Raw genomic sequence first — 123,635 nt, forward strand, 5'->3', positions numbered from 1 at the left:
TATATGAATTTACATAGGTGCAGAGAGCGCTACACAATTTCTATAATTAATAATTTAACACTATTCCAATCCTAATCGACCCCAATTTCTGCTTCATTCATCTTAGCTCACATACACGGAAAAAACGCAAAACTTAGGAGGCCACTAAGCTTGCCTTGAAATCCCACAACAAACACATACAGCACAACCACATTTAGACACAGCACAAGTGTCTTGTTATATAAAATCTTGATATGCTCTGCTTTATCTTTCAAACGTGAGACTTAAGAGACCAACTTCGAATAAACAATTTATGTCTCACCATACTTAATCATTCTGAGTAAAAAAATGTGCTTCAAAAAGCTCATTCGTCACGCGCACACAACAAGCACCTGCTCAAAATGGCTAGACAATATAGCGCTAAAACCCACATTTCTTCTAACATATCTATCATTACAAATCAAGAGGCCAACCATCATAGGCTCGCATATTAAATCTACCATAAAAAGATGAGATCATCTTCCACAAAAATTGACATATAAAACACCCATGTTCACCTAAGCAAATTAGGCAAAAACACATGACTTATTTTTAGCAACCAAGGATATTTTCAGACAGCTTATGAGCCCGACCAAACAGCATGTTTGGCCGGCTCATAAGCTACTTATTTTTGGTTTATAAACTAGTAATAAGAGCTAAGCCAAGCATCCCAGGCCTCCTAACACCCCAATTCTCCCCTTTTCAACCTCTTAATCCAGCCTAATTTTCGAGAAAAAATCGCAAATTTTGTCCGCAACATGGGTTTAAATAGATCAACTAAATTACCGAAGCAAGAGGAAAGCACAATCTCTTAAGATCGCCGGAGATCACCGGAGCATTGCCGGAAAATATGACGAAAACTAATAAAAGCTTCGGAAACATACCTCAGAAGAGACGTTCTTAATGAAGCTTCGAATCATGGAAAACAAGGCAGTGATTCTGTCAGTGACGATGATGACGTGGCGGAGGTAGCTGCCTTGTTCCCTGCATACATAGTAAATATAACAAGACGACAACATTAATAACATAAAAACAGCTAGTACAATCCAGCTTAGTTTCTTCACGTTCATCATTTTGTTTTTGTTTCCTACAAAAGCTCGGAGCAGAGAGTAGAGAGTTATGTACTTATGTTGAGAGGAAGAGTTTTATTTGCCTTATATATATTGAGTGGGAGAGCATCTAGAAGCCAACTTCTGCTTCTACGTTATTTTTTGGAAAAAAAGTTAGGGCGGTTTGTATGGGAATTTTTTAGCTTTTTTCACCACAGACATCACTAAGTCTCATTTAACCGCGTCACAGTAATCACAGTGTGAACAAAGCACACACGCTAGTGCCGAGCGTGTAAAACACGATCGGTGATGTGGGTCGTTGTTTATACTTGATTTCATCGAATTTTAACAATCGTCGGCAAAAGGTACCACATTTAAATAAGTGGACGTGTAGTCGGCACTTGTACAGTTCAGCAGTTGTGCCCTTGTGCCGAGCGTGTAAAACACGCTAGTGCCGAGCGTGTAAAACTCGTACGGTGATGTGGGTCGTTGTTTATACTTGACTAGTTGAGAAGCCGCGCGTTGCAGCGGCCTATAAAAATTATATTAATGATTTAATATTAATATTTATAAAAAATAATTATGAGGCTATCTATAAAAAGTATATTAATGTTTCAAATTTAATATTTGTAGGATAAAATAAATTTTATATTATAAAAATCTTGATGTAATACCAATACTAATATATAAAATTACAAAGTTGGACTATAATTCATGGTCTAAAAATGAAAATAAATTTATACACGTGATTAACAATTTAAAGCACGATGAATCTTAATTTTATTTGTGTTTTTTTTGAAAAAGTAATCATGTTCTTACATTGTCACATTCCTCCAATTTTTTTGGATTGATTGTGCACAAAAACATGTAACGTGAGGTTGTAGTATTGAGAGAGAGGAGGTTGTATTTAGATAATGCTCCAAAACCCTACAATTTATAGGAGTATTTATAGGTGAGAGACTTGTGTGCTACTCTTTCCCATAATCAAATAATCTGAAACAAAATCGATTAAAACTTTCAATCTACTATATTTCATAAATAATCTGAAACAAATTCAGATTTTGAAACTTGCTTCTAGTGTACCCGAAACTAAAAAAGGTAGTTCTAATTTTTGATATTTTTCATCCAAAAATTCCAGAAAATTAGAAAAATAGAACGGAGCGATGTGAGAGGGGCCACCTACACGCCCTTCGCTTCTTCACCATATTTTCCTATATACAAAGTAAATCATATAAAAATTAACAACAACAAACATGTCCGATGAACAAAATAAATATTATAAAAGAATAACCAACAAACATACATCACTAATAGTTAATTTATTGATATTATCCATCAATATCATGTCAAGACTCCCGTGTTTGAATTTGTCGACTCCCACCTAGCGGTCTATAACTACATTTGCTTGTAACAACCTTTATTTTTTTACTACTATATAAACAGCCTTCACTTATCGTTGCAGAAAAACAGCACCACCGAGTTAGAAATCAAACAAAAAAACTATCATCAGAGAGAGGTAGAGTTGTGGTATTGAGAGCGAGGAGGTTGTGTTTATATTATCCAAAACCATAAAATCTATTGGGGTATTTATAGGTGCAGAGAGACTTGTGTGCTACTCTTTCCCATAATTAAATAATCTGAAACAAAATCAGATTAAAACTTTCAAGCCACTATATTCCATAAATAATTTGAAATAAAATCAGATTCTGAAATTTGCTTCCAATATACCCGAAACTAAAAAAAGTAGTTCTAATATTTGATAATTTTCATCCAAAAATTTCAGAAAATTAGAAAAATAAAACGGAGCGATGTGAGAGGTGCCACCTACACGCCCCATGCTTCTCCTTTATATAAGTATATTGATGATTGGAAATAGTTTGGACTTGCAAGATTGGATGACAAGATTTTCTCCATAGCTCATTAATCACAATTAATCACCGATAATCAAAATAACTCGTCGAATTGATTAAAAATCTGATTATTCATTTAATTATTAGAATAATTTCTTGATTAATCAAATTAATTTTTGATTAAATTTTATTTTGTGACTTCATCGATTTAGTCTGATTCTTACTTTTAACACTGCATCTCTTTATCGTCGGTTTTATGCTTTTAACACCGCGACTCTTTGTCGTCGGTTTTAGTTGAATTAGGTAAGAGCATCTCTAACCATGAAGAGTCATTAGCTAAAAATTTTATTAGCATACCATAAATAAAAATTGTAGCCGATGTCTTCAAATATTGACACTCCAACCACACTCATCCATTGTTTATAGTTATAGCCAACGTCTTATAGATAACTAAATTTGTCGAACATCTACAAGTCTGTAAGAAATTTGTAGAAAAATTACACATCATTTATTAACATATTAAACTGATATATTACATTTGTAACAATATAAATATTAATAATATACTATTTTTAATTATAACCAGCCAATATAGCACATACCATCGAAGCAAAATGTCTTACAGGTTCAGTAAATTTTACACGTTCGGATCAGCAAAGTCTGAGGTTTTTGACTCAACAGCGCGAGGTGAACTCCGAATACCAGAAGTGGATGACGAAGTTATTGGGTTATGACTTTGAAATTCAGTTTAAGCCCGGGGCTGCTAATCGAGTGGCTGACGCCTTGTCACGCAAATCAGTTGGGGAGGTGATACTTAACTCCTTAGTCACTAGTCATGGCGTCATTTGGGGCCAACTGGAACAAGAAATAGCAAATGACAAGGACCTCCAAACAATTGTAAATGATATACAAACAGGGCAGCGGGAGCATCGTAATTTCAGTGTGGTGGACAAGAGACTCCTCTTCAAAGGTAGATATGTCATTCCTATATCATCATCTTTCATTCCGCTCTTGTTAAAGGAGTATCATGACTCAGCGGTAGGTGGTCATATGGGGGAGGTTAAAACATATATGATGATGGCTCGTGAATGGTATTGGAAGGGAATGCGTACAACTGTATCTGAGTATGTGCAGCGTTGTTTGGTATGTCAACAGCAGAAATTGTCGCAGCAGTGCCCTGCAGGCCTATTACAACCATTGAACATTCCAGCTAAGTTGTGGGAAGACATATCGATGGATTTCATCGAAGGCCTACCATTGTCGAAAGGGGTGAATGCTATATTGGTGGTGGTGGATAGATTGACCAAATACGCGCATTTTTTGGCGTTGAAACACCCATTTGATGCTTGTTCAGTGGCCAGATTGTTCATACAAGAGATTGTGCGATTACACGGGTTTCCCGCGTCGATCATATCTGACGGAGACAAAAATTTTTTAAGCACATTCTGGAAGGAGTTGTTTCGTCTCCACGGGACAGATCTCAAGCGTAGCACGGCTTACCATCCACAAACGGATGGCCAGACTGAAATAGTCAACAAAAGGCTTGAGACTTATCTTCGTTGTTTTATAGGGGGAAGGCCAAAATTGTGGGCGCAATGGTTGCCATGGGCTGAATTTTCGTACAATGTCACCCCTCATTCGTCAACAAAGATCAGTCCGTTTAAGGCCTTGTATGGCCGAGACCCACCAACTATTCTGAAATTAGAACAGGGTTCTACAGTAGTGGGTAGCTTGGAGGAAATGCTTAGTGAGAGGGATGCCATTTTGGACGACCTGCATTTTCAGTTGGTGCAAGCCCAGAATCGAATGAAACAGGCAGCAGACCTGCATCGAAGAGAGGAGTCTTTCCTGGTGGGGGATTTAGTTTACTTGAAATTACAGCCATATCGCCAACAGTCTTTGGCTCGGCGACCCAATGATAAGTTAGCTGCAAGGTTCTATGGTCCTTTTCGAGTGCTGCAGAAGATAGGATTGTTGGCATACAAGTTGGAGCTTCCGGATGCCTGCAAGATTCACCCGGTCTTCCATGTGTCACAGTTAAAACGTTCAGTTGGGCAGTCCCCAGTGTCTCCGACCATCCCTGCTCAACTTACTGCTGCAATGGAGCTAAAGGTGGAACCAGAGTTCCTACTGGAGGTTAGACAGAGACAGGAAGGTGGTTCGACTCGTTTGGAAGCATACATTAAGTGGAAGGATTTACCCCTGTTTGAAGCTACGTGGGAGGATGTGAGTGTTGTAGCTCACCAGTTTCCTTCCTTCCACCTTGAGGACAAGGTGCGTCTTTGGGGGGAAGGTAATGTGATACACGAAGTCAAAGAGAAGGGTACGCTAATGTATTCCAGAAAGAACAAACAGAAGTAAGGGCAAAGTGGTCTATTAACGAAGTAAGTCAACAAGTGGCAGTCAAAGGGCAGTTTGGGGAAAGAAGCTGGAGAAGGGAGATAAGTGTGAGGAGGATTAGCAATTAGGGTATCGATTGAGTAATCTCTATTGTAGTAACCAACAGGAGCGTCTGGCTGCTCGAAAGTCCAGTTTATCATTTCCAGTACTGTTTATTGCATTCATATTAAGTAAGGGTTTTATATCAAATAGGCCACTCATCTCGTTAAAAACTCTCAAGTGGCACATAGGTCTCAACGGGGACTCTATTAAAACACTAATCCACTGTTAAATATCCCACCGTTAACTTGTTAATTTAAATTTGACGGAGGTGGTGACCTGGCAGCAGTGCATAGGGCAATAGATGTGACCTGGCAGTTTGTCTCCAACGGCTAGCTTGACCACGTCTTCAGTATATATACACAGACATATAGCAGCAGCTTGGGTTAGGGTTCTTCACCATCTCTTTAATAAATCTCTTTCGATATAACATAACTATCTAATTCCTTTTAGACCTAACATCAGCATCATTCAAAAGCTTAAACCCCCATATCAACCATGTCGAACTCGTCATCTGCTATGCCAATCACGTCGAACCCTAACAAAGTTTGGGTCGTTTGTGATTGTGGCTTGAATGCTCGAGTTCGAACCTCGTGGACTACTAACAACCCAGGAAGACGTTTTTGGGGCTGTCAGAAAAACAAGGTTAAATCCTATTTATTTAATCTTATTTTGTTGTAAAACTTTATAATTATTGTAATTTTAATCTTTTAGGATGAAGGAAGTTGTAATTTTTTCATGTGGATGGATGAAGAAGTGTGTGAAAGAGCAAGAAGTGTGATACGCGAGCTGAACCACAAGACTACCATGCTTGAAGAGAAGATTTCAAAATTAGAGAGAAAGTTGTGTAAACAAAAGAGGAAGACACAGATGCTAAAAAAACAAAAGCAAGCTCAATATTTTGTATTCTGTAGTGTACTAATATGTATGCTGGCAGTTTTTGTGATGTTAGTTGTTAAGAAAGAAATAAGCAGTGGTAGGATGGAGTATCTTGCTTGAACTGTTGCATGTAAACAATTAAATTTAATAGCAATTGATTTGATCCCATAATTATCATCCAAAATACCCAAAGGAGATTACATTGTCTGAGCAAAAGCAACATTAACCAACATTGTCTCAAGTACATAAACCAAAAGACACCACACATATAAATAGTCTAATAGTCTAATGACTTAGCAAAATAAGTGCCAGAGGCAAGCAGTCTATTCAAAATAATTAGATAGCTATGGATCCAAAATGAATGGATCATCAGGGGTCGTGTTCTTCTTGTTAGACTTGTTCTTTTTGAATAAAACCTTCTTCAACCTTGCGCTTCTCCTAGGAGGTGCTTCATCTTCACTCTCACTCTCACTATAGACTTCACTCTCACTATCACTTGTAGCCTTGTTAAGAGGAGTGTCACCTGATTCTGCAGGGGGGGGTGGAGTTGGATTAACAACCTCATTTGCTTCTGAAGCTTGCTTAAGGGTGACATATTGACTTGTCTGTGATGCCTGAGTTGGAATGACTTCTGGATTCATGTTGTTGACAGTTGCTTGTGGCCTTCTAATAGGCAGTTTTTGCCTGAGTTCTAATAGGCAGTTTTTGCCTTCTTTTGAAATATTCAGAGACAAAATCAGATGGCTGCATCCTTCTATCATGTATGGCAGCTACTGCATGTGGACATGGTATCCCTTTGAGGTCGAACACCCTACAATCACAACTTCTCTTGTCCAAATCCACAGTGACAGCTCTAGAGCCACTCTTGACCAAGTACCTACTTGCTCCATCCCAGGATGCTCTCCACTCCCTTGACTGTTTGACATATTGGTCAAGCTGCTTTTTTATTCTAGGACAAATTTGCATATCAGATGCCAGCATCTCCTCCCTCTTTTCCCTAACCCTTGTCATCAACTTAAAATGTATTTCCTGCATCATAGTCAGTAGAGGCAAGTACCTAGCAATATACAAGTAGAACAATGTTTCAATGTACAACTCACTTAGTTTTATGTAAAACAGTTTATAAGTTTATAAATTCATGTACCTTTCATTAATAATCCATGAGTTGAAACATTCAGACATGTTGTTCTCAATGTTGTCAGCCTTAGGAATTGTTGAAATGTGAGCTTTTGTCCAAACTGCAGGATCCAATTTCAAAAGTTGCTCATACGCAGGTTTGCATGAATCTGTGCTTTCTACTTCAACAACTGCATGACAAATGGGGTACATCTGGTTGTTCCCATCTCTACCAACAGCACTCAACAGTTGACCACCACAAACAGTCTTCAAGAAGCATCCATCAAGTCCTATCACAGGTCTACAGCCTGCTTTCCAACCTTTCTTCAGTGCAGAGTAGCATACATACATCCTTTGAAACCTATTCTCATCAGTTTCATTGACTCTTGTGCCACTAATCTTCACAGTGTTGTGTGGATTTATCTTGAGCAATTCCTGTCCAAAGTCCCAAACTCTAGAATAGTGCTGTTTGAGTGAATCATGTACACCTTCTAAGGCTGCCTTCCTCAGTCTCATAGCCTTTATCCATGGAATATCAATTTCCATTTCTTGCCTTATGGTTTCAATCATCTCTTTAACTTTCCAAGTTGGATTCTTTCTTATTCTCTCACCATACTGCTCAGTTAGGAACTTCACACTAGCAAGTCTATTCTTGTATGGCTTGGTGCATAAATGATCATTCAACAATGTTCTAATTTCAACCAGTTCACTGTCTCTCTTCTTTCTAACCCAAATGTAAAAAGGACACCCAGGTTCACATTTCACTTGGCACCTAGTAGGATCATTAGCACAGACTCTCACAGCTCTTCTTTCCTTGATCCCATACTCCCTAACCTGTTCTCTGAATTCAATCATATTAACAAATGTCATCCCCACTTCCCATTTGATTCTCCCCCTTCTGTTCTGAGAGGAAGCACCTATCACAGTTCTTCTTCTTTTTTTTCTTATCACAGGTGGACCAACATAACCTATCTTCCTATTCTCATCTTCACTTGAACTACCAATTGACCTTAACTCATCACTATCAAAGTCATCTTCACTGTAGTTGCACTCTTTCATCCCCTCCTTAACAGATTTGTAATTCTCCTTGTTCACTGCAAACTCTTCGTCACTAGCATCATCAACATCTGACCCTCCACTGTAAAGCTCATCAGTTTCTTCTTCACTTTCATACTTGTATGCAGGGTCATCAGGATCACTGTCTTCACCACTCCCAAACTCTTCCTCATATTGCCTTAAAATTTCTGCAAGGTCTTCATCCCCTGCACTTCCCTCATCACCCCCCTCAGCACCTCCCTCACCATCCCCCTCAGCACCACCCTCACCAGCAAGTTCCTCATCAGTCAATGAACTGTCCACATACACTTCAATCTTACCATATTGACTACATACACCCACCATGTCCCTAATAGAGCCATCATCATACAAGACCCTAACCCCATTACTGAAATCATGCCCATTTGTTTTAAAATACACTAAACTCTCAGAATTGTACCCAAACTGGATAGCCCAATCATCCAGGTCTCTAAAGCTCAGCAAGTCAGTGTCTACATTTGGTATGAGATCACATTTCCCCCCAATATAGTAACATAGTGGTTGGGGGGGAAATTTACCATGGTGATTAACTTCAATATTCATCAAGCTTGACATCCTGTGAATATACAAAATCAACACTGTCTAGTTCAATATTTTAAAAACCCTAACAAAAACATAACAAAACCCCAACAAAACCCTTACACATACACACAATATATATACAAAAAACACAATCGAGCTAACTACATCCTAACCCATCAATCAACATACACTACATAACTCATCCCAATGCATAATAAGCAAAACCCATTCAAATATGAGGGAAAAAATGCAAAAAAGATAGTTCACTGTTCATAAAACCCTACTAACCTTTTTTGATCGGAGTGGAGAAACGAAATAAGCTTCGTTTCTGGTGCTTAAATCTTCAGTCGAACCCCCTTAAGCTTCGTTTCCGGTGCTTAAGCCTCAATCGCAGCAGCACAGAGACCTTCCCCAAATCGCATGAACCCCTTAAGCTTTTGTTTGCATGTGTTTGTAACTTGAACAGTCACGACTGATATATATGGATACGCCTTTCTTTTTTCTTTTTTTACTTAATGTTTTATTTTTTATTATTGCATACAGGTCACTGCCACACCGCTTATGAGTCATCGCCACGTGTAGTGCCATCTGTGTAAATAGAGCCGTTGTTAACGGAGTAGCTTTGAATTAAACAGTTTCCGTTAAATTTAAATTAACAAGTTAACGGTGGGATATTTAACAGTGGATTAGTGTTTTAATAGAGTCCCCGTTGAGACCTATGTGCCACTTGAGAGTTTTTAACGAGATGAGTGGCCTATTTGATATAAAACCCTATTAAGTAATTGCTGCTATCTCTATTGTTTGGTGTGGATTATCGTAGTGAATTCATTACAGTTTATCACTCGGCGATCTTTTTTTTGAATGCACAAAATAAGATATACTTAAAAATATGATTATGCATGATATGGGGTTCGAATGAGGAATCGGGTTAAGCTGGTATGGGTTTGAGATATCATTTCTGATATCAGGTGTTTGGTTAAGTAGTGGAATGAATATGGTTGAATTATAATATTTATGAGTTATTAATTGTAATTAATTTAAAATATCATGAAATTAATATTCATATACATTTTTAAGTCATTAATTTCATTTTGTGTTAAAAATTTACAAGAAATAAGATAAATAATACTGAAAATAAAAGAAAATAATTTTGATTCCTGAAACCCACATTTCATACCCACCTCCCCCTTTGGGTATGAAATTCTCATACCTTGTGGGTTTGAGGAATGGGTTTGATGAAATAAAATTCTCAACCAAACACCAGGTATGGGTTTGGAATGAACAAAACCCATACCTGATACCAGGGAAGCCTGAACCAAACGACCCCTCAGAAGGATCAGAAAAGTTACAGTTCAAAGACTACGCGCACACAAAACATATCATATAAAGTGCATTCCTGATTTCTACTCCCGTTTAAGTATTTTTTTTAATTAATTATCATGTTGGAGGCGTTACATACTTGCATGGAATATATCCTGTACAACGTTGTTTTGCAAGATCCAGGCCTGCTAAAAACCGCACTGAACAGTATGGAAGAGTTATCATTATTTAATACTTCCTCCATTCTCTCTAGTCTTTTTTACATGTCCATTTTCAAAATAAATTTTGTTTTTATTTACATGTCCATTTTCAAAATAAATTTTATATCTATTTATATGTTCATTTACACTTTCAATATATATAAAAATATATTTCAAATTAATAAGTTTATACTAAAAAAGTACTCCATCATATTTTGCTCATGAGCCAGCTTGCTACAAATCATCAAACAAATGTATTTAACTAGCACCGCAACCAATTAACCTCCATCACATGATATAAGAAACGCGTAATCATAACAATTGGAATGTACTTAATCACCAAGGAGTTAGAGTATCAAAAGTTTCATATCAAAACTATCTATTCTAAAGTTTCTATTACAGCCATCGTAGAACAACCACAAACAACCACACTCAGGCGGTAGATCCTTGACTTTTAATCTAACATCGTAGAAAATGCATATATTTAGAAAATTTCAAAGCAAAATGAATCACACACCCTTTGCATTGTTCCGGTGATAAGAATATCAAATATATATTACAGATAAATTAACTTTTGATTGCTATCCCTCTCAGGTCATTCATTCTTACCATCAATTTGTAGTGACGCTTTCTGTCGGTTTGCATCAGATACTTGACTCTCCACATCATCAATATATATTGGCACCTTAAGTGGATCAGCATATGATTTATTTCACATCCTTCATTGCTACTTCTTCTGATTGATTCTCCACATCCCACTGCACTGCTTTGGGTTGATCTGCAACAGATTGGTCCTCCACCTGTTGCTCCGTATTAGCTATTTCAATTATAATCATGAATATTATCACGACACCCGCTACGTCAATACATACTTTTGTAGCATATGAAAAGTTTTTCCAGAAAACTTCCCAAGGGTGATTTTTCAGGTTAAGCTCCATGAAATAGGCGAAAGCTAGTTGAAGATATGATACGAGAACTATAAAATCTAAAGCATTTGTTGTGGTGAGAAGTTTTTCACTTTTGGGTGGAGTGACGGATTGGGATGGTGGAGTAAGTTGAGCTCTCTTTCTTTCGACAATGAGCATTTGACAGTAACTGCCAATGGCCACTATCCCAAAGCCTGTCATCCAGTAAACTTTCCAAATATTTGCATCCCCTGTTGCAGACTTGGATAAAGCAAGGAGTGCTAGCTTATATAGAAATTTCAGATATTCAGCTCTATTTCTGTTCAACTGAAAAAAGTAGATTGAACAATAAAATTAGAACACCTATGTAGAACCAATCTAAAGCAATACTAGTAGAACACATATGTCGAACAATTTCAAAAATATCACAAAGTTTCTACATGATTTATAAAGAAAGAAGGGGCTTCAAATATCATATCTTGTTAGACAATCTGTAAGAAAAAGGAGATCGAACAAGTTGTGTTCGTGTGTGTATAATGTAATAAGAGATACAATCGAAAGAGACATGAAAGAAAGGATATGAATGAATCCGATCCAATGCAAACTACCTCCTAACGTTACAGAAGAACGACACCACTATCGAGCTAGAATCGAGCACGATAATTATTACTAAGAGACAGGACTGTGATGCATTTAGAATACTACTCTGATTTAACAACACTACTATGATTTTCATTCATCTCAGGTCGCACACGCGGAAAATACCAAGGCTTGCGAGGCCACTAACCTTGCCTTGAAATCCCACAACAAACACATTTAGACACAGCACAAGTGTCTTGTTATATAAAATCTTGATATGCTCTGCTTTATCTTTTAAATGTGAAACTTAAGATTCTATTCAAGATTCACCTACTGAAAACACAATAATTCTCAAAATGGCTAGACAATATAGGGCTAAAACCCACATTTCTTCTTACATATCTATCACCATAAATCAAGCATCATAGATTCGCATACTAAATCTACCTATATATGAGATTATCTTCCACAAAAATACATGAAACAAAACATAACCTGATGATAACACATGACTTAATATACAAAACACACCTAAGCAAATCAGGGGAAAACACATGACTTATTTTTTAGATTTTTTTTCAATAAAAATTTAACATCCAAACTTTAATTCAAAAAAAAATATTTAAAAATAAATTGCACAACTACACTTTGTAGGAGCATTAAAGTCGTGTCGCGTCCCCATCCAGGATGTAAGTATACAGGGAGACGGATGGAGTAGCAACCAAGCATCATAGGTTTGTGATTTTCATATTTTTCGTTTGTAAACTACTATTAACCTCAACCAAGCACCCCAGGCCTCAGTAACACCCCTAATTCTCCCCTTTTCAACCTCCTTAATCCACCCTAGTTTCCGGAAAAAAATCCCAAATATTGTTTGAAATTTTGTTCACAACATTGGTTTAAATAATAGATCTAACTAAATTACAGGAAAGCACAATCTCTGCAGATCATCGGAGAATCGCCGGAGATCACCGGACCACTGCCGGAGATCGCCGGAAAATATGATGAAAACTCATAAAAGTTTCGGAAATGTACCTCAGAAGGGAGGTTCTTGATGAAGCTTCGAATCATGGAAAACAAGGCAGTGATTTTGTCCGTGACGACGATGACGTGGCGGAGGTAGCTGCCTTGCTCCCTGCATACATGGTAAATATAACCAGAAAACAAGATTAAGAACATAAAAAGAGGCAGCACAATCCAGCATAATTCCTTAACGTTAACCATTTTGTTTGAAGCTAATAAAAGTATTAGTTTCAGAGACTAGACAGCTTTGTAAGAAGAATAAGAGCGGAAAGTAGTGAGTCTAGATACTGGATAGTTTGTCTTTTATACTACCCTTGTTTTATGGAAAAGGGTACACGTGAGTCGTGACACCTGGCTGCTTCTGGTCAAGGCTTCATATTGAGGCAAGTAGCCAAGTTAGGGTTAAAAATGGGGTGGGGAAAATGGGGAACCCGCCCCAACCCGTTTCGAATGGGGCAGATCCGCCCCGCTAATATGGGGAATGGGATAGTGACGGGGAATGATTTTCCGCCCCGCCAAAATATGGGGCAAGTATGGTATTTGTTGAATCCCCGCGGGGATTCCCCGCCCCGCCCCGCATATATTTAATATAAATAAATAATTATATTTAATATAATATATTTAATATATATAATATAACATATTTATTATATTTAATATTATTATTTTATAATACGCAAAACTATAATTTTACAATGTATAACATGTCTCTTTGATTTCTATTATATTTAATTTTTTGCTTTTAATATACATGTCTCGTATATTTTTATTAAATTCTGAAGAAAAAATTACTAAATTTTAAAGTAATTATTTAAAGTGTAATATTATAGCAGCAGGGCGGGGCGGAGCGAAATTATATTAAATCCTCGATGGGGGGAATGGGGCGGGGACGGGGCAGGAAAAATATATATGGGGCGGGGCTGGGAAATGAAGTACCCGCCCCATTTTTAACCCTAAGCCAAGTACCGCCTCTTCTTGCAAGTTACAACTGTCAATGCTGAGCTGGCTGCCACGACAGAACGCACTTGATGTGAAATGTGAATGTCATCGGATCTGGCCCCACCTCAAATTCCTCATCCAAGATTTTTGTTATTTGACTCATGCATGAAAGTTACTCTCTGTGTCCTTTTCATAAAGAATGAGCTTATGTTTTTTTATCTGCTCAAATGTATATCTAAAAAACTGCAGAATATAATTTTTAAAAAAAAAACTGTAGAAGATAAACTGTAGAAGATAATTTTTAAAAAAAAAACTGTAAAAAAAGCTGAGAGCAGCGAGTAGAGAGAGTTAGGTTGAGAGAAAGAGTCTATTTGTTTTTATATATGATCGTCAGTGGGTGTTTGGGGAGAGCACCAACTTCTGCTTTTAAGTTATTGTTTGGAAAAAAGGGTTAGGTCGGTTTATATGGGAATTTTTGAGCTGAAATCAGAAGTTGAGTTTCTTAGCGTTTTTCCCCCCATACACCACTTTTTTTTTTAAATTATTATTACAAATATGACTTATAGCAGTATAATTTAGTATCAGCGTAGACAATCTCGAGACGAGGCAGAATCGAATTCAGAACCTCGCCACATACACTCATTCTTATTGATCTGACCCGATTTATATAAGAAATTGAGAATACTGATTTTCGTTATTCATTTTTCAAATAATTTAATCTCTTATAAGTTTAAATTTGTTTTAAACTCAACCAAACGACCCCTTAACCACGTGAACAAAGCACGCACAAGTGAGAAACAAAGGACAAAAAATTAATAGTAATTATTTAATATTAAGATATAATATTATATTAACTTGTTTCTTATATTATTTAATAATATACTTTTTTCAATAATATATATATTTAAATTATTAAACTTTTGATGAATTAATAAATATAATTATCCAAAGACTTCTATAATTTATAAGTCACATCATTTCTTAATCTATTTATCATTTATAATACAGTTCTATATTTTAAATAACAAATAATTTTTCTTAATATTAGCCGAGCGGTCCCTCAACGTGTTCCATGAAGCTTTCTGTTTTCATATTTTGGCTAACTATTCGATGAAGCTTTTGATTTAAAAGTTTTGAACCCTTGTAAGCGAAAAAAGATAATGATGTAGACACTTGTATTGATCTGTAATCTCAGCCGTTACTTTCGATCTCTAACCATGCATTTGCATGGAAGAATGACCTACCCAGAAATGAGTCCAGTAGAAAATTTGTAATGCGGCTGTGTGAATGGAGAATGGTCGTAGCGGGGAGTCGAGAGCAGAGTGTCTGTACTACTAGAAAATCAGCATCAGACATCGCACATTATACATCAGTCAAAAAAGTCACCAATGTTAAAGGCCTTTCTTGCATCACCAGAAAAATAAGTGATGTCTTTTTAATATCTTTACATTTGTCTCTAAGTAATGTGATGTCTAAACTTTCTTTTTGAAATTTCGTTACATCAATCTATATGTAAATCGATGTCTAAGTTCAATTTTAAAAATTCACAACCCCTATACTTCTCCCTTTTCCTCAGGCGCTTAGCCAATTTTTTTAGTTTCCCCCTTTTGTATAGTTTGCCTCCATTTAAACATAAATACCGTCCCGCCTAATCAATCATGGAGTATAATAAAATAATAAAAAACTTTAAAAAATATATCAAAATCAGAATCAAAACATACAAAACTAGTAAACAAACATATCGGGGTTTTATTTTCAGACTAAAGAGTTTGCCATTCCCCCTTTCTCTCGACTGCTAGCTTAGCTTAAACCTAAACGCGTGATTAAATCTTCAATCTCCGATTAAACCACTCAACTTCTTCTTTTCATCCTTTAATTCCTTTCTCTCTTTCAAATGTTCTAATTTCTGATTTGTTTCAATTAATTGAAAAGATTCGAAGATTAAAGTGAAGCTATTGTGTTCGCCTTTGAAGTGTAAGGTTCGATCTTGAGGAGTGGGGGTGGTTGGAGCTTAAATCTTGAAGCTTGGTGTTTTTTAAAGCTTAAAGTTTGGAGCTTGCAGTTTAGTTGGATTTTAGGGTTTGGAGTTGGATTATATTTTGGAGCTTGGGTTTTTAGGTATATTCTTCTTTATATTTGTATATATATTTGTTTGGGCTGTATGTATAAATTTGTGTGGTTGTGTGAAACTGAAATGTGTAGTTGTTGTATGTGTAGTTATATGTCTAAAACTGTTTGTATATTGTCCTCTTAGAAATTTTTGTATGTTTTTATGTTTTATAGGCCCCCTGTAAAAATATAATGTGGCTAATTATATTTAAAAGTGTTTATGGTTTAGCTCCATTGACATTTATGTAGGGGGCATTTACTATATATTCGGATGAAGTATGGCATCCTACAATATGTTAAGTTGATCGATAAGTCCCAATCACAAATTTCCCCTGAACTCATGATGTTGTGCTTTATGACATTGTTCCCCACTTCATAACTCTCAATTATTCTATGAAAATATAAGTGAACAGTATGCATTTGTGTGCTTTAATTGCCTTTCTGTTGCTGCTTTATTGATAACAAAATTCTCCGTATGCATGGTGTATTCTCTGTCTGGCTTGTTGATCGATTGTATGCAAACTCAGCTTGAACTAATTAGATCCTATTGGCGAGGATTTTTGCCAACTAAACTTTGCAATAGAAAGGCATATTGGTCGACATGAAGGAGGACTTGCTTGTTCTTTGAGGGAAGCTGTAATCTTTGAAGCTCATGAAGGACGACTTGTAGACACATTGGTAGAGATAAAACTCTTGCCCTGCTATTCTTTTGACATTTTAGACTTGGGAAACTAAAAGATATAATCGATATCAATTTTAGGGACTTGCTAGTACATGAACTAGACTAGGCAATGATAAGAACACAAGAAACTAACCTTAATGCAAATACTTTAACTTAGAATGTACCATTCTGGACAGCCTGACCACCTCTGACTAAAAATGGGATAACTTCTTGTAGGAAACGTATTTTTTAGATCCGTAAAATTTGCTGAAAACTAGACTCCTCTACCTTTCCAAGGGTATATCACACTGCACCCGTAAATTCGTAGATTAAATCAGTTTATTCATCAAAGTGGACTCAAATTATTCTCAGAATTCTCATTTTTCTGTGTCACCAAATAACACTGAGTTCAAGAACACTGGACTTAGAGATAAGAGCTGCAAAGAACTTATGTATACTTCTGGTACTTTTTAATATACTCCTTTTATTATAATATAACCTGATGGATTTTTTTTGGATCCTCTTAGAAACAACTTTGAACCTGTGAAACTGCAATCTTAGCTTATAAATGGTTCTTCATAGGATTTTTACACAAGTTCTGGAAAGAGAAAACCTGATCAGATAACTACTACGTTTCCCTGTCTTAATATATAGCACTAACTAGTATCATGTCCAAAACTTGTTCATTTGTTTATTGTTTAAACAATGATTTAAATAATGGATCATTTCTGCTCATGCTCATGGGCATAACTACCATCAAATTGTAGCTTGGAGCTGTGCTTTCCTTGCATGGATGTTACAAATCATCACAACAAGGTGGGGGTGATGGTATGTGTAACATATTTATCAACTTGGTAAGGTGCTCAAAATATATATCATCGTGTTTTCGTTCAATTAACTAACTATTAACATTTCCTCATCTTCTTTCCGCTCAACACAGGTGGCCTTATCCATTCCTTGACCTGTCACATTCGTTTTCTCCACTGTGGTATGCAGTATTTTAGTATCAGAACTTGCAACGTACTAAAACAAGCAGAATTTCTAAGCTCGCGTTTTTACAGTATTAGACAAGAAAATGTAAATCAGTTCTGATTAAAGTTTTGTCGGTGTTCTTAGATATAAAAAAATTCATTCTGTATTAAGTTTTATTGTGATATGAAAATGACAATGAATAGTTTGGTAGACAATGAATAGTTCAGGGAGTAATTTAATTAAAATAGCAATATACATTGCAGGTTCAGTTATAACCGTGGTTTCACAGATAATAGCAAAATTCTCGCTTGAATAATAAATGCAATAAACATAGATTTTGATGGGAGATCCTTAATAAATTTACCCTTTCAAATATCACTTTCAGGTTTGATTACCTTGGATGGTCATGATATGAAGACATTGCAGGTCCATTAGCTAAGAAGTCAGATTGGGATGGTGGGTTAGAAACCAGTTCTATTTGCTACAATTATACTAGAAAATGTGATGATGAGAAGAGAAAATGCCACTAAAAAAGAGGCTATTAAAGCTTGATACTACAAGTCGTAATCTTTTGTGGGAGGTTGGAGATCGCGGAACTCAAATGTCTGGAGGACAAAAAAGAGGATTGCATTGGCTAGAGCAATGATTAAAGATCCCGCAGAGATATGGAGCCTGCAGAGACCAAAGTTTAGCATGTTGATGGTGGGACTTAAATTTGGTATGTTTGTTGGTGCAAACACACTTTCTGTAATTTATGACATTAGAAATTGTTTAGCCACGGTTACAGGATATGGGAGAAATTTAGCTGATAAATTATGTCTGGGATGAACTATAGTGTAAATTATGGTTTGTAAATGTCTAGTACTAGATTTCGAGTTATGTAGTTTGCTTGTATTCATGAAATTATTTGGGCATTGATTGCATGGACTGATGTCATAAGCAGGCATACATATCAGCTAATAAGAAAAAAACCGATGTAAACTTATATTAAAGATATCACAAAATAAAGAAAATGATGTAAAAAAAAAACAAAGACATCGGTTTCATAAAAAAAAAAAGATACCACATCGCTTCTGATAAAAGATTGATGTAAAACGTGAAGCTACACATCAGTTCCACAAGTTTTTCGATGTTAATGTATCAATTTATTGTATATGTGATAAGTTTAAAATGATATAAATGGCATGCAATTGAAGAATTGAAATCATAGTGAAGGTATACTTTGAAGAAAAATACATCAGATCTTTAAAGAAAATGATGTCTAAAGAGTTTATACACATCGGCTAAAAAGCGATGTGTAATGCACCTACTTTTCTCATCGCACGCGAAGACATCGCTCGGATTTTCAATAGACATCGCTTATTAGCCGATGTCTATTAACTCAAAATGTGATGATGTTATCGTCAAAGGAAACATGCACGAAATTTCTTCGGTGCCCTGTAAGAGCATCTCCAAGGGAACAAAACCCTTAGCTAAATTGTCTACATGGCGCTTAGGTGACATCTAGGTGTCAACTTTTAGAAAATATGTAAAAGTTTTGGACTCCAACCATATTCCCCTTGGCAAAAATTATAGATAACCATATTTTGATTGGCTATATTTGCTGAACCAACAAACCTTTTAGGTATAATTTTAGCTATCATATTATACATAATACCATTGAAGTGTCCACCCTTCCCCTTAGGTAAAAATTTACTTAATCATTATTTTATTATATTTTAGCTAACAGTTTTTATTATCACCTTTGGTGATGCTCTAACAAACTTGTGTATGGTATTTTGATATCGGCCTATTGTATCAAACTTTATCTGACTTGTCTCGCTTTCTCAAATTTGCGTGGATTATAAAAAAATTTGAAGGAAAACTTGCTAGAGCATCTCCGATCATGAAACCCTTAACTAAAATATAACTTGGCAATACCAAAAATAATAAATATAGGGGGTGTTTGTTTCCGGCTTAAAAGCCGGGCTTCTAGTTTATAAGTTGGAAGCACTTATTTGTATCGTTTGTGTAAAAAGTCAAGAAGCACTTATAAAAAGCTAGGAATGCTAACTTTTGTTTCGGGGCTTCTGCTTATTTTCCAAACACTTTAATCACTTATCTTAACTTGCTTCTAACTTCTACTCCACTTTTTTGTTTTAAGTAAGAAGCACTTATTTTAAACTCACCCAAACGGCCCCATAGTCAGTCTTTCGAAAAACTCACACTTCAACTATAGTTATCTGTTTTCTATAATTTTAGTTTTAAAAAACATCTTATAATGATTATATTTATCGAACCTCTACAGGTGTGTAAGAAATCTGTCGGAAGATTACACATCATTTATTACCATATTGAACTGAACTGATATGATCTATTTTAACAATATAAAATATTAATAACATACTCTTTATAAATTATAGACGACCAATATAGCCAATATCATTAAAGCACAATGTCTTACAGGTTCAGCATAATGTCTTGCAGATTCAGTTTAGCCAACGATTATAGCCAACCTCATTGAACATGCTCTTAGAGCATCTCCAACGGTGTTGGCTATAATCATTGGCTAAATTAGACCTGTAAGACGTTTTGTAAAATTTGCTGAACCTGTAAGACATTTCGTTTCAATGGTATTGGCTATATTGGTTGGCTATAATTTAAAGATAGCATGTTATTAATATTTTAGATTATTAAAATAGAATATATCAGTTCAAGATGGTAATAAATGATGTGCAATCTTCCTACAGATTTCTTACAGACCTGTAGAGGTTCGACAAATTTAGCCATCCATAAGAGGTTGGCTAAATTTAGAGACAATAGGTCACTATGGTTGGAGTGTGAACTTTTGAAGTGATTGGCTAAATTTTTTATTTTTGGCACGACAACTCACTTTTTAGCTAAGGGGTCTTCATGGTTGGAGATGCTCTTAGCCTACATATGAAATCATTATTCAACCACCTAAGAGCATCTCCAACGGTGTTGACTAAATTGGACTTATAAGACCTTATGTAAAATTTGTCGAAGCAGTAAGCTATTTTGTTTCGATGATACTGGCCATATTGGTTGGCTATATTTCAGAATTAGTAATTTATTATTCTTTCAAATTGTTATTATAAAAGAATGTATATTATCATATGGTAATAAATGATACGAAATCTTAGTACATGCCTGTAGGCTGTAATGGTTGGCCAAATATAGCCAACATCAATTGGTTGGCTATATTTTTAGATAAAGGTTATGTGTGGTTGGAGTGGAGCTAATTTCACACATTATCTACAAATTTTATTTATGGTATGATTTAATGAATTTTAGCTAAGGGTTTTGATGGGTTGGAGATGCTCTAAATAAGTAATGTATTCTAAGTTTAAGTTTATCCGATGGTCCAATTAAATCTCTATACCGATTTATTTTAATTTTGAAATTTAATTTTAAAAGATGATATTTTGATATTTCAAAATTATATTACGTTTACAAATTACATAATATGTTATAAATTACTAACAAATTATCTAAAAATTAGACTCAAACGAGAACAAGTCCCTCGACAACTAGTGTATTGCGTAAACAGACGATATTTTGTTATAATATAAAAATGATAATTTTTATGGTGAAGTTTGATAGTGAAATTTATAACAACTTACTGTAAAAACCGAAAACAATTTTTTCCAAAAGAATGGAAGGATCTACTTTTTCTAAAATCAGCTTTTCAGCTAAAACGTGCGGTTTAGAATAACTGCTTTTAGATTTATCAAACGGTTGTTAGGTGCATGCAAGAGCAATCCAAACATTACCTTAATCATGTCCAACTTTTTTGGAATCCCACATTAAGGCTGCTTCTTGTCAAGGCTTTACAATCAATCAAGTACCAACTTTTCTTACAACTGTCAATATGCTTAGCTGAGCTGCCACAACAGGCGCACTTAATGTGGAGTCCATTCCCAAACTAACCTAGTTTGGAGTTGGTTTTCCCAATCTAACCTACTTTGTTCGATTCTTCCCAAACTAACCTACTTTACTATTCAAACTCAGTCTTTTCATTTTTCAGATTTTATTTCATTTATAAAAATCCTTTTATATTATATATATATATATATATAGTAATACCAAACGGGTTATATAAAATTCATAATTTATATTATTATTATATTAAAATTTATATTTTACGTAGATAATTATTATTGATTAATAAATAAATATTAAGTTAAGTATATTTATATTAAAATTTGTAATTAATTATTGACTTATATAAATAAATGAAATTTATATTTTTAAAATTATTTATTTTGTAATTTTTTTATGAATTGTCAAATCTACTGTAAAGTTGTCTGCTTGTAAGAAAATAATGTATCTGTGGAAACGAATTGTCACCTCAATGTAAGCTTTTTCTAGCTGCTATTCAAAATTTAAAACAGAGCAGTCTAGTCTAGTCAAACAGTAAGATTTTCAAAATAATTTTACTTTTTCAGCTGCATGTTATTCAAACTTTTCAGTGTATAGTCACTTCAACTGTTTTTAAAAATAATAATTCAACACCTCTAACATTATTATACCACTTGAAATGGCTATATATACATGCACTTAGACTCCTGCATTGAAACACAACATAGCAAACAAAGGTACTTTTATTTAAATTTCTCTCAATTCTAGGTATTCTTATTATAAGCTTGTACACATTATACTAAATTTTGTCATTTGTATATTTTCATTTCAGATGGAAAATTCAAATTCAAACAATTATCCAGATTTTGGAGATCACTATGGAGATCATTTCATGAGTCAAAATAATAATTATTATGATAATTATAATCCTTTTCAGGCTCAAGATACAAATGTTGGTACTAGCCAAAATAACACAAATTTTTATCACTCTCAGGAAATTCAAATGGAAGAAATTATCAACGAGGGAGTAAGAAGATCAACTGCAGTCTATAATCTAAGCGAAACTGACAATTTTAACTCATATCAGGAAGTGGATAGTGAGGACTTGGATAGTGAAGAATTAGACGGTAGTGACGATGCGAATGATTCAGATTCATCAAGCGATGCAGGTGCTGATGGTCAAAATAATGAGGCAAATTATACGGAGGAACATACTCCTAGTGCGCCATGGTTTGCAACTGAAGATGTCACCAACAATGATAATCCAGGTTTTATTCCGAACTTTAATCCACTTACAGATGATCTGTTTGAAGGTCAGTGTTTTGCAGATAAGCAAACTGCTATTAGTGCAATAAAAGAGATCCATATCAAAAAATCCAGAAACTATCATGTTGTGAAGAGTACTACAACATTGTATGAGGCAAAATGTGTTGTGTCTGGATGTCCATGGCGAATTAGAGCTATAAAAAGAAAGAGATATGGTCACTTCGAAATCACCAAACTCCCTGTTGAACACAATTGTCTTTTGAGAACAATCCAACGAGATCACAAGCAACTTAGCTCAAAGTTAATTGCAGATGTTATCAAAAATCAAGTACTATATACATTCAAGTATTCAACAAAACACTCACACGCACACGCACACACACATATATAAGATTTCTTATTTCATGTTTATTCGTCTAGGTAAAGGAGAGCCTGTACTTAAAAGTAAGAAATATCCAGAGCCAAATTACGGAGATGTATAAATATCATGTTAGCTACAAGAAGGCATGGATCGGAAAGCAAAAGGCCATATCAGATGTGTATGGTGATTGGGCTACTTCGTACTCCAAGCTTCCACAATTTTTAACTGCTTTGATGCATTTTAATCCAGGTACAAGAGCTATTATTGAAGCTGAAAATATAACTGGAGATGAAATTACATCAGTGTGCAAACGTGTATGGTGGGCATTCAAGCCGATGGTTGATGGATGGCGACATGCTAGACCTGTTATTAGCATTGATGGTACATTTCTAAAAGGAAGGTACAATGGAAAATTGTTGATCGCAATGGGGTTCGATTCAAATAACCATCAATATCCACTTGCTTATGGCCTTGTTGATGAAGAAACAACAATCAATTGGTCATGGTTCTTACGTTTACTCCGAAGATATATATGCCAGGATAGGAGATGAGTATGTATAATTTCAGATCGTCACGCTGGAATTATTGAAGCAATGAAAAAAGATCAAAATGGTTTCACCGGTGACATGGGTATACACCGTTTTTGTCTTCTACACATTCGTAGTAATTTCAGTTCAGCATATCCTGGAACACATTTGAAGATGTTATGTTGGCTAGCTGGAAATACATCTCAAGTGAGAAAGTTCGATGCAGCAATGAAGCAAATTAAAGAGCTCAATCCTGATGCAGAAAATGGCTTCGTAATATCCCGCTTGAGATGTGGACAATGTCTTTTGATGGAGGACATCGTTATGGGCAAGCAACGACAAATATGATCGAAAGTTTCAACGGATGTATAAGATCTGCTCGTTTTCTGCCGGTCACATCAATGGTGGAGTATTTATATTATCGCTCCGTAAAACTTGTTGCAGAAAGACGTACACAGACCTTAAATGATCTCCAAAATGGTCATATTTATTGCCAGAAATCAAGAGAGCTATTCGAAAATATTGAAAAGAAGGCATCAGCACACAAAATCATCCCGTATAATGAACAAAGAGGAATTTTCGAAGTGACTACTGCTCGTTACAAGACTCAGAAGGGGTATTGAAAAGGTGGCAACAAGCATACAATTGACCTTGGTAAAGGCTTTTGCTCTTGTGGAAAATGGAGTCGATATCATTCCCCATGTTCGCACATAGTTGCGGGTTGTTTGATGTGCAGTCTTGATTGGAAACAATATATTGAACCATCTCATAGTTTGACAACATTATATGAGATGTGGAAATATGAATTTTTTCCACTCGCTAATCAAGCTTATTGGACATTTCCACTGGCAAATAATTGGGAAAGATATGGCACGCTCTTTCCAGATGAGAATTTGAAGAAGAAGAAAAATAAACGAGGACAGAGAGGTCAAAGTCAGCGTATTCGGACAGAGATGGACAATTCAAGAAAAGCTATAAGTTGTGGGAGATGTGGACAAGAAGGCCATACAAGACGTAGCTCACGATGTCCTCAAAATAAGCATTAGTAACGCATAAATGCATGTGTAATTGTCTTTTATTAATTATGAAGTCTTTTAATTTTAGTTGTAGTATTATTTTATATTATTTGTATTGTTTAATATATGTTTTGTATTTGAAAATTATGAAATTTGTGATATATTTATATATTTATAATTTATTATTATAAATGAAAGAATTCTAGTAAATTAAATAAAAATTTAAAAAATAAAAAGAAAATACAAAAACTGAGTTTGAACAGTAAAGTAGGTTAGTCTGGGAATGATTGAACAAAGTAGGTTAGTTTGGGAAAACCAACTCCAAACTAGGTTAGTTTGGGAATATGCTTAGCTGAGCTGCCACAACAGGCGCACTTAATGTGAATATCATTGGATCTGCCCCCACCTCAAATTCCTCGTCAAAGATTTGATTGTTATTTGCGGCTTTTCTTTGTCATGGATAAAAGTTGATTAGTTTATGTGTGCCTTTCGCAAGCAAGTCGGGCCTCTTTCTAATAAAAACTAGCTTACGTTTTTCTATCTGCTCAAAAGTCTTTCTAAGAAACTGCCCAGAGAAGTTAAAACGTTAGAAAGCTAATTTTTTAGAAATTTATTATAAATATTATTCCCTCGGTTTTGTCCATTTTATACAGTTTGCTTTTTAACATCTCACTTAATTGTATATATTATAAAAATAAAATAAAATTTAATAATATAAAAATTTAACTACATCCATTAGTTTCTCTCCCTACATCCACCTTGTACGTTAAATATTGATGGTTCTCACCACTATACCCATTTTATACATAAATATTAGTTAGTCTCACTTCTTCACCCACTATTCTTACTTTTCTTCATTAAATTACACTTTTTCTTAATCTGCGTATCATTCTTCATGTATACACTTCTTATTGGAACGGAGAGAGTATGTGTTTGAAATTTTTTATAATTTTACTACTTCTGAAAGTATGTGTAAAAATATTATCTCCAACTAAAAGCAGTTACGAGTTGACATATTTTGGAAGCGATGTAATATGCCATCATTGTCGATTTTTGTAAATATTTCCTTCTCGATATACACCACGAAACTATTATTCATCCATTCATCCATTCATCTCCCATCTTGTTTCTCATTATGTCTTGACTCCCATCTTGTTTCTCATTCTGTCTTGACTATATTCATTGCAAAAAATACTCTTTTAACAGAAGCTATTGCAACACAGATAAAAATAATGCCAATTTTATCAAACGATATACTAATGGACAAGTTTGAGCTTTCCTAGTTGCTACCTAACATATTGCATGTGTTATTTTTGTTGAATGAAGTAGTCCGCCTGAGCCAATTTTAATGGACTAATAACCAATGAGTTTGGCAAAGTATATGTGTATTAATGTATATATCTTTTGTTTTACTCCCTCTTTGTTTCAAAATACATGTTTATTTTAATAAAATAAAAATTGTTTCAAAATACTCGTTCACTTCAACTTTTAATATAAATTTATATTTCCAAAAACAACTCTCCTTCACATATTTCAAATTTATATTTTCAAGATCAACCATATACCACATACTCCCTCCGTCTCATAATAAGAGCTGTTTTGACTTTTTACACGTAACTTGAGGTGTATAAAAAACATACTTTCACATATTATTTTTTTTTCAAATAAAAATTTAGCGTCTATATTTTTGTTAAAAAAAGAAAATTTAAGAAATAATACATAGAAGTATAGTTTTTCTACATCTCAAATTACGTGTCAAAAGTCAAAGCGACTCTTATTATGGGACAGAGGGAGTATTAGATTCAATTAATGATTTGATACACCTTTTTTTCTCAAAATCTACTTTTCTTAAATTATGTGATTTTTTGAAAGTGGACGTGTAATTTGAAACGGAGGGAGTAATTTTTTTTTAATGGGGTAGCAAACAATAATTTATAAAATCAAATTTATATAAAAAAAAAATATATTAGTGAAGCAGGTCGGTGGACTCCAAGCACATGGTTCCTTCCGCCACTGACAACAATTAGGTTTAACAAGAAAAATATGTCATGTCCAGCTCTTTAGATAATTAAGTATTAAACAAATTAATCCTTACTTTCTTTACCAAACTGTGACAACTCAATAGTTCCAGCTTTATTATTTCGAAGACCTATTTCAAGTGTTTTTCTAAACAATTTAAGTATTTGGTTTATATCAAAATTCAAGATAATCTAATATGTTTTTTTGAGGCACGCAAATAATAAGTGGCCTTCCGTTTTCTCGACTCTTATTATATAAAAAAAGAATTATTGGAAAGAAATTTTGGGAGAGAAGTGCTAAGTTGTATCTTATAACTTCTATTTCCCTTTGACCTTTTTTCCTAGTAAATATCTATTTTTCTAAATTAAAAAACATTAAATTTAACTTAATACTTTAATCACTTATTTTCATTCAAAATTTTTAATAATTTCTAAGTCACAACTTATTTATAATAAACAAATTTCTAATATCTCATACACCGGTTTTCTAGAAAAAATGTATGAATATTTGAACTATAAAGAGGGAGATATTTAGACTACAATACAAATCATTGGACTTAAGGAAATCATTAGCACTTGGGCTTGCTGCATGACCGAAAATGACAAATGAGTAGAAAATTGACTTGACATCCTCTTTTGCCATTATTTTTCTCCATGTTGCTTTCTTTAATGGGTCCTGTTCCTTGACAACCCCGTGTTAGATAAGAGTTATCTATATTTCAAAGGCCCAGATCCAATCTGAGATTTTAATGTATCCGCTATAAAAAACCGCGGATAGGGAAAACTCCCATCCGCGGTAAATAACCGCGGATAGAGAGTTTTCCCTTCCGCGGAAAATAACCACGGATACATTAAAAACCCAAAATTGAATCTGAGCCCTTGAAATATAAATCTAACGGCCCCCGTACAGTGTGTTAGATAACCCTTATCTAACACGCGGTTGCTGTGGAACAGGATCCTTCTTTAATAAGTAAGATTTTCTTTCTTTTTCTTATCTTTAAGGTTCCCCTCACTGTTCATCAATAACCACCAATAACCGAAAGAGTCTAGTCAATCATTATTTTTTATACCCCGATAATACAACATTATACAATAAAATCTCATTATTTAATACTCCGTATGAGAAACGTGTATTCATATACAAACTATCTATTCTAAAGTTTCTATTACAGTCATCACAGAAGATGCATTACATTAAGAGAACCAAAAACAAGCACATTCAGGCGTTAGATCCTTGACTTTAATCAAACATCGTAGAAAATGCATATATTTAGACAATTTCACAGCAATATGAATCACACACCCTTTGCATTGTTCCGGTGATAAGAATATCAATTATATTACAAATAAATCAACTTTCGATTGCTATCCCTCTCAGGCCATTCATTCTTACCATCAATTTGTAGTGCCGCTTCCTTTCGGTTCCCATCTGCAGATGACTGACTCTCCACATCATCGATATATATTGGCACCTTAAGTGGATCAGCATATGATTTATTCCACATCCTTCATTGCTACTTCTTCTGATTGATTCTCCACATCCCACTGTACTGCTTTGGGTTGATCTGCAACAGATCGGTCCTCCACCTGTTGCTCCGTATTAGCTATTTCAATTATAATCATGAGTATTATCACGACACCCGCTACGTCAATACATACTTTTGTAGCATATGAAAAGTTTTTCCAGAAAACTTCCCAAGGATGATTTTTCAGATTAAGCTCCATGAAATAGGCGAAAGCTAGTTGAAGATATGATAAAAGAACTATAAAATCTAAAGCATTTGTTGTGGTGAGAACTTTTTCACTTTTGGGTGGAGTGGCGGATTGTGATGGAGTAAGTTGAGCTCTCTTTCTTTCGACAAAGAGCCTTAGACAGTAACAGCCAATGGCAAATGTCGCAAAGCTTGTCATCCAGTAAACTTTCCATAAATCTGCATCTCCTGTTGCAGACTTGGATAAAGCAAGAAGTGCGAGCTTATATAGAAAATTCAGATATTCAGCTTTATTCCTGTTCAACTGAAAAAAGTAGATTGAACAATAAAATTAGAACACCTATGTCGAACAATTTCAAAAATATCACGAAGCTTCTACATGATTTATAAAGAAATAAGGAGCTTCAAATAACATATCTTGTTGGATAGTCTGTAAGAACAAGGAGATCGAACAAGTTGTATTCGTGTGTGCGTATAATGTAATAACAGATACAATCGAAGGAGACATCAAAGAAAGGATATGAATGAATCTGAGTCCAATGCGAAACCACCTCCTAACAACACATAAGAATGACACCACCATCGAGCTAGAATCGAGCAAGATAATTATCACTAAAAGAGAGGACTGAGATGTATTTAGAATACTCTGTTTTTTTTATCATAAAACCCTTACGACGTAAATAAATATATATAGGTGCAGACAGCGGCGGATCCAGGGTCCGAGCCAAGTGGGGTCCAATTTTTTTTAAACATGATAGGTAGCAAAATTAATATCTTCAGTCTTGTCTTCATCACTCTGCACCTGTGAGCACAAATGACTTGCTATTATTTTGTGTTTACTTTTCTTGACCCGGGCTTGAATTTTTTGGCCCCATAACATTTTTATTGGCCCCATTTTATATTACAGTTCTGATTTTTTATACATAAAAAAGTAGGTATTTTTTATATAAAAATTCAAGTGGGGTCAGGGGCCCCCACCTGACCCCTGTGTATCCGCCACTGGGTGCAGAGAGCACTACACAATTTCAATAATTAATTAAACAAATAATTTAACAACACCACTCCAATTTTAATCGACCCCGATTTTTGCTTTATTCATCTTAGTTCGCATACACGAAAAAACCCAAAACTTGGGACTTGGGAGGCCACTAACCTTGCCTTGAAATCCTACAACAAACACATACATTACAAACACGTTTAGCCACAGCACAAGTGTCTTGTTATGTAAAATCTTGATTTGCTCTGCTTTAGCTTCTAAATGTGAAACTTAAGGACCAGCTTTGAATAATCAATTCATGTCTCACCATCCTTAATCATTTTGAGTAAATAAATGTGCTTCAAAAACTCACACGAAGGACACCACTTGTCACGCGCACACAACAATCACCTACTCAAAATACAATAATTCTCAAAATGGCTAGACAATATAGCGCTAAAACCCACATTTCTTCTTACATATCTATCATTACAAATCAAGAAGCCAAGCATCATAGGTTCACATATTAAATCTACTAGGGGTGAGCAAAAAACCGAAATGAAACCGAAACCGATCCGAAACCGGGGAAAACCGGATAAAACCGATCCGAAACCGAAACCGAAAAATGAAAAACCGACCCGCTTGTTCGGTTTCGGTTTCGGTTTTATGTTCAAACCGATCCGAGAAAAACCGAACCGAACCGATAATTAAAATAAATAAATAAGATTTATAATATATATAATTTATATCAACTTTTAAATTAATATAGTATATTATATTTTTTAAGATAGTAAGTTATAGAGAGAGTTAGATTATATGTTTGTTATTTTCTACTACATTTGTTATTTTCTGTTATTTTTGTTTAGAATGAATATTGTTTTAGTATCCTGTTTAGAGTGATTCTTCTTCTTTAATTTTTTTTGGTTTTGGCTTCTCAACTGCACTTTGCTCTGCCTTAGCACAGTCTGTCTGTTTTAGTGGCTTATGTTTTTTTTCCCCTCGATTTTGAAAAGGCTGGATCTTTCTTTTATCTAATGCAATGCATTGCTTATTAAAAAAAAACCAACAAGAAGTCTGTAGATTCAGTTTTTGCCCCAGATGTTAAGAACTGAATATCAAGTGAAATAAACTAAGCAAACGCAAACAAGTAGTTTTCTGCCATGCATTGGTCTGCTATTTTCTAATGTCACTGCCTGATGCCATTTTCAATTTTCATGTTTATTAAACTTTAGTAATTTATCTTTCAATCTGTCCAAAAAAAAATAAATTAATTTATCATTCAAGTATACTAATCATAGTCGTCTTGTATATTTGTAAATGCGGTTTTAAAACCGAAACCGATCCGATTATAACCGAACCGGAGTTTTCTAAACCGAAACCGAACCGATGGTATCGGTTGCAGTTTCGGTTTTAAATTTTAAAAACCGAGGACATGCGGTTTCGGTTGCGGTTTTATCCAAAAACCGCCCCGAACCGAACCACGCTCACCCCTAAAATCTACCATAAAAAGATGAGATCATCTTCCACAAAAATTGACATATGAAACATAACTTGATTAAAACACATGACTTGACATATAAAACACATCTATTCACCTAAGCAAATTATGAAAAAACACATGACTTATTTTTTAGCAACCAAGCATTTTTTCGACAGCTTATGAGCCCGACCAAACAGCATGTTTGGCCGGCTCATAAGCTACTTATTTTTGGTTTATAAACTACTAATAAGAGCTAAGCCAAACATCCCAGGCCACAGTAAAACCCCAATTCTCCCCTTTTCAACCTCCTTAATCAAGCCCAGTCTTCGAAAAAAAATCCCAAATTTTGTTCGCAACATGGGTTTAAATAGATCAACTAAATTACCGAAGCAAGAGGAAAGCACAATCTCTTAAGATCACCGGAGTATGGCCGGAGATCACCGGAGCATTGCCGGAAAATATGATGAAAACTGATAAAAGTTTCGGAAACATACCTCAGAAGAGACGTTCTTGATGAAGCTTCGAATCATCGAAAACAAGGCAGTGATTCTGTCAGCGACGACGATGACATGGCGGTGGTAGCTGCCTTGCTCCATGCATACATAGTAAATATAACAAGACAAAGAAATTAATAACATAAAAACAGCAAGTACAATCCAGCTTAGTTCCTTCACGTTAACCATTTTGTTTTTGTTTCCTACAAAAGCTAAGAATAGAAAGCAAAGAGTTATGTTGAGAGGAAGAGTTTAGTATTTGTTTTATATATGATTATTGATGTAGACACATGTATTGATCTGTAATCTCAGCCGTTGCATTTGCACGGTAGAATTAATGACGGTGAAAGTTTGTAATGTGGAAGTGTGAATGGTCGGCAGAGAGTAGCGAGCAGAGTGTATGAACTCAAAATCTGATGCCCTTATCATGCAAGGAAACTGCCGGGAAATTGCTTCCGCGCTGTGTAAGCAACTTGTTTATACCAAGCTATTTCATATCGTCCTATTTTGTGTAAAACTTTGGGGCCGTTTGGGTTAGCTTAAAATAAGTGACTTCTTAGTTAAATTAAAGAAGTGGAGTAGAAGTGAGAAGTAAATAAGTGAATAAAGTGTTTGGAAAAGAAGCCGAAGCACTGAGAGAGAAGGTAGCATTCTCAGATTCTTAAAAATGCTTCTACTTCTTTACACAAACGGGTCAAGAAAAGCAGAAGCTGGAAGCAGCTTCTGCTTCCACCATCAGAAGCTTCCAGCCTTCCACCATCCAAACAGCCAACAGGCCCTTTATCTGGCTTGTCTCACTTGGTCAAATCCTCAAATTTGTCTGGAAAACCTTCCAGCCTACATGTAATATCATCATGATTGAACCACCTAAACGACTATTCCGTAATCCCTATATCCCAAAGTGACCCACTTCTTTTTGCACGCATCTTCGTAGGAATACCTTTTTTTTTCTTGTCACAATCTTCTGTATGGATACTTATAAATGATATCTTTTTTGTTTTTTTTTTCTATACAAAAACATAAGATTCATATTTTTTGAAAAAACAAAACAAATTGAAAAATAATATTTATAAATATCTCTTCCGAACGTATTGAAATATATGAAAAAGTCAAATGATCACTTTTTTCGGACGAAGGGAGTAACGTATTCTAAGTTTATCCGATAGGAAGTTAAACCTCTGTACTAACTTATTTTAACTTTTCAAGTTTAATTAAATATATATAATTATTATAAAAGATGAGTTTTAATATTTCATTAGATTGCTATTATTAACAATATGAGACCAAGTTTTCCGCACAACTAGCGTGTTCTGTATATGATATTATGTATTTTGTAATATTCCGTACAATTCGTTTTCTTTAAATGTATCATCATATTTTTCGCTTACATTCGTGAGAACCCTTATATTTGATTTATCACATATAATATCTTTAATTTAAGTGACATGTAATATATTTGATTTCAGATTAAAATACAAATTTATATTTGTTTTTGTAGAAAAAATTATATGAAAATGAGTTTTAAATCATATAAATCAAAGTCAAAATGAGTGACATATATATTTAGTTATTAAATTTGAATATATTTCACTCGTTTTAACTCTGTTTATATGATCCAAAGTTCTATTTTATTTTATTTTTACAAAATGTCAAATATACAATTTGTTTATAATGTTAAATCCATTATATTACGTTTATATATTATGATATTATACATGAAAAATCAAACACACAATATATCATAAATTTTACAAAACACTTCAAATATTTTATACATGACCCATGAGTTATGTAAACCTTTTTCTTACTGCGTTTTTTCTCAAAATGCAAAACTCTTTTCTGAATTATACTTTTATTTACAAAACACAAGCATTTCAAACGAAAGTTATAGTAATTTTTCTAAAATAATGAGTATTCTCCAATAAGGTATTTTTCATAAAACCAACCCTTTATCTAAATGGGTAAACTAATTATTTTACTATTTCTTAAATTATGCCTGACATCTTAAATAATGACGAAATCAAATTTGGAACACCACACACAAGTTAGAAAACCAAGTCTCTCAATTTCTCACACACAGCAACGCAGAACTCATTGCCATACATATATGCCTGGTGGAAATTAATATGTGAAAATCTAGTATTGCAGAAGAGAAAACAGAACAACTAAATTCCGAAGACACGAGTAATTCCCATTCTTCCTACCTTGAGCTCATGACTTCAAATCATCTCATTACTCGTAAATGTATTTAACTAGCACCGCAACGAATTAACCTACATCACATAATATAAGAAACACGTAATTGGAATGTAGTTCATCGTGAAGGAATAGAAATAGAAGAAATGAAGATTCACGACTTCATTCCGGAGGAAGAAATAGAAGAGGTTGAGGATGACGCCGTGGTGATCAGGGCCAACCCTCGGGTAAAGCGACTAATACGAACTCCTAGGGCATTCCGTCCCTTTGATATGTATACGTTTGGATTGGTCCCTTTGATATGTATATGTTTGGATTGGACACGAAGACTAAGAAAAGTGTATAAAGTAATACTCCCTCCATTTTGGAATAAACACGCATATTAAGAAAAAAGTTAGTTAGATGAAATCTTATCTCATATATCATTAATTAGTGACTTGATAAGTGAGAATATAGTTGAGTTTCAAAAAAATCACAATAAATATAGGGATTTAGTGCATTGAGAAATGAGAATAATGTTGAGTTTCAAAAAAGTCACAATTAATATATAGATAAATTTGTATTGAAAGAAGAGAGGGACAAGTATTTTGGGACAATTTTTTTTTCTAAAAGGGACCTATAAATTGAGACGGAGGGAGTATAAAGTGAGAGGAAAGAGAAGGAAGAGTGAGTAAAGTAGTGGGACCCATCAATATATAATTAATAGATTTGTAAAAGTGGATGAAAGTAGTGGGTGGTTGGGATTTTTATATTATAAAAAGTTACCCCTTTGGAAAGGTTTTGAAATGTATAGAATTGAATGAGACATCCAAAAAAGGAAAGTGTATAAAAATCAAAGGGATGGAGGGAGTAGTATATAACGATAAATTCATGCATTTATATATTTACATGCATCTGAATTGATTGTGTTATTAATCTTAAAACAATGTTTTTGATCATGTCAATATATAATTTGAATGTATGTAAATTTTTCCTTTACGATATGAAAGGCACCCAAATCTATAGGGCCGGCCCTGGTGGTGATTCTTGGCTAAATCGAGCTTGGTGGTTGATCTTATGGTTTTACTCCATCTGTTCCGTTTAATTCTATACGTTTCTTTTAACTGCTCGACACGCATTTTAATTCTCTTATAAAATATAGTTCTGTAACTTATTTTTGAGATTTTATCCGAACTTTAATTCAAAAAAGAAAATTCTCAAAAATATATTGCATAACTACATTTTGCAGGAGTATTAAAGTCTCTGCCGCGTCTCCGTCCCCAATGTATACTACTCAGGGGGACAGAGGGAGTAAGTTTCTAGGCTGTTCCAAATTATGTTCTAGGGTTTAGGCTCCCGTAGTTGTCTGTCTGTTTTAGGTGCTGGTCTCGTTTTCTTTAGGTTGTCCTTGCTGCTGTGTACTTTGTGTCTCCTAGTTATCTACTACTCCCTCTGGTCCTTTATATAAGGTACCTTGACTTTTTGCACATTGTTTTAGGAGTTTTGACCATATATTTAAATTTAATATTTTTAAATTTTTTTTTCTGAATAAAAATATAACATAAATATTATTATGTTATAATAATTCAAAACAGAATAATTTTTATCTATGTTGTTGTTTTCTTTATAAAGATTCTTTTTCTTTATCTTATCTTTAAGGTTCCCGGTCACCAGTCATCAATAACCACCAATAAGTCAATAACCAGAAAGAGTCTAATCTCAATTATTTAATAATTGTTAAATTATTTTATTACATTATACTTTTTATCCCGACATAATGATAACACATATTTAATCCCTCCGTCTTTTAATATTTTTTCTGTTTCTTTTTGTCACGGTTGACGACACACATTTTTTATCATTATAATCTTTAATTTTGTCTTAGGGGTCATTTGATAACACCTTAATGAAAGGAATCATTGGAGTCGTCCAGAATTTATTTGATCAAGAGTGTTTGATAAACTTCGTGATAGGCTGGACGACAAAGAAAAAGTTCTGAACCACAGCACCTAGTTTCTCTCCCTCAACCATCTAGCGGAGTGTTTAGTAAAACAAAAAATCCACTTCAGCATGACTCTCGCTCAATTAATAATATATTTGTCTAGTTCCTAATAAAATTTATATATGTCATATTGCATACTCTCTTTGATTTATTATATAAGTTGTTTGACTATTAAAAAGAATTTTTAGAAGATTTGACAATATGCTTAAAATTATTTTTTTTTAATTTTTTTAATAAAAATATTTATATTTTAAAAAAATTACAAATATATTAATTTTTACTATATGATCAAAGCACCCAAAATTACGTTTATATTAAACAACCTATAAATTGCATTAGAGAGAGTATCATTTAGCAGAATTTTTTAATAAATTATTCATCATTCAGCTAAATTATAAAAAATGTTAACAAACGACCTTTCTCATCCAGTAATTAAGATTGACCGATCATCCAGGAATCTCAGTGATCCAGAAATGACGTTAAGATTTAACAAATGACCCCTTAGTAACAAATATAAAAGCTTCACCGTATTAAAGTACTTACAAATACGAATCCAACAAGATCACTCATGATTATATTTAGTCTTATAGATAAGTTTTAAATTAGTAACTTGTCTCACGTGATGAACAGTCCCGATATTTTAAATAGAAAAAGTTTGATAAATGATGATTAAAAAAATCTTGATTTGGAATGATGATAGGTTAATCTCTCCCTGTCAAGATCAGGGTCGGCCCCCCCTTGCTCTTCCCGAAAATAGTGAAAGGAAAAGAGTAGACGATAAAGGAATAGGATGACTAGTACTTTATTTATTTTAAACCGATCCATTTTCTTCTACTTGTATTTTTTCCTTCCCATATTCAAAAAATGTATTAAATAAAAGAAAAGAGTAAAATGTTTACTTTCAAAAAAAAAAGAGTAAAAAGTTAAATACATATCAATATTTAATTAGTATTTTTAGAGAGAACAATAATAAATTTGAGGATTTTTCCTCATAGAAAATAAATTTAGAAAGTTGGTACGGTTAATTTTATGTTAACAAATATTTGTCTTTAAAAAGAACTTAATTATTACCTTCACAGTAGAAAACAATTTTGCGGGTGTTACTTCTGCTTTTATCTTATGATGATTTGGAAAAAAAGTTAGGCTAATTTATGATTTTATATGGGAATTTTTGAGTTGAACTCAGAACTTGAGTTTCTTATACATAATTACATATGCCTGCTGGAAATTAACATGTGAAGATCTAGTATTGCAGAAGAGAAAACAGAGCAATCAAGTTCCGATGACACGAGTAACTCTCATTCTTCCTACCTTGAGCTTATGACTTCAAATCATCTCACAAATTTATTTAACTAGCACCGCAATGAATTAACCTACATCACATAATATAACAAACACGTAATCATAACAATTGGAATGTACTTCATCACGAAGGAGTCAAGAATCAAAGGTTTCGTGTAAAAACTATCAGAGTTTCTATTACAGTCATCAAAGAAGATGCATCACATTAAGAGAACAACAACAAACAACCATATCCAGGCGTTGAATTTCAAAACAATATGAATTACACACCCTTTGCATTGTTCCGGTGATAAGAATATCAAATATATATTACAAATAAATCAACTTTCGATTGCTATCCGTCTCAGGTCATTCAGTCTTACCATCAACTTGTAGTGCCGCTTTCTGTCGGTTTGCATCTGCAGATAACTGACTCTCCGCATCATCGATATATATTGGCACCTTAAGTGGATCAGCATATATATGATTAGTTTTTCACATCCTTCATTCCTACTTCTGCTGATTGATTCTCCACATCCCACTGTACTGCTTTATGTTCATCTGCAACAGATTGGTCCTCCACCTGTTGCTCCATATTAGCTATTTCAATAATAATCATGAGTATTATCACGACACCCGCTACGTCAATACATACTTTTGTAGCATATGAAAAGTTTTTCCAGAAAACTTCCCAAGGATGATTTTTCAGATTAAGCTCCATGAAATAGGCGAAAGCTAGTTGAAGATATGATACGAGAACTATAAAATCTAGAGCATTTGTTGTGGTGAGAAGTTTTTCACTTTTGGGTGGAGTGACAGATTGTGACGGTGGAGTAAGTTGAGCTCTCTTTCTTTCGACAATGAGCATTTGACAGTAACTGCCAATGGCCACTATCCCAAAGCCTGTCATCCAGTAAGCTTTCCAAATATTTGCATCCCCTGTTGCAGACTTGGATAAAGCAAGGAGTGCTAGCTTATATAGAAATTTCAGATATTCAGCTCTATTTTTGTTCAGCTGAAAAAAGTAGATTGAACAATAAAATTAAAACACCTATGTAGAACCAATCTAAAGCAATACTAGTAGAACACACATGCGAAAGGATATAATGTAATAACAGATAAAATTCGCAATCAAACAAGTTACAAGTTGTGTAAGAACAAGGAGATCAAACAAGTTGTGTTTGTGTGTGTATAAATTGAAAGAGACATAAAAGAAAGGATATGAATGAATCCGATCCAATGCAAAACTACCTCCTAACGTTACAGAAGAACGACACCACTATCGAGCTAGAATCGAGCACGATAATTATTACTAAGAGAGAGGACTGATATGTATTTAGAATATTACTCTGATACTCTGATATTCATTTATCTCAGGTCGCACACGCAGAAAATACCAAGGCTTGCGAGGCCACTAACCTTGCCTTGGAATCCCACAACAAACACATACATTATAACACAGCACAAGAGTCTTGTTATATAAAATCTTGATATGCTCTGCTTTATCTTTTAAATGTGAAACTTAAGATTCCATTCAAGATACAGTCACCTACTCAAAATACAATAATAATTCTCAAAATGGCTAGACAAAACAGGGCTAAAACCCACATTTCTTCTTACATATCTATCACTATAAATCAAGAAGCCAAGCATCATAGATTCGCATACTAAATCTACCTATATATGAGATTATCTTCCACAAAAATGCATGAAACAAAACATAAACCGATGAAAACACATGACTTAATATACAAAACACACCTAAGCAAATCAGAAAAAAAACACATGACTAATCTTTTACTTCCTTCGTCCCTTTGTTTTTTATACACTTTCTTTTTCAGGATGTGCCATTCAATTATGTACATTTCAAAACTTTCCCATATTAGTAAACCTTTATAATATGGAAAATACCAAGGCTTGTGAGGCCACTAACCTTGCCTTGGAATCCCACAACAAACACATACTGACATACATTACAACACAACACAAGTGTCTTGTTATATAAAATCTTGATGTGCTCTGCTTAATCTTTTAAATGTGAAACTTAAGATTCCATTCAAGATACAATCACCTACTCAAAATACAATAATAATTCTCAAAATGGCTAGACAATATAGGGCTAAAACCCACATTACTATAAATCAAGAAGCCAAGCATCATAGGTTCGCATACAAATCTACCTATATATGAGATTATCTTCCACAAAAACACATGAAACAAAACATAACCTGATGAAAACACATGACTTAATATACAAAACACACCTAAGCAAATCAGGAAAAAACACATGACTGATCTTTTACTTCCTTCGTCCCTTTGTTTTTTATATACTTTCCTTTTTGGAATGTGCCATTCAATTCTATACATTTCAAAACTTTCTCATATTAGTAAACCTTTATAATATGGAAATCTCACCCGCCGACTACCTTCATCTACTTTTTCAAATCTATCACTAATAATATTAATGGGTCCCACCACTTTATCGACTTTTATTTCTTTTTCTCGTTATTTTACATTATTTTACTATATAGTTTTCTTAGTCTCCGTGTCCAATACAAACATGTATATTCGAGAGGGACGGAAGGAGCATCAACCAAGCATCACAGGTTTGTGTTTTTCTGCAGCTTAGCCCCACCAAACAGTTTCGTTTATAAACTACTATTAACCTCAACCAAACACCCCAGGCCTCAGTAACACCTCTCCCCTTTTCAACCTCCTTAATCCACCCTAGTTTTCGGGAAAAAAATCCCAAATATTGTTTGAAATTTTGTTCACAACATGGGTTTAAATAATAGATCTAACTAAATTAGAGGAAAGCACAATCTCTGCAGATCATCGGAGAATCGCCGGAGATCACCGGACCACTGCCGGAGATCGCCGGAAAATAAGATGAAAACTCATAAAAGTTTCGAAAATGTACCTCAGAAGGGAGGTTCTTGATGAAGCTTCGAATCATCGAAAACAAGACGGTGATTTTGGCAGCGACGACGATGACGTGGCGGTGGTAGCTGCCTTGCTCCCTGCATACATAGTAAATATAACAACACAACAACATTAAGAACATAAAAAGAGGCAGCACAATCCAGCATAATTCCTTCACGTTAACCATTTTGTTTGAAGCTAATAAAAGTAGAATTTCAGAGACTAGACAGCTTTGTAAGAAGAATAAGAGCGGAAAGTAGTGAGTCTAGATACTGGATAGTTTGTCTTTTATACTACCCTTGTTTTATGGAAAAGGGTACACGTGAGTCGTGACACCTGGCTGCTTCTGGTCAAGGCTTCATATTGAGGCAAGCGCAAGTAGCCAAGTACCGCCTCTTCTTACAAATTACTCCCTCCGTCCCCCTCAATTGTTTACATTGGAGGGGGACACGGAGACCAGGACAATGTATGGAAAATGAGGACACGGAGAGCAAGACAATGTATGGAAAATGAGTAAAGTTAGATGAAAAGTGGGTAAAGTGGTAGGACCTATCAATATTTAATAATAGATTTGAGATAGTAGAGGAAAGTAGTGGGTGTAATAGTTATTTTTATTGTTAAATATGAGATAGTGGGGGAAGATAGTGGATGTAATGATGAGAAAAACTTAGTATTATAATAACGTAAAGAAATGAGAGGGACATCTCAAAATAGTACTCTCTCCGTCTCTTATTACTTTTCCTGTTTCTCTTCAGCACGTTTGCCAATACACACTTTTGATCTTTAATATCATTAATTTAGTATTGGTATTAAATATAAAAACTTCATTGTATTAAAGTACTCATGAATACGAATCCAACAAGATCACTCACGGCTATATTTAGTCTTATAGATTAGACGTAAATTAGTAATTTGTCTCATGTTATGAACAGTCCCGACATATGAAACGAGAAAAGAATAAAGAAACGGAGGGAGTAACTGTAAAGAAATGAGAGGGACAGAGAGAGTACAAACAACTGTCAATGCTGAGCTGAGCTGGCTGCCACGACAGAACGCACTTAATGTGAATATCATTCGATCTGGCCCAACCTCAAATTCCTTTTCATATGTGTTTGACTCGCGCATGAAAGTTTGTTTATATGTGTCCTTTTCATGAAGAATGAGCTTATGTTTTTTTATCTGCTCAAATGTATATCTAAAGAATTGCAGAAGATAATTATTAAAAAAAAAACTGTAGATGATAAAAATTAGAAAGCTAGATCCTTTAGAACATCTATATTTTTTTATATGGCACTCTTTGTTTAAATTATCAAATGTAAATCAAATTATCTAGACACTTCATCAATTTATAACTCAGATCATCAAAATATTTGAATAACTTATAAATGATCACCAATGTTCATATATTCAAATATTCTACCAAAAATGAATTTTATAAATAAGCACCAATATTATCAACTATTTTAATTCACCTTTTTCAATTTATTAATTAAATATTGGGTTAATTATCTAATTGGTCACTGAAATGGGTATAATGTATCAAGTTGGTCACTGAACTCAAAACGGTATCAAGATGGTCAAGTGATCATAAATATCAAACAAGCACCTTAAAATATGAATTCAAACAATAAAAATATTATTTATAAAGTTTTACACATTATTTTTTAATGTTACCAAAACCAAATAAGAGGTTATGACTTCTAATATTTATGATAATATATTTAGATTTTATCAAGTTTATTTATTATTTATTTCTAAATAAAACAAAGAAAATAACTATATAATAAAATATAAATAATAAATAAACTTGATAAAATATAAATATATTATTTTAAATACTAGAAGTCATAACCTTATAGTTGGTTGTGGTAACATTTAAAAATAATGTGTAAAACTTTATAAATAATATTTTTATTACTTGAACTCATATTTCAAGGTACTTGTTTGATATTTATGGCCAATTCAGTGACCATCTTGATACCGTTTTGAGTTCAGTGACCAACTTGATATATTAAGCCCACTTCAATGACCAACTTGATAATTAACCCATTAAATATTCATAAATTTTATTCTTTTACACACTTTTCATATTGTTAGCAGTTCTTTCAAATATTTTTCTTAACTTATGTACTCGATCTAGTGTAATGATTACGACAGAAGACTAAGTATATTTCTACTTACATGTATAAAATAAAAAAAACTTTGAATATTTGAAATATGTATTTGGATATATAAAACAATGAATTTAGAGTCGATGTAATTTCAATTCTTGCTAATACTCATAATATATCAAAATCATCTTTTTAATTTTCTCTTCCTACTCTTCTTACTATGTTATACAGTATAATTTTCTCAAAATTTAGGTCTCCGTACATAATTTTCACAAAGTAAACCTCTTTTTAACTTTTTTATATACATGTAAACATAAATGTTTGACGACTCCAAATTGATATGTGATGCACCGTGAAAGTCAGAAAACTAATAAAAAGTTTCACCCCAATTCTTATCGACTAAAATATAATGAATATAAGGACAACTTAATAGTGTAGTGATTAAAAATTTATTATTTGTTATCTCTCCGCACCACACTTTTTTTTTTTTTTTTGACAAAATGTCCGCACCACACTTAATTGTAATGTAACTATGTAAGTCATATTTAGTAAAAGGGTTAATAATCAAGTGAGTCACCAAAGTGGGCTTGATATATCAAGTTGGTCACCGAACTCAAAACGGTCTCAAATTGGTCACTTAAGTCAGTTATATGTATCTGTAAATATGAATTCAAGGAGTAAAGATATTATTTATAGAGGTTTAAATATTATTTTTGAATGTTACCACAACTAAATACAAGATTATGACTTCTCGTATTTATGAAAATATATTTAGATTTTATCAAGTTTATTTACTATTTATTTTTTATTATATAGTTATTTTCTTTATTTTAATTATAAATATATAGTAAATAAACTTGATAAATCTGAATATAATACCATAAATACCAGAAGTCATGATCTTATACTTAGTTTTGGTAACATTCAAAAATAATATGTAAACCTCTATAAATAATATATTTACCCCTCCAACTTATATTTACAGATACATATAACTGACTTGAGTGATCAATTTGACACCGTTTTGAGTTCAGTGACCAACTTGATATTTTGAGCCCACTTTAGTGACTCACTTGATTATTAACCCTTTAGTAAAAAAAAGAAAAAATGAGTATTGTTTAATCTACCACTGCCCTGTCAGCAACTTACCTTCTTTTTTATTTTTACCAAACTTTAACTAACTCAATATTTCCTTCTTTATTAATTAAAAACCTATTTCAAGTGTTTTTTCGCAAACAATTTAAGTATGTGGTTTATTTCAAAATTCAAGATAATCTAATGTGTCTTTTGTGCCCCGAACAATTCTGTTTTAAGGAGTGAGTTTGGGGTTTTCTTAACCCGTATTAAAAAGCTAATCATATTCAAGAAATTTTGGGAGAGAAGTATTAAATTAAAAGTGCTATTTTCTTCTTATAACTTTTGCTACTTTTCAATCTTTTCTTCTGATAATCATTTGTTTTTCTTAAATTAATAAACATTATGATTAAAATTATCCCAACATTTAATAATTTATGAATCCGAATATTTTAATAACTTATATATCATACTCCCTCCGTCCCACAATACATGTCCTTTTGACTTTTTTCACGTAATTTGAGGTGCAAATAAAACATATGTCTATATATTATTTTTCAAATTTTCTTTTTCTGAATAAAAATATGGATGTTATACTTTTATTCAGAAAAAAAAAATTGAAAAATAATGTATAGAAGTATGTTTTATTTGCACATCAAATTACGTGCAAAAAGTCAAAGGGACATGTATTGTGGGACGGAGGGAGTAACATATATATTATTATAATAAAAAAATAAATAACTACTATTAAAATAGTCAAACTTCCCTAATATCTCATACACCGGTTTTCTAGAAAAACGTATAAATATTTGGACTACAGAGACAGGAGATATTTAGATTAAAATACACATCACTAGTGATGATTAAAAGTGACGTGTCGTTGTATGCGACAGCCTAAAACTAGAAACAAGTCAAGCACTTCGGCTTGTCAAGAGAGGCAGCCACAGATAAAACCCAAAGCATGCAGGAAAATGACAAATAAAAAATTGACTTGAGCTCCTTTTTTGCCATTATTTTTCTCTGTGTCGTTGCTTTCTTTATAGAGAAGTTCTCTTTCTTTATCTTATCTTTAAGGTTGCCCGGTCTCTCGACAGCAATAACTAATAATCAGACAGAGTCTAATCAACCTGTCCTAAAATCTCATTTAATTACTCCCTGTCCCTCTCATTTGTTTACTGTTACTATTTTGGGATGTCCCTCTCATTTCTTTACGTTATCATAAATAGTAAGTTTTTTCATCATTACACCCACTATCTTCCCCTACTATCTCATATTTAACAATAAAAACTACTATTACACCCACTACTTTCCTCCACTATCTCAAATCTATTACTCCCTCCGTCCCATTTTATGTGACCTCATTTCCTTTTTGGGACGTCCCAAAAAGAATGAACCTAGAATACTTACTATTTTTGAACACTACTTTTCACTATTACACCCACTAACTCTATATTTTATACTCTCTTACTATTAAATAAACACTATTACATCCACTACTTTTCTCCACTATCTCAAATCTATTATTAAATATTGATAGGTCCCACCACTTTACTCACTTTTCAACTACATTTACTATCTTTTTCTTAATCTCCGTGAAAGTCAAACCCGCTCACATAAAATTAGGGGTGAACAAAAAACCGTTTAACCCGCAAAACCGACCCAACCCGCACTTTATTTCGGCCGACCAAACCAAACCATTCCAAACCGAGAAGTAATTGGGTTCGTTTTTTATTAACCCGAATAAATTGGGTTGGGTCAGGGTTTTTAATTTTTTAACCCCCACCCAACCCAACCCAACCCGTTTAAAATAACATAGTCCAGTAGTCCACTATTAAAATCATAACAGTTCATCAAAGTATTGCAGCCTAGCCCATTAGCATCTGACCTAAATCATTTCTCCATGCTTCTAGTTCATAGCTTGTTATTATGTTAATTTCTCTGTAAATATTCATAAATTTATTAATAATAGTTCGTAACCATCCTTAGATTATTATGCAAATGCAAGGTGTTTATCTATTTAACCACAATCTATATGTAGCTTAGTAGTTTAAATCTGTTTGTCTATTTTGTACTTGTTAATCACCATAGCAGAGAGTGATGGAGTTGAAAAACAAATACTGCAATTTATTACTAGTGCATCTATGTCTCTGGGACTGGGATTGAGTCCAGAATTTTGAAATGCTGCAATGTGTTTCTGCAATGTGTAGTCTATTTAAACTACTAAGCTACATACAAATTGTGTTTGTTAGTTTTTAATTTTGACAGGATAAAACCCGATAAACCCGACCCTACCCAACCCAACCCGACGTATGAATAATAGGGTTGGGTTGGAAATATTTTTGAGGGTTAACGGGTTCGAATTTTTATAACCCGATTAAATTGGGTTGGGTTGAATTTTTGCCTCCAACCCGGCCAACCCAACCCGTGTTCACCCCTACATAAAATGGGACGGAGGTAGTATTAAATATTGATGGGTCCCACCACTTTACCTACTTTTCATCTAACTTTACTCATTTTTCATATATTGTCTTGGTCTCCTTGTCCCCCTCCAATGTAAACAACTGAGGGGGACGGAGGGAGTAATAATTAATGATAACTTATTATTTTGAATATAAATATTTGATAACAGCGGAATAATGATAGTGTAGTATTTGATACTCCCTCCGTCCCACCCATTTCTTTACACTTTCCTTTTTGGGGTGTCCCACCCAATTCTTTACATTTCAAAACCTACCAAAAATAGTTAATGGGTCCCACCACTTCTCCACTTTTCTTTCCTTTTCACACTACTTTTACTCCACTATCTACTTTTTATACATTAAAAACCAATGGGTCCCACCACTTTACCCATTTTTCTTCCTCTTTTCCACTATTTTATACATATTTCTTAACCTCCGTGCCCAACCCATTCGATAAGAAATGGGTGGGACGGAGGGAGTACTTGATAGTAATAAATAGATGAAAAACTCGCAATTCAGGTGTCGCTGTAAAATGAAGAGGCGAAAAGAGCGCTCAAAATGCTTTTGTTTCCACTTGTTTTCCAAACACTTTATACATATACAAGGGCCGTTTCAAGAAATAAATTACACCTGAACTAACTCTTAAAAAAAATTTAAAGCTAGAAACACTATACTAATAATAAATATCTATCTCACAATTATGGCACTAAAACGAAAAACAATAAAACATGGTAATTTGAGATTATACATGCATAATAGCATCTCCAACCATGAAGACCCCTTAGCTAAAATCATAATTGTCATATCAAAAATAAAAATTATAGCTAATGGTTTGGAAAATTTACGCTCCAACCATCCCCACATGTTATCTATAATTATAGCCAACCTCCTATGACTATATTTGTCGATCCGCTACAAGTCTATAAGAAAATCTGTAGGAAGATTACACATCACTTATTACCATATTAAAATGATATATTCTATTTATAACAATTCAAAATATTAATAACATACTATTTTTAAATTATAGCCAACCAATATAGTCAATACCATCAAAACAAAATGTTTTACAGGTTCGGCAAATTTTACATAATGTCTTACACGTCCAATTTGACCGACCATTATAATCAACGTCGTTGGAGATGCTCTAATTGGAGTTCTATGTTAAGCTTTTTGTTTTATTTTATTCCTTCCTGATTGAATGTTTGTATAAAAAAAATGGGTTGGACCACATTTTATCCTGGGCTTAATTCCAAAATTTTGGGATAGTTGAAGTTTTGAACTTCTTTTCTTTTACGAGAGTTACGGCTCACCACAGTTTTTGCTGTGTTTGTCTTTCCCGTTCCAGTATCAAGACATCACCATGTCGAGATATCTTATCCGTCTCTCTAGAAACTGCACTCTCTAGAAACCGCACATATAAATTTTAATTTGTTTCTAACTTTTATTTTTTATTTTAAATAAGAATCACTTATTTTAATCTCATCCGAACAGCTTCAAAAAAGCGTAACCCGGATTAATTTTACTCACAAACACGTCTAGACAGGACTTTTCACCGTAGCTACAGTACGAGCATGACTACCACATCCGAACACATTCAGAAGGATCAGAAAAGTTACAGTTCAAAGACTACGCGCACACAAAACATATCATATAAAGTGCATTCCTGATTTCTACTCCCGTTTAAGTATTTTTTTTAATTAATTATCATGTTGGAGGCGTTACATACTTGCATGGAATATATCCTGTACAACGTTGTTTTGCAAGATCCAGGCCTGCTAAAAACCGCACTGAACAGTATGGAAGAGTTATCATTATTTAATACTTCCTCCATTCTCTCTAGTCTTTTTTACATGTCCATTTTCAAAATAAATTTTGTTTTTATTTACATGTCCATTTTCAAAATAAATTTTATATCTATTTATATGTTCATTTACACTTTCAATATATATAAAAATATATTTCAAATTAATAAGTTTATACTAAAAAAGTACTCCATCATATTTTGCTCATGAGCCAGCTTGCTACAAATCATCAAACAAATGTATTTAACTAGCACCGCAACCAATTAACCTCCATCACATGATATAAGAAACGCGTAATCATAACAATTGGAATGTACTTAATCACCAAGGAGTTAGAGTATCAAAAGTTTCATATCAAAACTATCTATTCTAAAGTTTCTATTACAGCCATCGTAGAACAACCACAAACAACCACACTCAGGCGGTAGATCCTTGACTTTTAATCTAACATCGTAGAAAATGCATATATTTAGAAAATTTCAAAGCAAAATGAATCACACACCCTTTGCATTGTTCCGGTGATAAGAATATCAAATATATATTACAGATAAATTAACTTTTGATTGCTATCCCTCTCAGGTCATTCATTCTTACCATCAATTTGTAGTGACGCTTTCTGTCGGTTTGCATCAGATACTTGACTCTCCACATCATCAATATATATTGGCACCTTAAGTGGATCAGCATATGATTTATTTCACATCCTTCATTGCTACTTCTTCTGATTGATTCTCCACATCCCACTGCACTGCTTTGGGTTGATCTGCAACAGATTGGTCCTCCACCTGTTGCTCCGTATTAGCTATTTCAATTATAATCATGAATATTATCACGACACCCGCTACGTCAATACATACTTTTGTAGCATATGAAAAGTTTTTCCAGAAAACTTCCCAAGGATGATTTTTCAGATTAAGCTCCATGAAATAGGCGAAAGCTAGCTGAAGATATGATACAAGAACTATAAAATCTAAAGCATTTGTTGTGGTGAGAAGTTTTTCACTTTTGGGTGGAGTGACAGATTGTGATGGTGGAGTAAGTTGAGCTCTCTTTCTTTCGACAATGAGCATTTGACAGTAACTGCCAATGGCCACTATCCCAAAGCCTGTCATCCAGTAAACTTTCCAAATATCTGCATCCCCTGTTGCAGACTTGGATAAAGCAAGGAGTGCTAGCTTATATAGAAATTTCAGATATTCAGCTCTATTTTTGTTCAACTGAAAAAAGAAGATTGAACAATAAAATTAGAACACCTATGTCGAACCAATCTAAAGCAATACTAGTAGAACACATATGCGAACAATTTCAAAAATATCACGAAGTTTCTACCTGATTTATAAAGAAAGAAGGAGCTTCAAATAACATGTCTTATTAGACAATCGATAAGAACGAGGAGATCAAACAAGTTGTGTTCGTGTGTGTATAATGTAATAACAAATACAATCCAAGTAGACATAAAAGAAAGGACATGAATGAATCTAATTCTAATGCGAAACTACCTGCTTACGTCACAAAAGAACGACACAACGATCGAGCTAGAATCGAGCAAGATAATTATTACGAAGAGAGAGAGGAATGAGAAGTATTTAGAATACTCTGTTTTTTTCATCATAAAACCCTTATGATCTATATGAATTAAATAAGTGCAGCGCTACACAATTTCTATAATTAATTAAACAAATAATTTAACAACACTACTCCAATTCTAATCGACCCCAATTGCTGCTTCATTCATCTTAGCTCGCATACATGAAGAAAACGCAAAACTTGGAAGGCCACTAACCTTGCCTTGAAATCCCACAACAAACACATTTAGACACAGCACAAGTGTCTTGTTATATAAAATCTTGATATGCTCTGCTTTATCTTTTAAACGTGAGACTTAAGAGACCAACTTCGAATAAACAATTTATGTCTCACCATACTTAATCATTCTGAGTAAAAAAATGTGCTTCAAAAAGCTCATTCGTCACGCGCACACAACAAGCACCTGCTCAAAATGGCTAGACAATATAGCGATAAAACCCACATTTCTTCTAACATATCTATCATTACAAATCAAGAAGCCAAGCATCATAGGCTCGCATATTAAATCTACCATAAAAAGATGAGATTATCTTCCACAAAAATTGACATATGTAACGTATAACTTGATGAAAACACATGACTTGACATATAAAACACACCTATTCACCTAAGCAAATTAGGGAAAAACACATGACTTATTTTTAGCAACCAAGCAATTTTTCCACAGCTTATGAGCCCCACCAAACAGCATGTTTGGCCGGCTCATAAGCTACTTATTTTTGGTTTATAAACTACTAATAAGAGCTAAGCCAAACATCCCATGCCTCACCAAAACCCCAATTCTCCCCATTTCAACCTCCTTAATCCAACCGAATTTTCGAGAAAAATTCCCAAATTTTGTCCGCAACATGGGTTCAAATAGATCAACTAAATTACCGAAGCAAGAGGAAAGCACAATCTCTTAAGATCACCGGAGTATCGCCGGAGATCACCGGAGCATTGCCGGAAAAGATGACGAAAACTAATAAAAGCTTCGGAAACATACCTCAGAAGAGACGTTCTTGATGAAGCTTCGAATTATCGAAAACAAGGCAGTGATTTTGTCAGTGACGATGATGACATGGCGGAGGTAGCTGCCTTGCTCCCTGCATACATAGTAAATATAACAAGACAACGAAATTAATAACATAAACACAGCAAGTACAATCCAGCTTAGTTCCTTGACGTTAACCATTTTGTTTTTGGTTTCTTTAGAGTAGAGAGTTGAGAGCAGAGAGTTAGGTTGAGACTTGAGTTGAGAGGAAGGGCTTGTGTTTTTATATAATAATGCACTGTCACGTATATGTAAATCGAATTTTCTATGATGTGCCGATACGCACACAATAGTCACTACTCTTATGAAAATACTAGTTTTGATTTGTGGATAAGTAATAAATGTTAATGGTCCCTGCATTCACACCAATTCCATCAATCAAAACAAGCCTTTTTCATGAAAGTACGTGCTTATTGTGTGCCTTTGAGCACACATTAGAAAGACAGCATGTAAATATATGTAAAGTGAATTCAATGAAAAAGTATAGTGAATGTATTTCAATTTTTACATTATAAAATTTTATTATCTTTAAAACAGATTAAGATATTTTAAAAAGAAATTATATAGAAATGGAACGTAAGAACATCTACAATGATAATATGTATAATGGTCGGCTATTATTAATTATCATGCGTAAAATTATATGTAAAATATTTCTTAGATTGACAAATATAATCAAACCAAACATTATTGATTATATTTTTTGCTAAAAAGAATGAGAGTTGGAATTCTAAATTTTTTACATAATCGTTAAATGTGACATATAGATGTTAAATAATCGTTGAATGTGACATATAGATGGTGGTGCGGTCACATGTATAAATATGTAATCTCAGTCGTCGGATTGATTGAAATCTAATGGCTTACATGCTAAATAATGATTATGTGTAACATATAGATGCTGATACAGACACATGTATAAATATGTAATCTCAGCCGTCGGATTGATTTAAATCTAATGGCTTACATTGAGTATCTCAAAACTTAGAAGGGTTCGAAAATTCGAGGCAAGTGGGTAGAATGATATTAGGTGGTCAAGGAGAAAAAGCAGCAGATCAGGTATGAAAGGGAATAAAGATTTCAGTAAAGGTTCAACTATTTTGTTTCTCTTTTCTTAATTCATTTGTTCTTTGAGTGTTTCATCTGTTTGTGTCCCTGTTACTTGATTTCAGCTTCTTCTATGTTTTCATTCGAGGATCTATGATCTATTTTATGTATAATTTCAGATATTTCATTTCCAGACTACTAAAAAATTCTCATATCTGATCAGTATATTTGTATATTTGTCGCGCATATTTAGCATAACATCATATTTGATATACTTTTAAATTCTGAATCTTTTAGAACAATTTCGACAGCTTCGTTATTTAATCTTTTAAATTAAAATATAAGGATTTTCAAAAAAATCTGAAAAGAAGTTTTACGTTTAAATTTTTATTCATAAAAAAATTAAAATTATTTTATAAAACATAATTTATGAGAATCTCAAAATACATACAAACAGTATACGTAAACAATCTGATGGACGGACGGCGGAATAGCAATCAGCCAATCATGATTATAATCAAGACCTTGAGTCGCCTTGAACCTTTTGAAACCTTTAGTTGCTTTGGAACCCTTTGTCAGCGAACTCTTCAACTCGCAAACATGGAAAGGAAAAAGACAGGTGATAAAGATTCTCATCTGGCTTGGATTTGGTTTCATAATATCTCGGTGTTTATTCGATTGACATTTTAATATAGATTTTTAAAAATTTAAATAAAATACTTCAAAATTTTATTAATTATGATGAGATTTCAAAAAACATAAAATATATCAGATTAAATTCTTGAACTAATTACTTTATTATTTCATAAATTACATTCGAAATTATAACAAAATTTTTTACAACACCAAGACAGAACCTGAGTCTCCCAAATTCTCACACACCAACACAGAGCCAAGTTTTACCAAATTATGAAAGGAAATAATTCCGAAAACACACGAAGGCAGAAGTGCCGCAGAACCAGTCTTGCGCTTCGGCTTTTTAACAGGCCAACAGCTGCTAGCTGCCAAGGACCAACATTTATTGGTTGTTTATCTTGTTCTAAAATAATAATCATTTGATTTTGTGTGTGTAATTTGATGGGTAAAAAATATATATTTTCATATATTAGTTTTTAACTTTTATTTTAAAATAAAAATTTAACATTTATATTTGTATCCAGAAATTTTTTGTGGAAATATAGTACATTAAGATACAGGCTTTTTATATCTCAAAATATGTAAAAAGTTCAAACGATTATTATTTTAAAATGAAAGAATATTCGATGGTACGTAGTTTGCGAAATATTACCGTAAATCTATGGGGGTGTATTCGATTGAGATTTTAATGGATTGTTTTTAGTTTATGAATTTTAATGGATTGTACTTGATTTTGATTTTGTGTGATTCTTGATAAAATGTCGCAGAGTTGATAGGATTTAAGCACAATGTTTCAAAATCTCGTGGATTTTGGTGGGATTTCAAAAAACTTAAAATACACCGAAGAATGCCACAAAATCCATCATTTTATGAAAACCTTAAAAAAATCCATCAGCATTTGAATACCATCAAATTTTAATAGATTTTAAACAATCCCAATTGAATACCAGCGGATTTTAAAATCCTAATTGAATATCACCAGATTTTGTAGCATATTTTAAAATCCCAATTGAATACCTTGAGATTTTAATGTATTTGAAACAATCTCAATCGAACACCCTCGAATTTCATGAATGAAAAAATTGTTTTAAAATTTCAATCCAATATACCCATGTGACATTCGGCTAATCAATAAAATTGTGGCTCGTGACTAATATATTCGTGCGTTAACAAACCGTGTGTTTCATGAACCGCATCTAAATCATAAAATTTATTTTTTAACTGAAAAGTCTTCCCTCACTTGGATAAGCTGGATTTGACATTTTATGTTTATTCTTCCGCTCAATTTTATATAGGGCCCTTTGGGCAAGATTAAAATAAGTGATTTCTTACTTAAAATAAAGAAGTGGAGCAGAAGTGAGAAGTAAATAAGTTAATAAAGTGTTTGGAAAAGAAACTGTGAGAGAAGTTAAGATTCTCAGCTTTTTAAAAGTAGAAACCAGAAGCAGAAGCTGCTTTTGACATATATTTTAAAATTTTATAAAATAAAATATTATTATTATTATTTTTATTAATAAATATTTAGATGATATATTTTGTTTGGAAGGATTTTTTTTTTAATAATTTATGAAAGTATACTATGAGGCCGTTTGGGCAAATTTAAAAAAACTGAATTTTTTGCTTAAACTAAAAATAGGGATTAAAAATGAAAACTAAATAAGTTAATAAAGTGTTTTTAAATAAAAGAATAGCGATTTTCAAAAAAAGAAAAAAGTATAACGAAGCTAGCATTATCAATTTTTTAAAAGTGATTCAACTTATTTACACGAAAACAGCAGAGGTGAGGATTTAAAATGTCTGTTAATTCTCAATCTCAGTCTCAGATGTATACAACTCGCATGAACCGAGAGAGTGTAGTATTAAAATGGAAAGAAGCTTCACTTTGGCATGATATTTTTTATAAACATAGTCTAAACATCTATACATATTTTAAAAGAATAAATAAAAAACAATTCATAAAATCAACTTCTTCGTATATTAAATTCGTGTAAAAATTTAACGATAGTTGACACACTAGCAAATAATTTTTTGAATTGGAAATAGTTACGAGTCTTCTTTATACATCAACCAGCCCATTAGCATCGAAATTTGATAGTAATAATCAAAATACATGCAAGTGCTTTTGAAGTTAACTAATCCCTCTCACCCTCAGATGTTTACGTTATTTTTTAATACATTTTTTTAAAACTCATTTAAATTATAATTTTATAATATATTTTTAATTATTTTTACGAATAAAAGTTTATTGTATAAACTTTTATAAAAAATTAAGATGTTATAGAATTATATTTATAAAAATCTCAAAAAAGGTGCAAGTAGTGAACGTAGAAGATCTTGAGGGACAGTGAGAGCACTAAAACATTTCTTTGCAGTGAAATATTAGGAATAACGTCGAAATAATTAATTACCATTCCTAGTATTTCATCGAATTTTAACAATCGTCGGCAAAAGGTACCACATTTAAATAAGTGGACGTGTAGTCGGCACTTGTGCAGTTCAGCAGTTGCAGTTGTGCTAGTGCCGAGCGTGTAAAACACGTGCGGTGATGTGGGTCGTTGTTTACACTTAGATTGGAAATACAGTTTGGACTTGCAAGATTGGATGACAAGATTTTGCCCATCGCTGATTCATCACGATTAATCACAATCAATCACCGATAATCAAAATAGCTCGTCAAATTGATTAAACATCTGATTATTCAATTAATTATTTGAATAATTTCTTAATCAATCAAATTAATTTTTGATTAAATTTAATTTTGTGACTTCATCGATTTAGTCTTATTCTCGCTTTTAACACCATGACCTTCTATCACCAGTCCAGTTTTAGTTATATTATGTAAGAGCATCTTTAACCATGAAGAGTCATTAGCTAAAAGCTTTATTGGCATACCATAAATAAAAATTATAGCCAAACTCTCTTCAAATATTGACACTCCAACCACTCTCTATAGTTATAGCCAATCTTTTATGGATGATTAAATTTGTCCAACCTTTCAGGTTTGTAAGAAATTTGTAGAAAAATTTACACATCATTTATTAACATATTAAACTGATATATTTCATTTGTAACAATCTAAATATTAATAATATACTAATTTTAATTATAGCCGGCCAATATAGCACATAGCATCGAAGTACAATGTCTTACAGGTTCCGTAAATTTTATATGATGCCTTACATGCAGTGTTGTGAAAAGCGCAAATCGGTTCCAAGCGGTAGGAGGACCTTCTAGCGCTTAAGCGGTAAAGCGGACGCTTAAGCGGAATTTTAAGCGGGTCAATAAGCGGATTAATTAAATATAATTAAATATTTAGTTATAATATTAATATATTTAAAAATAATATTATGTTGTGTTAAGAATATGCATTTTTAACATTTTTGATAAAATATATATTTTTTAATTTTAAAATATAATTATAGTTATATTATTAAAAAAATTATTATTTCAAAATTATTATTTTTTTAAAATTAGCAAGTCAACATCATTTTGACCGCTTAATTACCGCTTAATCCGCTTAACGACCGCTTAATCTGCTTAATTGTCGGCTTAATTTTCAAAAACGCTTAATCTCCTGTTTAGTATAAAATCGAAGCGCTTTAAGGCTGATTCCGCTTAGGTGGCCGCTTAATCCACTTTTTACAACACTGCTTACATGTCCAATTTAGCCGACGATTGCAGGAAACACCATCAGAGATGCTCTCCGAATCTTTTCGTCGATAAATTTTGAAGGCGTGCAAGAATTTTCTCCCTCTATCCTTTTTGTTTCCTCTAAACTTAATTCCTTCAATTATAAGTCACAAAGTTCAGCCATACTTCGGCGGAACGTCAGCTCTGACATCACAATTTATAATGTCGTTTGATGAATGTGTGGAGTATTTGCTAGTTATTCACAATTTCATATGATGAATAATAATAAATCAGTTGCATAAAATTTTCAAATGTAATTAGGAAAAAAAAAGTTTATTCAGATACTCCTTGTTTTTTACTACAACACGATTTTTTTCCTTTTATATGGATTGACTGTATGATGAGAATTATCAAGAGAGGGAGACTACATAAAATCTGTAACATATATTAATTCGGAGTGATTGAGTGAATAATAATAATAATAATTCCATCCATTTAATCCATATATTGACGAATAGGGGTGTAAACAAATCAAATTGTTCGTGAGCTACTCGAGTTCGGCTCGTAAAATATTCGAATTTGATTCGGTAAAAATCGAGCCGAGCTCGAGCTATTTGGATATTTTACCGAGCCGAGCTCGAGTTTCAAATTCCTCGGCTCGTAAGGTTCGCGGGCCTTATCGAGCCTCTACTTTATTTAAATTTTATGATAAATATATTTTTATAAATATTTTTAATATTTTATTTATAATTTATATATTTAATCGAACTCGAGCCAAACCGATCATATTTCGATTTTTGATCAATATTTGGTGACTCGATTCGAGTTTTCGAACCGAACTCGAGCCTATCGAACTGTTTGCGAACTGAGTTTGGAGCTTGAAATTAAAGGCTCGATCGAACTCGAACTCGAGCTCGAGTTCGATCCCCAAACTTTCAATCAAGCTCGAGCCGAACCTGGTAGTGTTCGGTTCGACTAGACTCGATTACACCCCTACTGAGTATTGACGAACATAAGCATACCCACGATGTTGTATATGCTCTTCTTGCCTTGCGGTGAAAATGCAATGGGAGTATCTTCTTCCCTAACCAAGTGTAACCTTGGGCCCGGCTGTATATACTGGGTCAACCTTAACCCAACACTGAGCTTTGTTAGCCCAAACTGTGAGGGATAGATCTGTAGCCTGTTTAGCGGGATTGATGCTTGCTCGTTTTAACCCATTTTCTTTGCTGTTTGTGTAGACCGTGGAGGTCATGCATAGCCTGACCTAAAACCAGTGTTATTAAAACCGCGTATGCATAACCTGACTTAAAACCAATGTTATTAAAACCGCGCATATGTGCCACTTATGCGATGCGAATCTGAAGCGCATCGTTTCAGGGATGTGTTGCACCTTGAATGATGCGCTCACTTTTCTCCGCATCGAGCACTTATGTGTTGTTTAAAAGCGCAAAATAAACGTGCTTCTGATAAAATGAGTCATTTTTAAAAGAAATGGGTTCAGAATAAATCTTGTGGACCTATTAATAACTAACATGAATACATACAAACCAGATTTACATGCAAGAACGAGAGATATCGAACCGGAGACAAAATTTAAACTTATCTTCTTTTATGATTATTTTATATAGATACCCACATATATAAGATACACATATGTTATATACACTAATATATTTGTACATACAAGTGTTGTATATACACATATGACTCGAGTATGATGAAAAAGACTTTGTTAAGGATCCAAATTATATCAGTAAATTTGATGATTTCCTAAATATTGATGACGAAGAAGTGGAAGAATGGACTAAGTTTAGAATTCTTTGCTGCTTTGACTTTAGAAGAATTTGGTTGCTTTTATCAATTAAACGTCATCTTATCTATAAATTAACAATTTTTTGCTTATATATCATTTATATACATATCTTTATTTGTCTTTCATGAATCCGTGCATTTTGCATTGCGTGTTACGCTTATGCTCTAGGGGCCTTTGCGCTTCGGTGCGCCTATCACATTTAGTAAAACTGCTTAAAATTAAAATAAAGTTAGAAATTAAATTGAATAATTTATTTTCTTCACTATTCTAAAAACCAGTGATTAATCACGATTAATCATCGATTTATCCATCTTCCGTCAAGCACCAAATTGATCAAATCTCCGATTAATCCCCGATAAATCCGATTAATACTCGATCAATCCGATTAATCTCCGATTAATCATTGTTGTGTGACTTCACCGATTAAGTCTGATTCACGCTTTTTACAACACCGAATTTCTGTAATAAATTTAATTTTCTCAATTAAATAACTAATAAATCAAATTTATTTTTGTTATTATATTTTTATTCAATCATAAATTATAAATAATATAAAATTATTCAAACACATAAAATTACAAACTTATTACTATAAATCATTATATTCATTAATTATTTTAAACTTACCTAACGGGTTTTTAATCTATTACTGTAATTAAATTATGGAAGATAGTTGAGTTTAGTGAAAGAGCTGTAACTTAAGTTGTTTATTAAAGATAAGAATTTATTTTCAAAAAGAGATATTAGAAAGTTAATTTTTAAAAGATAAATATTTATTTAATGGAAAAAGTGTCACGTATATCATAAGTTATGCTCTCGATATAAACTTTATGAGTTATATATTATAAAATATCTTTTATATTATTAGAAAACTGTAACGGTGTAGTTATATTTGACGATTTTTTTTTTTTGAAGAAAAGGAGATAATTCAATAAATAATGGCCATACGGCATCTACAAAAATGATCGAGTCGAACAAACATAGAAAAAATTAACATGCCTGTCTTCATACCTAAGATGAGACAAATAAACGATGTTGAAATTGACGATGGTACATGTATAGATCCTTGCTCTGTGTTCACCATCTTTTCCAAAAACTCCGTATCGACCACAAATGCAATTCCCGAAAAGCTTTATCGATGAATCAAAACCACTCTCACAAAAGGAGAGAAAAATCACACACTCTCACATGGAGAGAAATCAAACTATAATCAAAACAAACTAAAACAATTAGATCTGCACCACGACACTTAGGAGATAATCAATCGATCCACTCACAAATCCAAAAAGGCTTCTGGAAGCGAATAAGAACGAAAATCGAAAGTTTCGGTGATATAAATCTAAGAAAACTTTCTCCGAAGATGGAGATTTATTAATAAACTCAATGAAAAAGCAAGAACAAACAAAAACTAGCAATCAAACGAAAAGATTTGGGGCTTTCCATCGGAAACCGATGAAGGCCCCGTAGGAGATGAAAAGAGGAGGCGGCTAGAGAGAAGAGAGAAAAAGAAAACTAGGTCGTTTCTAGACTTTTATCTTTTATATTTGACGAAATTTTAAATATAACATATGAAAATTCTCAATGTACACTTGTCGTTTTGGCTTTTCTAGATCGTACGTAAAATAGTTTTAACTTACAGTTGGTACACTTATATCATTATACCATTCTCTATCATACCTCTTTCGTCAGGTTCTGTTAAACAAACGTTAGCTAATCTTAGATTAACTCTAAAATAAAATCTAACAAAAATCCAAACACAAAAGAAATTACAACCGGGGAGTCAATTTGAGGGATAAGCACTAAGCAAAATTAAGGTTTACTGAGTTTTGAGAAAATCAACATCAATTTACAGGTGAGAGTTATGTATTCACATGTATATGTATATGGATGGCTGGGCAGTGATTTTAAAGAGGTGGCGCCTGATGGAGGTGGACGGCTGCTATTCGAGTTAATAGTTGAAGAGAGAATTTAGAAGAACAGGAGATCGTAGATGGATTTCGGGTATTGGGCAACGGGTTGGGTTATAGTAGGATGTCAATCACTGTGAGACCTTTCATGTTGTTGAGTTGCACATTTAAGACTGAATATTTTAAATTCTATTAAAAGGAATTGCAGAGCATCTCTGTAGTATAGGATATGGCAGCAAGATGAAAATGAAATATTAAAAATTGATATCCGTGATGTATTGATATGAAAATTGATATTAATTGAATATGTTGGCAAATTAGCTCTACTAGAGCTAATTAGGATAACTAAATCATCAGATATGACAAATTATCTCATCCAATATTAATATTTAATGCAAGAAGATATTAAATTTTGTATCCCAAAAGCAAGAGTATATTTTCAAAAGTCTTGAATCATCAAACGAACTCTTACTTATAGTAAGGATGAGCAAAAATCGAAATGAATCCGAAACTGAAACTAACACTAAAAATCATTAAAATTGAATCGAATATATGAACCAAAATCAAAACTTAAAATCGAACCCGAAATCGAATATGTTTGGAATCTAGATTAGTTTAAATTGAGGGGAGCTTCGTGCTGATTTTTAACTCCTTCAGCTTTTTGGTTTCATTTTACCTAGTCTCATGCTTTTGAATGAATTAGCAAGTTTTGGAAACTATCTTTAGTCATGTAGTCCTAAATTTTGATGCATACATGTTGAAATATTGCATGTTGCAATGTTCTCTTGCACTGTAGTTTTTTGCTCTTTCGGACTGACCAATAAAATCATATTTTTGTTGCTTGTCAAAAGATGTATTGCTTACGCAGTTACTCTACAAATATTATCACGTTTAGAGCAACTCCGACCATCAATTTTTTTTTTTATGTAAAATGTGAGTTAGGCATTAAAAAAAATAGAAAATATAAATAATCTCTTAAAGATATCACACTCCAACCATGCTCTCATGTTGTGTATAATTATCACCAACCTCCTATGAATGACTCATATAATCGAACCGAACTATTATAGGCCTGTAATCAATATGTAGAATTGAAGTGATACATTCTATCTATAACAATCTAAAATTTTAATAACATACTATTCAAATTATAATCAACCTATATAGCCAATATAGCCGAAGCACAATTTGAAGTGATATATTCAATTTATAACAAATTAAAATTTCAATGACATATTATATTCAAATTAAAGTCAACCTATATAACCAATATCATCGAATCAAAATGTCTTATAGATTACACAAATTTTACATAATGTTATACAAGTCCAATTTAACCAACTATTATAGTCAACTAATTAGAAATGCTCCTGTGAATTCACAGTGCACACCTACCGACGTATGTTTACTTTAGGTTGATTTTCACACCTTAAAAAAAATAATCTAATTTCAAATAACGACCATTTTTAATTAAATTGATTTTTTATGCATAATAGTTATTTTTTTCAATTTTTTCATCGAAACCAAGTTAGTAGATTCCGAATTGAGATTTTGGAACCGAAATTGAAAAAACGATGAGGTTGTAGTTTAGATTTTTGATTTTTAAAATCGAGGATATGCAATTCTGATTACGTTTTTTTTATCCAAAATCCCGCCGAACCCGCTGCTGGCTGCCGTCCCACCCTACTTTATATTTTATTTTCGAGTATACATTTATATATTTTTATATAAATAAACAATTAACATTATTTTTCCTAAAATATAAAAATAGTTATTATATATTATATACATGTATATAGCAATAAATAATTTTATCATTCATAATGTCATATTTATTTCACTTTCTGCACGCATTAGCTTTGTAAAATATTTTTTAAATAATAATTTAGTGTTTATATTATTATTCAACAAATTAAAAATAAATAACGAAATCATTTTTTAATAGTATTGTTACTATTAGTTTCAAATGTTGTGTTTGCTTGGTGTGAATAAATATGAAAGGAAAGAAACGAAATTTGCACTTTATTTTAGAAAAAGTTTATTAACTTCATTCTTTATACCCGCCAGAGATGACACCCCAGTTTGAAAAGAAATATTTCATTCCTTTCTGTACTCATTTGTTCCTCCGATCTCATCATAATAGTTTTACATCCATTTAATATATTTTTCTGAAACTTTCTTTCTATTTTTACTATATATTTATTTTTAATTATTTAATTATTTTTAATTCCATTCTCTACGACCAACCACAACATAATAGTTTGATATTTATAATTCAAAATTAAGTACCTATTTTTGAAGAAAAATATACGCAATATATTTGAAAAAAGATAAGATGGTATATCAAAAAAATATAAAATAATCTATCTTATTAAACTATTTTACTGATTTTAGATCATATCCATCACTTGCTTTCCAAAAAAAAAAATCATATCCATCACTGATTTATCAAAATATCAGATATATTTTATAAATTAATTCCGATTTGCGAAATTTTTTAAAAATATGCTTGTTTGGAAAAATAGGGATTGCAGACGGACTGATTGCGACTTGCCAGTGCTATGATAATTGATAACGTCATTCTCACAAGGATTAGGTGAAGTCAACGAAGTTTGCAAAACAGCAACGCCCAGGGCTCCCAAGAAGAACTACGCAGTCCGCAATGAAAGCATATAAATCTTCGGGTCGATCTGCCTCAAGCCAGCCTCTCAAATTCGCCGAAACATCCAGTCACCAGAGGTCCACTTTATTTCATCTTCTCCTTGCTTCTCAATTCTTTTTTCTCTTTATACTTTGACTAGAATGTTCAATAAAAGTAGTTCTAGATCTGTTTTTATGTTTATTTACTTTGTTTTGGATCCATAACAGTATTTTCATAGATCTGATTATGATTGTGTGTTTTATGAATTCTAATTCAAGTCTTGTAAGAGTTTTGTGAAGTTTTTTAATGCTGTGAAACCTAATTAGAGCTATTAGTCTTAATTGTTTTGTGTAGGCCTGTTGCGGTATGGAGTAAGAACTGGATAGTTGGCAGGTGGATTGTGTTGGTGTTTCTGGCATTTTTTCTGGTGGTAGTGGATATACAATGCTTTCGGCTGCTCCGTAAATACAACCCGGAAGACACGGTTTATGGTTTGTTTATGATGGGGCTTGGAAGCGTGGTTGGGTTTGGTTTTCTCGGTACACAAGCTCAAGAACTAGTTGAAGATGCGAAGACTGTGAATGATGTGCCTTTCTGGTGTTATGGGTTGGTGAGCGGGAGGTCTAATTGAAGATTCAAGGGCGGTGTGGACTAAGATAAAATGTCGGATGTAAGAAATTTATTAAAAAAGTTTAATCCAAGTAAGTGTTTTGGTTTGGATAGGCGTTGTGTTTACAAGTGTTTGAATGTAATATCCTTCGGAGTTTGTATTACCCCTGCTTTTGTTCTATATATTATGTGTGTATGTGTAATTTTTCTGTTTTATATGAAAGAGCAAATTGTTCTAATGTATCCATTCAACTAATGGGCGAAGCCAATCGATGTTCACCAATGACTCATAAGCCCTGGGCGTGCCTATGGGCTGAGTTGTACTACCTGGTTATCTGATTTGACTCGAGTCGAGTTATTTTGTTGATTTATATCCTTTAGGTGTCCCGATAGATTATGAACACATTACTACTAAACTCATGAGGCTTGGCCTATCCTTGGCAAGATAAAGTGCTGTTTCTCGAATGCAAATTGTCCAGGTTATTTGGGGGAATCACTTTCTGTGAGTTGCTTTAACATCCATTCAACTTGCTCAATTATCGTGCATCTTTGGTCAGGAACTATGAATGGTGGCTTACTATCAAGAACATTTCTAGGCGGCTTTCCAGTTAACAGATTAATTAGGCTTATTGTTCTGTGAACTATGTTATTATTCTAAAATTCCTACAGGGTTAAAACGTTATGATGTTCAAAGAGCATGAGCATGTCCTGGAACACTGAGATCTATCGCCATACCTCTTCTTTAAGTTTCTTGCTGGTCACTATCCCTCTACTATCTGCTAAAAACTTTCTTGGTGCTTCTTGCGAGAGTCTTGGTATCTTAATTCAACTACTTGGGGGACCGGACTCTCTGACTTGAACCTGTGAATCTCTTGTCCTATAAAGAAAACTGAAGAAAGGTTGTTGATTGTGCAATTTTACCTTTGAGGACTTACTAATCTTATCTTAGTAAGCTGAGATAGGTTTACTAAAGCAGAAATTGTGCTTAGCCAACCTGTTTCAGCTCATTGTTGCCAATATGGTAACCTAATTCCGCCTTCCCTTCACTCCCATAGCGAATTTGTTTAGCCGCTCTGTCATTATAAACTGCTTCTGCTGAAATTCACAACTTGGAGTCATTTAGGCAATCAAAGATTGACTTTGCAGGATTAATTGTGTTAACAAACTTCACTATAAAGATTAGCAGTAGATTCCTTGTCAGAATTTGAACCGTGTTTCTTGATCCTGACATATACTTGTTATATATTCGAGATTTAGGATTACCAGATTCAGGGGTGGCGCAACGGCAGTTGAATCAGAGAAAAGCTCCGGTTATGGTGGCATGAAAACTTTGTGAAACAGCAAATGGGTCTCTTGATACAGAGCACCGAGTCGAAAGAGGCTGAGTTTTGGCGAGTCGGTGAGTTGACTTGGGACAGATGATTAAAAATACGTGAGATGTGGCTTTTACCACCGGAATGTTACCGGATTTATGCCGGTTTATCGGAGATGTGCTTAAGGTTGTAATGAACGGATGAAGGCAGGACAGGGTAAAAGAAGAGGAAATAAGGTCTTGTATAGTTAAGATGTTGCTTGATTGTTTACATAAGAGATTGGCCGAATATATAAGCATACACTAACCAAACTTGGGGACCAAGCTTGTTACTGTAGAATGTATTATTCAAAGTTTCTAACAACGTTTATTAATAGACCCGGGGACCAATTTTGATCAACTTTGCAGCAAATTGATCTGGTCTTTGTTGATGGACAATGGCAACATTTTTCTTGAGTCCTTCGGGTGAATTTGAAATAATAATATTTTATGTATATAATAATTTAGTATGATAAGTAAGCAATGAGGTCGTTTGAGCAATTTTAAAAAAAGTGACTTCTGACATAAAGTAAAGAAATCGATTTGAAGTGAGAAATAAATAAATTAATAAGATGTTTTACAAAAGAAGTAGAAGTTCTGAGTGAATAGATAACATTTTCAATTTCTTAAAAATATTTTCACTTATTAATATAAACGGGTAAAAAAACAGAAGATAGAAGCAACTTCTCGTAAAAAAACAAAAGACAGAAATAACTTCTCCTTCTGGGTTTTTATGAGAAAGAGCAGGGAGCAGTCATTTCCAAACAACCGATGTTTTCGTTGTTTTACATTTTCGATGCTTCTTTTGTATGACTTATTTTTTTTTTTTAAAATAAATAACTTATTTCTGAAAATCAATAAATCATATGTAAATATATATATAATTTTTTCTGAAACTAAATCACTTATTTATTTTTCACAAGTCTATTCTCTGAAAGGAGCTTATAAGGTACTCACTCCGTCCCTTTTACATGTCTATTTTCAAAATAAATTTTGTCCCTATTTACATGTCCATTTACACTTTTAAAATAAAGTTAATGATAGTTTTCAAATCCCCCTAATTTCGACTTCCAAGGCTTGACTTATTTAAAACTCGGATGAATTCACGTTTCCAGGACACTAATTCGGGGTATTCCATTATCTTTAAAATATTAATTTGAGGTATTTAAGAAAAAGGTTTATGGAATCAATTATTACTTGGCATGTGCGGTTTTTTCAAAATGGACCTGTAAAAGGGGATGGAGGGAGTAAGTCGTTTGATTTTTTACACATAATTTTAGATACTTTGATCATATAGCAAACATTAGTAATATAATATAAATATTTTTATTCAGAAAAGAAAATTTTAAAAATATCAATTTTTAATATATGGTCAAACCTTCTAAAAATATCAGACATTTCACGAATCATTATTTCCTGAAAAAGAAAATGCTATGTATCTCAAATTTTGTTCTCAATTTTTTTTTGCGAAATCTATGTGGCAATGTGTGATTGATTACACTCGTACTAATAAATAATAAGACCTCCTACATGCACATAAAATCACCCAACTAAAATCTGTCATATGTATGCCATGTCATTTGAGAAAATTATTTGAGAACAAATTTTAGTATCCCTATTACTACCCAACTGAAAAAACACGTATACTAATTTGTCGACCTCTTTAATTCATTTGTAAAACGAGTTTAAGTTGGTTAATCATGGTTAACTAACTATAGTTCTGTTATAATGTGAAAGTAATGATTCTAAATTCATATCTCCCTGGGTCTTTGCTTTCCATCCTCACATCACAACCCTGAGGAGTGAGACCCACTAATCTTTTTATTTGCTACTCTATCTTGTTTGACGGTGGAGTAAAAAGACTAGCATAGTCACAAAAAAATCTCTGCATAGCTGAACAAAAAAATTTAGGAACTCTAGTTGTAACTGATTTTTGTCTTGCAATGAGCATGAATCATAGCCGCAACTTCCATAATTTCATCGAGCTCGTTGAAAGAGGTAAATATATTTCTAAATTTCCTCGTATTTTTTGAGTCTGCTGTGTGTATAGAGCTCATTTCTTGAAAGCTTTTGTTGATCAGGCTCAGGACGGATTAGAGAGACGCTTGATTACTTTGTTGGTTGTTTAGGACCTTGGTTTTACAGGAATTATGAGGAGATCCGTATCTGGGTATGATTCTTTTAGTTCTGTACAAAACATACCCACTAATCTTTGTTGAAGTTTGTTTTTAAGATCGGTTTTTCTAATTTGTGTCCACGGGCACACAATAACGATCATTATTTTTTGGCTCCAATTTCATTAATAAAGATGACCTCTTTGCATGCAAAATATCCGCCAACAAAAATTTGTTACAATAAAAAAATAATTGTTGCTATGTGCCGGTGAACACACGCAAGAAAGACCCTTAAATACTTTCTGGTCAAATAGTCGATGTAAATAGTCGATGTATAGAATGCAGTGATGAACATTGAATTGCTGAACTAATTTATAATCTGTCTTGTATAATCAAAATGGATTTGCTTACATTTCACAATGATTCATCCTTTGGGATATACTCTGAGCGACAATTTCAAATTTTATGTCAAATTGCTTCTTTATTCTTCGAAAATATAGTAGAATTTGGGTTTTTTGAAGTCAGAATTATGTAGGAACTTTTGTTTTTAAATTTGTTATATGTCTGTGTTTTGATAAGGTTGTTTATATATATGTCTACTTTGCAGTGTGAGAAAAACGCGGCTGTATGTCTGGCATTTATATTTCAGCTAGCAATCGTAGTTATAAATAGCTTTCTTTTAGGGGATGAAGTGGTTGTTCCGAGATGGAAAGCTAGCTGGGTAGCAGGGATGTCAATATTTGCCATTATCTTTCTTATTTTAAAGATTTTTGTGGAGATAAAAAGATTCAAGTTAACTCGGTGGAACAATAAAGAGATATGGGTTTTCATTACAACACATGTTTTACAGTTTTTAATTCCGCTGTTATATTTATTACTAGCGTATGCTTATTTGACGGGGCTTGATACAAGTAGTCATCACATGGAAAGTAACTGGAAAGTGATTGCATCTGGTATAAAAGCTTGCATCAATGTAATAGGAAGCCTGCTATCCTTAATTGGTGCAATATATTATTGGACACCAGATGACCACCAAAGTATTGCGTTTCCAGCAAATGTTGGTAATTCTACCGTTGTCGATGAAGATGTATTACAAGCAGTTGTACCTGTAGATGCGGACAATCAACTTATTTCATATGCAAAGGTAGAAGTGTTGGTACAAAGGGATGAGGAGAATAAACCGGTTCGAGTGGAGAGTCCACATGTTGCATATACGGATTCGGAAGTGGTAAAGATGCCTATGGATCGACCTTTTGAGGCTGCAAATTCGGAAGTGCTGGTACAGAGGAATGTTAATCGAGTTGTTGCACATGTATCGCAAGCTGCGGTCCAAAGCAATGTGAAGAATCAACCTACTGCAGATGCAAATTTGGATATGGTGATACAAGGGAGTGTGGAGAATCGGCCTGGTGCAGATGTTTTGGAAAATCAACCTTGTACAGTGCGGGATGTGGAGAATCAACCCAGTACAGTGGGGAGTGTGGAGAATCAACCCTGTACAGTGGGGAGTGTGGAGAATCAACCCTCTAGAATTGTGAATCTGGAAGTGGCGGTAAAGAGAGATAGGGCGGACCGACATTTTGAAAATGCATCGGAGGTGGTGGAACAGAGGAATGTGGACAATGAAGCTGTTGCATATGCAAATTTACTAGCGGTGGTTCATATACATGTGGAAAATCCACCTGTTGCGTATGCAAATTCGGAAGTGGTGATGAAGGATAAACCTGGTGGGAGTGTATGAGAAGCAGGGGCACAAAGGGATTCAGAATTAGAGGAAGAGAGGGGTGTGGAGACTGGAGAATCAACCTGTTGCAAATGTACCCGAAGTGGTGTAGAGAATAAAACCATTGTTGATGCAAATTGGTTCCTACTTCAGAGGAGGTTTAGTACATTTATACACTATATCCACAGGTAACCCACTAATTCTTGAGTTTCTTTACATTCTTTTTCCCAATTGTAATATAGGATGTGTTCAATGTAATGAAATTTTTACTCATTAGAGAAAATGTCGTTCGTTACAACAAATCTAGCCCACATGTTTTGTTTCGGAAGAATGCTCGTTCCAATACTTCATCGCTTAGTTAGACTTACTTTATTCTTTTTTCATGAAACTTACTATATTTCGTAATTATTATTTCATACTCTATTCTTTTCTATGAAACTTATTTTATATTTTTTTACATTTCTACATATAAATGTTAGCTTTACACATCAACAAAATTATTCTCGATTATTATTCTGGAGCCGGTGCAACCATAGCACCACCAAGGCACATCATTTGCAGTCTCTGAATCCTCAATAAGTTCTCGGGCTTGTGCAGCCAAAAAAGCAAAACCAATAAAATTTCCAATTGCCATGAGAAATAAACCATAAGATATGTTTTCTGGGTTGTAGAGGAAGAGGAGGCGACAGCAATGAATGTCGGTGATTAATAGAAAAGAAGCTAGAGCTAACAACGCAGCATATCTGAAAGCGGCTCCTTCAAATTTCTAACCACCCTAAACAACTTCATTACAAAACTAACCACCCTTTTTTTCACTTCACAAAACTGACCACCCTAATTCATTCACTCCTCGGGCGAACATAAAATTAAAGGGCTTTATATGTTCGCCCCTTCCTCGGGCGAACATCACAAAAAAATATATATATGTTCGCCCTTCCCTCGGGCGAACATACAAGGACTCTAAACTCCTCATACAAGGACCTGCACCACCTGCAGCTGTGTCGGAGTTTGAGTCTCCAAAGTTGTATATATGGCTGGTATTTTACAGTCTTGAGAATCTGTAGCCGCACCCTTCACTTGCAAAATTAATATAAATGCATACAAAATTCTGAGGAACAACATTTTGTTGAGGGAGCACACATGCTTTTGCCATTTATATATTGTATCCCAGTCGGGCGAACATACAAGGGCTTGCCTCGTATCACTTGCGTTTACACTCCTCGCTTTTTTAATTACCACAAACTCAATTATCATACTACTTGACTTGCCCATTTGGATCTTGTGACTCACCGTTTTGGATGTTTAACACGCAACTACCTGTTCTATACGCTCGATTATCTGTTTTTTCTATCGTGATTATTTTGCTAGTATTTTAAAAAAAATTGAATTTTTTTTTCAAATTTTATTTAATTGAAAATTTTAATTTATTATTTATAAATTAAATTTTTCCACACCATTTAAAATATATTTAAAAAATTTCTAAATAATTAAAAAGCTCTCGTGCCTTGCACGGGCTATAAGCTAGTATTTTAAAAAAAATTGAAATTTTTTTTCAAATTTTATTTAATTGAAAATTTTAATTTATTATTTATAAATTAAATTTTCCCACACCATTTAAAATATATTTAAAAAATTTCTAAATAATTAAAAAGCTCTCGTGCCTTGCACGGGCTATAAGCTAGTATTTTAAAAAAAATTGAATTTTTTTTCAAATTTTATTTAATTGAAAATTTTAATTTATTATTTATAAATTAAATTTTTCCACACCGATTAATCCCCTGCAAGGTTGGCCACCGATCCGATTTTTGAAATCCGATTAATCCTTATATATATTTCTTAATCGAAATATATGTGATAAATTATTAGAATTAAAATACCATATTACTTTAAATATGAGTAATTATAAAGTTTATGAATATAGCAAATATATTAGTTACTAAATAGCTAATATAATAATAACTAAATATTAAATAATATTTTATATTAAAATAAATCCGATTTTCACACCGATTAATCCTTTCGATTAATCCCCGATTTCCGATTAATCCCTGAATCGGTAGCTCAACCGATTTGGTCCGATTCCCCATTTTTGTAACACCGGTTAAACAAGGTTTTGATAGATGTGGATACAATATATAAATGGCAAAAGCATGTGTGCTCCCTCAACAAAATGTTGTTCCTCAGAATTTTGTATGCATTTATATTAATTTTGCAAGTGAAGGGTGCGGCTACAGATTCTCAAGACTGTAAAATACCAGCCATATATACAACTTTGGAGACTCAAACTCCGACACAGCTGCAGGTGGTGCAGGTCCTTGTATGAGGAGTTTAGAGTCCTTGTATGTTCGCCCGAGGGAAGGGCGAACATATATATATTTTTTTGTGATGTTCGCCCGAGGAAGGGGCGAACATATAAAGCCCTTTAATTTTATGTTCGCCCGAGGAGTGAATGAATTAGGGTGGTCAGTTTTGTGAAGTGAAAAAAAGGGTGGTTAGTTTTGTAAAGAAGTTGTTTAGGGTGGTTAGAAATTTGAAGGAGCCTCTGAAAGCTATCCAGTTTCTACTCCACATTGCAACATGCCTTCAAAAAAGATAGAGGAAAACCAGGCAGGTTAGATGAGATAAATTACAATCACTTAACCGATACTTAATGGATTTGTACCGTGTGTGCGTATGCTAAGTACTAAATTCTACTCCCTCTGTCTCAGCGGAAAATTTACGCTCATTATTTGCACGCATTTTAGGGCTCTTATAAAATATAATTTAGTAATGTTTTTTTAATTTATTTTTTTTCAGGATATTTTTCAAAAAAAAAAGACATTATGGAATAGTCTCAAAATGCGTGTCAAAAACTTGCGTAAAGAACCTGGTGGGACGGAGGAGTATATGTTTTGCTGATTTTGATTGATGTGATTTTTGTATATATAGAGGTCCATCATTATTCAAAAATATGAGTCAATCAAAATCAACATCAAACTTATAAATTTTAGTGTTAGCATGTGCTGGACACATAAATATTACCGTAAAACATTCCTCAATAACAAGTGTCGTGTTCTGATTAACGACTAAAAATTTGAAGTACCTAACATTGATGTTAATAATATTAACATGTTTACTAACAACGCAAGACAAGATTTACAAGGACATGACCAAAAAAAGAAAAAACTTTTTCAAGGACGTACGCTAAAGAAAATAATATGCATGAAATCATATTTACCTGTGATAATGAAATCCTTTCATAGCTTATTTTTGCCGCCTCCTTGTCTTTCTAGCGAATACTATTCTTTTGGCTATTTGATTGTACATTGGCAGACCGTGTTTATTCGGCTTTATATATACAGCTGCTTTAGAAAGCACAGTCAAGCATATGAAAATCTCTCGTCATTTCTATTGATATACTACTCGTGGGTGTTTGACAAGAACATATGAAAAACGAAATATCATCGGTTATTACCAGCGTATTTCAGCACATCTCCGTGGCTTTGATAATTTCCATATTGAGATTCTCACTCCAACAAAACTGGCCAAAAGTCGCGATTAAAAGCCACCAAATATTATCTTTCACCAATTTTGATAGTATTTATTGAGTTTTGAGGCGAGATTCAAAATTTCAGCAAAATGATGAAGTGAATTGGAGTAATCAGAAATTACATAAAAGCGATCAACAACACGGTGACTTTTACCTAAAAGCCATCGAAAATAAGAAAAGCTACCTTTTCATAAGTCACCAACTTTCTTCCGTCGCTTTTAATCAAAAGCAACTAGTTCACGTCGTTTTTAGCTAAAAGCCAACAAAATTTTACAATGACTTTTAATCATTTTTCTTGTAGTGCTCTAGATAAAAGGATTCCGTATTTTATTATCTCTTGTCACATTGACGAGAATATAATCTTAAAAAAAATAATACACTAAACATAATGAATTATTATAGATAATTTAACTGGATCATAACAATTTACAGGTTCAACAAAATCACTTAACTCGTACTTCTTCGGTCTCTTTTTACATGTTCATTTTGATTTTCAAATAGTTAAATTGACCAATTTTTGACTAAACATTACAAATTATATATTCTTTATTATAAAATTTTAAAATTGCATATTAAAATAGACTAAATATACTTTCTCATAATATAATTTTTATTATTAGAATTGAGATTCTTGTACATAATTTTCATAATTTTGTATGTATCCTATTGTTTAACTAATTTTACCTAAGAGGCTAAGAGTGCAATGTTGCCTGATTAAAGATATTTAAAAAATGTCTTCATAGAGTTACTCTTTATAATTGCTACTATAACTTTTAGTTAATTATAAAATACTTTGTGGCTGTTTGGCGTGGCTTTTAAGCTCCGCTTCTGGACTTTTAAGTTAGAAACACTTATTTCGTATCGTTTGTGTAAAAAGTCGAGAAGCACTTATAAAAAGCTAAGATTCCTAACTTTTGTTTCATGACTTCTGTTTTTTTCCCAAACACTTTAATCACTTATCCCAAACACTTTAATCATTTATAAGTCTTAACTAACTTCTAACTTCTACTTTACTTTTTTATTTTAAGCAAGAAACACTTATTTTAAGCTCACCCAAACGGCCCCTTTATCTACTTCTAGTTAAGAGAGTTTTGCATGACGAGAGAAGCTGAGGAACTCCGACATCCAAAATAATATAGAATAGCATTACAACTAATATGTTATAATTTTATTTGAAATTATTATTATCAGAATATATTATTTTAATAGAAAACATTATATATATACACACACACACACTCATATATTCGAGAAATATAATTAATATCACTATGTTTGCTAAAGTAGGATGTTCTGTTTAAATGGAGAAAATTTGACATGTCTTATAATTTTTGTTTATAATATTTCTTTCAATTATACTCCCTCCATTCCAAAATAATAGTCGCTTTGACTTTTTGCACGTATTTTGAGGTGCATAAAAAACATATTTCTAAATATTATTTTTCAAATTTTCTTTTTTTGAATAAAAATAGGGATGTTAAACTTTTATTCAGAAAAAGAAAAATTCAAAAATAATGTATAAAAATATGTTTTTTTTACACCTTAAACTACGTGCACAAAGTCAAATCGACTATTATTTTGGAATGGAGGGAGTATTTAACTAACAAAAATTCAGCGAAGTTTAATAGCAAATGCATAAAATGAATAAACTTTAAAGTTGTGGCCAAAGTTTACACCGATTTTCAAAAAGTTGGTTAGAGTGACTAAATTTTGACTCTACTTTTTAGAAATGTGGCTCCCGTTAAATGTCACTAACGGAAGCCACATTTTTAAAAAACGGGCCAAAGTTTGACCACTTTTCTGAGAATTTGGAACGGACAAAAGGGTAAAAATTAGTTCCAAATTCTCAGAAAAGTGGCCAAACTTTGGCCCGCTTTTCAAAAATGTGGCTCTCGATAGGCTTCCGTTAGTGACATTTAACGAGAGCCACACTTTTAAAAAACAGAATCAAAGTTTGGCCATTATTTTGAGAATTTGGAACTTTAGCTAATTTTTTGAAAAACAGTGCAAATTTTGGGCATAAATCTGAAGTTTACTTTGCATAAAACAGATATTCCACAAGCAACGAATGTTTTACAAAAAGAGCCTGGCATATTATATTAAATCGCATCTCCGAACACTGATTAATTACATCATACTAAATCTTTATAAGCAGACGTATGACGTGACGTAGTTGCTGGTAATAAACTCCTTCGTACACCAAACAAATTACAAAATGTCCTGGGTTCTCCTGCGAGCACATACGCACAAGGCACAATATTTAACGCAGGTATTCAATACTGATTGTTAAGCATAACACGAGACCAAACTCGCAGCTACGGGAGCAATATCCACTTCAATTGCATCTGGAGTTTGTGCAACCATAACACCACCAAGGTACACCGTCTGCGGTCTTCGAATCATCGACGAGTTCTCGAGCTTGTGCAGCCAAGGCAGCAAAGGCGATAAAGTTTCCGATTCCCATAACAGCCAAACCATAAACTATGTTATCAGAATCATACATGAAGAGTAGCGCAGAGCAATAAATATCGGTGATCAACAGAAAAGAAGCTAGAGCTAATAAAGCGGCATATCTGAAAGCTATCCAATTCTTACTCCATATCGCAACATGCCTACTAAAAACACGATCAGAATTCTGCATCTGTGAATCTTTTAGAATTGGAGTAAACTTTCGACAAAATAAGACGAAGTGAGGTATTTATTCACCTGTAAATACTAGATTCTTGCCTTGGACACGTTTACGTTTCACTGCAGCCACGCAAGCGAACTTGTAGGTCACGTCAAATGGTTTGCTTCTCCTGTTTTGTAACAAGTGTTTCATAAATAGGTTCCTTTTACGCGTATAGTATGATATGAACAAGCCTCATCACACTTTGCAATAAAAGAAGGTTTTATTCAAATTGACAACGTTATGTTATATTTAATTAGGAAAATGCTAGGTGTACATTATTGTGTACAAAAACATGTACACAATGGCATGTGGTGAATTTTAATCGGAATGACCCCCTCCATTTACACCGACAACCAGGGGCGGATCTAGGAAGAGGCGGGGGGGGGGGCACGTGCCCCCCCTAAAATTGTTTTTTGCATTTTTTCACCATTCTAAATTTTACAAAATTATAGAAGTGCCCCCCCCCCCAAATTTGAAAATATATAGATTTTTTCTAGAAAATTTGCTTGGTGCCCCCTAAGATTTTGGGTCTAGATCTGCCCCTGCCGACAACCCCGATTAAAATCCACCACATCACTTGCCACATCATTATATACAAATTTTATGTACACAATTATGTGCACCTAGCACTACTCATTTAATTAATGAAATATGTCTCTGCATAGATCCTGTCCACTCACGGATGAATGATAATAGAGCTCCGTCTGGTTAATTGTATACGTTCATTGTTTGCGCGCATTCTGAGGCTCTTATAAAATATAGTTTCATAATATTTTTTGAGATTTTTTATCATGGATAAAAATTTTAATATCAAACTTTGTTGAAAAAAAAAATAATTTAAATATATATTATGGAGCTATACATTATGAGAATCTTAAAAAACGTATCAAAAAATAACGGATATAATTGAATCGACGGCGGACCAATAGTCAAGTCGGCAATTCTAGGAAGCTTTGATTACTATACCAGCTACGTTATCTATTTAAATTATAAAGCCTGAAGGCCTTTTGCCCGTCTTTTTACTCTTTTGTCCTCCTAACAAGAACCGTATCTACACAAATTGCCACTGCTTTTATTTGTACACATACGTTGTCATCATATTGGTTGAACACCTGTCCCGGTTATTACATGAATAGGGATGACTGTATTGTCCAACACTCATTCCAAGAAACCACTCCAATACTTCAATAAGCTAATTGTTAATTGTAAATCTGTACCATCATCATCTACTAACAATTCAAATTCAGCCGGTTTTCTTTTGACGTGTCGATTTTAGATGGTGTTGATACAAAACATTTCTACCGCTTCTCCCGGTTTAAGCTTTCAGTGACCTACCAAACAGAGTATTACAGCAATCAAAGCTCCTCACTCTAATTGCAACATGATTATAGGTAATTTCTGAAAACCCTCTTACACTTCAATTGCTCCCCCTCTTTCCCTCTCAATCTGTGTTCTTGGTTGATTTCTTTATCCCTGGGTGTTTTTATATTTACTGATTACATGGTTTTTATTATCCTTGAGTTTTTATGTTTACTGTTTACATGGTTTTCTGTTTGTTACTATATGTGATGTTCGTTTATATATTTTTAATGTTGTCCCTCATAAATCCCTCATAAATCGGAGTATAAATCGGAGTAGTTGCGTTTTGGCTTTTCCCTGGTGCGGTTAACAAATGAAAACATGTTGCTGTTAGAGTTGTTGATTGTATTTAATACCAGATTCTCTCATAAATTCCTACAGGTGCTGCAGCTGATACCTGAGTTCTGTTTCTGCCTTCACTGTTCACGAATGGAACAAGCTAGGAAATATATGTCTAAATCTGAGTCATTACTCTCTAAAATTTGTGAGTCATATTTGTTGAAGCATACCTGTATTGTTCCCTTACAGTCATGTGTTGTCTAATATTGTAATGATTTTATATATTTTGTTTGCCTTCTTTTAGTTAATTATGAAATTCCCAAAATGAAAGAGTATGTACATGAGCCTAAAGATGAAGCTTATTTCCACAAGCTCATTCAAGAATGTAAGAATCTATAAATCTATGAACTCATTTAATTTTGTACATTTTTTTTAGTATAAAATATATGTGACATTTTCTTAGTATAAAACATATGTGATTTTTTTTAGTATAAAATATATGTGATTTCAAATTAAATACTCTTTCCGATACGAATTCAACTTCACAGGTCATAGAGAAAGGCAACAGACTTCTCAAGGAGCTTTACCTGCGACGACCGTGGATAAAAAAGCCCACTGCATAACTCCTACTGCACCACTGGTGGAGGTTCCTCACATTTGTAAGTTAATTTATCACTTCTGTAAATTTGTTAACCACGATTGTCAGTTGCTCTTAAATAGCAGACATCTAAACAATGGTGTTAATTTACATGTGTTTCATTTCAATTCTTTGAGACATTTGGATTTGTCATTCAGCCGCCCAAGAAAATTTTAGGTTTGCTGACAGTTCAGTGCCTCCACAAATGCACAGAAAAGATGGTCTACACGCTCGGAACAAAAATTTCTCACCGCCTAAGCCAGGTATGTTTTAATAATTGTAATATAGTAAACTGTCTAATAACTACATTATGATTATGTTTCTTATATCTACAGATCAGATAAAGAAGAAATGCAGACGGAATCCTTTATCCACTATATCCAGTAATGATTTGTTACTTAACAGGACAAATAATATGCGCAGTGGAGATTTATTAAAAAACATGCCATACCCCGAACACTTAAGGGGTCTAATGGTTGAGAATGCTCCAATTCCACAATCTCACAATCGTACCGGTACTGCATTTACCTTCAAAACTTTAAATATGATGCAAATATTCCTTTGAAATAAACATTGTTTCTCAAAAGTTGTGTTTATCTTTTGCTAGCTTCCGACCCTTTCATCACGCCCATTCAACCTTATGCAAGACAGAAAGCCAAACTGAATAAAAAAGCAGAATCGAATATTTCCAAGCGTCCTGATTCACATAAGTTTAAAACAAAAGTACAGCCAGTGCCCCCATCTTTGCATACTCAACAAAGTAAGTGCCACTAACCTTACAAGTTGCATCAAACTTCTGTTCTACTGATAAACAATAATATCTCTTATATACAGGGAAAGCCGTGCGCAAAAGGAATATTCATGATAAAGGGAAGAGGTATGCACATAACTCTACAGAAGGTATAAAGATTGTTAAATGTGGTGTTGCCTCTCCTGCCAGCACAGACCAATTGCCCAATCAAGATTTTGATAGTGATGTTAGTGACTTCTATTCAGATAAAGGTACATGAATCTCTTCTAAACAGTTAAACAGTTATATGGATTTTAATAAATTAACAATTATAATAATATACATTTTCCTTTACAGATTTTGGTGATGATCTCTTTGACAATTCATTCCAATTCCAGTCTGAGATTGGATCCAGTAAAATTATTACATTTCTCCATGTTATCATATTAATTTTGCTTAATCACAGTTCACCAAGGTTATGCTTACTAAATTAATTGAAACAAATATAGGTACTTATAGCAACACCAGAAAAGAAGTTGAAAGCATTTCACGCAAATTGGATTTTGATTTGAATCAAAAAGATTCAAGCACTTCTGAGCAATTCCACGACCTCGGTATATCTTCATATGCTCAATTTGTACAGAATATTCAAATACTGCAACATAAGAATCCCAGCTACATTTATTGCCGAGTATTCTTAGGAGGCACAAATTTTTGTAGAACATATAGGATTAAATTCACTGCTTTTCATTGACTCACTGTGAATTGTTTTTGCAGAATATTCTTACATTGCTGACATGTGCAGTGATCAAAGTGATGGTGACTCTGAAGATGGTAATTACCCTCTTGCAAACAATGAAACTATATATGAAACCTTTTATATATTTACAAGTGTTTCAAAATAAGTGTACATTTATTCAGATTATGCTGATGACATCAATTATGAGACTTATGAGGTTTTGGAAAAGGCAAAAAAAGGTACCTCCTCAATAATAGGCTTATTCTCTGCTAATATCTTCATTTTAGGTTTATACATATTGTTCTCCATGATCTTAGTGCTTATTATTTCTTTCTGTCCCTGTTTTGTAGTTGTCAAAGAGTATGCCACCCTTGGTGCTCCAAATGTTCAATGTGATAAATGTCATGCTTGGATGTGGAAAGAGGAACGTGTAAATAAGAGTGTTGTCAAGGGTAAACCTGTCTTCTCCATCTGTTGTGCAAAGGGTCAAATTCAACTTCCCAAGGAGAAGCCCACTCCTTCTTACATCTGGCAGCTGCATAATGATAAGAAAAAAGCTCAAAGGTTCAAGGATGGCATCCGTTTATACAATAGTCTGTTTGCGTTCACATCTACCGGGGGAAAAGTTGATCACAGTATTAATAACGGAGGAGCACCTTATGTTTATCGGTTAAACGGACAGAACCACCACCTTTTTGGTTCCCTTATACCTGATGAGGGTGATGAACCGAAATTCTGCCAGTTATATATTTATGATACCGAGAACGAAATTAGTAATCGGCTTAGATGGGTAAATGCCGATGATGGTGATAATGTTGATGCTGAAATTGTTGAAGGATTAATGAAGATGTTAGATGAAACTAACGAATTGGTCAAGGAATTTAGGTCAGCCCGCGACAGATATGAAAAGCATGGTGTTCAAGATTTGGAAATAATCCTAAAAGTTTCTAGGTCTGAGAGCGGTCGAGAAAATCATATCACCCCGTCAGATGAGGTTGCTGGCATAATGGTGGGTGACATGGATGATACTGATGGAGTACGTGATATTATCATAAATTCTAAAATAAAAGGCTTGGAAAGGATAACTGATATTCACCCTAAACTCATGGCACTACAATATCCTCTGCTTTTTCCTCATGGCTGTGATGGTTTTCATAAGGAAATCCCGTTTGGCACAAGTCAGAACATGGCACAGAAGCGAAGAGAGATGATTACAATGAAAGAGTATTATTCATACAAACTGCAAGTGCGTACTAATCAAGGTTTGAACTCTACTTTTTTTATTTCAGCATTTTTTTCCCATTAAATTTGTAGTGACAAATGGACCTATTACTGACCAGTCATGATAATTTCCAGCAATGACACCACGTCTTGGTGGTAGACTTTACCAGCAATATATAGTTGATGCTTTCTCAAGCATTGAGCAAGCCCGTCTCTGGTGGTTTCGCACCCACCAAACCACCTTGCGTACTGATCTATATACCAACGTGAAGAACTCTATGACATCAGGTAATTCGGACACTTCAAATATGGGAAAAGGATTTATTTTACCCTCTGGATTTGTTGGATCAAGAAGGTACATGCAGCAGAATTTCCAAGACGCACTAGCTGTATGTCGATATATCGGACACCCAGATGTTTTCCTTACAATGACCACAAATCCAGTTTGGGATGAAATAATGGAAATGATGAAGCTGATTCCTCACTGCAGTCCCCAGAATTCACCTGATGTTATAGCACGTGTTTTCCACTTGAAACTCCAGCAGTTAGTAGATGATATTAAGAAAAAGAATTATTTTGGGACATGCCTTGGAGGTATAATCTTTAATCTCATATTTTTTGCTGTTGGCTATATTCATATACTGTGTAACATGTATCCTTTATTCTTCCATGTTCAACAGTTATGTACGTGGTAGAGTTTCAGAAAAGGGGTTTGCCACATGTGCACATGCTAATATGGTTGGATTCTGCCTCCAAACTTAATCTTCAAGCAAATGTGGACAAGTATGTTTCAGCTGAGATCCCGGATGAAAAAATTGACCCAGTTGGTCATGCCGCTGTAAAAGCTTTTATGATGCACGGTCCATGCGGTAAAGAATTTCCAAAATCACCATGCATGAAACAATTCAAATGTACAAGACATTTTCCAAAGAAGTATGTTCGTTTGAATTTGTTTCAAAATTGGATGATACAAACTTGCAGGTTACACTATAATAAATCACTAACCGGTTGCATTATAAACTATGAAACAGGTTTTGTCAAGCTACCACATTTGATCAGTCGGGATTCCCAATATACAAGCGTAGGCAGACCAATATAACCGTGAAGAAAGGAAAAGCAGATCTTGATAATCAGTGGGTCGTTCCTTACAACCGTGATCTATTGGTCAGGTATCAATGCCATATGAATGTTGAAATATGTGCACATGCCCGTAGCTTGAAATACCTGTTCAAGTACTGCCTTAAAGGCCATGACAGAGCTACAGTTGAAATTAGAGGGAAAAAACAAAGACCAAACAATGGAGATTTGTTGGATCAAAATGAGGATGAAATTCAGTCGTTTTTCGATGGAAGGTACATTTGTGCATGTGAAGCCGCTTATCGTATCTTTGGCTTCAATATACACTACAGGTATGTCTTCACTGTTCACGAATGGAACAATCTGGGAAACATATGTCTAAATCTGAGTCATTGCTCTCTGAAATTTTGAAATATAAATCTTTTATCTTTTTAGTGTTGCTTCATATATTCATGGAATCAAATTTTAAAAATAAAACTAACTGATTAAAAAATATTATAGTTTGTACTTTCTCGGTTTCTGACTTCTATGTCTGAAGTCATATTTACTGAAGCTTACCTATATTATTCCCTGTTCACGAATGGAACAATCTGGGAAACATATGTCTAAATCTGAGTCATTGCTCTCTGAAATTTTGAAATATAAATCTTTTATCTTTTTAAGTGTTGCTTCATATATTAATAGAATCAAATTTTAACAATAAAACTAACTGATTAAAAAAATATTATAGTTTGTACTTTCTCGGATTCTAATTTCTAAGTCTGAAGTCATATTTACTGAAGCTTACCTATATTATTCCCTGTTCACGAATGGAACAATCTGGGAAACATATGTCTAAATCTGAGTCATTGCTCTCTGAAATTTTGAAATATAAATCTTTTATCTTTTGAAGTGTTGCTTCATATATTAATAGAATCAAATTTTAACAATAAAACTAACTGATTAAAAAATATTATAGTTTGTACTTTCTCGGATTCTAACTTCTAAGTCTGAAGTCATATTTACTGAAGCTTACCTATATTATTCCCTTACAGTGATGTGTTGTCTAATATTGTAGTGATTTTATATATTTCATATGTGAAATAATAATGTTGTTTCATTTTGTTTGGCTTCAATATACACTAAAGGTCGTTGGCGGTTGAACGTCTCTCTTTTCATTTAGAAGGTCAGAAGCAATGTACTTTCCGTTCAAATGAGCCATTAGAGAAAATTGCAGAAAGAGAGAAGGAAAGACACACTCAATTAGAAGCCTACTTTATTCTGAATTCCACTGATACAAATGCAAAGAAATTCCTGTATGATGAAATACCCCAATATTATGTCTGGAATGATGTGGATAGAATATGGACAACTAGGAAAAGAGGGAAGAAAATTGGGAGGTTGTCTTACACACATCATAGTGCAGGTGAATTATGGTATTTGCGACTACTGTTGACCAAAGTGCGTGGAGCAACCTCTTTTGAGCATTTAAGAACAGTGAAAGGGACTATTTATTCAACTTTTCACGAAGCATGTAAGGAATACGGACTTCTTGATGATGACAGTGAATGGGATCAGGTTCTACAGGAATGTTCAGTTTCTGGATTTCCACAACAAATTCGCCAATTGTTTGTACACATCATGGTGAACTGCAAGGTGTCAGATCTGAATTCTTTGTGGAACAATCACTGGAAAAACATGGTTGATGACATTTTGTTAAACCAGAGGAGAATAACAGGGAATCCACTTCTAATCCTCAACGAGAAACAACAACAGTTCTATGCTCTCGCAGGTAATTGTTAGGAACACGCATTAACGGTTTTATATTCTCCTGTTTTTGGTTGTATTTGTAATTTTGGGTTACTTCCATTTGTTGACAGAAATCCATAATCTACTAAAGACCATTGGAAAATCAATCAAGGAATTCAATCAATTGCCTCAGCCTCCAAATAGTTATCTCGATTGTTCCGTAAATAATTTAATAATCGAGGAAACAAGTTACAACATTACAGACATGAAGAAAGAGTATGAACAACTGTTTGCAAGTTGTAACAAGGAACAGTTGGAAGTGTATCATGCTGTCATGGAATCTGTTGAGAAAAATGAAGGAGGCGTCTTCTTTATTTATGGGAGTGGAGGATGCGGTAAGACCTACTTATGGCGAACTTTGATATCTAAACTCAGGTCAGAATGTAAAATCGTGTTACCAGTTGCATCTTCAGGCATTGCAGCAACTCTCATGCCCGGAGGCCGAACTGCACATTCCAGGTTCAAAATTCCAATTGTCCTAGATGAATATTCCATGTGTTCTATTTCTCATACATCGGATATTGCTGAATTGATTAAAAAAACATCACTCATAATCTGGGATGAGGCACCGATGCAACATAGATATTCATTTGAGTGCTTAGATAGATCACTTAGAGATATTATGAAAGCAGTTGATCCTAAACGATTTCATATGCCTTTTGGAGGTATTACGATTGTTTTGGGTGGGGATTTTAGGCAAATCCTTCCTGTTATTCCCTTGGCTGGACGTGGTGAGATTGTTGGAGCATCTATTACAAGATCCAAGCTGTGGAAGTTGGCCAGTGTTTACAAATTACACCATAACATGCGTTTGAACAAGGGGAACAACAGGGAGGAAATTGAGGCTTTAACCCATTTTGCTCAATGGGTGTTGGATATTGGCGATGGTAAAGTTGGTCGACCAACAAACAACAATAAGGAATATGGTGAAGATGATATTGCAGTGCCTAAAAAGTTCTGCAACTTGGATTCAGATAATTCTGTCGATCAAATGATTCACAACACATTTCCAAATTTCTGGGAGAATTATCAAGATCCGGATTACTTAAGTGAAAGAGCTATATTAACACCAACTAATCAAACAGTTGGAAATGTTAATAGCATTATCGTGGAAAAGATTCCCGGTGAGATGTCATCATACTATAGCCTTGACACTGCAGAAGATTATCCAGGTACACAAAGAGAACAGTTGGCATCTTTCCCCCCAGAATATCTAAACTCCTTAAATATTCCCGGTTTGCCTTTGCATGAATTAAAGCTTAAAGTCGGTGTCGTAGTCATGTTGATGCGCAATTTGAATCAAACATTGGGTTTGTGTAATGGTACGAGGATGATGGTCACCAAGTGTCTCCAATTCTGTGTTGAATGTGAAGTAATAGCAGGGCAATTTAAGGGAACAAAACATTTTATTCCAAGGATGGAGTTATGTCCAACAGAAACAAGGCTACCATTCAAATTATGTAGAAAACAAATGCCTCTACAAGTATGCTATGCCATGACCATAAACAAAGCACAGGGGCAATCTCTTGAAAGAGTTGGTTTGTTTTTGCCAAAAGGAGTCTTCACACATGGCCAGTTCTATGTAGCAGTAAGTCGTGTAACCTCGCCACAGGGTCTAAAATTATTCATCGATGACGAGAATGGAAACAGCACATACATCACTCAAAATGTAGTTTACAAGGAAGTGTTCTACAATTTACCAGTTATTTAGTTTTTCCACTTCTGTAACTGTAATTTCACTTTGAGTGTTGTTTGTAATCTATTTCCAACCTTATTTTGTATGAGGTACTAACTCGCACATTGAAATGGTTATTACATTATCCACTGCAATTTCCTTACATTTATTGTTTGTTTCCGATATTGAAATATAAGGTTCAGCCTTTTAATATATGTAATTAGTCTCCAATATTGTTTGTTTAACAGTATTCCACAACCTTGACCGTCCTGTTCAATTTACACAACTAATAAAGTTAATAGAAGATAGTTGGCAAACTGACAGGTATTGAATATAATATTATAACAAGTACAATAATTCATCTAGGACTTAACCGTGGTTATTTCATATCTAGAAATAGATCTGAGTTTAAAGTATCAGCTGTTTCTTTCATTTGAAGAAGAAGAACGCATCAATCACAGTGTAATAAATACATAGCATTACAAATCCTGCTACTTGCTTTTAATGTTTCAACTGTATGTATTAATATATATTTGTTTGTTACAGATGGCTTTCTACAACTACGACTCCGTTGAAAAACTTGATGATTCAAAAGATGAGTGGACTGTTCGAGTTAGAGCGCAATCAGTTTGGAAGGGTATCACTAAAAAAACCGGTGAATTCAGAGGCCTAAACATAATATTCTTCGATGACTACGTAAGATTAATACAACATACTCCTTTCGTGAACATTTATTATTGTAAATAATATAGCATAAATAAATATATGGTTTTCTGGCTTTAGAGTTCAAGGATCCACGGTTTCATAGCCTCACAAATTTGTCCAAAGTTTGAAGATCAACTTTATGAGGGTCAGATTTACATTTTACAAAATTTCTCGGTAAAAGAATATAATGGTGATGAGACAAGTAGATCTGTGAGAAATGAGAAACATATCTACTTCACAAGTGAAACAAAAATGGAGATAGATACGAAGGTTGGAATAAAATTTCCAACTCATAGCTTTGACATTCGAAATTTAGATGAGGTGGATGCAATGAAGGGAGACAATAGATTTCTGAATGGTAACTTTTTGGGACACATTACCTCCACATGTTTAAGTCACTTTTGATGAGGGGTACATCTAATATTAATTCAATTTCTTTATAGATTTTGCTGCCGTGGTAGAGGGAATTCCACAGAAAAATGTCTATACCAAGGACGATGTTGAGAGGTCACATGTTTCTTTCACAATAACTGATGGCAGGTATGTGAAATAAATTCATAAAATTAAAAAAACCGATTGGGAATATAATTTGAAATGTTAACTAGAAAAATTGTACGCTACTGCGCAAATTTGCAGGAAGTCACAAAATGTAACTTTCTTCAATGAGTTTGGTGACTTCTTTCTGGATGCATTTAGCAAAATTGAAGACAAACCAGTAGTCATTATAATATGCTGTGCCAAAGTAACTGAATGGAAAGGTACATCCACCGTGCATTTAGTTCAAACAAATATGCACGTCGGATCATAATTCTTTTGTACTTTATCCGCAGGCGTTGTGTACTTGACTAATTTCCCTGCCACAAGATTTTATCTAAATATCAAACATGTTGCTGTTACAATGTTGAAAGAGAGGTTAGATTATTGTTCCAGTTAATTATTTTTAAGGTTTACAACATGTTATTATGTTCATTTCATAAGTTTGATTACAAAAATTTATAGATATCATAAGCCAGATTTTTATGTGATGGACATTGATGATGATGATGATGTATCTAAACTTGAGATTAAAAAAGTGAATGAGTTGCGCAAGCTGAATGAAAGTTACATTCAGGTATTCAACACATTCAAATTGTAATAAAACTGTGTATGTATATACATTATCTCACTGATTAAGTATGAGGACAGAAAAAGGTTGCCTGTGAGGTTACGGTGAAAAGGTTTGACGAGAAAATGAATTGGTTTTCTCCATTTTGTCTCCAATGTGAGAAAGACATCAAGTTGGCTGATGGAAGCTATCAGTGCTGTGGAAGAAGTATCCTGTATCCGGACAAAAGGTGCTCAACTAATTTATTGTTAAGCTCTTAGCTTATTTCAGTCATTTCTTAATAATCCATTACATTATTACATTGTTAACTTTACTGCAGGTTTCGTTTATACAGCTTATGTTCTGATAGCACAGGAACAGTTGCAATTGTTTGGCCTGATGAGGAAATTTGCCGCCTAACAGGGAAAACGGTATATGATGTTGATGCGGAAGAAATTGAGGTGAGGGTGTTACTAATTAGGTCAATTATATTATGGTCCAATAAAAGTTCTGCCAAAAAAATACTTAATATGACATTTTTTTCCTATAGACAGTGGAAGGTGTTAACAAAATACCTGATATCCTTAAAAGCTTTGAGAAGAAAGCATACACAATAACAATTGTGGTTAGTGAAGAAAATGTAACAAAAGGATCAAATGTGTTTCACGCATCAAACATTTCCAAACCACACGAAGTCACAGACACCCATTCTCCAGGTCCTAACAAAAATGTTGTTGCCGAGCAAGAAGAAATTATTGATGTGAGCTTCATACAATTAAAAACCATATGTTTTGTTCATACCTAGCCAGAAATGTTATAAATTACTGAAATTTTCTTCTTAACAGGTGAATAACAAAGAAATGTTGTCCAACGTAAACAGTCCGCCAACTGAGAAATCAACCAACCGTACAAGATCAAGGCTTCCGGAGGAAAAGTTGGAGACATCAATCAAACCGCCAAAATTTAAAAATATCAAAGTTGAGAAAGTAAGTTCTTCATTATGCAGCTTCCTTTACAGTTTAACACATTGCATTGTTATCTCTGGATATCCGGATATGAATTTAGAACATTAAAAAACAATCTTTGTACACTTTTAAAATGTTTAAATTATCTTACACCGCTTAACTTTAATACAGATGTAAGCTCAGCTTCTCAAGGAAATTGAATCCAGCTGACAACTAGGATCATCTCACTCATCAAAGTTGTGTACTAAACAGGAGATGCAAAGACTATTTATATCCTACATTTTGTGTCAGATGGAATGCTTTTGTAATCCACATGAACGGCATTTGTGCCATGGAACTTGAAACCACCGAAACATTTGGTCTCCTAAAAATCATGTAATTCATACCTTTTTATTCGGATGCAACCAGGGCCGGTTAGCTAGATTTGAGAGCCTAAGCAGACAGCATCAAAAGGCCTTTTTTATATATAAAAATTATTTCTTATTAAAAATTATGTATATTTTACATTAATATAGAATTATGCACAAAAAAAATATATGATGAGATGATAATTAATTATATTTCCATTTAACACAAAATTTATATACCATCTTATATGTTGTTCTTTTTATTTATTTATTAAGTTTATTTATATATTAATGTAACATTTACACTAATTAAATATTAAAAAAGTACTATAACACAAAAATAGAAAACACATAATTTCTAATAATGTAAAACTTATGAAAAATATAATAAGTATTATATATTTAAATAATAAATTTTATTACATTTAGTAAGTACTTAATACACATATCATTAAAAAAATTTAAAATCATTTGATTAATTTAATTCTCATTTTTTAAGTTAATCTTATTTATATTTATTAATATATCATGTTATATATATTATCTTTTTAAAGTACAATAATTCATATTTGTTTTAGATATTATATATTTTTTTATATTAACAAACCAAAATTTAATATTATTATCTTAATATATACAACTTTAGCATATTTTGAGGCCTTTTTTAGAGGTGGGGCGACCCTATGATAACTAACTAAATTCTGTACATTCTTATTTTTTTAAAAATTGAAGGAATTCAAATAGATTTAAAATAAAGAACATGCCGTTTAAACAAGATACTTTTAGAATAAAATATGAAACTTATTAACAGAGTTAGGACCAGTACAACAACTACATCAAAATATTTAATGTCCAACTACCAAACTAATATGCTATAACACAGAGTCAGAACTCAACTTTCATTGTTTCAAAATTTCATAGCAAAAAATGGCTACATCCAACTGTGAAACTCTAAGAAACGTAACTACTGGAAGAACCGACTGGAAGGTTAAGGTCCGGATTATCAGAATATGGAGAGGTTCTACCCTAACTGGAGTTCCTTTCAAAGGATTCAATCTACTGTTTCTAGATTCAAAGGTCAGTGCTTCGAACAGTTTTTTGCCTATAAAAATATATATTTTATGAAAACATATTTTGAAATATCAATATTATCAGAGCTGCAGGATGCATGCCTGGGTACCAGCAGCTTTATCTGATAAAATGGAAAGACTGGTGGAGGAAGGCAAACTATACCTGATTAAAAATTTCCAGGTTCAAAACTATGAAGAAAAAGCTAAGTATCGTGCCGTACAAATGGATAGGCAAATTGTCTTCACTGCAGATACAAAGTTGAAGGAAATAGAAGAAACTGATATATTCATCCCAAAAAACAGTTTCGACTTATATGAATATGCAGACCTCAAAAAAGTTGCTGATCAAGATCTCTACCTTACAGGTCCAGTTTCAAAACTTTGCCTTCATCATGATCATTATATTTTTACGTTATTATTTAGAGTATAACAATGCAACAGATGTGTTAGGTTTCATTCAAAAGATGGAGGGTCTAAGTAGAAATGCAAGTAACAAAGTTAAGCTAAAGTTCAAGATCACTGATGGAAGGTACTCAACAACATGTGTTATATACACCCTTCTTCCGGTGAAAATAAACTAATTATACCATCTAATTTTTCATTCAGAAAAACAATAAATGTTACTTTATGGGATGCATTTGCTGAAGCTTTTGAAAAAGATTATATGAAGGAGAATCTGGAGCAACCTGTTATTGTCATAATTGCAAGTGGTAGAGTCACAAAATTTCGAGGTCAAGCATTATTTCTTGCGCATACTGTTGAAAAATTTCTTTTCAAGAGAATTATTTACCACTTCTAACCTTCTAAGTTGCAGATCAACTTGATATTTGCAACTACTCGCCTACCAAGATCTACATCAATTATGAACATCACAGTGTTGCAAGACTCCGTAAGATGTATGTATTAATATCAATTATTCAACTGATTTATAAATCACACGATACAAATCAGGTTTTATGCATTCTTATCAGGCTGAAGGATCCAAATTTCAACAAAGTTCAAATGCCAAAGAAGAAAAAACCAGCACAAGTTTGTACTATAAGTGAAGTGCAAAATGCATCAGCTCAGTTTATTCAGGTAAGAATCTTCAGTACCAAATGCAATAAATCTAATAACAAGTACTAATATTGAGTTCTGCACTGTGTAGGAGGAAGTTATTTGTAAGGCAACCATCATTTCTATTGAAACTACAGAAATTTGGAACCAACTCATTTGCACTTCATGTTATAGAGATACTCAGATGGAAAACAACAAACAGCATTGCAAATACTGTAGCAGAATTGTTCCACATCCATTGAAGAGGTAAAATCACATGAAAATTATAGTGAACTCAGAACAATGATTAGTACTACTGTAATTTTAATATTCTCCATCCAAATACAAAATATAGGTTCCATGTGACAGCTATTGCTCAAGATGATACGGGAGATCTTAAAATCATTTTGAAAGACAGAGAAATACGTAATTTGATACACAAGTATGTGGAGGAACTGGAAACTGAGGTAATTTAAGCAAATCGGCCATGTATCACATTATTACATAGACATGTACTTATCAAAGCTATCTCATTCAGGACAATTCTTTCCCAAAAAAAATCAAAGATATTGAAGGAAGTGGATACACAATCAAACTGTTGATAACATCAAGAAATGTGGAGAAAAGGGATTTGTCCTACATTGCTACAGACATAGTGACTGGGTACAACTACATAGATGAAAGCGTACAGCAGAAAGATTCATCTATGCAGACTTCAACTTCTGCTGCAGAGGTATGTATTTACATTTCATTTCAAGATATTATTATTTCATAATACAAATGTTTCTTATTTTAAAATCCATACAGCCATCAGGATCATCAATCCAGTTGGACGAAATATCTCAGCTCGACTACGCAACACAGTGAAAAGGATAAGTGTGGAGAGTAGCTGAAGACGTTAAGGAGATGCTCCTATTTTACCCTGAACTTTAATCACATTTTACTTTTCGGGATTATGTAACTTAAGTACTATTTGTTAACAAACATTGTACTAATCTGTGTGTAATATTTAAGACAATGCAATCTTTGCTAAAGCAAACTAGAATCAGTCCATAATTCAACATCATAAAATAGACTTTCAATGGACTGTTATGACTAATTTTGTTTGGACTATTATCTACAGTAATTAATCGATAATAATTAAACTATCTCACTCATTTTTTATTTAGCAAAAAATAAAAACTAGCACCATGCGAAGCGGGCAAACATCCTAGTTTATATACAATCCATGTACCTACGTGGACATAGATATGTAAAAGAACTTTGGCACTTTGCCCATCCGGATTTTGACGGGATCTGTTATATGAAAATGAAACCGTTGCTGGTGCGAATTGGTTTCAAGTTTCCTACTTCAGAGTAGGCTTAGTACAGTATAGTCACACGTACCATAGCTCAAATATGAGTAAATTAGTACTTATGTTTATTTACATTCTTCTTTCCAATTTTTCGTTTTCACTAGAATATATAGAAAGGAATGTAGTTGATGGCCGTCAGGGAATCTATTCTGAATCCGCAGCTATTATGATGGTTTCTTTATGATATATCCTTGTGTTGTTCTTTTTCTGTTTTCCCCTTTAGATGTATATCCGGAGGACTATCCGGCTGGCTAGTCACTGAGGAGGATGGGCTATCAAGGATAGGGGCGGATCTAGGATTCGAATTCTAGGGGCACCAAACAATTCGGAAAACATCTATATATTTTTAAATTCTGTGATGGTACTTTTATAATTTTGCAAAATTTAGAATGGTGAAAAAATATAAAAAAAATAAATTTAGAAAGACTTGTATCCGTTCGTGACCCTTCTTAGCTAGATCCGCCCCTGATTGAGGACACATGTCGTCCGATTCCGAATTTAGGGGATGAAATGGTTCACGGCGTTTGCCATGTGTCCAGGCATTTGTTGAGGTGCCTGGCTTGGTTGTAGGCGCCTTGTTCAGCATGAGTGTTCGTGCATGCTGTGACGGTGGCCTCTACATGTCATTGTGCGTTCCTACTAGCTTTCGGTGGTAAAATTGAAAATGCCGGGTGCCATCAATTGAAAATTTCGCGTTCGTGTACGTGTGCAAGATACACGACACAGAAAGTACACGATACGAATTATCAGTCTACTTCTATGCCCACCTTTCTTGCTCTCAGGTTGTAAAAAATCTCAATATTGTATTTGTCGAGAAGAAAAACAAAAATTGTGTTTTCATTATGAAAAACTAATTGTGAATTTACTTTTTCTTTATTCTCTTGTCTTATTTCATTTTCCCTCTCCTCCATCCGACCTAGCTCCTGTATTTCTATTCAAAATTAAGTGATGTACAATTTTTATATTTCATAACAATATTATTTTAATTTTTAAAATATACTTGTGATAATTGTAATCTTATTTACAGTTTTTATTTTATATTTTAAAATCACTTAATTAATTTAAATTTTGTTATAGATGTGTCACTAATTTTTAAAGATTTTTAAATTTTATGATTGTTTTACAATATCAATGATTTTTTTGAATTAATAATTAAAGATTTTTAAATTATTCTTATACATTAATTTCTGGTGAATTGTCACATCCGACTTTCGAGTGAAAAGCTTTTTTTTAGTGGGGTAGTAAATTTCAACCTTTTTTAAAAAAAAAAATTCAGTTTGTTATCACTTCGAAATTTTCTAGTGTGTTGTCGCTTCAATTATTATTGCTATCCTATAAATAACTTCTACATGAGTTTATAATCAAACAAACTCGTCGTCTAGATTTTTAAATTATTATTTTCATAAATACTTTCCTACTCAAAGAAATCGCAAGATCAACTACAATATATAATAACTGCTGATGATGATCAAGACTATCATCATGAGTTAAAAACATGTAGAGAGGTGGCCGATGAGATAGACAATAACAAACAATATGATTTAGATGACGAGCAAGATGATTCTGGTGACGAGCAAGAGCATTTTCCAACTGCTCCCTATTTGCAACCGGAGAAATTAATGCCTCACCTGATAATTTGCTCAAATATTTATCCACCCAATAATGATTTATTTAAAGCTAGGTCAATATTTTGCATATAAGCAAACTACAATTATTGCTATAAAAGCAAATCACATAAAAAATTCTAAAAATTACCATGTTATAAAAAATGATACAACACGACGTGAGATAAAATTCTAAAATGTCTCTCCTTTTTGAAGTGTTTTGTTATATTTTGTTTTATTATGTTTAGAACTGTTTGATGTTGGATCTGTTTAAAATGATTTTGTTGATCATATTTTAGTTTTAAGAATTTTGAAATTCTATCCGTTAAATGATCTGGAAACAAAATAGCTAATTGATTTCAATATATTTATTTTCCAACCTGATTGTATCACAGTTGGGAGTTTATCAATCAAATTCTGATTAACGAAATTGATTTCTTAAGAAAAGAAAAACAGCGACTCCAAATGCACAAAACCGTGGTCACTTTCTATACAAGTTGAGTAGCAAATTGATAAGGTACCACGCTACAGGAACCGCCAACAGTACCCGCCCCCGCTACAGGACTTGGAGATCCCCAAAGTCAGACCTCATCATTACTAAGTACAAGGCAAACAGGATAATAAGCATGCACAAATCCCAAAAGGACAGAGAAAAGGACAGTAGCTGCACCAAAGCAGCCACCCATGCTGGGGAGTGTCCACAGACCCATTCCCGCCACTGTAGCAACAGTGGCGGCCAAGGGCCTATATAAAGGACTCCCCAGCCAAAGTGGAAGGTAAGTGCAAATTCCTCCCCAAAACTCTCTCTAAAAAGCATCTCTCGCCATACATTTAGAGTGAAAACTCTCTGATTTCCCTTACTTGTCAAGCACATCCAAATCACTGATTATCACGCCGGAGGCGCCTCACGGGATGTCACCCCCCGTGTAGCGTTGTTTTGCAGGTTAGGTCCTGCCTGAAGCTTCCCGGAACAGTGCACTGGAACCCTAGACGAGATTTGGAGTTATCATTTGGCGCGCCAGGAAGGGGCCTTCTCCCTAAGAGAAACCTAACCGCATCCCTGGAAGTTGGGTGAATTTATGCAAACTCGATCCGGACTCATAGTAAGTCAGACCAGCAACATGGCAAACCCTCGCCCAAACATGCAAAACACCAACCTGCTAAATCCCGACCCTACTAACCCTAATGCTCAAGTAGTCGGCGACGACGTGCTGCTACAAGACCTATCACCGTCCGGAAACTCCGTCCCAAACGCGGGACAAAACACCAACGCAGTACCCCCCCGCTCGTTCAAGGGGGGCCCATTGACCTGACAAAGTTCACACAGCAACAAATCGACATAATGCTAAAAGTGGCATCTGCCTTCCCACAACCTAGGGGAGAAGCACGCGGAAACCATGAACCCCAAGACGAGGAAGAGCGAAGTGAAGCTCATAGCCAACCTCACCCACAGAAGTCCACAGCATCGCACCTTGGACCGTCACAAAACACGAACCACAAAAACCACGGTGGCCAACAACACCGCCCCTCAACCTGGAAGGAAAATAGGAGAATCCGGGATCTGAAAAAAGAGCTCGAGGCCAAGCAAGCAGAGTACGAAAAGGCCCGCGCCCGCCTCGAAGGCCGTCGTACCGAGACCCCTGAGGTCCGCAACGACACAGGAAGCGTCAATCCCTCCAACGCGGACATGCTCAATACGCTCATGGCCCTGAAGAAGCGCCTCGAAGATGGCACCAGTGGTGAAGCCGGAGAATCCCCTTTTACAAAGAGGCTCGAAGACGAACCAAAGCAAAGGCACATCAAGCACCTCAACCTGAACCCCTTTGACGGGATGGGAGATCCCGAGGAACACCTCAGCTACTTCAACCAACTGGCCCTGCACTACGAGTACCGCGACCTCACCAAATGCCGTTTCTTCACCGCCACCCTGAGGGGAAGCGCGCAGCGGTGGTTCAGTCGCGTCCCGGCCAGGAGCATAGACACTTGGGCCGACTTTAAAAGGGCATTCCTGAATAAATTCAGGGCAAACCAACCTCAAGAGGTGCACACTTCCTACTTACAAACCATCGGGCAAAGAGAAGGGGAATCCCTGCAGAGCTACATCAACCGCTTCAAGGAGGCGGTCAATAAGATCATCTGTGTAAACGAGATAGAGGCTCTCGTCCATTTGAAGAGAGGACTTGACCCGTATGAATGCGAAAAATATGTTGTCAAACTAATGGAAGTCCAGCCTACAACATTAGCCAAGGCATATGACCTGGCGTCCCAAGCCGTCACGGAAGCGGAATCTCTGGCCGTGTTAAAACGGGCACGAGCACCTCCCGCTAGCAATCAGAAACACTACCCCCGTGAGCGACACGCCCCGTACCAAAAACCCGTGGAGCAAATGCAAGTTCAAACTACGCATGGACCTCCTGCCAACAAAAACAACAACATATCTGTAAAAGATCGTCTGGGACCCGCGGTGGGTTCCCACCCCGAGAAACGCCCTGAGCCTAATTGGACTAAGTTCAGCCTCACCCGATCTGCCCTATTAAGAGACATTAAGAACAAGCCATTTTACCAAGCACCGCCAGCCATGTGGACAAACCCGGAGGACCGGAACAAAGAGCGCCACTGCGAATATCACGAAACACATGGGCACTCTACGGATAGCTGCCTCGCACTCAAACACTTCCTGGAACGACAAGCTAAAGCGGGAAACCTAAACCAATACCTCCCACGTGATCTGCCACCACCACCACCACAGGACCATCGAGACGGTCGAAATGTGGTCAATCCCGTCTTCGGCGGCACCGTCACGCCCCCTGCCCCAGGCGGGCCTTCAGTGTATGCCATCGCACAGGGAGAGGTGCACAGCCCCATATACTTCACACATGCAGACTACGAGGGCATCAACCCGGATCACAACGAAGCCCTAGTCGTATCCCTGGTCATAGCAGAAAATGAGGTAAAAAGAATATTGGTGGATAATGGCTCCTCTGCGGACATCTGCTTCCAGCACACCTGGGATCGACTGCGCCTGAACAACGCGATTCCCGAGCCCTGCCTGGAAGAGACACCTTTGTACGGTTTCGGACACAACGCCGTGCCTATAGCGGGAGTAGCCCATCTGCCAGTCACCTTCGGGTCACCCCCCCACCAAATCACCAAGACAATCAAATTTTACATCATCAACGCGGTCTCCTCATACAACATGATCCTAGGGAGACCAACCCTGAATGCGCTCAGAGCAATCCCATCGACCTCACACCTCAAAATGAAGTTTCCAACTCCCACAGGAATAGGCGAAATCAAAGGGGACTCTGAAACCTCAAAACGATGCTATGGAATAGCCTTAGTCCTAGCGGCCACCAAGCCCGGGAACATCAAGCGGGAAAACGCCGACAAACGAAAGCAGGAGAAGCGAAAGAAACATGCTGAAAACCTCCAAAGGAAGAACAAACGGCACCGAGAGGTGCAAGTCATAGAAACCCATGATCCCACGCACGAAGAGCCCCCGCGCATGGACGCCGAACTCAAGAAATGCCTGTTACGGGATGAGCAGCCCGTGGCAAAACCCGCTGTGGCAACAGAACAAATTCAGCTCTCTCCCACCGACCCCACACGAAAAATCAGCATTGGGGCCGGTTTAGAGTCAGTATTCAAGAAGGAACTCACAAACTTGCTGCGCGAATACGCGGACGTCTTTGCATGGAGCCCAAAAGACATGCCCGGCCTCGATGAATCCGTGGCCATGCACAAACTGAGTGTCGACCCCAAGAAGGCGCCAAAAAAGCAGAAGCGGCGCAACTTCGCGCCTGACCGCCAAAAAGCAATCGACGCGGAAATAGATAAACTGTTAGACGCAGATTTGATCTGCGAGGTCTCATACCCGGATTGGGTGGCAAACGTTGTGCTCGTAAAGAAAGCTAACGGGAAGTGGCGCATGTGCGTCGATTACACAGACCTTAACGCGGCATGCCCTAAGGACCCGTACCCGTTACCAAGCATAGACCAACTCATTGACGCAACGGCCGGGCACCTCATGCTCAGCTTCATGGATGCCTTCTCAGGGTACAACCAGATTAAAATGGCACCGGAAGACTGCGAGAAAACTGCTTTCATCACTCATAGGGGGGTATACTGCTATAAGGTCATGCCTTTCGGCCTCATCAACGCGGGCGCCACCTACCAACGCATGATGAATAAGATCTTCGCACCACAATTAGGACGCAACATGGAAGTCTACGTCAATGACATGATTGTCAAATCTATGCTCCAAGAGACGCACTTGACCGACCTGCGAGAATGCTTCGCAAACCTCAGAAAACACAACATGAAACTTAACCCCGACAAATGCACTTTCGCCCTGGGAGCGGGAAAATTCTTAGGTTTCCTGGTGAGCCAACGCGGGATCGAGGCTAACCCGGAGAAAATCCAAGCCGTCATTGACATGCAACCTCCAAAAACCATCAAAGACGTTCAATGCCTCACTGGGCGCCTCGCAGCATTGCGACGGTTCATATCCAAGCTTGCGGAACGATGCCTCCCTTTCTTCGACACCCTCAAAGGAGCACTCAAAACCAAAAAGCTCACATGGACAGAGGAATGCCAAAAGGCCTTTGAGGACCTCAAGACATACCTGGCGTCCGCGCCACTCTTGACGACCGCGTCCCCTAGCGAACCATTGTCACTATATCTGGCAGTTTCTGACAAAACGGTGGGAGCAGTGCTTATTAAGGAAGCGGAAACGGTGCAAAGACCAGTTTACTATGTCAGCCAAACACTAAAGGACGCAGAAACCCGCTACCCCAATACCGAGAAAACAGCCCTAGCCCTTGTCATGGCAAGCAGGAAGCTTCGTCACTATTTCCAAGGGCGAGAGATACAAGTCGTCACGAATCAACCCTTGCGCAAAATCCTCCACAAGCCTGAGCTGTCAGGACGACTTATTAACTGGGCAATCGAGCTCAGCCAATTCCACCTCACTTATATCCCGAGAACCGCGATCAAAGCACAGGCCTTGGCAGACTTCGTCGTGGAGTGTAACTTTGCTAAACCAGACGAGGAGGCACCGGACAACCAAAAACCCCTACCGGTAGCGGAAGGGTGGAAGCTTTACGTGGACGGCTCCGCCACCAACACCAGATGCGGAGCCGGGGCAATACTCATTAGCCCGGATGGTTTTTGTATAAAACAAGCCCTTCAGCTCAACTTCAAGGCCACCAACAACCAGGCGGAATATGAGGCCCTGCTTTCGGGTTTAGACCTCGCCCTAACTCTACAACTGCAAAATCTTACCATATACAGCGACTCCCAGCTGGTAGTTCGCCAAACAACAGGTGACTACGCGGTCAAGGATTCAACTCTAGCTCAATACCAACAACAAGTGCAGACCCGCTTGTCCACACTCAAAAGCTACCAGCTCCACCAAATAGACCGGGAAGACAACTCATTGGCTGACAGCCTATCCAAACTCCTAGAGGGAGAATACACGACCTCGGATGGTCCCGTCTACTTCCTATCTCTCCCGCATCCCTCAACAGAGGTCAAGGAACAGCTCAGCATTACGCTCAACGAGGACAACTGGATGACCCCCCTCGTCGCTTACCTCCGGAACGGAACTCTGCCAACCGAGCGTAACAAAGCTCGGCAGATCAAGGCAAACGCAGCCAAATTCTTCCTACAAGACGATGTTCTCTACCGTCGAAACTTCGACTCCCCCATTCTCAAATGCGTCGATGACGATGAAGCAACATACTGCATGCGGGAAGTTCACGAGGGCATATGCGGGGATCACATGGCGGGCAAGGCCCTTACACATAAAATCTTGCGCCAAGGATATTACTGGCCAACCATAGCAAAAGACTGCAAAGCCTTTGTCAGAGCGTGCCACCAATGCCAGCTCTTCAGCAACGTCCCGCGCGCAGCCCCTGCCGTCCCAGTTTCAATACTCTCCCCTATCCCGTTCGCTGTGTGGGGAATCGACATTATGGGGCCTTTCCCCAAGGCCCGCGGGGAACTCCAATTTGTCATGGTAGCTATCGACTATATGACCAAGTGGGCAGAGGCAAAAGCACTCAGGACCATCACCCAAGAAGACGCAATCCGGTTTGTCCGCAACCAAATAATCACCCGGTTCGGTATCCCCACGACTCTCATCTCTGACAACGGGACACAGTTCGTTGGAAAGAAATTCACCACCTTCCTCTCTGATCACGGGATCAAGCACAAAAAAGCATCAGTATGCCACCCGCAAAGCAACGGACAAGTCGAAGTCACAAATCGCATCATCCTTCGCGGGCTAGAAAAAAGCCTCACGGAATCCAAGAAAAAATGGCCAGAACACCTGCCCCAAGTCCTATGGTCCTACCGCACCACGCAGAAAACAAGCACAGGGGAAACACCATTTAAACTAGCATTCGGGGCAGAAGCACTGGCACCAGTGGAAATAGGATCACCGTCCTTCCGCATGCAAAATTTCAACATCAACGACAGCATTGAGGGAATGCGGACTAACTTGGAGTTACTGGACGAGGTCCGAGCAGACGCAGTCCAGAAAATGGAGCTTTACAAAGAAAAGACAAGGGACTTCTTCGGAAAGCGGGTCCGAATGCGGGCATTCCAGGTGGGAGACTTAGTCAACAGAGCAACCGAGGCATCAGACCCGCGCCACACGGGCAAACTAATGCCTAAGTGGGAAGGTCCATACAAAATAGCACAAATCATCCGTCCCGGCTCTTACAAGCTATCCCACTTGGATGGCACGGAGGTCAACAATACTTGGCATGCGGAAAAACTCAAGAAATATTATCAGTAGCAGGCATGGCCTAATGATTCATAGCATGTAAACGGGCATCCTTTTGGACTTATATATATTATTAACGATGTTTTCCGTTAATTGGCATCCTGATGACTCATCCAACAAGAAGCACATAAAAAGCACAGTATATAAAGCACATCTCAACAAAAGCACATAAAAGCACATTTACGCACAAGACAAAAGGACAACTCATAATATATAATCCATAGTTTACAAAGATCAGCTAACGACCGCCGCGGGAACAACGCTACCCGGGTCAAGCCACATCAACATGTACCAAGCATATTACAAACACACGCATACGGAAAACACAAACAACCATGGACCCCCGAAAACATACAACGGGGGTACTTAGCAAATACAACAACTAGCATGGCGGTAACGCCATCTAAAACGCCTCATCCTCCTCGCTCGAGTCGCTCGCGGAAAGCTCGTTGTGAATGAGCTGCAACTGCGCCCAAATCGCACCACGGCGTTTCACCTGGCGGGCACGAACACGCTCCATCTTCTTGTGATAAGATTCATGCAGGTCTTTGTTCTTCTGCATCAACTCCTCAAGGGCACCTCGGGCACGGGTGCTAAGCGGCTCGTCAATCCACACTTCATAGTAACAATCACCCGCAACACAAGCCTCCATACGCCGCCCAGCATTCCGGCCACCCCAGATAGTCTTCATCACCACAGGACGATCACAGTAACAGCGAGAGCCTGCAAGATTGGACATGGTTAACACAATTTTTGCAGCACACAAGGAGGAAACAACAAAGGTGTGAAGGAGCATAATACCTCCGTTTCAGGGGCAGGCTATTTATACTACTCCCTCGCACGTGCCTGGCAGCCACCTGTCACAAAGCAAGCATATAACTTAAGGGGAAGGACGACCACCGCCATCCCTCCCCTAGACCAAATCCACACGCAACAACAAAAATATAGCAAGGCATGGCCGCGTATCCGCAACCATGCCCTGACAACGGCAAGGCTCCAACCTGTAAACTCGAGCAAGCAACACAAAGCACAAGCATATACACGCAACTTAAAAGCAAAACAAAAGCATATTAAACGCACAGCCCAAATCCACACACAAGTCAACCGCCATTGTACGGCAAATTACAATCCCAAAAGAATAAGTTCAAATAGTCTAACCAGCCAAGTTCAAACGTAACTTCAAAAGCAACAGTTTAGAGACAAAGGAGTTAAATGGTGGGGGTCTCGGTCGAGTCATCAACAAGCTCTTCATCTCCCTCCGGGGTGGCAGCTTCGGTTCCGGGTTGCTTCTCTGCATCAGCCATGACCGTGTCCGGATTCTCCCTTTCCTCAGCTGCGGAGCGGGAAACCTCTGTTTCCTCAGCAGCGGGATTCTCATCCACGGTCTCCAAAGCTTTTGGACTCTTTGTCCCAGCGCTACCTCCAGAGCTGCCACTCGCGCTCTCAAGCTCCTTCACCCGCTCAGCAAGCTTCTTGTTCTTCTTCTTCCTCTTGTGCGCCTTAGACTTTGCTTTCTTCAAGGAAGATGCCAGATCCGCTACCCGCTTCTCCAAAGCGTCACCACCGGAAGAAGAACCACCCGCGCCCGCCACTAAGCTCAAATACTCTGCACTTTCTTTCACAGAAGAGACTCCCTCCTCAAAAGCTTTGGCCAAGGCAGCCCGATATTCAACACTTGCCTGATATTTCCGGATGGCCATCTCCTCAGTGGGTCGCGACGCAACCATAGCTTCAGCTTCTTCGGCACGCTTACGCAGCTCGGTGAAAGTCCGCTCCGAGGCCGCCTCCTTCCCCTCCCAAAACAGCCTTTGGGTCTCCAACTCCTTGTCCACAAGACCCCTTCGGTCCAAAAGCACCTGCCAGTCAGCTTTGAGAGTCTCCATCTCTTGGGCAAGTTCTTTCTTTTGATCCTCGACTGCATGGAAGTTCTCCACCAAGGTCTTCTTTTGACCTTCAAGGTCAGCAACCTGCTTCCGCAGTGCAATGTTGTCCTGGCGGAACATCTCTCCCCGGGTGCTTAACGCCAAGTCATACCCTCGAGCCTGCGACAACCATCAGAAAACATATCACAACCCGCATACACAAAAATTACAACGCTAAGTGCAAAAGCAACTGCACAACACATACCTTCCTGTGATGGAGCTCGGAACGACGCACCAGCTTTTTCCATCCCAACCCATCCAACTTCTCAAAATCATCTTCAGTAAGGCCAACCTGTCCTGGTGGCCCGGCTCCGAACAAATTCCCTCGCCCCACACGGCGGGCATCCACAGGTCCCAATTCATCCTCGGTCCCGGATGCGTCCCCAGCACTAACACCTGCTATCAAATCCACATTGCCACGGCGCTTCACACGGCGCCCAATCTGGGCACTCAAGGTCAACTTCCGACCACTGCCAGCACTGCGAACCCGTTTCCTCCGTCTGGGAACCTCGGGGGTCTGTCCCTCTGTTGTCGGACTCTCCAGCATCAATACAGTTGGCGTCCCGCCAGCCTCAACACTTTCTTTTTCTTCAACTACACGGGACGATCCCGCCTCCACAGCTTTCCCGCCAGCCTGTGCACTGACCTCAGTTTCACCCTCCCCGCCAAGACCATCGTCAAACTCGCCCGCAGTGGTATGACCGCCGCCTTCTCTTTCTTCGCTGTCCGCAATCTCATGGATCTCAGGACTCCTCTCAACGTCCTCCTCATCGTCATCTGCATCCCCAAACATACCTTGGTTTTCCACCTCCCCACTTGGCACATTTTCTTCCTGCTCAGTCACGGGTTCCGGTTCATCCCTCAAGAGCAGCACGCGGCCTCGGGACGCCGTCCCCGAAGTAGAGGCACCAATGGCCGTTCCCGCAGTTTGCACCACCGCCCCCCGTGTCGCCCTAGCAGCCGCGCGTCCCGCTCGGCTTTGCGCCGGCGTGCGTCGCCTTGCCTGCGACCGCCCTTCACCTTCAACCCGGGCAGCACCCCTATACCTGGGGGGATTTCGGTTTAGCAGGCCCGTGAGCAATTTTATCTCTTCTTCATCAGTCATGCCCTCCAAGGGCGGCAACTCCGTCAATCGCGGGTCCAGGACTGCAAGTTCAAGCAACATATCACAACACTATAAAGCCAAAAACCCCCCAAACACAAAGCAAATTCCCCCCACATTTAGTAAAGTCAAAAACTTACGCAAGTATAGTTGCAGCCTCCCGTTCTCAAAGAATGCACTCTTGGTCCAGGTGCTCCCCAACGCCTTTGTAATACCAACCAGTATCTCCACGTCAACCGCGGACAATTGATCCCGCGGCGCGCGATAACTCTTCTCTACTTTCCGAGCCATGTTAGGCATCCACGCCAATTCGCCGCCCGCCACCACCAGAAACTCATATTGCCAGTCCGTCATGCTATTTGGAAAATCAAAAGGCATATAGTCCACAAGCTCTCTGCCAATCACGCTGCTCTTATTGGCAAAAGGCAACTCCACAAACGGCTTGGCCGTGCTAGTCTTGATGTTAAACAAATGAAAAAAAGCCTTCAGAGTAGGCTGCTTCGCTAGCGCAGTACAGCTCGCTATAAACCAGTTAATAGCCCGGATCGCGTTGGGCGTGATCTGCGAGATAGAGCACTTCAAATGCACGCAGACAAGGTCCCACATAAAACGATGCATCGGGAACCTCAAGCCCGCCTTCAGCTGTTCGAGGGTCACACATATGGACCCGCCAGCACCACGATGATGCAACCTCTCCTCTTCCCGGGCAGGCCGCCAGCTATAGTCACTCCCAAACCTAAACAGCTTCGCCATGTATGGCCCATACTCCGCCACATTGAACGTACTCCTCCTCTGGAGATGATCACAGCCTGCCAGTTCTTGCTCCACCTTGGCATTGTTTATCTCCACTGGGCGTATCTTGAAGGTCCGGTAGAAACTACTCTGATCCTCAAAAAACCTGTAATGCAGGTCTTTCGGCGGGAGTGGAATGGTAAACCGCGGAAAATCCCGCCATCTACCAGACAAGCTAATCAGCGGCTTTGCCTCCCGCGTCACGGGATCAAAACAATCTTCCCCAGGCATGGCAGCCATTTCTTCTTCAGTACCCGGATGAATAGCTTCCAGACGCACCTCTTCAGCCACAGCAGTCATCAATTACCTGCAAGATGGCCACACAGAGAACAACCCGTTACATACATCGTCTCAATCCCGTCAACAACGGCGGCATACAGACAGACAGAAACACATTTCACAAACAATCCCTTTTTGTTACCCGCAACCCCCATACAAACATATTATCAAACACCTACAGTACAAACACGTGCAACCGCCGCATATTACAAACCTTAAAACTTCGACCTAGCCCTAATGGTGCACAACCCGAGACGACAATCCCGAGGTCGGTACATCGCCCTCATACCGCAAACGCCACCGTGAAGACGGCAGCCACGGCAACAAAAGCTTCACTACTACCACCACAAATCAAAGACGAAAACACACACATTCAGACGATTAACATAACTAAAGGGCAAGACCTAACACACCGATCTACTCACACTACGGCGCGAACACAAGATTACGACACTCAGAAACGCCGGCGAAGCAACCAAACACATAAAGCACAGTAAAAGCAGCAGCAACACGATGAAAACAAAAAAAAAAGCAGAGTACACAGACATCAACAAGATACGATTCAGCCGCAACATTAAAAGAAAAGACAAGCATAAACTTGAAGGATCGCCGGCGATGCTTACTTGTTAACGGAAATGACAAAGAGAACGGTTGCACTTTACTCCTCCGGACGACCTCTCGCAACTTACAGGTGAAAAAGCGGAGCACTTCGAAAAAACTAAAGCTTCAGACAAATATACTCAAAACTGGGTTTTATCACATACATATATACTCCCACAATTACCAAGAGATGCATTAACTGCATGGCCACGTGCACACACACGATTGGCTCAGAAACTGCACTATCACACCCACCCCTCCTCAAAAGCCGCATAAACCGTACTTCATCCCCAAAAAACCCCCAACTTTGAAAACCGGTGTCTCTTCGATTACCCATGTACACAACTACATATACGCCACTCTACTTATCAAATCTCACCCACAACATTCTCGCATTCAATTTTATTCCCCATTTATTACCCACTTTATTACCAGTCATAAATTGGTCGAAGACAAAAAACATAAATACAAGCAAGCCAAAAGCCAGCGGGAAAGCAAAATACTTCACATATATATATTAAGATTCTTTTTTAATACAAGCCAAAGCGGACTCAGTCCGCGACAAGGAAGCCCTACTCTACAGCTGAGCCTCCAACTCCGCAATGCGGGCTTGGACATCCACTAGCCTCTCTTGCAACTCGTCCCTTTCTTCCCGGGCCGCAGCCAGCCTCTCCGCCACCGTAGCCTCCGGCGCGGGTTCCGGACGGTCAATGGGTACATACCACCGCCCATTGATCTGCACCGCCGCTCGTCCGCGTCCCGGCACCAGCATCCTCTCATACACCTCCTCAAGGAGGTCGTCGTAGGGAAGGCCGTCTTCCAGCATATCAGCCAACCTCCTAGCAAAAGGATCGGTCGGCAAATCGTTGAACAAAGTGAGAAGTTCAACCCTTCTCATCCAACGCATCTGCGTCCTGTAACTACCACTGGACACATCACTACCATTGCTCACAGACGCCGAAGAATTATCAGACATTTTTTACGGTACTCCCACAAGAAAAAGCACGACTTGACAATTAGCAGAGAAGAAAGAAGTCGAACGCACAGATGAAGTGTACAAATGAACTTCTCTAGCCTTTATATAGCCACAGCCACAGCCCCGCAATAAAAGCAGATGGTGTTCCCAAAGCGTTCAAACTTCCCACAGGCGTTTCCTAGGTCAAATATAACTCAAACACACCTGGAAAACCAGCGGTCAACAGCCTCCTCAGTGAATGTCTGTGCAGTGCATTTAATGCACACGGACACCCACAAGCTACCAGTCCACACAACTTCAACACCCACAACCTTCCCGCCAGATCTTCCCTCATTATTGGCCGCGTCCAATACTTGGGGGGCACATTTTCATTTTACTTCAAATTTTAATCTTCCCTCATTATTGGCCGCGTCCAATACTTGGGGGGCACATTTTCATTTTACTTCAAATTTTTTAATCTTCCCTCATTATTGGCCGCGTCCAATACTTGGGGGGCACATTTTCATTTTACTTCAAATTTTTATCTTCCCTCATTATTGGCCGCGTCCAATACTTGGGGGGCACATTTTCATTTTACTTCACATTTTTATCTTCCCTCCCTCATTATTGGCCGCGTCCAATACTTGGGGGGCACATTTTCATTTTTATGCAAAATTTTTTAATCTTCCCTCATTATTGGCCGCGTCCAATACTTGGGGGGCACATTTTCATTTTTATTCAAAATTTTTCTTAATCTTCCCTCATTATTGGCCGCGTCCAATACTTGGGGGGCACATTTTCATTTTACTTCAAATTTTTATCTTCCCTCATTATTGGCCGCGTCCAATACTTGGGGGGCACATTTTCATTTTACTTCACATTTTTAATCTTCCCTCATTATTGGCCGCGTCCAATACTTGGGGGGCACATTTTCATTTTACTTCAAATTTTTATCTTCCCTCCCTCATTATTGGCCGCGTCCAAAACTTGGGGGGCACATTTTCATTTTTATGCAAAATTTTTTAATCTTCCCTCATTATTGGCCGCGTCCAATACTTGGGGGGCACATTTTCATTTTTATTCAAAATTTTTTTAATCTTCCCTCATTATTGGCCGCGTCCAATACTTGGGGGGCACATTTTATCTTCCCTCCCTCATTATTGGCCGCGTCCAATACTTGGGGGGCACAACCCTCATTTTTACTACGTGTTCTGTCCGCTTCAAAACTTTATCGCAGGAACTAAACTCAAACACAGAGGCAACACAAGGCGATAAGCGAATAAACAGTTTCACATTAAAACAGAAATTAAATTACAATCAGACACGGGCTACTCCCGCATCGCAACTACCTAAGGAAGCTGAGCCCTCAGCTCCACAATCCGCTCATCTACAGCTTCGAGCCTGGTAAGCAGGCCTTCCCTCTCCACCTCCGCGTCCCGCAACCGCTCCCGCACCGTAACACCAGGAGGGACAGGCGGGTTGTCAATCGGCACCATCAAACGCCCATCCACCTCCTCCGCGTCCCGGGCACGACCCGGTAGCAGAAGCTCATGGTAAACAATCTCCAGAGTAGACTCATAGGACTGCTCCTCGTCCTCCAGAGCCTCCGCGATTCTCACCGTGATAAGCTCGGCCGGCAACCGGCGAATCCGGTTGATCAGATCCTGTCGCCGGCGCCACTCGCTCGACCGGCCATAGTACAGGTTAGAACTAGCTGCAGAGCTGTCGGAAGACATATCACCTGCACGAAACAAACCAAGACAAGACGACCGGTTAAAAGCTCCGATCGGACAACAAATAAGAAAATCGATGATCACTACGCCGGAAAAGCCTAGACTCGAACACTCACCAATATTGCAGAGACAAGCTGTTACAAGGATACGCGATGAACTGAGCACTTTTCACCAAGATAAAAACTCCCTTTATATAGACAGCACTCCAGCCCTTTGAACTTCAGCCGTTACTTCCCTAGGCAGTTGAAGCGCCATAAAATACACATCCATCACCCCCGTCAAAAGCCTCATACACGTATCCGTGCCAGTAATTAATTGGCACAAATATCCGCACAAAATACCATCAGTCAAATTAACCTTGCATGCAGTTACAGCATCAACCACTCACAATAAGCCACGTGGAAAAAACCGTACACTCCCCATACGGAACGACAAGACCAGGCGGCAAAAAGCTTCACACCTTTTGAAAATTTTGAAATCTATGACCCAGCAAACACAAACCGGGTAAATCGAAGCCCATAGCCCGCCACATCAATCCAACCACTCAAAAATACACACTTGCACAAATACAACCCGGGACGGCACCTTTGCGGGAAAGATTTTACTTACTCCCCCCACCCGCTAAAGCAGATGGAAGGAGTAGGGGGGCAATGATAAGGTACCACGCTACAGGAACCGCCAACAGTACCTGCCCCCGCTACAGGACTTGGAGATCCCCAAAGTCAGACCTCATCATTACTAAGTACAAGGCAAACAGGATAATAAGCATGCACAAATCCCAAAAGGACAGAGAAAAGGACAGTAGCTGCACCAAAGCAGCCACCCATGCTGGGGAGTGTCCACAGACCCATTCCCGCCACTGTAGCAACAGTGGCGGCCAAGGGCCTATATAAAGGACTCCCCAGCCAAAGTGGAAGGTAAGTGCAAATTCCTCCCCAAAACTCTCTCTAAAAAGCATCTCTCGCCATACATTTAGAGTGAAAACTCTCTGATTTCCCTTACTTGTCAAGCACATCCAAATCACTGATTATCACGCCGGAGGCGCCTCACGGGATGTCACCCCCCGTGTAGCGTTGTTTTGCAGGTTAGGTCCTGCCTGAAGCTTCCCGGAACAGTGCACTGGAACCCTAGACGAGATTTGGAGTTATCAGAAATGCATAAAACATATATTCCACAAGCAATGAATATTTTATAAGAAAATCCTGGCATAACATTTGCTAGTATATCCGAACACTGATTACATTACAAATCATTATAAACACACGTATGACGTAACCAAACACCTAACCGAGAAACCTGACTTGCAAAATAAAATTACAAAATGTCCCGGATTCTCCTACGACCACATACGGACAAGGCAGAATATTTATAGCACGTATTCATTCTAATATGTCAAGGATCGTTAAGCATTTTTTCTCATTCATGAAATACGAGACCAAACTCGCAGCTACGGGAGCAATATCCACTTCAATTGCATCTGGAGTTTGTGCAACCATAACACCACCAAGGTACGCCGTCTGCGGTCTTCGAATCGTCGACGAGTTCTCGAGCTTGTGCAGCCAAGACAGTGAACGCGATAAGGTTTCCGATTCCCATAATAACCAAACCATAAACTATGTTATCAGAATCATACATGAAGAGAAGACCACAGCAATGAATATCGGTGATCAACAGAAAAGAAGCTAGAGAAAACAACGCAGCATATCGGAAAGCTATCCAATTCTTACTCCATACCGCAACGTTCCTACGAAAAGCACGATCAGAATTATGCATCTTTCGAATCATTTAAACCAAATTAAATTTTTTAAAAATGAGAGACGAAGTAAAATATTTATTATTCACCTGTAAACGCTAGATTCTTGGCCAAGTTTCACAGCTTCGCGAGAAGACTCGTAGGTGACGTCATGTGGATTGCTTCTTGCATATTGGCTGACGACATCATGTGGTTTGCTTTGTTTTTGCGCCATCTTGGCGATTCTGCTACGCACTTTTGCAGCTCCGGCTGTTTCGAAACAAGTCTTTCAATAATATCAGCAAGTGTCAATTAGTTGGCCAAAAGAAGTCTTTATCCAATTTGACAATGTTCTGTTGATATTATTATATTAATGAAATGTGGGCATCTGGATACATCCTGTCCACACACGGATGATAATCGTAGTCGGCAAGTCTCGGAAACTTACACTACTATACTGTATACGCTAATTTTTTTATAAAATCTATGTAGTTGCGTGTACATAGATATGCAAAACTACTACTCTCTCTATCGTGTACATAGATATGCAAAACTACTACTCTCTCTATCCCTCTCATTTGTTTACGGTTACTATTTTAGTATGTCCCTCTCATTTCTTTACATTACCATAAATAATAAATTTTTCTCATCATTACACCCACTATCTTCCCCCACTATCTCATATTTAACAATAAAAATTACTATTACACCCACTACTTTCCTCCACTATCTCAAATCTATTATTAAATATTGATAGTTCCCACCACTTTACCCACTTTTTATCTAACTTTACTCATTTTTCATACATTGTCTTGGTCTCCGTGTCCCCCTCCAATATAAACAATTGAGGGGGACGGAGGGAGTATGTGGGTGTTTGTTTACCCCCTTAAAAGCCCACCTTGAAGCACTTATTCGTACCGTTTGTATAATAAATCAAGAAACACTTATAAAAAGTTAGGAACGCTAGCTTTTGTTTCAGGACTTTTACTTCTTTGCCAAACACTTTAATCACTTATAAGTCTTAACTAGGTTTTAACTTTTACTCCACTTTTTTATTTTAAGCAAGAAGCACTTATTTTAAGCTCACCCAAACGGTCCCTATATCCATCCGAATTTTGAGGAGCTCTAAAACTTGCGGAAGACACGACTAATATTTTACTTTTTTTAAGAAAAATCCTAGAGACCCTGGAAAATTATTTTAAAATTTTTCCTAAATGATGTGTAAAGTGTGATTGGTTGCTTTCACTACCATGATAATCACCCAATCATAATATTTCACGTTTGTGTCACATCATTTGGTAAAAATTCTTGGAGAAAAATTTGGTTCACGTAGCATTATCCTTTTAAGAAAATAAATAGACCAAATTAAAAAAGAGTGCGGGTTCACCTTCCGGTCAGGAATACTATCCTGTTCATATATATGCAAAAGAACTCTATCCATCCGAACTTGAAATGCTCCGAAACTTCCGAAAATGCTCCTCAGTCACAACTAACATTTTCCCTTTTAAAACAACTATTTGTTTAAGTATTTTTTATTTCACAATCAGAGTGTAGTTCACAATTAGGAAGTGATTTAGACTGGATTCTGATAAGTGTTTTTTATTAATAAAATCATTTATGTATCAAAAATAAATATTTTTACACGTTTTTTTATTAATAATTCATCCGATTAAGAAGAGGTATTTGTTCACTTCAGGATCATGAAATGCAATTCCTGTCCCGAACTTCAAACCAGTTCTTAAACCCCCCACCCCAATTTCCGAAAGAGGATTCTCTTGCTCTCTAAATTCGGGAAATTTGTTAAATTTTTTAATTATAGTTTAGTTAATAATATAAATTTTAATTAAAATAATATTAATAAGTCATTGTATATAAAATGTCTCTACTTTTATATAACATTCGGAATATTAATTCAAATTACTACTCATTTATAATAAAATTAAAAGATAAAACTAGATTTATTATTATTATTTTGCATTATGAAATGAAAAAATTTAAATAATAAAATGACGAGAATTATTTAAATTAAAAATATATACAGATTTGATTAAGACTCAGTTTTTTATGATAGTGACTAAAGTCTGTAGCAAAGGCTTGCAAGGAAATTGCAGATAACTAACAGATTCAAGCAATGTACATGATAAAGAGCATCTCCAACGGCGTTGGCTATAATTGTTGGCTAAATTGAACCTGTAAGACATTATGTAAAATTTGCTGAACCTGTAAGACATTGTACTTCAACGGTATTGGCTATATTAGAGAACGGTATTGGCTATATTAGAGCATCTCCAACCATCTAAAGCCCTTAGCTAAAAGATGAGTTGGCATACTTAAAATAAAAAGATTTAGCCAACAGCTCCAAAAACTCAACTCCAACCATGATCAGCTGTTGTCTATAAATTTAGCCAACCTCCTATGGATGGCTAAATTTGTCGAACCTCTACAGGTCTGTAACAAAATCTGTAGGAAGATTGTACATCATTTATTACCAGATTGAACTGATATATTCTATTTTAACAATTTAAAATATTAGTACTTCAACGGTATTGGCTATATTAGAGAACGGTATTGGCTATATTAGAGCATCTCCAACCATCTAAAGCCCTTAGCTAAAAGATGAGTTGGCATACTTAAAATAAAAAGATTTAGCCAACAGCTCCAAAAACTCAACTCCAACCATGATCAGCTGTTGTCTATAAATTTAGCCAACCTCCTATGGATGGCTAAATTTGTCGAACCTCTACAGGTCTGTAACAAAATCTGTAGGAAGATTGTACATCATTTATTACCAGATTGAACTGATATATTCTATTTTAACAATTTAAAATATTAATAACATACTATTTTTAAATTATAGCCAACCAATGTAGCCAGTACCATTGAAGCAAAATGTCTTACAGGTTCAGCAAATTTTATATAATGTCTTACAGGTCCAATTTAGCCAACGATTACAGCCAATGCCGTTGGAGATGCTCTTAGTTGGCTATAATTTAATAATAAAATGTTATTTATATTTTAGTTTGTTAAAATAGAATATATCAGTTCAATATGGTAATAAATGATGTGCAATCATCCTACAGATTTGTTACAGACCTGTAGAGGTTCGACAAATATAATCATCCATAGGAGGTTGGGTAAAATTATAGACAACAGATTCACGTGATTGGAGTGCGATATTTTCAAGAGGTTGGCTAAAATTTTTAAATTTGAAATGCCAACTCACTTTTTAGCTAAAGGTTTTGTATGGTTGGAGATGCTCTAACAATACAATAGAATCCTTTGTTTCTTGCATTCTTACTATATCCGTGTATTATTAATGTCAGACGCCCAATTCCGTCAAAAAAATGCTAGAAGCCCAATACAAATAAGCCCCATATAAATAGGAAATAATCAGATTTGAGATTAAACACTTGCAAATGCAAAATGTACCCATGCAAAATTTGATTAATATTGGGCCAATCCTAATCACATATGACGATGCATTTTCAGGGTAGTTGTGGGTTGCTCGGACAGGCCCGTTTATCACTCGGCAAACTTAGGGGTCATTTGTTAAATCTGGACCTTTTTTTCTGAATGATTGAAATCTGAATGAACGAATAATCTGAATGGTTTATGAAAATTGTTGTTTGTTAATTTATTTTATCTGAATGACAAAAATCATGAATTTAATATATTTTTTGAAATCATATAAATTTAATTTATTAATTATTATATATAACATATATTATTTAATCTAAGTCATTTTGTCCGGCTAAAATTCATTGCAGGTTCAATAATCACCATTTCTTTTGGTGTATAATTTATTATACTATACAATATAATATATACTTATTTTTTATTTTTTTATATCAATTCGATAATAATTTAATGATTAAATTTTCAATCATCAAACTAAAAATTCTATAATTTTATAATTTTAAATGAAGATATAAATAATATTATTAGTGAATACATGTAAGAAATAGTGATTAAAAAATTAAATACGATAATACATGATATGTGTCATAGTACTGCGCCTTGGGGTAATATACAGCGTCGTGTGATTTAAATGATTCTGGATGGTTCAGACAGATTTTTTTAGGTCAGTCGTCCAGAAGATTATGGAGTCGTCCAGCTGCATCATTCTATTATCAAACAGTCTGAATGGATGCAAAAGCACTCGTCCAGTTCAGTTGGCTTGGTTCACCCGTAAACAAATGACCCCTTAGAGCAAGTCCAAGAGTTCCCTAAATTGATGTCCTAAATTAAGATTTAAGATATTTGAAGCAAACGAGTGTTCCAACCTTAAAACACTAGGACATCCAATAAATGTCTTATTAATGAGACACTACTATGCATGTCCTAAATCATTTTAATCAATAATTTTCTCCTTCCTACTTTTCATTTCCCTTCCACAGTGATTCAAATATATTCTTATTTTAATAATAAGGCACAATAATAAGGCATATTGTTGGAGTTGATATGTGGAGATGAAGTCCTAAATCACTAGGAAACCATTTTTTATAATATTTATAGGACACTTACTAGGACATTGTTGGTGTTGTTCTTGTATGCACAAAATAACAAATTTTATGATATCCTTTATTATTATATAATACCCGAGTCTACCTGGTCTCCGGTTAACCAATCAGAAAAAAAAATTTATTATAACACCAATCGAAAATCATTCATGAATTTTAGACCAATAATATTTTTCTTCAACTTTCTTCTATTAAATTTTAACTAAAATACTAGTTTATTTCAAAAAAAAAAACTAGAATACTAGTTAACCAATCAAAAAAGAAAAATTATTTTAGTACCAACTATAAAACTACTCCTAAATTTTAGACCAATAATATTTCTTACCCAACTTTCTTTCTATTTAATTATAACTAGGATCCCAATTAACCAATTAGGAAAAAAAAAGTCACTCCTAAATTTTAGAACAATAATATTCCTTCTTCAACTTTCTTAAAAATATAATTATGTATGATATACAATTTTTTATTAGATTATGTCATGTAGTCGGCACTATCAGTTAAAAATCGATCAAATTGTAAGAAAAATGATTTTTTATTAAAATTTATCGATCTTAGTTTTATAAAGAATTCAAAACAATAATTAAAATTAAAAAAAAATCAAGATTATTCAATATAATCGTTTCTGGCTCTTCGTTTCTATATACAAATACTTATTAAAACATGTTTAAATTCATAATGCATGTTCAATATATATTTAATGATTGTGCAAGGATTCTAGAGTATAGTGTTATAATTGCTAGGAACCATTAATCAAATCATATTTTTGTAAACCTTTTTCATCTAATGACCAAAATGGAAGGTAATACATAATCCAATAACAAATTAGCCTATTTACCTTGACTTCCTTAGGCTGCTCGGTTTAATCTGTGGGGGCACTTTAGAACCCTTTGCGGTGAAAGACACTTCTTCTTGCAATGGGCTTAAACCTTACTCGCATCTGCCGTGATTTTCTCGAGCTGTCTGAAGCTGGTAAATCTGGGATTTCTGTGTTAATATATGTGTTTATCTGTCTTATACTGTTGTGAACTTATCTAGATAGAGCTCAATTCTTACATGTTTTTGTTCACCAGGCACAAGGTGGATTGAAGAGACACGTGATCGCTATGTTAATTCTGTAGTACTTTGGTTTCACATGAATAAGGAGCAGATCTTGATTAAGGTTTTCTTCTTAGTTGTATTCATGTTTGTGAGATTGTGTCTAAGTCATGGCTCATGACTTGCTGAATTAAGTAGAGGTGTTGATAATATGTTGCTTTTTATATTGCTTTTTATAAATTACCTTTGTGTTTCGTATATTAACTATTGTTTTTACAATTCCTTTGTGGAATATGTTGCATATTAATTACGGTATGTTTTAGGTTTATGAATAACAATCAATAAGTTTGGCCAAAAGGTTTGTGCAAGTGGAAATTTCATTTTGAACACTGAAGTTTATAGAATATTATATCTGCAGTGATGACTCACCAAAATGTTCAAGTTTAATTTGTGCAGTGTTGTATTGAATTGGAATTAATTGCTTTGAGTTGCTTACAGAGCTTCATCCTTTATAATTTATATCTGGTGACAAACATTAGCAGTTTCTCCTTATTTTTGGGCTTTAAATGTTTTTCTTTTGGCTTAATGACCTTTTAGCCCTTCAAGTTTGGGTGGAAGTTCCGATGCGACCTCGAAGTTTAAAAACGTACCTTTCGACGTTGGTATTCAAATTTGCGATTACTCTTTTAAGTCTATATCTCAACTTACTTTATTCTTTGAAAATACTATGAGGACTTGTATCTAGATTGGTTTTCAAAGGTTTTCAATGCTACTGTATCATGAAATGTAGATGAATCAAGTGCATTTCTAGGTAAATACATTTGATAAGATAATGTGAAGTCTGAAATTGGAAGAAGAGAGTTGTTTGTACTATCTAATTGGCTTAGTTTGATTTTTTGAAATTTATTAGAAATTACCTGTGTGTTTTGTAAATAATTTGTTGCCTTTCCATCTTCTTTACTTAATTTATATATGACGACAGAGATTATATGACCATGATTTACATCAATCAGCCCTGTACAGATTTCTTATTCTATCTACATTGTTAATGCAGTTTGAAATATCAACTTTGAGTCCAGTTTTAAGCTTTAACTCTGAGCTAAAATCATGTCATATATTAACTGATCCCTTGTAATAATAATTTTAAGACTTAAAGCACAATTTTATGTCATGTGTATAACACAATTTCATTCTTCGTAACTGCTTGTACGAACTTGTTTCCAGATTGGTTTTATATCTGTGTTTTGATATGTTTTTATATATGCAGTTCAAGAAGAACCCGGTTCTTTGTGTGGCAGTTGTACTTCTGCTGGCACTCATTGTCATTCATAGCCCTATTCTAGGTTATGAAGGGGCTGTACCGAGATGGATAGCGAGCTGGATAGCATGGATGTCAATTTTTGCCGTTATCAGTCTCACTTATCAGATTTTTGTGGAAATGAAAAGATTCAAGTTAACATGGAAGAAATATAAGAAAGTATATTGTTCAGGTATGTTATTGGACACCTGAGGCACCTTGAGCAAGTAATCGCATTTCCAACAATTGTGGATATATCTGGATGGCTCCTTACTGTAATTCAAATGGGGGTACAGATACTGTAGATGTGGAGGATATCAAATTGTTGTATGTGCAATTTATGAAGCGGTGGTGTAGAGGATCAACTCTTTGCGAATTTGGTACCTATGTCAGAGAACGCTTAATATATCTGTATATGTTGTTGATACAATTCGAAGTAGTGCCATTGTATTAATTCAATGATTCATACAATCTGCAGTTTTGTGTTTTTGTTTTGGCACTAGAATACATTGTGTAAAAACACATAATATATGAAGTTATAAAGTTAGAAGTTAAGGATCCAATCTGGGTTGAATTCTGTTTTGTTAGTCAATTTTTTTTTTGGCTTAGTAGGATGATATTTTTGACACAGAATCGTTATTTTATATCCTATATCCCAGATTCTCTATTTCGCTTCAGTTGGGAGCTCCACTTATTCTGAAGTTCTTAATAATCTTCAGCAAAGAGGTATGTTTCTAATTACTCAAGAGTACGTAAGAACTTGATCCATTCCTGCATCTGGTTTGTAAATCAATTTGTGATATACTGCGAGGTCTGTATTTAGAAAACAATACGTCATGTATTTGTATTAAATCAGAATCAAATCGATAATGCTGTTGCATCCGTTATAAAATAGTTACACAGATTCTCTGACCTTGACTGGCTTCAAGCCTTCGACTTGCAGATGCCCTGTTCTTTCTTCTGGAAATCTGTAGATGTTTGTTGTTCTATCTACATTGCTGAAGCGGTTTGAGATATCATTGGATTCGAGTCCAGTTTTGAGCTGGAGCAATGAGCAATCTATTTTTTTAGATTTAAACAAGAATTTCAACGAAGTTAAATAAACTTTCAGCCTCCATTTTATGTTGCTTCTTCCCTCCAAGAAAATAATGTAGAAACCTGTTTTTAGATTGGTTCTGCACACTCGCCTCCATGACTTTAAAAAAAATATTTTTTTTATTTTTCATAAACATAAAAGTAAATTGAGGATTCAAAAAGTATTTCTAAAAATCTCGTTTTTTTAATAATTAACTCTTTTCGCTGCGGAATTCTGGTTCTGTCATCGGTTACACATCGATGTTATTATTGTTTTTGCGGATTGAGAGAGGAATGATTTGGGGCGTTATCTTGCACTTAATTGCATGTGAAGCAGCAATGGGAGTGGTTAAAAAGGATGTTAAAGATGTGGAAAGTTAGGGGGATAGCAAGCATTATAGTAATATTTGCCGTTTTTTGTGACTAAAAAGATCTCAATAGGAATCATGTTTGGGCTTGCATTGGAATATACTTTTAAAGCTTCCGATTAGAATGACACGTACTGCCCTCGCATACATCAGTGTTATTATAAAAACTAGCTTTTTAACCCGTGCAAAGCACGGGTTGTTTTAAATATTTTTTCAATATATCTTGTATCTTTTTGTTCATTTTTTCTAAATTAAGATTATTTGTATTATAAACGTAATTTAAATGTAATATTTGTTTGTATTTGAAGTCATATCATCAGTATGTTAGGCTGCCCCGACTTATGGCTTTCTTTTCAAAGAAAATCGGACTTTTCTTTACCTGTTTATGTAAAAGTTCAGAAGCACATATAAGAAGCCGAAAATTCCATCTTTTTATCAGGACTTCTACTCTCTTTCAAACATTTTAATATATTTATAAGTCTAGACTTACTTCTCATTTATAATCCCCTTTTTTATTTTAAGAAATAAGTCACTTTTTTTAAGTTTACCCAAACGACCCCTATGTTGATGTATATATATATATATATATATACACATATCCTCACTATTATGATATTTATTAAAATATAAATACAAAAAATATACACTATTAAAAATTTTATTATATAATTAAAATACCACTCACCTAAAATTATTTGAAAATTTGTTACAAAAAAATGAGACTCTTGCCGAATTAGAGTCTTTGTCATATAGTTATTTATTACTACCTCCGTCCCACCAGGTTCTTTACGTTACTTTTTGACACGCATTTTAATGCTCCTGTAAAGTATACTTACATTATATATATATATTTTTAAAAAAATTCTTGAAAAAATGTTTAAAGTTTAAACTTTTATTCAAAAAAAGAAAAAATTAAAAATACGTTATGTAACTATACTTTACGAGAATCTTAAAATACGTGCAAACAGTGTACGTAAACTCCCTGGCGGGACGGAGGGAGTATATTTATAATCATTCGAATGTGTGTGTGTGTGTGTGTGTGTGTAATTTTATTAAATCATAATAATTAAATTCTAAAAATCGGCCGAATTAACGGATTAATCAATAATCGAACGGTTTTGATCCGATTTGTTAAAATCCAGTTAAATCGATGTCTAATTGGTAAGAGATTTAAATAATAGCTCGAAAATCAGCGACAATACAAAAATATACAAAAATTTATGGGAAAAATTAAAGTTTAAAAATTGATTATATATTGTTTTAACATATATAATATTAAATTAATTTTAAATAATGATCATGTTAATTATTCCCATTAATCGTCGTTTTTTACAACACTAGATATCTATCTACTTATATATATAATAAGACAACGAAGGACAAAAATTGTTAAGAAAATGATCGTGAAAAGTCGAATATACCCCTGCTTATCTTATAATTATAGAAAAATCATCAATTAATGCATTTATTATATTTAAACTATTATATACTATTAAATAATTATATTCCTTTGTGAGCTATACTTATGTTAATTACATTCATTGATCACTCATTTATAATAGCGTCATTATTTAATTAATTTTCACATATAGTATCAAGAATAAGTACTTAAACTTGATAAATGCAGGGATCAGAATGAGATGTATCAAACTTGATAAATATGGACAAGTTTTGTTAAAGTGACCAGAGTTAGATTCAAAATTAAGTTACGTGTCATGCAAATAATGTAAAACTCAATTAAGAGAATGATCTATTTTTAAATATCGATCGAGTAATTTCTTAACACCAAATCTAATAAATGAATGATAGATAAATAATCATCATAAAAAATTCTTAAAGAAGCATATAATATATAAATACATTTTCATTAATAATAGAGCAATAGATGATCAACTAAACTCACAATAATGGGGTGGCAATTTCGAGGAACAGGTCGTGTTTGTGTCAGCAATCGGGTCGATTTCGGGTCAAGCTAAAATCACTTAAAATTGAATAAAACTAAAAATTGAAGTGTTTAGAAATGAAATTCTAATTTCGGGTCATTTCGGGTCCATTTCGAGTCAATCGGGTGATTTTCGGGTCACTTTCGGGTTTTATCTCAGTAAATCGGGTTGCGGGTCGGATCGGGTTCAAGTCGGGTTCGGGTCGTGTCTGATATTGCCACCCCTTCTTAATTGATTGTTTCAGATTTTCCGGATTCTACCCCTTTCAATTTCAAAACAAAAGGGGTCAATAAAAAAATCAAAAAATCTACTAACTTAAAGATATTTTTCAAATTTTATATATTATCTAGGTCTTTACAAAAGACTTTAAAGATAATGAATGTATCGTCCAGTCGACGAGTGACAAACTGTAAATATATATTAATAAGTTTAAAATTAATGTCGGCCATGCATGTTCCCTAGATAAAATTCAATTAATGGTCATCTATCATATGATTATATCAAATTAATTTGTCCGGTATATCAGTATAAATGTCTCTACAAATTATGTTTTGTTAGTTCAAGTTGAATAAAAATATTATTAACATTAGTAGTTGATTTTTAAAATAAATTTATATTTATAAAATTATTTATCAAATATATTATACAAAAATTGAATTAAAATCAAAATATAAATCATAATTATAAATATGTATTGGAGTTTTAGTCATATAGTAATTAATGTATATTAATTAAGAGACATTAATGTCTAATAAATATGTTAGTATAAAAAGTCAATAGTACCCTCACTATTTATGAATATACATGTATAAGGAGGAAGGGCAGTTTAGTCTCAACGAATTAAATTACTCACACTTGTTCTATTAGATATATAATAATAAATTTCATAATAATAATAATAATAATAATAATAATAATAATAATATAAAAAAAAATATATCGGGCGGCCTATTGCAGCTGTTTTCCCAGACTTTAGCACCTATTGCAGGTTCCTCCTATTTGGTGTAGTCGATAACTTGTTCGTTCTCACTTTTATGAACACCTCATCTACACCGCATGCTAGACGTCACAGATTCTTAGAGCTGTGATTCGAGTCGGGCGGCTCGCGAGCTCGCCCGGCTCGAACTCGTTTAAGTGGGCTCGGCTCGACTCGACTCATTAAACGAGCCGAGTTCGGGTAAAGGTTTCGGCTCGTTTAATTAAACGAGCCGGCTCGACTCGACTCGTGAAATTAAACGAGCCGAGTTCGGGTAGAGGTTTGGGCTCGATTAAGTGTAAAATTATACGAGCTGGCTCGCTCGGCTCGTTAAAACCGGCTCGTTTAGCTAAACGAGCCGGCTCGGCTCGACTCGTGAAATTAACCGAGTCGAGTTCGGGCAAAGATTTAGGCTCGATTAGTTAATCGAGCCGGCTCGGCTCGGCTCGATTAAAGTTGGCTCGAATTAGGCTCGGCTCGAAATTCGCCCGGCTCGCCTCGAATTACAGCCCTACAGATTCTAGTATTCGACTCCAGAAAATACAATCTTAATTATTTTATTTATTTATTTCTGCCGATCATATTTTGTTCTGCGAGAAAAAATAACCTTCCCAAAAAATATCCAAGGTTTCTCTCTGAATATGAATAATAATAATGTCATTTAAATAATTCGTTGTCACCAAATATAATATATTAATTTTATTATGACATATTGCACATGAAATAAATAAATATTATTATAATTTGAAATCTTCTTTTGAGTTTGTGAAAATTTGTTTTGAATGGAAAATATTGGAAAATGAATTTTCAATTCAATAAAAAAGATGCTCATGCATAAAGTAGAATCTTGATAAAGATTATTTGATTAAAAATTATATGATGTAATATGTTTTGAACAAGATGTTACTTAAACGATTTTATAAAATAATATCAGATACAATTTACTAGAATTTATATATAATAAAATTTAGAATAAATTACACGAATCTACAAAAACGCGCCGTGTTCCACCTTTCCTCTGCTCTACTCTACTTAAGAAACTCCACTGCTACTTATTTCCTCATTTTCCACTGTTCACGTTCATTCTCACGCCTGATAATCTCGCCGCCGGCGTCGGAGCTCCGGCGACCTAGTAGCGAACGCCGACTTAGCAAGGTTAAAAATTCTTATTATAATTGCTTTACTTTCTGTTAGCAAGGTTGAACAGATTCCTTAGAGTATGTTAATGTTGCTGAATTTTATATGATCCTTGATTCCCTTCGATCTTGACTCTTACGGAACAAAATTTTATTTGAATTCATCACCTGAAAATCGATATCGAGTTATTGATATTAATCCACTCTTTTATTTTGTGTATCTGTAAATTAGATGTAGACCTTATGCGATATGGAACCCTATGATGTTATGCGATATGGAACCGATGATGTTTTACTTATCATCGAGTCTGTTTGGATTGCTTTTTTATAATTTTGTTTCGCGGTGAGTTACAGGAATTTATGTAATGTTGGTATATGGATTTGAACTATTTTTTAAGCACATTATTGTAATTGTTTGAAGTCATGAGGTTAACAGAAACAAGAAGATTAGAGTTGAACATTGAATTGCTTAATATGGATTTGTAATGCGTTGAATTGAATTAGAATTGAATTGCTTGCTCTGCCACGTGGTGAGTATTTAGGGAACATGTATGGATTTCTTGTTGTTTTCAAGTTGTTTTTTTTATTGTTTTTTGATGAAATTGTTTTAGTTTTTTGCAGTTCACGGAAACATGGATGTTTGTTTGAGAGCTGTGTCGGAGCTAGCAATCATAGCAATAGCTAAGCCTCTTTTAGGGAATGAAGGGGATGTACAGAGATGGAAAGCTAGCTGGGTAGCAGGCTTTGCGACGTATTTCATTGTCTGTCACTCTATTAAGATCTGTGTGGGAATGAAAAGAGATCAAGTTGCTCTAAGAAACAAAACAGAAGTTTGTGCTTTCATACTAAAATATATTTTGCAGTTTCTGGTCCCTCTCTCACATTCTTCACTAGCATATGCTTATCTCACCGGGATTGAGACAAAAAATCATCACATGGAAGATGATTGGAAAATGGTTGCATTGGGTATAAGAGTACTCACTCTTGTAGTAGGAAGTTTGTTAGCACTCATGGGTGCTTGCAAGATATGTTATTCAGCAGCTAATGAGCAGTATCAGATAACTGCTATTCAAACAAATGTGGAGAATGTATCAGGACTCGGACAGTGGGATGTGGAGAATCAATCATTTGCCCCGGAAGAGATACAAATGGATGTGGACGATGACTCATACCCAGATACATTTTTATCACACTCGGATGTCGAGACTCAGTTACTTGCAGATGCAAATGTATCGGAAGAGCCACAGATGTATGAGGAGAATCAATCATTTTCAATGGAAGAGATACCATTGGATGTGGATGATCACTCATATCCTGATGCATGTTTATGGGACTCGTTGGAGGGTGTGGAGAATCATTCACAATCAAATGCAAATGTATTGGAGGAGACACAGAGGAATATGGAGAATCAATCATTTGCACAGGAAGATACACGATTCGATGTGGAGGACCACTCATATCCAGATGCATGTTTATCGGACTGGTTAGAATGTGCTGTGGAGAATCCATCACTTGCAGATGCAAATGTATCAGAAGAGGTGCAGAGGGATGGAGAGGATCAATATATTGCAAGTGAAACTGTATCAGAAAAGGTGCAGAGGGATGTTGAGAGCCGACCATATTTTATGGATCTGAAAGAATGGCCTGAGTGTCTTCCATCTACATCAGAATCTACACCAGATGTGATGGAATTCGTGAATCTATGGGAATGGGATAGAAATGGATTTACAGATACAAATGATCTGAAATTGTTACTCTGGGATGTGGATAAGCAATTTTATGCAGATGCAACTGTAATAGAAGAGGAACAGAGATATGGGGAACAATTCATTAGCAGATGCAAATGTAATGGTACAAATGACGGAGGATCAATTACTTGGAGATGCAAATGTATTGCTAATGCAGATGTATTGGAGCAGCTTTCCTGACAGGAATAAAGTATGTCCGTCTTAATTTTCGAATAGAGTTGAAATTGGGGATACATAGCTGCTTTAGTTTATTTATCTATGACTTGCTTGTTTTTTGTGTATTAAGTGTTTTGCTTTCATCGTCTTCATTAAAGATATTGCTTATATAGATACCATTGCAAGGAATATATACGTCTTATATGTAAACCTGTGATGTTTGACTTCATCATCAACGATAGATGTTATGGTTACTTACTTCTTATATTACGTGACATAGGTGAATGGATTTACACTACTAGTTAGTGGCTGCACTCAATTGTTAAATCATTCAAATTCACGAGGACAAACTAAGAAGACCAGAGTCAGTTTATAATAGTTATTTGAAATTTACTTACATATGTGGGGTTTGTTTCATCAATAAATGGATACTAGCTATTTTTAGCTGCAAAATTTTTCTTCTAAACCTTTAGAACACAAAATTTTGGATCATCCATGATTTGTTGGAAAATTCGTCTAAAAAATCTCCCTTTTTAGCATTAGTTTTGAGGCAGTATATCATTCCCTTGTTAGATTTCATTATTCTATTTTTGTCAGCGTCGAGTTCTCTTGTTGTTTTTGTTCTTAAGAGTTCAGCTGGTGATTAGTTACTTTAGGTCTTTCATGTCTTCCTTGGTCTCTCTCTTTTTCTTTCTTTTTTTCAGAGTTCAGCTGGTGATTAATTACTTTAGTCTTTCATGTCTTCCTTAGTCTCTTGGTTTTTTTGTTCTTCAGAGTTCATCTGGTGATTAGTTACTTTAGGTCTTTCATGTCTTCTTTAGTGTGTCGTTCTAGTTTCCTACTTTAGTTCGTTTCACAGCTTGTTTAGTCTTGGTCTAGATTAATAGAATAAAGAGAAAAGATATACGACTAGAGAATTTATTATTATAGGCAACATGTTCTCAATTATAATGGAAGATGTGCTTATATAGCCAATTTCTAAACAATAATTAATGAAATAGGTATTGACAAGGAAACTATAATAATAACACAACTATCCTATGATATTTTAACATAGATGACCGCATGTACCCTGTTTCTCTATCACTTGATGAATATTAGCTTTTAAAACAAAACCATAAGTTATTGGCAATTCTATCTGTACTCATCTGTCAATAATAGATTTGAAGGTCTTATTAGCTGTCAACTGAAGGCAATTATAAAATCGCAACTCTGCTTAGCGAGTCAAATGTAAGCCGTACTCCATCTCTCCAATTCAATTTCAGCAAATTAAGTACAATTAAACTGAACTTCATATAGTCAAACACTCTAATCAAACTAGAGGGACTGGAACCTAGTATCAAAAATTTTACTAAGATGTCAAATTGTTTCTTAGTATAATTTGTATTCTATGTTCCTCAGAACTTCATATATGGTCTTCCCTAACAATATAATCTAGTCAAGCCAAAATTTTGTCATGATTCTCTATTTTAAATACAGAAACTTTATAATATTGACTCAGTAGTCAACTAAGTCCTCGAGACTCCTTGGCTAAGTGCCTAAGTTCATAATTCCTGTTAAGGCAGCCAGTTTCCATTGGAAATGTGTATAGGAGCGGCTGGCAATTGTTTTACTACAAAATGAGCTATCGTAGTGTTAATTTCACCTCCACGAATATAAATTTTATTCCCTCTTTACTTGTGTTAAAGGAGGATTTTGGTTAACAAGATTTTTATGATTTTGGGGATTTTGGGTTTATGAAAAAAGAGGGCCTGAGCTTGAGAGATGTCTCGATTTGTCTCGGGTATCAGATTTCATATCTCAAGATGCCTGCGTAACCATGTTTTTTAGGATTAAGCACACGCAGTTCCGTTATATACTAAGGGATAAGCTAAGTTAAATAGTGAATTAATTAATTTTAATCTGATATAATTTTCGAGTCGTGATATCTTCCGGAATTAAAAGATATCATTTGGAGATATTTTCTGTAATTGTTGATTCTTTCCTTGTTTCAGTGAGAGGATAATTACTTGTGGGCAAGTAATTAATTATTAATCTGAATTAATAAAAGAAATTAGGAGATTATTAGAAAAAATAGGCTATCCAAAAAATGGCATAAATACTTGTTCCTTTATTCTCTCAAGTTATTAACATCCTCATTTCTTAGTTACTTGGCAAAATTTGAGCAGTGTAGATAAATTGGTATTAGAACAGAACAAGGTCTTGGAAGGCAGAAGTTGTGTGTTATTTGGAGTAGAAATGGACAACGAGCAACAAAAACATGATAATGAAGCATGAGGAGTCAATACTGACATAGA

The 123,635-nt window shown here is 35.3% G+C and overlaps 10 protein-coding genes and 3 long non-coding RNA genes across 22 annotated transcripts; 10 read left to right on the forward strand and 3 right to left on the reverse strand.

Moving 5' to 3' along the window:
* Nucleotides 1-15,430: 15,430 nt before the first annotated feature.
* Nucleotides 15,431-18,579, forward strand: LOC108202904 (uncharacterized). Of its 4 annotated transcripts, XR_010287970.1 has the most exons (5): nucleotides 15,458-16,052; nucleotides 16,571-16,721; nucleotides 17,472-17,558; nucleotides 17,645-17,692; nucleotides 18,062-18,579. It is a non-coding gene; the product is annotated as an uncharacterized LOC108202904 (long non-coding RNA). The 4 variants fall into 4 exon arrangements; XR_001803252.2 differs by having other exon boundaries at nucleotides 15,454-16,052; nucleotides 17,472-17,692; XR_001803251.2 differs by having other exon boundaries at nucleotides 15,431-16,052; nucleotides 16,571-17,781.
* A 3,961-nt stretch (nucleotides 18,580-22,540) lies between these two features.
* Nucleotides 22,541-24,039, forward strand: LOC135149272 (uncharacterized). The gene is made up of 3 exons (XM_064084485.1): nucleotides 22,541-23,131; nucleotides 23,224-23,669; nucleotides 23,829-24,039. Exons 1-3 carry the CDS (start codon nucleotides 22,541-22,543, stop codon nucleotides 24,037-24,039), a joined length of 1,248 nt encoding a protein of 415 aa, XP_063940555.1.
* Nucleotides 24,040-27,874: 3,835 nt separating this feature from the next.
* On the reverse strand, nucleotides 27,875-31,667 carry LOC108202902 (uncharacterized). The gene is made up of 2 exons (XM_017371510.2): nucleotides 31,388-31,667; nucleotides 27,875-28,741 (listed from the first exon to the last, which is right to left on the reverse strand). Exons 1-2 carry the CDS (start codon nucleotides 31,574-31,576, stop codon nucleotides 28,220-28,222), a joined length of 711 nt encoding a protein of 236 aa, XP_017226999.2. The 5' UTR covers nucleotides 31,577-31,667; the 3' UTR covers nucleotides 27,875-28,219.
* A 5,331-nt stretch (nucleotides 31,668-36,998) lies between these two features.
* On the reverse strand, nucleotides 36,999-50,061 carry LOC108200863 (uncharacterized). Its single transcript, XM_017369128.2, has 3 exons — nucleotides 49,789-50,061; nucleotides 47,887-48,433; nucleotides 36,999-37,307 (listed from the first exon to the last, which is right to left on the reverse strand). Exons 1-2 carry the CDS (start codon nucleotides 49,975-49,977, stop codon nucleotides 47,909-47,911), a joined length of 714 nt encoding a protein of 237 aa, XP_017224617.2. The 5' UTR covers nucleotides 49,978-50,061; the 3' UTR covers nucleotides 36,999-37,307; nucleotides 47,887-47,908.
* Nucleotides 50,062-61,396: 11,335 nt separating this feature from the next.
* Nucleotides 61,397-63,394, forward strand: LOC108200354 (uncharacterized). 2 transcript variants are annotated; one of them, XR_010287719.1, is made up of 3 exons: nucleotides 61,451-61,611; nucleotides 61,868-63,143; nucleotides 63,380-63,394. It is a non-coding gene; the product is annotated as an uncharacterized LOC108200354 (long non-coding RNA). The 2 variants fall into 2 exon arrangements; XR_010287718.1 differs by lacking the exon at nucleotides 63,380-63,394 and having other exon boundaries at nucleotides 61,397-61,611; nucleotides 61,868-62,365.
* A 1,837-nt stretch (nucleotides 63,395-65,231) lies between these two features.
* On the forward strand, nucleotides 65,232-68,055 carry LOC108200715 (uncharacterized). Of its 2 annotated transcripts, XR_010287957.1 has the most exons (4): nucleotides 65,248-65,471; nucleotides 65,555-65,643; nucleotides 66,195-67,498; nucleotides 67,908-68,055. XR_010287957.1 is itself a non-coding variant. In XM_017368958.2 (3 exons), the coding sequence occupies exons 1-3, from the start codon at nucleotides 65,417-65,419 to the stop codon at nucleotides 67,326-67,328; spliced, it is 1,278 nt and encodes a 425-aa protein (XP_017224447.1). In that variant the 5' UTR covers nucleotides 65,232-65,416; the 3' UTR covers nucleotides 67,329-67,616. The 2 variants fall into 2 exon arrangements, 1 of the variants encoding a protein (XP_017224447.1); XM_017368958.2 differs by lacking the exon at nucleotides 67,908-68,055 and having other exon boundaries at nucleotides 65,232-65,471; nucleotides 66,195-67,616.
* A 6,558-nt stretch (nucleotides 68,056-74,613) lies between these two features.
* LOC108202501 (uncharacterized) lies at nucleotides 74,614-83,178 on the forward strand. 3 transcript variants are annotated; one of them, XM_017370924.2, is made up of 18 exons: nucleotides 74,614-74,901; nucleotides 75,251-75,353; nucleotides 75,453-75,533; nucleotides 75,697-75,807; nucleotides 75,944-76,048; nucleotides 76,121-76,300; nucleotides 76,393-76,545; nucleotides 76,620-76,787; nucleotides 76,873-76,929; nucleotides 77,025-77,129; nucleotides 77,293-77,349; nucleotides 77,437-77,493; nucleotides 77,605-78,516; nucleotides 78,611-79,069; nucleotides 79,156-79,408; nucleotides 79,507-79,884; nucleotides 80,680-81,323; nucleotides 81,412-83,178. In XM_017370924.2, the coding sequence occupies exons 2-18, from the start codon at nucleotides 75,299-75,301 to the stop codon at nucleotides 83,049-83,051; spliced, it is 5,415 nt and encodes a 1,804-aa protein (XP_017226413.1). In that variant the 5' UTR covers nucleotides 74,614-74,901; nucleotides 75,251-75,298; the 3' UTR covers nucleotides 83,052-83,178. The 3 variants fall into 3 exon arrangements, with proteins under 3 accessions (XP_017226413.1, XP_063940799.1, XP_063940798.1); XM_064084728.1 differs by lacking the exon at nucleotides 74,614-74,901 and adding an exon at nucleotides 74,922-74,967; XM_064084729.1 differs by lacking the exons at nucleotides 75,251-75,353; nucleotides 75,453-75,533.
* Nucleotides 83,179-83,340: 162 nt separating this feature from the next.
* LOC108202502 (uncharacterized) lies at nucleotides 83,341-86,259 on the forward strand. The gene is made up of 12 exons (XM_017370927.2): nucleotides 83,341-83,477; nucleotides 83,562-83,711; nucleotides 83,799-84,078; nucleotides 84,164-84,260; nucleotides 84,357-84,478; nucleotides 84,551-84,632; nucleotides 84,720-84,831; nucleotides 84,906-85,054; nucleotides 85,145-85,265; nucleotides 85,355-85,564; nucleotides 85,650-85,790; nucleotides 85,941-86,259. Exons 2-12 carry the CDS (start codon nucleotides 83,562-83,564, stop codon nucleotides 85,944-85,946), a joined length of 1,470 nt encoding a protein of 489 aa, XP_017226416.1. The 5' UTR covers nucleotides 83,341-83,477; the 3' UTR covers nucleotides 85,947-86,259.
* Nucleotides 86,260-86,813: 554 nt separating this feature from the next.
* Nucleotides 86,814-89,268, forward strand: LOC108201974 (uncharacterized). 3 transcript variants are annotated; one of them, XM_064084823.1, is made up of 10 exons: nucleotides 86,814-87,193; nucleotides 87,272-87,551; nucleotides 87,637-87,715; nucleotides 87,793-87,917; nucleotides 88,001-88,082; nucleotides 88,158-88,263; nucleotides 88,334-88,488; nucleotides 88,577-88,688; nucleotides 88,760-88,954; nucleotides 89,029-89,268. In XM_064084823.1, exons 1-10 carry the CDS (start codon nucleotides 87,044-87,046, stop codon nucleotides 89,086-89,088), a joined length of 1,344 nt encoding a protein of 447 aa, XP_063940893.1. In that variant the 5' UTR covers nucleotides 86,814-87,043; the 3' UTR covers nucleotides 89,089-89,268. The 3 variants fall into 3 exon arrangements, with proteins under 3 accessions (XP_063940893.1, XP_017225814.1, XP_017225815.1); XM_017370325.2 differs by having other exon boundaries at nucleotides 86,816-87,193; nucleotides 87,628-87,715; XM_017370326.2 differs by having other exon boundaries at nucleotides 87,059-87,193; nucleotides 87,280-87,551; nucleotides 87,628-87,715.
* A 3,254-nt stretch (nucleotides 89,269-92,522) lies between these two features.
* LOC108194902 (uncharacterized) lies at nucleotides 92,523-97,982 on the forward strand. Its single transcript, XM_017361841.2, has one exon. It carries the CDS (start codon nucleotides 92,523-92,525, stop codon nucleotides 97,980-97,982), a length of 5,460 nt encoding a protein of 1,819 aa, XP_017217330.2.
* Nucleotides 97,983-106,522: 8,540 nt separating this feature from the next.
* On the reverse strand, nucleotides 106,523-107,424 carry LOC108200859 (uncharacterized). The gene is made up of 2 exons (XR_010287206.1): nucleotides 107,196-107,424; nucleotides 106,523-107,097 (listed from the first exon to the last, which is right to left on the reverse strand). It is a non-coding gene; the product is annotated as an uncharacterized LOC108200859 (long non-coding RNA).
* Nucleotides 107,425-112,409: 4,985 nt separating this feature from the next.
* LOC108200869 (uncharacterized) lies at nucleotides 112,410-114,500 on the forward strand. Its single transcript, XM_017369135.2, has 3 exons — nucleotides 112,410-112,574; nucleotides 112,676-112,764; nucleotides 113,908-114,500. The coding sequence occupies exons 1-3, from the start codon at nucleotides 112,520-112,522 to the stop codon at nucleotides 114,148-114,150; spliced, it is 387 nt and encodes a 128-aa protein (XP_017224624.1). The 5' UTR covers nucleotides 112,410-112,519; the 3' UTR covers nucleotides 114,151-114,500.
* A 4,800-nt stretch (nucleotides 114,501-119,300) lies between these two features.
* LOC135149255 (uncharacterized) lies at nucleotides 119,301-121,603 on the forward strand. Its single transcript, XM_064084439.1, has 2 exons — nucleotides 119,301-119,453; nucleotides 120,046-121,603. The coding sequence occupies exon 2, from the start codon at nucleotides 120,067-120,069 to the stop codon at nucleotides 121,360-121,362; it is 1,296 nt and encodes a 431-aa protein (XP_063940509.1). The 5' UTR covers nucleotides 119,301-119,453; nucleotides 120,046-120,066; the 3' UTR covers nucleotides 121,363-121,603.
* The last annotated feature ends 2,032 nt before the right edge of the window (nucleotides 121,604-123,635 follow it).

This window comes from Daucus carota, chromosome 9, assembly GCF_001625215.2.
Source record: "Daucus carota subsp. sativus chromosome 9, DH1 v3.0, whole genome shotgun sequence".
In the NCBI taxonomy this organism is placed as follows: domain Eukaryota; kingdom Viridiplantae; phylum Streptophyta; class Magnoliopsida; order Apiales; family Apiaceae; genus Daucus; species Daucus carota.

What these genes read in the sequence shown, in the direction of transcription:
- LOC108202501 (XM_017370924.2), top strand. Translation starts at nt 75,299, where the DNA reads ATGGAACAAGCTAGGAAATATATGTCTAAATCTGAGTCATTACTCTCT. An exon ending in TTTTGGGACATGCCTTGGAG is followed by an intron (nt 79,070 to 79,155) that starts GTATAATCTTTA and finishes CATGTTCAACAG; the next exon opens with TTATGTACGTGGTAGAGTTT. An exon ending in ACAGTTCTATGCTCTCGCAG is followed by an intron (nt 81,324 to 81,411) that starts GTAATTGTTAGG and finishes ATTTGTTGACAG; the next exon opens with AAATCCATAATCTACTAAAG.
- LOC108201974 (XM_017370325.2), top strand. Translation starts at nt 87,044, where the DNA reads ATGGCTACATCCAACTGTGAAACTCTAAGAAACGTAACTACTGGAAGA. An exon ending in GTTGCAAGACTCCGTAAGAT is followed by an intron (nt 88,083 to 88,157) that starts GTATGTATTAAT and finishes CATTCTTATCAG; the next exon opens with GCTGAAGGATCCAAATTTCA. An exon ending in CATCAGCTCAGTTTATTCAG is followed by an intron (nt 88,264 to 88,333) that starts GTAAGAATCTTC and finishes TGCACTGTGTAG; the next exon opens with GAGGAAGTTATTTGTAAGGC.
- LOC108202502 (XM_017370927.2), top strand. Translation starts at nt 83,562, where the DNA reads ATGGCTTTCTACAACTACGACTCCGTTGAAAAACTTGATGATTCAAAA. An exon ending in GTTACAATGTTGAAAGAGAG is followed by an intron (nt 84,633 to 84,719) that starts GTTAGATTATTG and finishes AAAAATTTATAG; the next exon opens with ATATCATAAGCCAGATTTTT. An exon ending in TTGATGCGGAAGAAATTGAG is followed by an intron (nt 85,266 to 85,354) that starts GTGAGGGTGTTA and finishes TTTTTCCTATAG; the next exon opens with ACAGTGGAAGGTGTTAACAA.
- LOC135149255 (XM_064084439.1), top strand. Translation starts at nt 120,067, where the DNA reads ATGGATGTTTGTTTGAGAGCTGTGTCGGAGCTAGCAATCATAGCAATA.
- LOC108200863 (XM_017369128.2), bottom strand. Translation starts at nt 49,977, where the DNA reads ATGGTTAACGTCAAGGAACTAAGCTGGATTGTACTTGCTGTGTTTATG. An exon ending in TCAAGAACGTCTCTTCTGAG is followed by an intron (nt 48,434 to 49,788) that starts GTATGTTTCCGA and finishes TTCTTTTTTCAG; the next exon opens with TTGAACAAAAATAGAGCTGA.
- LOC135149272 (XM_064084485.1), top strand. Translation starts at nt 22,541, where the DNA reads ATGGAAGAAATTATCAACGAGGGAGTAAGAAGATCAACTGCAGTCTAT. An exon ending in CAGATGTTATCAAAAATCAA is followed by an intron (nt 23,132 to 23,223) that starts GTACTATATACA and finishes TTATTCGTCTAG; the next exon opens with GTAAAGGAGAGCCTGTACTT. An exon ending in ACAACAATCAATTGGTCATG is followed by an intron (nt 23,670 to 23,828) that starts GTTCTTACGTTT and finishes ACACATTCGTAG; the next exon opens with TAATTTCAGTTCAGCATATC.
- LOC108200869 (XM_017369135.2), top strand. Translation starts at nt 112,520, where the DNA reads ATGGGCTTAAACCTTACTCGCATCTGCCGTGATTTTCTCGAGCTGTCT. An exon ending in TCTCGAGCTGTCTGAAGCTG is followed by an intron (nt 112,575 to 112,675) that starts GTAAATCTGGGA and finishes TTTGTTCACCAG; the next exon opens with GCACAAGGTGGATTGAAGAG. An exon ending in AGGAGCAGATCTTGATTAAG is followed by an intron (nt 112,765 to 113,907) that starts GTTTTCTTCTTA and finishes TTATATATGCAG; the next exon opens with TTCAAGAAGAACCCGGTTCT.
- LOC108200715 (XM_017368958.2), top strand. Translation starts at nt 65,417, where the DNA reads ATGAGCATGAATCATAGCCGCAACTTCCATAATTTCATCGAGCTCGTT. An exon ending in CATCGAGCTCGTTGAAAGAG is followed by an intron (nt 65,472 to 65,554) that starts GTAAATATATTT and finishes TTTGTTGATCAG; the next exon opens with GCTCAGGACGGATTAGAGAG. An exon ending in ATGAGGAGATCCGTATCTGG is followed by an intron (nt 65,644 to 66,194) that starts GTATGATTCTTT and finishes TCTACTTTGCAG; the next exon opens with TGTGAGAAAAACGCGGCTGT.
- LOC108202902 (XM_017371510.2), bottom strand. Translation starts at nt 31,576, where the DNA reads ATGGTTAACGTGAAGGAACTAAGCTGGATTGTACTTGCTGTTTTTATG. An exon ending in TCAAGAACGTCTCTTCTGAG is followed by an intron (nt 28,742 to 31,387) that starts GTATGTTTCCGA and finishes TACTTTTTTCAG; the next exon opens with TTGAACAGGAATAAAGCTGA.
- LOC108194902 (XM_017361841.2), top strand. Translation starts at nt 92,523, where the DNA reads ATGCTAAAAGTGGCATCTGCCTTCCCACAACCTAGGGGAGAAGCACGC.